Raw genomic sequence first — 121,896 nt, forward strand, 5'->3', positions numbered from 1 at the left:
AAGTGCACTTTGCCACACCCGTATCAGGGGTTGTTATGGCAACAGTCAAGTGGGGTTGAGTGTGTGTGGTCGGGGACCATCATCACAGAACAAAATGATGGTTATGTTTTAGGATCTGACCAAACGGAGGCCGAAACGAGTCCCATCTTGCCAGGTGACACACCTTTTGACACCACAGCACTCTAGCTCTGAAGGCATGGTATCACAAATGGCCCCTCGATGTGGCAGACACCTGACAGTCTCTTGCTCTACAGAAACAATGGGCAGAGCCCAATTATGACACTATCTGCCACCCAAATGGCACTCTACCCTAGCTCTATGACACAGATCGGATCCAGTAAAAACTAGTGCACTACATGGGCAGCGTGTCATTTGGGAGGCACTCCTGGTGACCTGGCACAATATAGGGCTCCTGTCAAAAGACACCCGATTCCCTATAAAGTGCACAACAAAAACAGGGTGTCGTTTGATAAATCAGCCATGTTATAACACTATAGCACTGTAACAGATTGGAATAATAACACTATAAGATCAGAAACTGCAAACAACTCGGCTAAGAAGCGACATACACTCACTGACTGTACTGGAATGCTGTGGTCTACAACGCGAAGGCAATGAAAGGTTGTCGTGTAATCTTAACACACACACGCCCTTAAAGGTAAAAGCATGCACAAAAACAAATCCAACCGTCAACACTCTGTCACACACACACACACACACACACACACACACACACGTACACACACACCAGAGGCGCAACAAGACAGTTTTCCCTTGACACGGTTGCCGCCTCTTGGATGAAACCATATGACAGTGTCTCTCTCCCCTTAGGCACATGGTATGGTCAATGTTTGGCAGTAGAGAGCTGTTGGCAATGATCATGTAAAAGAAAAATACAACACTTGGCAACTGGAATAGAATAGTGTTCACACTACAGTCTGGAACAACCTTCTGGAATACAGGATGTACAATCCATTCTGGAATGATTGGGGAGTAGTTCTAGAACCGGTTTAGAACATTGGGAATGAAGGAATTTATTTCCCTGTCTCTCTATATGGGCCCAATGATAACATCTGCATATGTAAATTTGTGCATTGGAATTTAGTGTAGACTAGGAATTTTAAAATCAACTGGAAAAACTGAAAAGTTGATTTTGGGACACTGATCTCAAGTTAGAATTCAAGCCATTGTCAGTTTGTTTTTGCTGCTGGGAATATCTAGACCTGAGGTCACATAGCTTTCACATATGACACAACAGAACAGGTTGTTTACGGGATTGAGAAATTAAAATGAACACTTAGATAAAATATCAAAGAAAATATATGAAAAATAAAGTATAAAATAATGCTTGAAAATAAAGTGTAACTATTTTGTATATAGTAATGAATACTTATTTATATATATATATATATATATATATATATATTTGTGTGTATATATATATATATATACACATATATATATATATATATATATACATACACATACATATCTATTGTTTATATATATCCATATATTTAAATATAGACTGTATAATGCAACTCAACAACCATCCACTTCTTCCTCTTCTTGCTGTATCCCTCTTTACATTACTTATCTTCACCTTTGTTTCTTTTTCTTTCGCTTTAGGTTTTTTAGTTTTTTTACAGTTAGCACCGTATGTCAATACCAAAAATAGATAGCAGAAAAATGTGCAAATGTACAACAGAAAAACTAAGCCTATAAAGACACATATATATATATATTCTTTTTAAAGTATAACAAAAGATAGCATGTTCAAACCAGAGAATGTAATGCATGACTTAAAAAAGGCTAACGACAAACAAAAAAAAACTTACAGCATGCACTTGATCCTTTAGTGTGTGGGACGACCGAGGAGCAGTTTGGGTTGTCAGCCCTGTTAGGACCACAATGGGAGTAAATTCTGGACAGTTGGTCAAGGCAGGGAGGATATTTGAAATGGTTTTGGGGCGGTTAGTTCGGTAGTGCTGGTGGGAGGTATAGAGTGTGGCGGGGTATTTCTCGGGGGTTGGGATGACGGTCATTTCTAGCCCTGCATCTTGCGGATGATGTCGGCGGAGACGGGCGGGTGGAAGTTGATGGTGTGGTGCCTCAGGCCCTGAGACGTCTTGTAGCTCTTCCCACAGCGGCACTTGAAAGGCTTCCGCACACGGATCTGGGTCCGGTGGCCGTTCTTGGCGTGGTACTTAATACCGTTCACATTCTGATTGAGGGGAAGGGACGGATTAGCAGGCGAACGGCAGAAAAAGCCTTGCAAGGTATAAGGTATTAACCCAAATCCAGGACTAAATTGCATTCATTGACCATGCTAGCAGCTTCCTCTCCAGAGGCAGAAAGCTGAAAACCTCCAGCACTCAGGTCACAGGAGTTATATGAAGGCTCTCTAGAACTGAGATGCAGGGTACAAACGGAATAATAATAATATATTGCATTTTAAGCGCCTTTCAAAAAACCCAAGGACACTGTACATCAATCACAGTAATATGTAAATGTAAAATAACAAGACATAGGAATACACCTCTACCAAGATCGGGGGTTATGTACGTGTGTGTGTGTGTGTGTGTGTGTGTGCGTGCGTGCACCTTGTATCTCTTCTTACAGCCAGGCACAGGGCAGGCGAAGGGCTTCTCCTCTCCTCCATTCATACACATGGAGCTGAGGATGGACTCAGAGCTGATGGCACTCTCTGTGGTCCACGACTCATCACTGTCCGAGTCCTCGTAATCCACCTCCTCCTCATCATACTCACTCCCTGGAGGGAGGAAACAGACAGGCAGACGCACATAAGTTGCTGTGTCTTGGAGAGAAGCATGGAGGGGGGAAATGTGTGAGGAAACTAGGACAGACGAGCGTGTAGTGTGTGTGAGCGTGTGCGTGTCAGGGGCACCAGAGGGAGGGGGGTTGGCTCTCTGAAAGGGATCATTAAGTGGGAGTAATCCTTATTGCTCTGCCTGGAAAAAGTGCCTTAGTAAGTGCTAAACTTTTTCCGCTCACACACATTGACTCTCACCACCCCCCTCCCCTAATGTGCATGCATGCACCCCCCACCCCCCCCCCCCCCCCCCCTCCCCCAGGAAATGCTGCACCTCAGCAGAAGGAAGTAGATGGCACCCTGGCACGTGTTAAAAGGATTTCCACACGGGTGTGTGTGTGCATGAGTGTGTTTGGAAGCCCAGAACCACTGCTAAGATTGGAAACATTTGGGCAGGCATTTGGACATCTGCTTTTGGGTTCTGAAACACACAAACACCCACCCAAATGAACACACAGTGAGACAGCTGGTGTGTAATTAGCAGGGTGTCGACACGAGATCATTGAACACTGCAGCGACTGGCTCCCTCTATAGGTTTGTTCCATTTACTTTTAGCAAAGCCATGAGACAAACCATCTCAGATTGTTACAAACAGGTGGGATACAAAATTCCTGTAACATTATTTCGTATATATGTAATTTGATCTCTGAGAAATTCAGCTAACTGAGTGCACCCAAATTGTCAGTTTCAATATAATTTATAGAAACCAGATCAAATGTCCAAATATTCGTATAGCACATAACGTCCGATTTGGATGAAACAGTACAATTAAAATTGATTTAAGCCAGTCACAGACCCCCACACACCAAGCCAACCCTGATACTGTATAGAAAATCAGTATTATGTATTATGTATTAAGTATTATGAAGCTGCGGCTTGGAGGATTGGATCTTCCACCTATGTGACTTAGTGACTTTGGATCTCACCACTATCTGCTACTCTCAGGTGAAAAATGTCTGATGAAGTTCAGCGGTCTGTCACCACCTCATAGTACAGTTACAATGCAGCCAGTTGTTTGAATCCTTGGAAAAGGGGAACTAAATTTAAAAGGTTCCAACCTTTCAACTAAATGCTGAAAGCAATATGGAAACAAATAACCTTACATCAAAGGTTGCTAGATTAAATCCTCAAGATGGTAAGGTGTCTTTTTTTTGGAGCAAGACCGTTAATCCAAATTGTTCCCTGGTAGACCAACAGGGCAGCCACCGAACCTATCCTAATGGGTCTCTGTTGGACCGCGGCGCCACTGACTAACTAAAGTAATTTAAAGTAATCCTAATTTAATCTCTAATCAATATCAAGTGAGTCATAAAGGACCAAAATAAGCGAAACCTCCAAGGCGTCCACTTCTCACCTGTGGGCGTGCTGCTACGGAATGAAGAGGAGGGTGTGATGGGCGGAGTCACGGGAGGGGTCAGGTTGCCACTGCTGTGGCGTGGAGGCGTGGCCACACTGTTCCGAGATACCCCGCCGGTGATTGACAGGGAAAGTTTGGGCGCAGCCTTTTTCTTCAGGGTCTCCTGCTCCCGACGAGCTGCGTCTGTCATGAACCTGGACGTACACACAATACACACAGAAAACTGTCACACATTTAAAAAAAAAAAACATTACGGTAACTTGAAGTCCCTGAGCAGTAAAATGCGATTCATTCTGTGTTTTGTTTCATATCACCTGATGAAAACGAACATGTTTACAATACGGGGCTCAGTAGAAAAAAGTATGTTGGGTTCTCCATATCTGAATGTGGAGTAGAACTGGAGGCAGGAATATTGGTCAAGTAAAATGTAAAGAGACTAGAAATGTCGGTTACCATATGCTTTTCAAACCCAGCGGAGTAGCAAGGTACGTGGTACCTGTTGATGTAGCTCAGGGCTAGGTACGTGGGCTGTTACCTGTTGATGTAGCTCGGGGCTAGGTACGTGGGCTGTTACCTGTTGATGTAGCTCAGGGCTAGGTACCTGGGCTGTTACCTGTTGATGTAGCTCAGGGCTAGGTACGTGGGCTGTTACCTGTTGATGTAGCTCGGGGCTAGGTACCTGGGCTGTTACCTGTTGATGTAGCTCAGGGCTAGGTACGTGGGCTGTTACCTGTTGATGTAGCTCAGGGCTAGGTACCTGGGCTGTTACCTGTTGATGTAGCTCAGGGCTAGGTACGTGGGCTGTTACCTGTTGATGTAGCTCAGGGCTAGGTACGTGGGCTGTTACCTGTTGATGTAGCTCAGGGCTAGGTATGTGGGCTGTTACCTGTTGATGTAGCTCAGGGCTAGGTACGTGGGCTGTTACCTGTTGATGTAGCTCAGGGCTAGGTACGTGGGCTGTTACCTGTTGATGTAGCTCAGGGCTAGGTATGTGGGCTGTTACCTGTTGATGTAGCTCAGGGCTAGGTACGTCGGCTGTTGCTGCTCCTGTTTCTCCAAAACCCGAGGGTCTGTGTCTGTGACAGCGAGAAAGAGAGTAGTTAGTTCCTTAAGAAATAAGCCAACAGGGGATGTGGTATATGGACAACGTACCAAGGCAGAGAGCCGTGCATTGACAACACATCACAGACTTAGCCATGGTATACAACAAACACCTGATATGCCATATTGCTATTATAAAAGGGATATCAACACATCTGGAACAGTAAAACATTGTTATATCATACCTGCGGTTTTCTTAAGCATTAAGCTGCAAGGCTGTGAGGTATATGATCAATATACCATGGCTGAAAGTTATTTTTAGGCATGATACATTGCGCCTGGACAAAGCACTTGGCTGTGGTATATTGGCAATATAGCACAAACCCCTGAGTTGCCTTATTGCTTTTCTACAGAGGTTACAAAACAGAGCAGTAAAAAGTGATAGTCATATCAAACTTGTGGTATACAGTCTCATACACCACAGCTGTAAGCCAATCAGCATTCAGGATTCTAAGCACCCAGTTTATAGTATATATAAGTTTCATAGACCACGGCTTTCAGCATTCAGGATTTTAATGTCAAATACATCATAACGTTTACATTTTACAGCTCAGAAGATGGATATGGGCTAAGTAAGTACCTTTAGTATGTATGAGAAAACTATATGAGAAGTGCCAAGGGCTCTGGTAGCTAGTATTTAGTATACTTGTGGATGCTGAAAGTGCTTGAATATGGGAGTTTGCAATAAGAATGAATTGTGAAGGAAGTTAATACGCAGTAAGTGTTTCTTAATGTTTCTCATTGAAACATTGTTATTCTCAGATCAGGCTTTCTGTTCCAATGGCATGGGTGTGTGTGTGAGAGCAGCTAATAAGTACTCTGTATTAGTTCAGAAAGACAATATTCTGATTACGTGGAAAGGGGTATCTTGTTTTAAAGCTGTGGTTTTATTACATATTCTTGGTTATATAGTCCTCTCAGTATCATGCCGCTGTGCTATGTCAAGAGCCGTAAGGCTGTGGAAGTTCTGAAATGGATATACTGTAACACACACACACACACACACACACACACACACACACACACACACACACACACACACACACACACACACCCTTTTTCCAGCCTATTTGCTAACTCTATAACACTTGCAGCAGGGAGCTTCCAGTGCTTGAGGCAACCAGTCTAAACTTCAAAAGCTCCCATGCTATCTGAGCATTATTGCGTGAGTGTGTCTGCGTGTGTGTGTGTATGTGTGCCACAACTGCATCCTAGCACTGCCACCACGTGGTTCAACGGGGTGACATTTTGAGTACGCGACATAGATGTTGCAATACAACCCAGCAGCTGGTGAATCTAGACTAATTCCTCAGGCCTACGTGTGCAATGCAAGAGTGCAGCAAGATAAGAAACATATTCACTATCCATAGCTGTGCACCAGTGTATACACTAAACAGTTTGCACGCATCTGATGTGCACTGATCAGGAGGCAACCACTGGGCTCGCGGGCAGACCAACTCCTTGTGACATATGTTTACCTTTTACTAAGTATTGTATTTTCCAAGTACCCGCTCAAAAGTCTGCATATGTGTGTGAGGTTATACGCGGGCCCAAGAGTGAGAGGAGTGAATGCGTGTGACTCTGGTTGTGTGCGATTCTGGTTGTGTGTATACACATGTATAATGGTTCACAGCTGCATTACATTCAAAGCTATTAAAGACCTGAGCTGAATTCTCTGTGCCATATTACCAGTGTCCCTCTCCATGTCTAAGTGAGTGTGTGTGTGTGTGTGTGTGTAAGAATGTCTGTCTGATTTTGGCCTTGGTCTTAGAAGCACTTTGGCTTCAGACTTTCACACCTCATAATTAAGAAAGAATGCAGACTTCCCATGGAGCTGCAGAACACCAAGGAGATCAGCAAATAACCGTACAACCTGAAGAACAGAAGCCTGCGCACACACAGTTAGACGTGTACACACGCCAACATCGACACGTGAAGCTCCCCCTCGAACACTTAACTCTCACACTCACGTCAACGGTGGTCCACTGAGGTGGTCTTAAGAACGTTTTTATTGCTGTGCTTTAATCATTCTGCCTGCTGCTGAGATGCAGGAACCAGAACAATTAGCCTACACACTCTCTTAGGACAGAGAGATAGAGAAACTTGCTTTGGCAATGCGAACGCATTTTCCTACGCCAAGAAAGCCCATAACATTGAATCGAGTTGAAAGAGAGATATCATTTATATTTTTGTCATTTAGCAGATGCTCTCATCAAGGGCAACGTACGGTTAATGCATTCATTTTAAGAAGCCAGGTGGAGCCAATCAGCACAACTCTAACCTCTACTTAATTAATTATTCATGGTCAAAGGTCCATGCAGCTGGAGGGCAGAAGAGTTACACAGAAAGACTAATAGAGCAAAGAGAGAGAGAGAGATACTGAGGATATATAGGCCTACTTGGATTGTTCAACTGGTTTTTTTTCTCCCTTTCACTCGCTCAAGTTGACACTTCTTTTTACTCCTGATCATACATGCATGGGAAGACAGATGGGGATAGACAGTAAGGGTTGAAGAGACAGCGTAAGAAAAACTAAACCTTACCAACACTATGGGTTGCTTGCATGGTTGGCATTTGCTGTAGCTGTAGTATAAAAACGAGATAGTGCCCCAATGTTAACCACATGCTAACCGCATATACTGAAGCATTTTATGCACGGTTGGTGAGCTTGTAGCTAGCAAACCATGCTAGACCTATAGCTTTCTTTCAACTGATACCCACTGCGGCCATGGTGTTGAGTATGTGTGTGTGTGTATGTGTGGGGGGGGGATTAAATAAACCAGGTGCAGTGTAAGGTAAAGCAATAAATGTTCCCCAACTTTATGGCTTCCGTTCACCTAGCAGGACAGGAAGCAAGTACACTCCAGATACCACCACTGTAACAAGCCAGGACCCACACCCACCCACACATACCCACACCCACACACACGTCTGTTGAATTTTATAACTTTTTTGGCAGCATCTCTTTGGATTTAAACACAATTTTCCATAAACACAGGGGTTTTGGAGAGTATTCAGACAACTTTACTTTCAATATAGAGTGAATTTATAATTGATTACATACATTATTTTTTGCTATCTATCTACAAAGAACATGTTTTTAGAAATGTGTGCCAACCTATTGAAACAATACCCTCAGAAACATCTCATCTACACATCTTATTCAGTACTTTGCGGAAACTCCTTTGGCAGGGATCAAGCTCGGAGTCTTCTTGGGTATGCATCAACCACCTTTACACACCTAAATTTGGGCAGTTTCTCTCATTCTTCTTTGTAGAGCCACTCAAACTCTGTCAAATTAGATGTGCAGTGTCAATGAAATGCAATCTTCAGGTCTCCCCACAGATATTCTTTGGGGTCCAGGCTTTGGCTGCGCCACTCAAGGACATTCACAGACTTGTTCTAAAGCCACTCCAGCGTTGTCCAGGCCGTGTGCTTTGGTTTGTTGTCATACTTAACAATGAATCTTCGCCCCAGTTTCTGTCCAGGCTCTGTTCAGCTTTCCCTCTAGCTATCCTTACCAGTCTCACAGTTTCTGCAGCTGAGAAGCATCCCCATAGCATTATGCTTCCACCACCATGCTTCACTATATGGTTTGGAATTAGCATGTCATAATGTCTTTTATTCAGGCGTGGATTCTGTGCAGCCAGTCTACCTTAAAGACCTGATTGATAAAGTGCGACAGAGATGGTTGTCTTTCTGGCAGCTTTTCCCATGTCTGCAGAGAAATGCTGAAGCACTGATAGTGGCCATTGAGTTCTTGGTGCCTCTCTGACCAGTAACTTAGTTTGGTCAGATGGCTAGCTCTATGAATAGTCTACAAAACTTTCCTTGGACTTCCATGACTTTGTTCTGACATTAAGTTTTACATTTAACTCCTTATATATTCAAGATCACTGACAATAAAAGGTAAAACGACAACACGCTAGACTTAAATGATAAACAGTTAAGTATTTTATAGAATTTTAATGTTTTTCTTGGATGTGTAATGGTATGGTTCAGTATGGTAAAACTTCCTGTTACCTCGCTCCATGGGCAAACAGGTTATTTGAATCAAATTTAAATTGATTTACCTTTTTCCCCTAAAACTGGAGCATGTTTGTTTGTCTAAGCGGGTGTGTGTCTTTGTGTACCTGTGAATACGAGTGTACTATGGGAGAACAGGGGAGTCGTAAATATTGCCCAAATTATAGGTCCTGTCATTAAATCACAAACCTATCAAACAGCACTCTACTCATTTCAACACAATGTTGCTACCCTCAACAACAGTCTACTACTGCCTCCTACTGGTCAAAGATAAGGCCACACCAGTATAGGTGTGTGCGTGTGTGTGTGTGTGTGTGTGAGTGAGAGATAGAGAGAGGGGGTGGGAGAGAGAGAGAGAGAGAGAGAGAGAGAGAGGGGGTGGGAGAGAGAGAGAGAGAGAGAGAGAGAGAGAGCGCGAGAGAGAGGGGAGGTGTGTCACAGAAAGCAAAGAATGCAGGTCTTGTTTTCCAGACTGCTAATTAAGCCACAGTGAGTGTTTTAATGTGTTTCTAAAGCAGCAGGCCACCGGATGGAGAGAGGAAAAGGAGAAGAGTGGGAAAAGGGGGGTACACCCCTCTGTAATTAGACTGCCCAGTGCAGTGCATGGTGTGTGTCTGTGTGTGTGTGTGTGTGTGTAAGGTAAGTGTATTCACCATTCTGGGACAAACTAATTACCCATTACAACACACAACTTTCAAACACACACGTTCCATGTCACACCTCAGGACTGAGCTTAAAGGGAAGAGTGAAAATGACAAATAACACGCCAGCTTCCACTGACCAACATAAAACATTCTATCAACCAACACGCAAGATTCTATCTAACCACACACCAGACATCAAACCCCTTTGAATATTAGACTACATAACTGGGTGTGCAAGCTGTTGGGTCTTGCTTGAACATCCTACACACAATTACTATTTAATGTATAGTAATTTATTTTACCTTAAGCAACATCCATAGTGAGTTCACCCATTTCTGTATCGGCCCACAGCTTCACTCGAATACACAACCCTGCCATTGCTAGCACCATGCTCTGAACACCAGAGTTGAGCTACACGAAGGTTAACCACTCCTGACCACTATGGCCTACTCCACTATGACCTACTACACTATGACATCTCTTCAAACTAAAGAAAGACTCCTCTCCAAAGTTGCAACAGGACCAGCAATGGTATCGTAACAAGCAAGCAATTGAACAGTGTTAGACTGACACCTTCTGGTCAGAGATGGATTAGGATATAGCGCCTATACACTATATATTATTAGGCTCAAACACAGAACAGGCGTGTGACATCTGACAACAAACAAACTTTGACGAATTTGGGAAGCCCTCCCCCTCCCTCTCCCTCTTCCATCCCCCAGCAGAGATAAAGAGGTGGTTTCAGGTAAGAGGCAGGTATTTACTTGTTCAGGACAAAAGACTGGAGGTAACACACACAGCAAGACAGATGATTTCACTACATTTCTCTCCTCTGAGTTAACTCACATATACACAGACAGACAGACAGGGAAAACTGGATGAAAGTGACTTGCCTTGGACAATAAAATATCAATTTGACCTTTTTTTATTTAATCATTATAGTTTTACATTTTAGTCATTTAGTACAGTGGTTCCCAGTCTTTTTCAGACCGCCTGCTGCTCGACCCATATCCCCTCTTGTTAATTTTACAGGCAAGCCTGTGATCTCATCGGTTTTTGCAAGTACACCCTGTGAATAGGCCAAGTACCCCTGGTTGGGAACCACTGATTTAGCAGACGCGGTTTTCCAAAGCAACTTAAATTTTTGACTGCATACATCTGAATCCACAACTCCGGCATTTGCAAAGGCCCAGATCTACTGAGATCTATGGTGGGATGTCAGTTGGATTTCAGCCGTTCCAAAGAGGAGATCTGGTTAACACAGTACAGAAATTCCCTTTCTGCAGCCAAACCATAACCAGTAAATAGGTGGTACTGGCGTTTAAGTGGATGACGAACGGTATGCTAATAAAAGCTCAGACACTAGAGGGCAGCAGAGTATCTTTAAATATGGAGTTCCTGCAGCTGAACATTCATTCTGTTCACCTGTACAAAGAATACAGACCTTCTGTAATGTAATTATTGATTGTGCAACAACTGAAGAGTATATATTATGTGTATATATTCTTGTATGGGAACCTGAGTCAAGGAACCAAAGACAAAGAAAAAATGTATGCACACATCTTTTGAAGGGAGGACACATTAAATGACTACACAGTATTAATCTGATTGTGTTATTAAAGGTATCAGTGACCATTCAGATTGACCCTACTGATCACACTGTTGACCCCTGTTCAGCCCAGCAGACTCTGAGGGCAAACGTCAGAAACCAGACAGCCAGATAGTGTGTGTACGTGTGTGTGTGTGTGTGTGTGCCGATGTGTTTATGAATGCTTCAGATGATGTGTGCTCATGTCATTGATATATAGGCATGTTGTTTATGGTGATGACAGGTCCTCCTCACCACCTCACCATTAAATAACAATTCCAGCCTTCAGATTCTCTGCACCCCTGTCCTGTCGTGTCGTTATTGACATCATCAGTGACATCACAGTCACAGCTGGCTGGGGCAGAGCTTCCTTTGTGCGAGAGGCAGCAGGTGTGCTGTCCCTTGGCCAATAGCATGCCCCCATCCCCCTCTGTGACAGCCCGTCTCCATGGAGACCAGCTCAGTGGAGCATCCCTCGCGCCGCCCACTTCAAGTGTCCATACTCATATACTCACGGACATATGGGATGGCCTTAATCTAGAGAAAAACATATCCCAAATGTGATAATCTTATCTAGCACTTCTGCACGTTGGCTAAAGCCACTCACTGTATCTAATTTTGGCCATTAGATTAAAACCACTGAGACACTAAGCTCCTGAGACAAACAGACCAAAGGACACATTTGTCGGCTTCCTCCTAAAAAACAACGTTTATGAATAAATCCCCAGTGTTAACGCCGTTGCCTACCTGGCAGGCCAAATGCACGATCTTTTTCCCATAGCAATGCATCTGTTCATCCGATAAGGCATGTCCTTGTGAGTTGAGATAGATATGTAATACTTTCAGTATTATCTCAGCTGTTGAATGAACCCATTAGGCCTCGAAGTTGTGATAATTGCGTGCAATAGACTATCGTAAAATACGGTCAGGTAAGATGTAAATATAAATATTATCCACACATATTTTACTGAGTACGTGTTTTAAATGTGTTTGATGATGCTGTTCAGCCCTGCGCTAGGTTTAGAACACCTAGAGCGATCATCTGCAACAAGTAGAAACATTGTATATTTACAATGTTGAAAAACAGGCGCCTGACTAGGCTTGCAACAATACATGTACCAACAATTATGATGCCACAAAATCCACCGCCCCAAAAATATTATTTGGACATCAACCAAATGATATAATTGTGTGCCTTGCATACATTTCTCTATCTGGGATAATTATACGCTGCTAAACCACCGATATTTTTTTTCACCAAGGAGTGACTGTAAGTGAATTTAATTACACATAGTAACATTATCAAAGCATTTTCAGTGTTAGAACTACTAAGCATCCGGGGTGACAATGGCTTGAGACAATTCCCAATCTACAAGCTGCGAAATTGGTGCTTCACGCTGCATTACAACACGGGCCTAAACGTAAACACAGCAACTCACAAGCTCTGTCTGGCTATAGTAGCCTAGCCACCTATTAAAACGTTAGCTTGATAAATAGTCTAACGCCCTCGCTTGCACGATAATGCAACACTAACCCCATCCGCTATATCCGTGATAAAGCTAGCGTTCCCCTTTTAATTCACAACACAAAGACAGCTAATGCGTCTGAAGCGAACGGCTCGAATCAAGTCTGAAAACGTAAGTAGCTAGGCAGGCATAGCGGAATGCAAAGGAAACCGTGTTCTTTTAGCCTAGCATTAGCCAAGCTTCGACTAGCTATCTATGCTGCCTCTACCTATACCTATGCCCCTCTCCCAGACTTACCGATGTGATTGTCCTCGATGTGGACGATCAGCTCGGCCAGGGACTCAAACTGGAGACCGCAACCCCCGAACCTGCAGGAGTTGGAGAAGAAAGACGCGGCGGCTATGCCTGTCATGGTTGCTGACTAGTGCATTCACTGGGCGTTCGGTGGCCGGGGCGGTGCGAGACAGGCTTCGGGTCCGGGGAAGTAGCGGGACAGAGCGGGGAGCAGCGTAGCAGACACCGGGTGACCAGGCAGGACAGTCTCTGCAGCGGCGGACGCATCTGGGAGAGCAGGCGGGACTGTGGGGGTGGGGGTAGAGGAAGAGGGGGGGACGGGGGACGTCATGTTTACCTGCTACTTGGTAAATACAGACTACCCCTGGACAGACTGTTAAAATTATTCTACGAAAATGCATTTACAAGGTTTACCCAATATAGAACTGTATGCAGTAACGTATGACTGCACACTAGCGTATTTTCGATCCGCTGTAGTCTACAACGTTATTATTGTTGTTGGCCTTCGAGTGTATGCCGCTATTCTCAAATAAATGGATGTTAGGCTAGTTACACAACTAAACCTACATAAAAATCTGAATGACCTTCAATACACAGAGTTTATTTGATGTATTATGCTGCTTGTGATAGACAATATTTGACAGAATACAAGAAATCGACACATTTGACATTAAATGATGTACAATGGGTAGTGAACTTATAAGCTAATGGGATATGATCAGGGAGTAAATGCTATACATGGATTTACAGTTTATTTGTAGTATATCTGGATGTAGTGAGATATGAGCAGGGTTTTGAGTGCAGTTATATGCAGCTGTTTAGGCAATAGTTCACATGTGGCTTAATGTGCTGAGCATAGTCTTATTAGTCTCCACGGGACAGATGGCCAGTAAACAGCACAGCACTGGGAAAGAAATACTTCTGGTGGAAGGATTATTTGGTCATGATTGAAACCTTGGTTATGTTGGGCTTTGATTGCAGGCAGGGGGCAGTCGATTATTGTTTGGGGCATATGTTTTTGGGGGCAAATACGCTTGATAGAATTGGGGTTACGTAAGTAGGCTGTAAGATGTGCAATCGGAGAATACAAAACCCTGGAAACTTTCCTGCTTCCTGTCTACAAGCAAAAACTAAAATAGGAAGTACTGTGATGCACACTATAAGGAAAAGGTCTATGTCAAACTCTGGATAATGAAAAGGGCCTATAAGTAACAAACGTTAATAAACATACTTTTTTGAAGTATAGGAGAAATTCAATTTGATTCAATATAAAGAATGAATGTGTTGGTATTGAAAGAGTGGTATTTTTATTGCTTCCAACATATGTCTCTAACTCTTTGTTTAAGCAACAAAATATTATAAACACATTCCTGAAAGACTGTCAGGAACACATTGTGTTTCTTCAGAACCCCTTAGAGTAGAGTGGACGGGACCAGGCAGTAAATCAAACTGCATGAAAAACAACACAATTCATTTAAATATTGTTTTTCTACACCCTTCCATTATACATTTTAAAGATGACTTTCTTGAGACAATAATCAAAAACATCAGTGTACAAGTTGTAGCATTCATTTGGGAAGTAAACATAAGTCATTGAATACATAACGTTTTTAGATGGTGGAGTTCCAAAATAAATAGGATTTCGGTTCAAATAACTTTGGGAACGCCTGGCTTATAACAACTAAGTTCCCTTTGTAGGTCCAAGTCATGGGGTTCCCAAACAATTTTAGGCTGTGATCCCATATTTATTTTCCTCTGAGTCTTAATATGAAGAATTGGGTCTTAATTTTAACCCTTCTGTTCCTCACTCAAAACCTTCCTTTTCAACTTCTTCGGAACGGAAAGAAAAAGGTGCAGTGGTCTTGTAACATCTCCGGAAAAAATTAAGAGACCACTGCACATTTTGCTTTCCTTTCAGAAAAAGCTGAAAAGTAAATTTTTGAGTGAGGAACAGAAGGAGCTGTATATTATGTATAGAAAGTCAGAGACATGTTCTATTTGTTAGAAGAAAACAAAAACCCACTTTATTTAATACAATCACATTTAGTGGCTAACAGAATTTCTCTTGCAACCCCATATTCAAGCCAGGTGACCCCCACATTGTGTCATGACACTTAGTTTAGGAAACTCGCTACACAGTCTGTACTTGCCAAAGAAACCATGAAATTTAGGCTTACTCTTTGCCACACACAGCAATAATATTGACCCAGACCAGGGCTAGAAATAAAGTGATTTACCTCTAGATTCTTCTTGGATCTTGGTCTTGGAGTGGCACTTCCCACTGATGAAGCATAACTTGACCCCTAAGATCTGGTCACCAGGGTCACCTTAACAGATTACTAAGTCACTTATTGCTTTTAGATTAGAAAAGACTAGTCCAATAAGGCAAATTTAGATTATGTTTTAACCTTGGATTAAAGATTAATTGTGGAGCCTAAAGGCCTTCATAAATACAACCTTTAGGTAAACATAATAAATTAGGAGTTAGGTTGAGAGGTTAGGGGAAAATACAGTTTTACAATGAATGAAACAAAAAGGTCCCTACAAGGATAGTAACACAAGTGTGTGTGTGTGTGTGTGTGTAGTGGTTGCTGAGTTAAGTGACTCTTATCACCATTGTTTGCAAAAGGATTCCTTTGTTGATGTCTCAGGAATTCTGTGGCTCTCTCCAACCCTCATTCTGTCAAACCATGTGAAGTGGCAGTGCTGCCGTCTGAAATCTGGATTAGATACTGTATTGTATTGGTCAACAACGCAGATTTAAAATCCATTCTCTTTGGTTCTAATCTGAGGCACCAACACTGTTTCCCCTGTGACAGCCGGGGCCGTCCAGAATAATTATTCATCATTGAAGTCAGATATATTTTAAGAGACGTTGTTCATCAATTTGTATAGTCTTAAAACAAAGCCTTTTCAGACAGCCAGCAGAGATTCACACACTTCTCTGAGTGCAATATATTTGGTAGTGACGTACTGAGACACAGGCTACATTTTTTCTGTGATTGGTCAACAACTACAGCGCCACTTCAGAAACAGAACAGATTCCAGCCATAAAGTGTACTGATTCATGTTCCTCCATTATAAGCCATAATGCAAGGAAGAGGAGAGCTCTGTGTGTGTGTGTGTGTTGGCTAGAGTGAGGGGAGAATGTCTCTTAAATCATAGAGCTTGACCAACCAAGGCCAGTGATCAACTGTTAATCAACCGTTAAACTGGGAGTCATAAACCAATGAGCAGTGACTTCAGTCAACATCCTCAGGACCAGAGAACACAGACACACATGGTGCATACTGCTCTCTGACAACACAAACACATGCACACTGCGATGCGCACAAACATAACACACCCATGTACTCACAGACCATGACGTCAACGTAACAAACACACGCACCTAGAGTCACACGGAGTGACTTAGTCCTACATACACACACATTCGAACAGTCAAAGAGCAGCTACACAAACAACCCGTTCCTACATTAACACAGCGATGTGGGACAGATAAAATCAGATAAATTATCCCAACACAGGGTGCACGTCAGTGTTGTGACAGTGAAGCACCCCGTCCTAACATTATAGCCTAATGTGACATGCTAGCATTTGTTGTTTGAGAGAGAACATGACAGAGACAAATACAGAGAGAAAATTAAAGATAGAGACAGAGTGAGATTAAGAGAGAGAGGAGGTATTGACAGACCGTGGGAGAATACAGAAAAAGAGAACAGAACAGAGAGGAGACACAGGGAATTTTCACTTCATGACCAACTGCATCAACGTCTGATCTACTCGAGCCACTTGCTTTGGACAGGGGCCTAGATTACAGTGAGGTTAGACAGAGGCCCAAATGACAGTGAGGTTGGACAGGGGCCTAGATTACAGTGAGGTTAGACAGAGGCCCAGATTACAGTCAGGTTGGACAGAGGCCCAGATTACAGTCTGGTTGGACAGATTATTAGCGGCCAGGTTGGATTATCAAGAGTATCTGTGATATATGTCAAGGCCTGTTTAATAAAGCTATGACCAGCCTGGACTCACATGAGGCATTAGGGCTTAAACACACGCAGGCACAGGTTTGAAAGTCGCAGGGCTGGAGGGCTGCACTATGCTCTGGGAAGGCCAATTACATTGAGATCAACTTCCAGCCCCCTCCACACACACACACACACACACTACAGTTAATTAGTTATCTATGCGAGTGCGGAGCTTTGACCCAACTGAATAGGGATCAGTAACCTGTCTGAGATCGATCCCATCTCTTTCCCAGATCTACAAGTAGGGTGAAGCAGGTTCCACAGCAGGCGTCTAAAGGCAATAAAAAACAATCATTTTGCCTGTTAAAAGCCATGGATGGGTGAAGATGGCTGATAGTAATGGCTGATATATAGAAAAGCCTGAAGTATGGCTGAGTCCCAAATGACACCCTATTCCAAATACAGTGAACTACAGCTGATGATCCATATGGATCCTAGTTAAAAGTGCTGCTCCACAAAGGGAATAAGGTGTAATTTAGGACGCAACTGGTGTCTGCTCTCGGGCATCTGTAGGAGTCTCACTGTCTGCCTGAGTACAGTCATTACAGCATGATAACTAGCTTTACTTTGTCTTGGTCTCTCATCGTGTCTATTCTTTCTGACTTTCCTACTCCCTTTCTTTTTCTTTCTCTGTCTCTCATTCTGTGCATATCACTTTGAGTAATGTACACACACAACCACACAAAAAAAAAAAGGTTTCTGGACCTGCCCACTGAGAAGACCTCCCATGACACTGCGACATGTCTTTTGTGTAACACTGTCACACAGTAATACACAACATCTTCCGAAGAATCCAGTTTCCGTGATTCAGTTCCATATGAGGAAGAGCAGAACACGGGCCTGTGGCATCATCGGAACATCCTGTTTTCACCGTTGCCTCAGTCACTACTGCGCCTATTACGATGTCCGATCTTGGATGGAGTTGAGTCACATGCCCAGTCATAGTGTTAGCTGTGGTTTTATATTTCAGTAACATCTGCAACAGAACCTGGATGAAAGTAAGAGATGCAGGATCATAAGTAGCCGCACTGGCCTACGATCAGTTTTAGCATTTAACTTTTTTCACATGAGTGATGAAGTTCAGAAAGTGCAGTTAGCCTGATTCATAGTTAGTCCAGACATCCATTTGTAGATGCTTTATAGATACCTACGCTATTAACAAACTATGTTCATAACCACCAACTGCTTTCTAAGGATAAGGTTAGGTTTACAATAAGGGTTGAGATTAGGAAAACGGTTAGCGAATATTTGAAAGGTGACAGATATTTTGAACTCTTCCCCCTCTAGGGTGAAGATGGCCAGTTTGCGTCGCCCATGGGGCTTTCCAGGCAGTTGTTAGCTGGCAGCAAGTTTCCAGGTTCACACCTAGTCTGTGGACGTGATGCTACGAAAGTGTGGCTAAACCTGGTAGGACCAGGTTCCACCTGGTATACCTCTTTGGTATAGCCTACAGAAAAAGTTTGTTGTCCTCCGCAATAAAGTTGATCTCCATGTAAGTATGTGAGAACGTATGTGCTTCACATGCAATATGTCAGACACCATTGGCGCAATTTTGACAAAAATCTGTCTGTTATGGATCTTGTAATAGACATCCAGTACTTCGAAAATTACACTGATTGGACCAATGGTGGCTCACAAGCAATGGAAAATGCACACTGTAATCCCGTCACCTTGTTTGAATTAAGTCATGAGATTCAGTACAAAAGTCCATCTCCTCACAAGGAACAAATTTGCAACAAATGTGGCGTATATCATTCTTGAAGGACATGTTTACTGTGGCCTTGGTTTGTTTCAGAAACCCAGGCTCCTCTATTTTTATCCAAGGCAGTTCAGGGTCTTGAATCAATGTGAACTGCACTTGTGTTTATTGACATAAAAGGACATTGGAATCTCAAAAGTAACTTGAATTACTAACTCCTGTACTGATTCGATAGCCTATGGCAAATTAAGACATTCTGCTCAGGGTTTACCCTAATGGGACGTCCTGTAAGGCTCTGCGCAGTCTAGTTACAGACAGACCTCCCTCTTCCACCCGCTCCCCTTGCTCCTTTCGTCTTTACCAAGGTCTGTCTGACATTTGGTCCTGTGCGTCAAGTCCAAGGCAGTGCAAAAAGCTGTTGAAGGTGGCGGCTGGGCGATCGAGATGCAAGCCAACTGTAGCCTGTACCCATTAACTCGCTCCGCACGCTCGCTACACTTGGTTGAGTTCCACTGTCCCGAGTCCCGGTTGTTAACCCCGCCCCATCCGAAGCCGGACCGCAATGATTTAGAAGTTCAGGAATCCCACGTGACGTCACCCCTTGGGTGATGTAATGCTTCTGTAAATAGAATGTATTGTAATCCTGCCTCAGTCCAACGTGGTTCCTCTCAGCTCAGTGCCTGCTTGTCCGCTTCACTTGTTAGGTAAGTTTATCCTAACTTCTGTAGTCTACTACTGGATTCATTGTCACTTTAAGAATTTCGATTTCAGCGATTGATTGCCTACATTATGAGATAGATTTTAATTTTGATAACGCAAAGTTTGCTGTGTGCGGTGCTGGTGCGGCTTTGGTTAATGAACTAGCTGAATGTCTATTTGGGGGGTGTGACTGCACTCTCCGTGTCGGCTTGTTTATGAGGTGCTCATGTTCAGTGGTCGATCAACATAGCGCGGGTCATGTTCTTTGCAGTAAACTGAAGACTATCGGATTATTTTTACGTGAAGAAGCAGCTTATTCGAGTTGATTTTTGTTGATTGAGGACTTGTACAGCCTATATAAGTAGGGGAAGTTGGAAGCTGATTCGGAACGACTGCTGAAGTTTTTACACAAAAACCGAAGTTGGAAAATTTAACTGACAGGTGAATTGTATGTGTGTGCGTATGTATGTATGTATGTGTGTGTGTTGATTTCCATGTGCCCTTACTTCGTGGTAATTAAACACTGTTAATGTTTTTAGCCAAGTGATATTGTGTACTTGTGCTACAGTTATTTTGCCCTAAACTGTCGTTAAACAAAAACATGAATTCGTATCTACATTTGAGTTTGTGTCATCATACCATCACACCGTGGGATTTGTGCTCTTCATTGTTGGGCATGACGTCATGTTGCTTGAAGTCTTTCGCGGAGTTGTGCTGACTGTGCGTTATGCTGAAAAGCTCATAGGCTCAAAGGTTACTGATTTAAATAATCAGTGTTCAGAATTTAATGTGTAACACAATTTTAGTTAGCCAAGTTAAATAAATATTCAGATAATATTTAGATAACTTTCATATTTGATAATATTTCATGTTTGTGTTGATGAGGATGATGTGTATATAAATGATGGGGATGGTGATGATGATGAGGTGGTTGATTTCTTTTTGTCAGAAACCCATTCACACACACACACAAATTATGTGCACACACTTAGTTTAAATACACACAAACCTTTTTTACGAACACACACACACGCACCTATGAAGTCACCTCTACTCACATGGAGCAGGGCCGGAATATGGTGACTGATTCAGAGCAGGTTTGAGCCTGCCCAGATCTGCTGCTGGCACACTCTTTCTTTCCACCTTTTTCGCTCTCTCTTTCTCTGTCTCACTCTCTCTACCTTTTCGCTCACTCTCTCTCTCTCCCACTTTCTCTCTCTATTGCGTTGTGATCTAATGCTGTACCTCTGTTTCTCCTCTGTGTGTTTTCCACTCCCCGCTCACCTTTTACATCTCCCCCCCCCCCCCCCCCCTCTTCTCCCTCCTCTCCCTTATAACTTTAACATCAGTATTCATTTACAGCATAACTGTATCCATATTCCCCACCCCCTATGCCAAAACACATCCCGCTCTCTCTCAGGCCAAACCGGCCTAAGGGGACTGTGAGCTTATAAGAAATAATCTTCTAACCACAGCCAACCCCTCATCATCAACATCATCCACAAAGGTTAGAGTTGTGTGTGAAAGTGACAGGCCGTTCATGAAAGACAACAGCAGCCTTGGTGGCTGATTGACAAAGATGGTGACTGGCCTACATGGCCAGGAAAAAACATTAAATTCAGTGTCCAGGTCCGGGGTCTCTGACGGCTGATTAAGATGGAAAAAAGTCAAGCTGATATGAATATTGCCTTGAAATAGATGCCTGACGAAGCTCTTTGTGAATTGGAATGTTCTGAGTAAAGGTGTCAGAGAGTGTCATGTGTGCTTGCCTTTCTGTTCTCTGTAGTCACCCAGAGCTGTGTTCTCGCATCCCAAATGTCACCCCCCGTGGTGCACTACTTTCGCTCAATTAGCCCTGGTCTGAAACAGCTTAGTTTACAGAGAGGGTGTCGGTTGGGTTGTGCACCTCTTTCTGACACGGCTGTAAGGAATTCCTGGGATGACAGAGTTCACTTGGTCTCAGTGGAAAATGAAGGGCTAACACTTTTAATAAGTCATAATTACTCCCATCGTCAACTCTACCTCAAGTATATCTGTTGTGTCAATGCCTGTGTTGTCTTCTATCTCGAAAAGTGGATCATACCTAAGGCCTTCACAAGCAGGCAAGTTTATTTTTATAGCATACTTCAGGCATTGAAGCAATTCAATGTGCTTTACAAAGAAAAATATATAAAAACAATAACATAAAAACAAATACTCAAATGAAAACATCAAAGCAAATGAATACATAATAATAATAATAACAAAATACAATAAGAGAACATATAAAGAATAAAAGTGTGAAGCTATAAGGCTAACGATTAAAAGTGGGAAGCTATAAGGCTAAACAGTGTGGTTAAGTTTAAGTGCTCAGTCATAGTGAGAAGAGAAGTGTTTTTAACCTGGATTTAAAAATTGATATGTTTGGGGCACGTCTAAGATCTTCTGGAAGTTTATTCCAGTTTTGTACTGCTAAACGCAGCTTCTCCATGTTTAGTTTGGACTCTGGGCTCTACTAGCTGACCTGTGTTCATGGATCTAAGAGCCCTACTCGGTTTATATTCTGCAAACATATCAGAAATGTATTCAGGTCCTAAACCATTCAGAGATTTATAAACTAAAAGCACCACTTTGAAATCTATTCTGTAACTGACTGGAAGCCAATGCAAAGATTTAAGAACCAGGGTGATGTTCTCTGTTCTCTTGGTCCTGGTTAACATTCTAGCTGCAGCATCGCTGTGGAAAAATCACAGTTTCAGTTCAGAGTTAATTAATTTATCCTGTTCATTTGCAAATCAAATAAATAGAAGAGTGACCTCCCATATATTTTATTTCAACTTATTTTAGGAGAAACGGTGAATCGTGCAAGTGTACAAATGAATTTCAACTATGCACTTAAGGTTAAACCAAATCATAGTATGTCACAATTCTGGAAAAGAGTTTGATTTGGGCAATTTGAGCGGCTGTAAAATAATTCCTTATTAGGTCCTTATTAGCCGACTTAACAAGGTTCCAGGATTTGTGTCTTAGCCCTGAGGTTTTTCTTTCCCAACATGTGACCTGTTCAGGGAAAATGTTGGGCCACAAGTGACAGGTGGTTCCCGAACTTGAGCCATGGTGTGTCACGCTCACATAGACCCTGACTGCATCATTTTCCCTGAGATTGTGTTCCAACCCTGCAGTTATCCATGATGTGGGTTGGGTGAAGTAGCGGGGCATTGGCCGCTACATCTAGAATTGTATAACCATTGAATTATGTCAGGACAACCCATGTTATTGGGATTTGATTGCATCCGATGACCAACGTGGAAATGTGAAATGCTGACTGCGTGTGCACACTTGGCTCTGAATGTGGCTCTGAACATTTGTTTAAAAAGCTCATTTTATATCAGCGGTTTCCTGTACAGATGTCCACCCTGAAACCCAAAAGACTGAAGAACAACAAGAGTTGATGCACAGTGGCTAGGAAAAAAACCCTAGTAGAGTCGCTACCTAGACGGAAACCAAAAGAGGAGCCAGAACCTGAGTTGTGGCTTGTCTTCTTGAGGGGGAGCAGTGTGAAGATTAAGAGTACAGGACCGTTTAGGGCCACATCAGTGTTTTTCAATGTTCAGATGAACAGTGGGTCAATTTATGCAAGGAGATCAGCGTTCAGAGTTAGAATCCAGATCAGTTGCACAACCAAGTGGACAAGGATGAGGAAAAATAGATGGGCTGTGGGTAGTGACAGCAGGAATCATCAGGCAGCAACTTGATCTGCAACACTACCGGAACAAATTTATACAGCGACAGCTAGGAATCGTCAGGCCAGGCAGTCCTAAAATGTGGTCCAAGGGGCTCAGGTCCTACTAAGATTCAACGGGACACCAGAAAAAGTTGAGAGAACCTTCCTTTGACTCAAATGACACATCCGCATATAATTCAGACTGACCAATGCAACATTACACAATTGGAGACACAAAACTATTGCAGTGTGAAACTAGGGACTGAGAAGTGGGTTCCAGAGACACAGTGGCCCATCTGACTATGTGTATGTCTCTTGCCTCTGACTATGTGTCTTTTGGCTCAGACTGTTTGTGTTTTTTCATTCTCACTGTATGTATGTGTCTTTTGGCTCCACCTAAATGTGTGTCTTTTGGTTCTGACTGTGTGTATTTGTCTTTTGGCTCTGACTGAATGTGTATGTCTCTTGGTACTGACAGTTTGTATGTGTCTTTTGGCTCTGACTTAATGTGGGTCTTTCGGCTCTGATTGTAGGTTTGGAGATGAATGAGGAACAAGACCGGCCCTATGGATGCAGTGCTCCTGGATGCTCTCAGGTCAGTGGGGCGTGTGTATGTCTGTGTGCTTGTAGCTATATCCACTATTGGCTGCTACCATAGTTCAATGAAGATCTGATAATTGTACAAATTATTCTCTTTTTATTTTTCCTCTTTCTCTCGCTCTCTGTCTGTTGGTTCTGCAGCGGTTCCAAACAGAAGACCACCTGATGATCCACAGGCTCAAGCACGAGATGACTCTCAAATTCTCCTCTATCAAGGCTGATCCACTCGCAGGTAAGAATAAAAGGCCAAGAAGTAGATGGCACAGAGAGAGCATTAGGTTAGTATTAATGATGATGTTCATTCTATTTATCCTGGTTCTATGGGAATTACTGTTGTTGCCATATAGTCCTATTCTCTTTTTATTTCCGTTTTGGTCTCTCTTCCTTACCCCTTCTCTCTCCCTTTCTCTCTCTCCCTGTCTTTCTATTTGACCCTTATTAACTTATTTCTCTGAGGTATTTATTTGTATTTCTCTAATGGTCAGGTTTTCTTAGTTTAGAGTTTGTGTGTCTGACTAGTCACTCTGATCCTATGACAATATTTCTCTTCCCTTCCGACCGGTGGAATACGAGTCTGCTTATCAGCTTTGTCCCTCCCCCGTTCACATCTCTGGTTAACTGTCTGTCACTCAGGCTGAACGCTGTCTGGTTCAGGTGTGTGTGTGTGTGTGTGTGTGTGAGAGAGAAAGAAAGCATGTGTGTGCACATTTGTGTGCATGTTGTGTGTGTGTGTGCGCATGCATTCTACTTTTTCAATGGTTGATGAAAAGGCGATGAGCGGAGGCGATGAGCAGTTGTACTGGACAGTATAACAACAGTGATAGCAGACAGAGGGAAGAAGTAAAAGGATGGTTGACTAACAGCCGTGGAATATAAGCTCTATTGGCCATATACCACACCCATGGTGCCTTATTCCTTAAGTATAGCATTACCATACTATGCAACAATAGAACTTGCTGCCTGTACAGAGACAACAAAAATATGCTGTATCGTACCGGACAGGGGCAGACACTATCTGTGTTCGTCTGTCGGGATATAAACATCTTTTTTGACCTATGACCCCACCAGTCAGTTTCTGTATTGTCGGTGCCTGCAGTCCCTCAGAAATCTCCTGTCAAAACAAAGGAGTGTTGAACCGGTGACTTCTGACCTGTCAACCTTTAAACTCTGATAGTTTAGACTACAGGGGAGAGACGTCCGTCTGATCTTATCTCAGTTACAATTGTGATCATTCTGGGGAGAAGTTTTCCCTATGTACAGCTCTTGGATCCGCTTCCCGTTTTCCAGTCCAAGCCTTAAATGAGTGGGGAAGATGTAAAACTGCCCTGAGATAAGTAGCCAAAGGCCTAAGGTCAGGAACATTGGCCCGCATTTTCTTTGTTTTGGGTTCCACTATATTTCTGGTACAGGATCTTCCTATTTTTTTTTTACTGTACAATTACCACGAATTTTGCCAAACATTTGTTTGATTTTGGAAATCTGTCCTAATTTTCACAAATTAAATAAGAAACATTATGTAATTGAGTCTCAATGTGGTGAAGGTATGAAATTATATCTATTTTCTTTAAAAGACAATCTGCTCTGTGTTGGTTGTGAAAGGTGCCCAGGGAAGGTTTAACACAATGTCCCTAAACATAATGACCCTAAAGTTGAAACTGATTTAACATTAAGCTCCCCAAGGTGCTGGTCTGTGTCTGCAGTCAACAAAACCTGTCTGTGTGCTTTGTTATAGGCAATTGCAATATCATGGATGTAATCATTTCTGTTTGAGGCTTAATGTCTGTTTGCTCTCTGTGTGCATGATCAGACCAGACGCCGACGCCAACCCGTTTCCTGCGTAACTGCGAGGAGGTTGGCCTCTTCAATGAGATCGAACAGGAGTTCCACCAGGCACAAGAGGAGCTGATCAACAAACAGGTCAGACACAACACTTCCCACCATGCACAGATGAACACTGCTTTGTTAGAGTACAGCTATCTGTTCAAACCAAATCCTAATGATATGTAATGCATTTACATAAATAACCATAATGCATTTACATAAATAACCACAACCCTAGGGCTCCACCCAACACCAAAAACTGTTAACTAATGGGTACAAGCCAAGAATCCTATATGGTTCTTCTCAGCACCTTTGGCGTTATTCATTTATAGAACAACACCAGAGTGTAGATTGTAATGGGTGTTGTGTTCCTCTGTCCTCCAGACTCAGAATCTCCCTCAGAAGGGATCGACATGTGCGAACCAGCCCCAAGCGCGTTCCCATCACCAGCCCCACGGCAGCATGGGGGCTCTTAGCTGCAGCATGGCCGGCCAACAGACAATGTCCTCTGCCCAGTCCAACTCAGTGATCACCCAGGTCCCCTCTGTGCTCACACACTCAGGGTGAGTAGACACACAGACAAAGATTCAGACACCCAGACACACTCCGACTGACACACAAACACACAGACACACACACACACGCTTGTGTTTTGCTATGCTTTTTTGGGGTTCACAATTGATTTCCATGAGCAATACTATCCTTTCCAACCCCTAACCTTAACCCTAATCCCAACCTTAACCCCAACCTTAACCCCTAAAATCCTATTATAACTTTAACCTTAACCGAAACCCCAATTACCTAAAAAAGCAATTTACGTGAGGTCTAGCAAAATGTCCCCTCTAGTCAAGATTTGTCATGGTTACTATACTAGTCAGGACATCTGGACCTCACATGTGTAGTAGTACACACACACACACACACACACACACTTCATACACTGACATACACACTCATGCTAAAAAACACATTGAACTCACACATATCGACATACGGCTTGCTTCCCCTACCCTTCTCTCTCTCTTATTGTCCCTCCGTTTCTCTCTCAATTCAATCGTAATTTAATTTAAAAGGCTTCATCGGAATGGGGGCATTTGTTTACATTCACTAAGTAAGTGTAAAATAACAAAAGATAAAATGAAAATAATAAAAAACTAAATTGGAAATATATCTGACATTCTAAGTAAACATTAGACAAGTTTCACACAAGTTTCAAAAGGATATAGCATCCCTCTCTTTCTCACCCGCTCTCTACCTCCCCCATATCTCTCTGCTGCCATAACCATAACTCATTCTGTCTGGAGCAGGCTGTCATTCCCCAGACAGACTGATTTATTAGGCCTTAATGAATTTGAGATAGAGAGAGATTCAGAGATAGTGAGATGGAGCTGCAGGCTACTAAGAGAGACCGCTGGTCCCACTTCAAACCCTCCAGTTCCTTCTCACCATCTCTCCCCATACCTTCTCTTTCCCTCACTCGTCATCTCTCCCTTGGTCCTTGACACAAACCAGTCATCGTGTCCCAGTCCCAGTTCCAGTCCCAGCCACAGCCCTAGTCTAGCCCTCAACCAGGCCTTAGCCCCATCTTGTCCCGGTCTCAGTCCCAGACCCAGTCCTAACCCCAGCCCCAGTCCCAGTCTCAGTCCCAGACTCAGTCCCCGTCCCAGCACAGCCCTAACCCCAGTTCCAGTCCCAGCCATTGTTCCAGTCCCAGCTCTAGTCCCAGTCCCAGTCCCAGCCACAATCCTAACCCCAGTCCCAGTCCAAGCCCCAGCCCCAGCCACTGTCCCAGCCATAGTTCCAGTCCCAGTCCCAGCCCTAGACCCAGTCCCAGCCATTGTTCCAGTCCCAGTCCCAGCCCTAGACCCAGTCCCAGCCATAGTTCCAGTCCCAGTCCCAGCCCTAGACCCAGTCCCAGCCATAGTTCCAGTTCCAGTCCCAGCCATAGTCCCAGTCCCAGCCACAGTCCCAGCCACAGTCCCAGACCTAGTCCCAGCCCTAGACCCAGTCCCACCTGCATTCCCTGCCCTAGTCTAGGCCCTAGTCCAGGCCTTAAGCATTGTTGTGGTGGTGTGGGTTACATGGTCATGGTATCAACAGTAAGAGAAGGGAGATTAGGCATGGCTCTGTCTTTCCTCCCAACTCCAGACATCTGGCCCTGCTTTCTGAAACCTGTCACCGGCTCAGTTCTTTACTGGAGCTAAATCTACATGAGTATGTTGGGGTTAAGGAAGAGAGTTGAGCTGTCTGGTTGATGCATGTGCTGGAGGGATGATGTGTAATCGATACTTTCTACAGTACCTTTATGAACCCTGACATACACTCTCTGGCTGATTAGTTGCATTCATTGATTAATTCTCAATCCTGAAAGACACCCTCGTCAAAACTAGTAACAACACAGGAATTAGGAATTAGTCATTTGGAACACAGTACTAGACTTTTAGTATATGTAGTTCTTCAGAAGAGTTTGAGTGGGCTTAGCAACAGCACAACAAAACACAGCAGAACACAAAATAGTACACTTGAATATTAAAGTGGAGAAAAGTCCAAAAGTGTTTATTTTCCTTATTGAGAACATACTCTGTACAGTATTCTGACCTGCATGATTTGAAACCTGAACACTGATTGGTTGAAATCCATGGTATAATGGTCTCATATACCATGGATCTCATATACCATATACCATGCATAGTTAACCAATCACTGTCCAAATTCCACATAAAAACCATCCAATCATTGCTTTATTTTTCTCAATAAAATCCACCCTCTGCTAAAGTACAAAAAGGAAGCACTGTACTTTTTTTTTTTTCAGTGGGTGGTTTTTCTTTCCAATTTGGTGATATCCAATCCTCCAATCCTTGACTAAGGCCCTGCTTTATCCCAACAAACTTGGGAGAGTTGATTTCAGGTTATTCGTCGTCTGAAGCACATCCTGTGCCCTTCTGGTTCTTGTCACTCTGCTAGGGCAACAAGGAGACACCAGAATCCTTACTCGCCGGACAGAACACACATTCCGGCCTTCAACCTTGTTTGAACTCACAGGCCTCCAAGCCGCCACAAGCAGTCACTAAAGTATGATGAGGCAAGGCAACCATATTATTAACTGCCCAAACCCAAGGTGCTAGCCAATTGCTCTGCTGACCCCTGAGAACTATTTCAACCAATTACTGCACATGAGCAAAATGATCTCTATGAAATCCTCAGGACGGAACTTAACAGTACTGATCAGTAGAGAACTCTGAGTATGTGGGGGACAATATCCAATGGACAGTTAAAGTCAGACAACGAGTTCCTCTGCAGCCCAGGCTACGTCCACTGTAGCGATGATGTGGTCTGTGTTGGATTCCGGGGATCTGACTGTTTCTAGTTATGTTTACTAATGGTTTCCACAACGACCCTGTCTCAGAGTGTCTGGCTGTGGGCCCGGACAGACTGTTATGGTTACGTTAGGAGGTTGTTGTTAGTCTTTTTTTTTTTTCACGTTTAATTCTCTGCTTGCAAGAGTCAGTGGTGACATCACCATTGATGACCTCAGCGCAGTGAGGGAGGCCCACGCAGTCTGATTGGCTGAGGTCCAAAATCATTACATCATCGCAACCCGGCCCATTCTGGGGCACACGTCTCTTCCTCCACTCAATCTAGGGCTTTTCCCCTCACTTTCCTTTTCCCTTTTCCTTTTGTAATCTTCCTTGTCTCAATCGCTGCTTCACTCTTTCCCTCTTTCACTCCACCTCCTCCTCTGATTCTATCGCTCACAGTACTTTCCATCAGTCTTTCCCAGCCCCCTTGAACTCTCATATCTCATCCTGCTCCAACTCGCTGCCTATCATTCTCGCCTGGTTTCTCGCTCTGATCTGAGATAGTTGTGGAGAGTGAGCTTCTCTGACATCTGACTGCGCCTTCTCCTCCTGATCTCAGACCAGTCCCTGGCCTCTGCTCCTCCCTGTTGCGCCTCAGGAACAACAGACAGAGACAGCCCCTAGCTGCCTCCATACCCGGCACACTGCCAGACCCAGCCATGCAGGGAGCATCTGCCCAACACATGTCTGTGAGTACACACAACGTTAATTACGCCATCCTTCCTTGCCATGATAGACTTGTAGTTAAGAAATACCCTCCAACTTTTTGTATTGTTTAACCAAGTCCTAGTATAATATTATTGTTGTCTAGAAATCCGCTGTGTGGATTTGAAAAAGATTGTTTTCTAGGTTGTAGGGTGCAAAAAGAATGACTTGTTTGTTTTGTTTCTCAGATGGAAAGACAGATGCCTATGGGATCCAGTATGATGAGCATCCAGGGTCCCGCCCACAACACTTCCTGCTCTTCACCACAGGTACCAGCTGATCAGAATGATTTCTTTCATTTCATTGCATTTGAATGTTTTTGCATGGGTCTCAGTGGTGACAGATTAAAGGGACCTGTTGCTTAGACTTGCTATAGAGGTCTCTGATTTATTCTATGAGAATGTGTCACTACCCACCTCTAAGCCAAGTCCTGTTTTATATGCCCTAACTTTTTCCTGTCACATCATTTTACATATACAAATGCACAGAAACGTACATGTATATACAGTATGCAGTGTACACTCTGTCTTTCTCTGTTATTCTGTCTCTATCTGGGAGGCCCCATTCAGCCTCTGGCTAATGTCATTCTTCCCAGACTGGAACAGAAAGGAAACAGAATGTAACTCTACACCTTGACACACACTAGCCGGACCAGAGGAAGTCACATGTTACATTCTCTCCCTCTACCACTGTAATTCACTTAAACCTTATCTTTCTCACTCTCTTTTCTCCGTTGCTTACTTTTCTTTGTCACTTTTCACCTTTTATATTTTTACAAGTTGCCTTGGATACATGATGTCCAGTAGAGTGCTTCAAACGCATACACAAAACACTATAACAATCTGAAACTTTAAACAAGCACCAGACTTCCCAACCACACACACACACACACCACAGTACACACACCCCACCACATACATGCTGATACACAGGGCTGTGACCTGACGTGATGACCCTGTGCTGGGGGTCTATAGGGGATCGTGTTTCAGAGCTACACAGTGCTGTGGAAAGACACATTTTACCCCTAGCCTGGGGATGGCAGGTCTTTGTGTGGTAGCTGTTCAGAAATGACCCTCTCCCGCTCTCAGCTAGCGGCCCACACTATGGACACAGCTACGCCTCATTTGACGTGAGGAATTTGACATGACCACTGTACAACTGTGGCTTGTGTTGGAATCATGAAATCTTGGAATAAAAACTTGAATTACTGCTTTTGTACAATATATAGACAGTTTTGTACATTTTATGTTTGAACTTTCTGTTGTTTTGTTTCTCTAATGGCTCATTGGAATAAGCAATGCGACTTGTGGGTTAGTCATTGTGAAGCATCTGGGTTAGCTTTTCAGAGAGGAGGTCAAGTTAGCTCCATTCCAGGCTTCATCTATGCTGGTTTGATATCAGGGAGACGAGTGACGGTTGTCACACATGTGACTAAATAGTGTGTTTCTCAGAACAAATATATTTTCCAAGACCATCAAACACACTCAATTCACAGGTGGTACCCAGCCCCGCCCCAGGTCAGCTGTCACACACTAGGGGTTTTGTTATCCCAGTTGAGTCGCGTGACAGAGATAGGGCTGGAAACCAGGGGCGCAAGCCTTTTTTCTGTCAAATTTCTGCACTTGGAACATTGTTCCCTCTTCTTCTTGGGAAAATAGATCATAGGGGTCTAATTAGTTAGTGAAACTGGGTGCCAAATTGGATACGTTTTAGCCGGACGAAATGTGGACCAATAAAACACATCTGTTTCACTAGTTTTGGGCAGCACAGTATTGTACAATACAGTAGGATTTGGTCAAGTAACTTTAATTCAGTACAGCGCATCTCTATTAAATTGCACTGTATGGTGTATTCTACTGTACTATACTTTATTCTATTGTCCTGTACTGTACTCTACTATACTGTCCTGTAGTGAATTGTACTATGCTGTCCTGTATTGAACTCTACTATAATATCCTGTATTTTACCCTACTATGCTGTCCTGTATTGAACTCTACTATAATATCCTGTATTTTACCCTACTATGCTGTCCTGTATTGAACTCTACTATAATATCCTGTATTTTACTCTGCTATACTGTCCTGTATTGTACTCTGCTATACTGTCCTGTATTGAACTTTACTATACTGTCCTATATTGTACTCTACTATGCTGTCCTGTATTGAACACTACTATACTGTCCTATATTGTACTCTACTTCACTGTCATGTATTGAATTCTACTATACTGTCCCATATTGTACTCTTCTATACTGTCATATATTGTACTCTACTATACTGACCTATATTGTTCTCTACTATACTGTCCTGTATTGAACTCTACTATACTGTCCTATATTGTACTCTACTATACTCTCCTACAGTGGGGAGAACAAGTATTTGATACACTGCCGATTATGCAGGTTTTCCTACTTACAAAGCATGTAGATGTCTGTCATTTTTATCATAGTTACAGTTCAACTGTGAGAGACGGAATCTAAACAATCCAGAAAATCACATTGTATGATTTTTAAATAATTAATTTGCATTTTATTGCATAACATAAGTATTTGATCACCTACCAACCAGTAAGAATTGTAGACCTGCATAAGGCTGGGATGGGCTACAGGACAATAGGCAAGCAGCTTGGTGAGAAGGCAACAACTGTTGGTGCAATTATTAGAAAATGGAAGAAGTTCAAGATGACGGTCAGTCTCCCTCGGTCTGGGGCTCCATGCAAGATCTCACCTCGTGGGGCATCAATGATCATGAGGAAGGTGAGGGATCAGACCAGAATTACACGGCAGGACCTGGTCAATGACCTGAAGAGAGCTGGGACCACAGTCTCAAAGAAAACCATTAGTAACACACTACGCCGTCATGGATTAAAATCCTGCAGCACACGCAAGGTCTACCTGCTCAAGCCAGCGCTTATCCAGGCCCGTCTGAAGTTTGCCAATGACCATCTGGATGATCCAGAGGAGGAATGGGAGAAGGTCATGTGGTCTGAAGAGACAAAAATAGATCATTTTGGTCTAAACTCCACTCGCCGTGTTTGGAGGAAGAAGAAGGATGAGTACAACCCCAAGAAAACCATCCCAATTGTGAAGCATGGAGGTGGAAACGTCATTCTTTGGGGATGCTTTTCTGCAAAGGGGACAGGACGACTGCACCGTATTGAAGGGAGGATGGATGGGGCCATGTATTGCGAAATATTGGCCAACAACCTCCTTCCCTCAGTAAGAGCATTGAAGATGGGTTGCGGCTGGGTCTTCCAGCACGTCAACGACCCGAAAAACACCACCAGGGCAACTAAGGAGTGGCTCCGTAAGAAGCATCTCAAGGTCCTGGAGTGGCCTAGCCAGTCTCCAGACCTGAACCCAATAGAAAATCTTTGGAGGGAGCTGAAAGTCCGTGTTGCCCAGCGACAGCCCCGAAACCTGAAGGATCTGGAGAAGGTCTGTATGGAGGAGTGGGCCAAAATCCCTGCTGCAGTGTGTGCAAACCTGGTCAAGAACTACAGGAAACGTATGATCTCTGTAATTGCAAACAAAGGTTTTATGTACCAAATATTACGTTTTGCTTTTCTGATGTATCAAATACTTATGTTATGCAATACAATGCAAATTAATTACTTAAAAATCACACAATGTGATTTTCTGGATTTTTGTTTTAAATTCCGTCACTCACAGTTGAAGAGTACATATGATAAAAATTACAGACTTCTACATGCTTTGTAAGTGGGAAAACCTGCAGAATCGGCAGTGTATCAAATACTTGTTCTCCCCACTCTATATTGTAATCTACTTCACTGTCCTGTATTGTACTCTACTATACTGTCCTATATTGTACTCTACTTCACTGTCCTGTATTGTACTATACTATACTGTCCTGTATTAGACTCTACTATACTGTACTGTAAACTACTCCTATAAACTACTTGTGCTTAGTATATACAAGTGTGCTAGTACTTTTGTCCTTGGCTGTATGTTTTCAAAGTAATGGACAAAGGTATTGGCAACCTTGCACTTCATTCAAACAACTCAAAATTGTCACTGAAAATACATTGAAATTGAATTTAGTATTTGGTCACGACAAATCTTTATTTCAATGTAAATATTCCACTTTAGTTTTTTTCAGCACATAATATATCCACGAAGTGAAAAGAAATGGCATTGACAAAATGATTGACACCCTGGACCTTCACCCTAGTATTTGGTAGCACAGTCGTTCACCAAAAAACTACGGTCACATGCTTGGATGAGCTTCCTGCACGTCTGTACTGGTAGTTTGTCCCTGTCTTCTTGTGCAAATGATCTCTGAGATTGAAAGGGTGCATCCCAATTGCTGTTTTCAGATCTCTCTACCGATTTTCAATAGGATTTTCATCTGGACTCATTGTTGACCACTTGAGAACAGAGAAGTGTGTTTGGGTTGATTGTCCTGCTGGAAAACCCATGACCTTTGATGGAGACCCATCTTTCTGGCGCTGGGTTCGACATTGAGCTCCAACATGCCTTTGTATTCTCCTGACTCCATGATACCATGCATACATTCGAGGCACCAAGAGACATTGGCAGCAAAGCGACCCTGAACCTCCACCATGTCTGACTATGGGGAAAGTTATTTCCTTTGAAGGCTTTGTTTTGTTTTCTGTAAACAAAGAGATGGTGTGCTTTACCAAAAAGCTCTAATTTGGTCTCATTTGGCAACATGAGATTTTCCCAGAAGGATTGTGGCATGTTCAGTTGTGTTTTGTCAAATTGCAGTCCGGCTTTCATATGTTTCTCTGTAAGCAGTGGGATTGTCCTGAGTATCCCACTGTCAACCCCCTTTAATAGAGTTGGCCACAGAGGGTGCGAGTTGAAACTGCCATACCTTGTGTCTGAAGGTCAGCTTTAATCTATGTGGCAGTTGATTGAAGTGCTTTCTTTACCGTTCAAGATTGCCAATGCCTGGCTATGTGTCTGTCATCCTCAGAGAATTCTCTGGTTTTCTTTCTTTTCTCCATGCTCTTTGTGGTACACATAGTGATACAAAACAGGAGAATTAGGCCTTTTCTCTATTAAAACTGGCTAAATGATTGATTGTCACATCGACAGGTTGAGTTCCATTTCAAAGTAAAGGAGAATCACCTACTTGAATTTCAATTATTTCTAAATTAATTATTTCTAACTTCTAGAAGATGCCAATAGTATTCTAGGATTTAACTGTGGAAGGTACAATTTAGTCACTTATTCAGATTTTGTGGTAACTGTAAACCAAAGAAATACACATGTGGATACCAAAATCTGTTTTTAACGTACCAAAACTGTTTTGTAGAAGAAATTATCTGAATACAGTTCAAGGGTGCCAGTACTTTTGGCCACGGCTGTGAATGCTATACAGTGATATACTGTGCACTATGGGCCGTGGATAAAAGTAGTAGAAAGGGAATAGGAAGCATCTCATGCGTGGAGCACTGATGAATATCATGTTTTACTGTGTCACATGAGGTGGAATACAGTACCGCATGCTTTCACCGTGATCAGCCAGACAGAAATGTCAACCTGCTGTAGTAATGTACCAGTACAGCGTTGTGATGTCATCGTAATCCACCATGTTACAGGGTTTCTATGTAGTAAACAGAACTCCACCACACTCAATGTGTGTGTGTGTGTGTGTGTGCGTGTGTAGTGCGACAGAGACTGTGCGTCTGAAAGAGAGAGAAGGAGAGAGACAGAGAGAGGGAGAGAGAGTGTCTGTATGGCTGGCTGGCACAGCTGGCACAAACTGCTGCATGACCTCATTGTTGGCACTCTCTAAATGTACTCCCTTTTTTTCATTGGTGAATGGAGCGGAAAAAATAAACTTCTTCTCTTAAAGAAATATTGCGTAACCAAGAGCGATAGTAATGTAGGGAGTGCAGTGATGTCATTCTTTGGAAAAACTCTCGAGTGCATCCCCAAAGGCCCCTTATTCCCTATGTACAGTAGACAACTACTTTTGACCATAGCCTCTCTGTGTCAAAAGTAGTGTCCTATTTAGGGAATAGGGTGCCATTATGTACCCTGGCCTCTCTTGCCAAGTGTGAGAGGAAGGAGAGAACTCTGCTAGAGTTGTAAGGACTTGGATGTGAGAAGAGGTGGTATTCATCTTAATGTGTATTTGATCAGAAGTAATCTAGAATTCATATACTGCATACATGGTACTTTAAGCTGAACATTTTCTAAATGTAGATGATTCGCACTTGTTGATCCGGCTAACTGTCTTCCCAGCTGTTAAAGAGAGAAGGAATGAGAAGTGCAATGATATTTCTTTGAACTGTGATCATTTCATGTAACTGCTTGAAGGCCTTTTAACAAGTTGTTTTTTTCCGGCTTGATTTAAAAAAAAAAAATTGTGTTAGTGTTGTTGAGAAACGGCATATAGACAACGTTTTAATAGAATGTCAACTTTAGTTGTAATGTGGTGGTGTTTTTTTCTCAGAGGAATAAAACGCTGGGTCACCCCAACCAGCAGCACCAACACCAGCACCCCGGAGCTGTCGCCAACGGCAACATGGGTCCCACTATGGGTCACATGATGGAAATGATGTCACTGCGGCAACGCAACACCCAACTTCAGCAACAACATCACCATCAGCATGTGCAGCAGGCTCCGCCCATCTCCTACCAGCAGCACTGCCACGCCCCCCCACACCATCTGGGAAACGCCCACAGCCAGGGCCACCAGACGGGAAATGTGACGCACCATCAGGTCCGCCAGTCACCTCCATCACACCTGCAGGCCAGCCACACCCACCAGACTTCTCCGCACATGCCCCTGCACTCCGTAGCTGCTCAGGTACAGCACACCGACCCCGGCCGCCCCTCTGCCTGACATTTAGCTAGCTCTGCATGAGGGTAGCGGTCTCTGAACTTGGATGACGTCCGATTATCATTCCTGTTATAGAAGTGGGTCCAGTGACGGGTCACATGGTCTTAACTGACACTGTGTTCGTTTCCTCCAGTTGTCTCCAGCAGCGCAGCACATGCAGTCCTCTCAGCAGTCCCACTCCCTGCATCCAGGCCAGAGCTCAGGGGGACGCCGCAGGAGGATTGTGGACCAGGACCCAGACGAGCGCCGGCAGAAGTTCCTCGAACGCAACCGAGCTGCGGCCACGCGATGCAGACAGAAGAGGAAGGTCTGGGTGTCTTCGCTGGAGAAGAAGGCAGAGGAGCTCACGCACACCAACATGCAACTGCAGGTAGTGTTACACACACACACACACACACACACACTGGAGCTTATCCAAACACGCACTCACAAACATTATCACTAATGACTCTGTCCTTTGTTTTACTGAAGAACGAAGTGACCACTCTGAGGTCAGAGGTTGGCCAGCTGAAGCAGATCCTGCTGACTCATAAAGATTGTCCGGTCACCGCCCGCCAGAGAGAATCACAGGGGTACCTCAGTGAGTAACATCCCGACCCCATCCATCAGAAATCAGTCTGACTCACACCCCTACCCTCCACAAAACACAAGACTCCCACGACCGTTCAAAACACAGCCCTCTGCCCCGACCATGGGAGTGAGATGGGCCTTTTGCAGAGCGCGGGATCCCCCTGTTCTTTTTCGTGCAACTTGGGTGTGATCAGCTCTGTGAGAGGATCCTAGTGCTCTGTGTAGAAGTACGCTCGTGTTCTGTCTTCATGGGTTCATGACGCGCCTCATGTCCAACAGCGGCTGAGACCTTTGCACTTAGCTCACGTCTGCCAAGGTTCACATGTTCAGTGTAGCAGGAACAGTCTGATTACTCTTCCCAGTGTAGCTCCTCCGTGAGGGGTCTCCCCAATTTAAGAAACATCCTGAGTCAAATATGCAGGTGTCTTCGGAATTTTACAGTGGTCCGAAACGGTTCGCAGTTGATATTAAAAATCCTTTTGCACCTTAATTTCAGAATTTAAACATCCATGATGTGTATTCTTATAAGAATGGTAACCTGTGTAACCAGTTGATAGATTTTCTGAAGACAGAATGCAGACATTGGTATATTTCTATTTTTGCTCATTTTGCTGTATATCCTACTGTAATGCAAATGTCAAAATAAAATATCTATTTTCCTTATATGAAATGTACATGAGTGTTCTTTCATGTCGTATTATGTATAACAACTTTAACTTTTAGTGTAATTTCATCACTGTCGTTTTATGTTGTAGACGCACAGAAACCGAAAGAGAGAGAGAGAGAGAAAGAGAGAGAGCTATCAAAGACAAGCCCGGTTAATTTGATTGACAGCTGTCTCTGTGCCCCAGGTCCAGGGAGTTCGACAGGAAGTCCCTCCCCCCTGTTTCCCGGGTCGCAGCAGCAAGCCATCCAATCCCACAGCATCTCCACCTCCTCAGATGGAGGGGGCGATGGAACGCACAGGAATTAGAAATGACAGCACGGGTGGGTGCAACTCAGTGATTGGGAAATGCAGCTGGATAGAATGCTACCCATGTTGTCCCAAAAGCAGCCATTGCAACGATAGGACATTAGTTCTCTAGTACATCTTTGTGGTTCAGACCCAACAAACCCTTCCCACTGTAGCCCAATGGTAACCTTAAAGGTTCTGGTTAGGATAAAGTAGGGTGAGCTGATCCTAGATCTGTGGTCAGAGGCTACATCTACCTGGAACTAAACCCTTAGTGGGTGCATCTCAGTAGTCTGAAATGGCTTCCTCTCCTCGCCTCTATGGACTAGTTTCTATAGGCCTTAAAGCCCTGGCTCTTTAACACTGTGACACCACTCACCTGTGAACTGGATATTGTTGTGTCTGGGGGAATCTCTATTCTATTAATGGGTCTCTGTTATTGAGAATTTAGACATCCAAGTACTGTGCTATCTATTCCAGGACTTCCCCAATTGGGGCTTTGTGTGTGTGTGTGTGTGTGTGTGCGCGTGTGTGTGTGTGTGTGTGTGTGTGTGTGTGTGTGTGTAAACACACATCATATCAACTTCTGAGTGGCAGTTGTTTTCTCAGAATATGTCAGAGTTAGGTCTTGTAACTTGCAACCATGATTATGACCAGGAGTGATCCATCCTGACCGCCTGGGTATTACCAGGAGAAAGTTCCAAACTTTTATCCTGGTCAGGTAAAACTCCTGGCTCTAACCAAACTAAAGTTACTACATTATGCATTTTTGTATCTATGTTTGCTAAAGGATGTGTGGCTGGTGTAACCTAGGTCACTCTGAAATTCAGAACATTAATAAAAATCAATACAAATGTACATTTTATTCACATTTATATTGAGACCTGTAAATTGAATGAGATTGTTTTGTAACCTTGTAATTTAGAGCCTCCTTTTCCTCTGAAAGGAGTATAATTTTTGGTACCTGATTGTCGTTGTACATACAATAGGCCCAGAGGTTGTTTTTATTTTTTTGACCATGTTTTCTGAGGAGGGAAACCTCTTGGGCCTTTTGTCTAACCTCTGTAAAGCACTTAATACTTTAATACAGGGTGTATTTATCATGTAAACTTGGCCTATAACTTGTAGCTGTGTTCCCTGACTGTTTGTGACTGCGTTTTGTTTAATGTTTTTTGTACGGATGTTGACAATCGCTGCAAACCTAATATGAAAATAAAAGCACTTATTCTCTGGTATCTTATTGTTGTTTAACTCAAGGTTGGTTCACTAACTGTTATTTAACTTAAGGTTGGTTCCTGTCGATCAGTGGATCTGTGGGACATTTTGAACCAATGGGCCTGTCAAACACAGTATAGCCTGCCCCCTAGTGATCCTTTCTGGAACTGAAGCCAGTTTGAGTCACCCTGATTGAATGATGAGATGTACGATCGCAGATTTGGGGTTGAGCAGGTTCAGCACAAATCAATAGAAGTTAGAGATCGTGCACATTTGTTGTAGCACCAACAGCTAGCAAAAAGCAATACTTTACCATTAATGTAAAGGGCATCCCCAATCCACAGTATTTTAACACAAACCTAAGAAGCAACAGGAGAAAGATCATAATTTGTTTTGCTTTATATGTGAGAGTTTCTGGGTCTGTCTGTCACTGATCTCATGGTAACACACTATTGAAAGGCTTGGAGTGTGGAGCCTGTCGAGCCTGGATCTGAGTCTTGCTAGCACTCCACCATGTCCACCCGAAGGCCTAATTATTGCCAGACAGTTTATGTCTTCGAGTGGACTCTTTTCATGCCAACAGTACATCCCTGGTTGCCAGGTGATATGGGGTATGGGATCATTCCCAGTAATGGAAGGGGTTGAAAGGTTTCTGGTGAAAATGTCTGGGAACCACTGGTGTCTGTGCCGAAACACAACTACACAAAGGCCTGCACATAGACACGCCACACACGTTCTCAACGAAGGAATTCATAGTCAACAGAATGTAGGTCTCCCTGCCTTGCTGCACATAGGCCAACACTTTAATATCTGTTTCTTTATTTGTATGGGAACCATAAGAACAAAGGACTACATCCATTATTTTCAAAGGTATCTGGTTTTCTATTCACATAGACAAATGGACCACAGGTCCAACAGTCACATTGTCAGGAAACATGGTTAATCACTAGCTCATAGCGCAATACATAGTTGAGTATTAAAGTATAAAAACTACACAGAAGTATGGACATGTTTTTCTCTGCCAACCAGCAGCTACGTAGGATTTTTTTAGGCACATTAGTAATTACATTTTATACACAATTTTAATGTCTATTAGTTTAGTGTTAGCGCCCAATGAAATAAGAAAAAGTCAGTTCTCACACACACACAAAAACAAATGAGCACAGGTGCAAGGAAGAGGAAATGCGTGAGGCTCAGTGGAAGTTGAGGAAGTTGGTGAGGTTGAGCTCCTGTAGTGTGTGAATCAGTCCGATGAGCCCAGCTGTTTGGTTGCCGTTTAAAGGAAACCTTGGTCACAACAGAAAACGAACTGTGGTTCTACATCACAACTGTGATAATGTTGTCATAATGTATGAATTAAATCCTACTGTTGTGGTCTTACACAAGCCTGTGGTTCTGCGAGGGTGGGCAAACTATGGGCCGTGGGCCGAATCGGGCCCGAAAGGCAATTCCATCCGGCCCGCGGTATGTAATGAAATAGTTTTGAGGGGAAGCAAACATAACTCACCGGCCCACTCTTATACATCTGAATTTAAATGATTTTGACATTATAATGGACCTGCTGTGTACAGTGCGTGTTTTAATTATTACCCTTTTCTGGCCTGCAAATCATTTATGATTAACCAATTACAAAACAAATGTGGTCCTTTATTCAATTTCGAAATCCTGATGTGGCCAAAAAGTTAGCCCTCCCCTGTTCTATGGTCATTACACAACCCTCCCTGGCTGTGTTCCTGCTGTGCTCATGAAGTGCCCTATAGTGCATTATTAAATACATGTCTGTAGCACCTTTTAGTTTTAGACATTCTCCTGAGGATGTTCCTTCCTTGTGATTGCATGTTTATGTTGTGATATTCTAGATATGTGATTCTAGAATGTCAGAACACTGCTTCTATTGTTTGATTATCAAATGGCTCCCAGAAACTATATTTCATAGTATAAGTGGGTCAAAGTGGATTTTTTCTCCCTTTTTCCCAAGCTCTAAGTCTCTGGCGTTTTATGGTTCTACTAATCAGTGAACCTCTGCATGTTGTTGTTGTCTCTACGGGTGGAACTGTTGTCAAGGAAACGGTCACAGGGGAACTCGATAAGGTTCCCACCTTCTTCCAAGGTTCCGAGTTGAGGTGGCCGGCTGCTCTGGAAACTGGTGAAGTCTGTTGACACCGCCGCTGTGGTTGTCATGGAGCCACGGAACGGCCTCCTCGTGGAGTACATGTGACGCACGTGCACAGCTGACTTCCTCCTTTTCAGTTTCCGCCTCAAGCTCCTCCCTAGCCAGGCCCCACCAATCACCAGCAGGAGTACAGCGTTGCCGGCCAGGGTTGCCACTGTGACCAGCTGAAGGTCAGAGGTCAATGTCCCTTGGCGACGAGAATCCTCTGGGAAAGTGACCAATCCAGCGCAATGGTCGCGGGGTGCCACCTGACACACAGACCCTCCCACGACCCCCTCCACACACACCATGTAGGTGACGTCTGGGCTGAGTTCTCGTAGCGTCACTGACCACGCCCCGCCGCGGGCGTACACGTAGCGGGGGAAGCGGTCGGACGACCCGAACCTGTCAAACATCACGCGGTAATGGACCTCGTCCAGTCCCGATCTGGCTCCGGTTGTGTAGCGACGGTGAGCGTGCGCGTTCCAGCTGACAGTGGCGGTGCTGGAGGCGACCTGGGTGACGCTCACATTGGCGATGAAGTGCCGGTTGAACACACAGGGGTCAGTCACTTCGGGTAAGATGTCCTCCTGCCCGGCTGCGAGCAGGTCGAACCGCTCCTCTGTCTCCGGGGCAGGAGGAGAGGAGGTGGCCAGCTTAGTCAGTGGCCTACTGAGATGGTCAAGTGTCTGAGGGCGGGTTGTGGTTGGCGGCGTGGGGATGTTGAGGGGAGGGGTTTGAGTGATGCCACGACCCGGATTGAAACCACGCCTCCCTTTGTCAGGCTCAGCCTCAAAGGAAGGTTGTGACCTGGGGCTGGCAAAGATTTTCTTTCTCTTCTTCTTGTTCGATGACAGGGATTGTTGACGCTCCTCTGGCCCTCCCTGGTCCCCCTGGATACCCACCTCTTCCCCTCCCCCCCTCTTCTCTCCCTGTCCTCTCACTTTACTCTCCTCCTCTATTGCCTTCATTTCTACTCCCTCTGTAATTCCAAGTCCCCTCTGCTCTTCTCTGTCCTTCCTCACCTCTCCCTGTCCTCTCTCAGTCTCCCTCTCTTCTTCCTCTCCATTTTTCCTAATGTCCTCAGATTCCATCTCCAGGACACTCCCTCCTCTGCTCTCCTCAGGCCCAATTTGGGTCTCACACAAGTAGCTCCAGTTCCCCGGAAGCTGCAGCTGTGAGCTGTTTACAAAATCCAAATACTTCCCCCTCAGTGTCGCTGGGTGATGACACTGCACGAAAACAGTCATCAGCTTCCCTTGAGAATGCGCCGATGTTATCCACCGCTTCAGTTCACCCAGGCGGCAGTCACACGTCCAGTTGTTGCCATGAAGATCCACATCGAAAAGCCCATTGTTGAGGGCGAATATGTTGCCTGAAAGACTCGTGAGATGGTTGTCTTTCAATTTTAAAACTCTCAGGTATTTTAGATGTTTAAAAGCCAAAGGGTCCACAGCGGAAATTCTGTTGCGACTGAAGTCCAGCTCCTCGATTCGTTCCATCGGGTCGAGAAGTCCCGCGGGAATATCCTCCAGCTCATTCCCATCCATCAGAAACTCTCTCACGCTCGACAGTCCATTCAAAGCCTCACTTTCCAACGAGGAGATTTTGTTATTGCTGAGGGATAGTTTAGATAGCTTTCGCAGATTCTGAAAGACATGATTTCCGACATGCTGTATTTCATTTTCAGAGAGCAGCAAGGTTTTCAATGACCTGAGCTGGGAGAACGTAAACACATTACGCACGGCCCGCTGTTTGTTTTCTGCGAGGTTAAGAAAGCGAAGTTTAGTGAGTTTTGAAAATGCATTTCTATGAATGTGGCGCAGCTGGTTCGATTCTAAATGGAGATAATGCAGATTAGTCAAGCTCTTGAAAACCGAGTCCTGTAACAGTTCTATGGCGTTGCCATCCAACCTTAGCTTAACTATGCTCTGCAAGTTACCAAACAGCTCTGGGGTGATGTTCCCAATGTCATTGTTATTGCCATATAAGGTTTTCAGTTTTTTCAGTGACTGTAACGTTCCTTGGGGTATTGTTGATATCAGATTGTTTCCCAAATACAGCTCTTCCAGTTTGGAGAGCTTTTCAAACGCTTTCGGGTGAATGGTCTGTATTTCATTGTACTGTAAGTTCAACCGTATGAGATTTCCATACCGTGTGAAGTCGACCGCGGAGATGTTACCAATAAAGTTTCCCCCAAGGCTGAAGACAAGCACATCCTCTGGGACCAGTAAGGATGGCACCTTGGGTACTGCGCGCAGCCCCCGGTTTGTGCAGAGGAGGTGCTGCGCTTGTTGGCAATCGCAGCTCTCAGGGCAGAAGCCGCTGGTGGATGAAAGCGATAGGAGCCCGTCACAGGAGAAAAAGAGAAAGCAGATGACCGCCACGAAATTACCGTTATCCATTCCCAAACGGCAGTTGACACGAGCTTTTGATGGGGCATTCCCCTTTGTGTTCAAGTACAGGTACCCCGAATTTCCACTCTCATGTCAGTGTCCCATATATCCATTATCCACTTGTTGCTCTGTCAGTGTAGAGGAAAGTCGCCATGCACTTATTTTAATGTGCAAAAGCGTCTTGATCCATGGCTACACAATGCTGCCCGTTGAATAGCCTGTGTTAATTTGTGCGCTGGGCTGTAATGCTGTGTGAGGAAATGCTCACCTCCCCAGAATGCTCCATCCCCCAAGTGGTCATCTGGTGCAAATTACAGACCTCCGTAAAACGGAGTTCGGGCGCAGAGCGCACACACACACACACAGCCCCTCCCCCGCTATTCCTGTCCCCGCAACGACCAGATGTGGACAGCGCCTGGCTCACAGTATCCAGGTCTAAGCGCAAATACGGACAAGCGTGCGCGTGAACACAAACGCACGTACATAAACGTTCTCTGAAACGTATCAAATATGTATGAGATGAAGTATGTTGAGTGTTGTATTCGAGGCACAAAGTGAGAGAAAGATAGAGACGTGTCCGAACCCTTTGACCGAGTTTTCCGCGCGCCCCCGCACCCCCCTTGGGTCGCGAGGCAGAATTCGAAATTCGTTGTGGAGAAAGCAGACGGAAGCCTTCCTTCCCACGAGGGTCGCCCAGGGACCCCGGGTTGACTGTCTTGTTCTTGGACTCCCTCTTTGACTACGTTTCTAAGAGCTTAATGGATATGTCCGTGCATCATATCACAGAAAAAAGTACCTCAACTCGTTCACCATTACAGCAGTCCTTTAAAACTGTGTTACTGTTTGTGTTGTAATCGTTTGCAGACATTCCCATGCACTTCTCCAAGATGGAGAACATGAAAGCATAAGAGAAGGGAGGAACCTATCTTACTGGTCATTTACCCATAAACCCATCAGTGACCAGAAGCTAATTCAAAATGGCCAGTTGGTGGTTCGTTAGCGGGGGTTGGGGCTCAGACACATATGGTTCACATTTACACAAGTGGAATTCAGGTCATGGTGCCTGTGTTAAGACTACAGAGGAAGGGTGCCAAATCTTTGTTTAGGATCTCTACTTTAAAGTCTGGGTACAAAGCACAGTCTAAAGTGTCAGTGCAGTGACCCATAAAAGGCTGGTGTGGCAGATAGCATGGCGTGCAAGAGCTTTGGGCCAGTCATTTAATGTTTGCTGGTTCTAATCCCAGAGATGACGAGTAAAAAAATTAATAATCTGTTGTTGTGCCCTTGAGCAAGGCAATTAACCTGCATGTCTCCTTGTCTGAAAATGTAGGCTGTACATTCATCTGCAGCCTGTGTGCTGCTTTCTTCTACTGTGAGTGGGAGGCTATTACCAACCTAGCTGATGTTTACCAGAGCTCATGTGCCAAGACGTCTGGATGTTTTAAGAGGTTGCCCAGGTTAGGAAGTCACCGCAGTCATCCCTGTATGAGACCATAGAAGAAGTAGGAGACAATGTTGCAGATGTGTCATTTGTCACTCGCTCACAAAGACACAAAACACAGGCGCACATGCTTGAATATACACAATTATTAAACCATCTCTTGAAAGTGATGCAATTTGTCCAGTGTAATTTATTTTCTATGACTGTTGAGATGACTGTTTTCTGACTATAGTACTGCAGAGAATGATTGATGACTCGATAGTTACAGAAGAACATTCTCATGCATGTCTTTGTTTGAGATCACAAGCGAGTCATGGCTCTCCACAAATCATGGCCGCCCTGTTATCAGTGAGTAATGGGATGTGCATGTGTACAGATTTTATTTACTTCTTGGGACGTTTCGCTTGTTCCCATTTGGAACAAATATCTTTGGGTTATGGGGTAGTTCAAGTTTGAAAGAGTGTATTCATAAAATATACAAGGCAAATTATTTAATTAAATCTGTTAGTCCCCACAAAGATAGTAACATGTAAAATATGTTTGTGTGTGTATGTGTGAAATACAGTCCAATGGGTAACCCCCCTGTCCCAGCAAGGTCATTTCCTGTCTAGCCCTTCACATGAATTTCTCCGCCTGACAGACAGATGGAAGAAAACGTGCTCTCTCCTCTCTATCTCTCACTTCCTTTGTGTGCGGTGTGTTTTGCTTGTTTGTTTGTATATATAGGTGTGTGTGTTCATTTGGACAAAAAAGGAATTAGTAGGAAGTAGGAAGGCGTAGGAAGCATTTATAAGACCAAAGCTTTGACTGGAAGCCCAGATACAGCCCTGGATCTGTGGCAACACAAACACAGTTTATGCTTTACTGTCCTTGTGTGGACCCAGATTGTGCTCTCCCTAAACCTAAACGCTTAACCTAAAAACCTTTACATTAGTTCTAAACCAAATTGCAATCTTTACCCTAAACCTAACTGGTACACCTCAAACATTGTGGCAAAATATCTCCTTAAGGTCAGAAATGTTATTAAAACCTGTACACAAATGCTTGTTTGAATATACTTTTTTAGACTTTTGGGGACATTCAAAATCTTATTTGCCTAACCAAAATATGCCTAAACATTTTCCTTGCAAGGGCTGCAAAAAAAATGTAAGACTATGGATTGGTATGATAAACTTTCCAGAAGTTTCCTTGTTTTACTATTTTTGTGAGGATACACATACCCACGCACCACACCATGTTTTACCTTTCAATAGAATAGTATGTATCACACATTTATGATCACAGCTTTGCACAGTTCAGAGAAAACAGCAGCACAACTTCAAAATGAAATTTAAAAATGACTGGCCTAAAGTGGTCCAACATGTACTGTTGTAGCATGCTTTGAATCTGTTCTCAGTTGATACTAATTGTTGCCCAAGTGGTTATAAATGTGTGTTCTCAGTTAACAGATATTGTACACTTTGCGAGAAACAGCGATTACACCGTTTAGTAAAGCTCAGGGGTGTGAAAGAATTGGAAGGAAGAAAAGAGGTAGGTGATGGTGTCTGTGCCCCTGAGTGGCCAATGCAACCCACCTGATTGACTAGGACTAGGATTCTGTTTATGGACTCTGGTCAAAGCCCACTTGCATTTATTGACCTGTTAGTCTTCTGATCATGCAAAGACATTGACATGGCCCAAAAGGTTATGTACTCCTATAATCTTCACCCAGCACAACCAGAAGATGCCTGGCCACTCCTCAGAGTCTGGTTCCTCTCTAGGTTTCTTCCTAATTTTGGACCCTACTAGGGAGTTTTTTTCTAGTCACTAAATATTGATTGATTCTTAAAGTTTTAGAATTTCAATAGTTTTATAGAAATAAGTGTGTGTTATTTGAATGAAGTTCAAGGGTGACAATACATTTGGCCACCACTGTGCTATAACTGTGGCTTTACCACCTGGCTGTCTAAAGATGAATGTATTCACTGTAAACTGCTCTGGATAAAATGTCTGCTAAATGACTGAAATGTAAATGTAGCGAGAGAGAGTCAAGAGACATGTATACTTGTCGATAGAGAGCCTCTTGTCAGTAAGTTATAGTCTTCTGGTGCTGATCCAATTCCAAGCATTCACAAAGAGGTCTTTTCAGGACCCCAGACAGAGCTGTCTGTCAGTTTTCCTGAGCCCAAAGACGGGTGCCGTCCTGTTTCCTCAGCCCTTTTTTCCCATCACCCCTTTCTTCCACAGCCTTGGACTGTCCAATCCACATGAGCACAGATTACATTACAATCCTTTAACACAAAAAGAGAGAGGCCTCATTCTGTCAAAGAGAGGGGAAAGGAGAGTGCATGCTGGTGTTTAGGTCATTAGTTAAAAGTTATACGCTTTCTGGTTAAGTTTACGATTTAAGAGTAGGGAAAGTGCTAAAGTTAGGGTTAAGGATGGATTTAGGGTAAGGGTTAAATGGAGAAAATATTTTTTTTTTGGAATGAAAACATAGTTCTGAAAAGTTAGGAAATATGGTGTGTGTGTATAAGACATTATGCTGGTCGTCTATAGGGGGTTTAGGGTTTTCCCACTGTACAGATCAGGTTTTGAAGAAACCTCTGCCAGCACTTTCTGTTGCAGTATGTGTGTGTTTCTGTGGGTAAGTAGAAGATCTCAGTTTAAAAAAAACCACTTAAATTGGGATTTTGGAAGTAGACCTGCTTTTGGAAGACCTACAGTGGGGACAAGTATTTGATACACTGCCGATTTTGCAAGTTTTCCTACTTACAAAGCATGTAGAGGTCTGTAATTTTTATCATAGGTACAATTCAACGGAATCTATACAATTCAACTGTGAGAGACGGAATCTAAAACAAAAATCCAGAAAATCACATTGTATGATATTTTAAAATGTATTTGCATTTTATTGCATGACATAAGTATTTGATCACCTACCAACCAGTATGAATTCCGGCTCTCACAGACCTGTTAGTTTTTCTTTAAGAAGCCCTCCTGTCCCCCCATTCATTACCAGTATTAACTGCACCTGTTTGAACTAGTTACCTGTACAAAAGACACCTGTCCACATACTCAATCAAACAGACTCCAACCTCTCCACAATGGCCAAGACCAGAGAGGTGTGTAAGGACATCAGGGATACAATTGTAGACCTGCACAAGGCTGGGATGGGCTACAGGACAATAGGCAAGCAGCTTGGTGAGAAGGCAACAACTGTTGGCGCAATTATTAGAAAATGGAAGAAGTTCAAGATGACGGTAAATCTTCCTCTGCCTGGGGCTCCATGCAAGATCTCACCTCGTGGGGCATCAATGATCATAAGGAAGGTGAGAGATCAGCCCAGAACTAATCAATGACCTGAAGAGAGCTGGGACCACAGTCTCAAAGAAAACCATTAGTAACACACAACGCCGTCATGGATTAAAATCCTGCAAGCGCACGCAAGGTCCCCCTGCTCAAGCCAGTGCATGTCCAGGCCTGTCTGAAGTTTGCCAATGATCATCTGGATGATCCAGAGGAGGAATGGGAGAAGGTCATGTGATCTGCAGAAACAAAAATAGAGCTTTTTGGTCTAAACTTTTTGGAGGAAGAAGAAGGATGAGTACAACCCCAAGAACACCGTCCCAACCGTGAAGCATGGAGGTGGAAACATCATTCTTTGGGGATGCTTTTCTGCAAAGGGGACAGGATGACTGCACCGTATTGAGGGGAGGTCTTCCAGCATGGCAACGACCCTAAACACACAGCCAGGGCAACTAAGGAGTGGCACCGTAAGAAGCATCTCAAGGTCCTGGAGTGGCCTAGCCAGTCTCCAGACCTGAACCCAATAGAAAATCTTTGGAGGGAGCTGAAAGTTCATATTGCCCAGCAACAGCCCCGAAACCTGAAAGATCTGGAGAAGGTCTGCATGGAGGAGTGGGACAAAATCCCTGCTGCAGTGTGTGCAATCCTGGTCAAGAACTACAGGAAACGTATGTTCTCTGTAATTGCAAACAAAGGTTTCTGTACCAAATATTAAGTTTTGCTTTTTTGATGTATCAAATGCTTTTCTGATGTCATGCAATAAAATGCAAATTCATTACTTAAAAATCATACAATGTGATTTTCATAGGTACTCTTCCCAGTTGAAGAGTACCTATGATAAAAATTACAGACTTCTACATGCTTTACAAGTGGGAAAACCAAATACTTGTTCTCCCCACGGTACTTTCATGTGGTGGGGGGACCTCTAACCTATTACACTGAGATCAGGGTTATAGGTTAAAGGGGCCGGTGGAAATAGTGGCAGTTGTATCTAAAATGTAGAACTGTTGGCCTGTGGAAGTAGAGAAGCTCAGCTCCCGTTAGGTCTCATTGTAGACCTACAGTATGTGTGGGAGCTTTGCCCTATTTAACCCACGTGAATGTCACATCAATCATTACCTAACAGGACAGCGACAATAGGAATAGTGTGGTAAAATCGAATTAGGTGTTCAGGTCTGTAACCGCTCCACTGACCTACGGGTTCTCTGGGATGACACACACACTCGTACACACACGAGTAGGAAACCACAGCGGGAGATCTGACATTGAAGTGAAGAAGATTTACCGGCCAGCTTTGCACTCTCTAAACACAAAAACACATATATACGCGTGCACGCACAGTCACGCACAGTCACGCAGAGACACACAGGCGCACACCGAGCGGCTGAGAGGGCGCTCTGAAATAATGATCTGCCTCATGCAAAGAGGCGGAAGTCCCCTGATTGGAGACACATGGCGGTTTATTGTCTGAAAACAGTTCTTTAATCATAACAGCTCGGTCTTCTCGGAGGACCTCGTGTCTCAACAGGGATTAACAGTATTCAAAACAGACCCCCATGTAGAGCAACGTAAACGCACACATGAAAAGAGATGCGTCTCCTTGCCCTTATGACAACGCTCAGCGAGACATGACACATCAGGAAGTGGATAATCTCCCTGTGCTTTTGGTTGGTCTTCAACAAGCAGGAAAAAAACCCACCACGAGAACTACACAAAGGAAAATTGTCAGGGAGAAGGAGTTAGGAGAGAGGGGGAGCAGACAAGAGGAAAAGGAGAAAGACAGGGACGGGGTGAGAGATAGAAAAAGAAGAGAGGGAGAGATGGTTCGTTAACATGAACAGCAGCTGTTTGGATGGTTAAGTGCTTTAACTTAACCCAGAGATCATAGATCTATCTACATGACACTCTCACTGTTTCCACTGGCTCACTGAACAATTCTGTCTGTTTTGGTGGGTGTGTTCTTGAGTTTGTCTGTATTTGTTTGTGTGTATAACTATAGTTGTGAGAACCAGTAACCCATGACAAATCAGGAAAATTCAGGACATTTCTTCAATGGTAAAAAAAATTAAATAGTCTATTTTAGGCTTGGGATTAAGGTTAGGGTAAGAGTTTTATTCAGGGTTAGTTTGTGGGATAGGATTTAGGGAAAATATGATTATTATTGGGAATATATTTTAGTGCCAGAAAAGTCCTTACATAGTAAAACATGTACACACAGTTTGTATTTGTGTATGCGTGTGTGTGTTACAGTATGCCAGTCTAAATCAGTGATTCTCTACACATTCGTGACAGTGTTTTTAAGCGTGTGGCTGTTTGTCTGCTTTTGTCCTTTATTAACGGGTGCAGGGAGCACCTGGGCCCCATGTCTGCTTGTCACCATCCCCCCCTGCACGCCTTCCTGTGCTCCGCCCAGCTGGTTCCCATCCAAAGAGAGAAGAGGGAGAAGGGGGAAGGAGGGTCGGCCAGGATGGGGGAGGAAATGAGGAATGGTGTATCTTTCATATCTGTCGACTTGTCTGGACTATCACCTCACCAGCAGCAGTCCTGCCGCATTACAGTGCAGGACTCTCAAAAACCCCACAGAAAACAGTCCATTGCCATGCGGCATATAGGATTTGCAATTCTGTACTCCCAGACCCGTTTAAGACGAACTCCAGTCACCCTTGACCATTTGGGTGACCACTGAGTATATAGGATTGGGGTTGGCTGAGGAATGAGTTGGGGTCGACATCTGGAACACATCTGGAACACACTATTTCTCAGTTGAAAGAGATACAGTACAGAAAACAATGAGCGGAGTGATAGAGAAATAAAGGAGAGAAAGGGGGAGAGTAGTGTGTGTGTGTGTGTAAACAGAGAGATGTGGGAAAAGGTAAAGCAAACCTTTCATCGTGTTTGATACAAAATGTCTGCACACATAATGGGCTTTAATCACATCATTATACTAACAGGACACATATGTCTATTATCTCCAGACTTCAGTCAGCAAAGACACACACACACACACACACACACACACACAAAGACACAAAGACACACACAAAGACACCCACACCCACACACACAAAAAAACACATAGACACGCAAGTACTCATACAGTACATTTTGTAGGGAAACACATCCTAATTAATGTAATACAGGACACTACCATTCATGCATTTACCCCCAGCCTACTCAAGTTGCAGCCTGCGACAGACGAGATGAGGTTGATTACATAGAGGAGTGTTTAGACTTGATGTCTTTGTGCTTCAGCATCAACACTGAAGCACGCTGCAATGTGGCTTGTTTATGGACCTTAAAATCTGAAGTGCAGCTGGGAATGATCTCTGGTTCATTCACTGTTACAAGCCTGACAAGCAAGACAAATTAGCCCTTTGAGGCGGGCCTTGTGCAATAGCACCCTCTGCTGTCAGAGTGAGAAACTATACCGGGCAGTGGTGTATAATTAATGGAAATGTCTCAACGTTACACATGAAATGTAAGATGGTAAGGTAAGGGCTAAGGTTAGGGTTAGAAAAGGGTTATGGTAGGGTTTAGTGTAGAGACTTCCCAGGGATCCCAGACAGCGGTAACTATAGGTGTAGCTTGACAGCAGTGACTCAAACAAACCTGAAGATGGAACTATTTCATGTGAACATATAGAGGATCTGCGTGATCTTGGGCTGCTCACTGTGGAGGCATGCGTCTGATCAGAAACGTAATGTTAGCCACTGAGATGTACAACCAACCATGCCTTTGTCTCAAATTCCCTCCATCCGAACTGAATATATTTATGACAAACGTTTGGGGGTGGCAGACTGGATATTTGGGTCTGTCTGGTAAACCACCACAGAATACTGAAACTGAGACAAACAGTAAGGTTCTACTCAAACGTTTGTAGCAGTAGTAACCTACAACCTACTGTGTGTGGCATGGATAACAGAGCCCAGTCACGCTAAGGCTAGAGTTCAGCAGGAGCTTGTCGAGGGTGTGTCTACTCTGGGTTAGGCGTTGCTCAGGGTGCGTCGTTGCCAAGGGGACTTACCAGTCTGGTCAGGTATGTGGAGATTGGCCAGGGTGAGTCTGTGGGTTGACCTCTTATTTGTGCACACCCAGCTACACATGCACGCATACAATAAAATGTATGCACACAGGCAGGTCAAACGTCCATTAGACCAAACTAAAAATAGACCCGAACAGCAGTCCCGCCCAACACTAGTCTTTTGAAAAATCGTTTTTCTGCTCGCTGTGTTCTCTGTCTGTGTGTCTGTGTTGTCATAGCAATAGGCCGGTGCAGGAAGCGTCACTCAGGCCACGCAAAGGACTTCACAAAGGACTAGGAATGAAGCTGACTGAAGCGGACTACAGCAATAAGGAGAACCCTCATTTAAACAGCGTGTTCCTTCTCAAAGAAAAAGGTCCCAAAGAACTACTTGTCCAGGCAAGTCAGGAGCATGAACAGGCACAGCTCCACATTTAGCACAGTGTTAGCGGTGCCGTTTCTCTTTGTTGAAATAATGCTAAGGGTATCCTTTCTAGAAAAGCAAACTTATTGTGGATATTGAATACAATTATATTAAAATGTATTCTACAGTTTGTCTGTGGGGTCAGTTCTTTCACTTGAGCGAACACACACGCACACACACACACGTGGATTGAAAGACAAGACGCTTCTAGTAATAAATGATTGATGGGAAGATTTTCAATTTGGCATTTGTCCTCCACCCCTCCGTCCTCTTATATGACCCGGAAACCGAAAAGTGGTCACCATATAGGGTCGGTGGCTTGTGAAAACTATGTAACAACATGTTTACAATTTACTTTCTGGTTAACTTAAAAGTTTCTCATGCAGTAACTTGCTACAATGCACTCTACATTATTATTTTTTTTTTCAAAATAGCTTTTGAAAAATATATTTTCCCAACACTGTCAATATGTAATGAGAATTTTTTTTAAAGAAGAGACAGTGCTCAGGCTAAGGGACTGCTCATGGCCCTCTCTACAACGCCTAACACATTCATGCATTTTTATTGGAAAACACACTATGCAATGCTAAAGGGTGTGGCTCCTACTTTTACCTGATGGAACAACCAAGATTTGAGTCAATTTAAAGAAGCTTTTCTTTAAAAGCACTTCTTCCTTGACTTAAATGTTGATTACCTACCATTTTGTTAGATTATAGGAATAACAACCGTTAATCCAATCTCATTCCTGTACCTGATACAAACAAACAACATCCCTTTTCCCTCTCTAACTACGATAATACCTTTGAGCTACAGAGACTATGTTAGAAAAAATATTCCTATATTCAAAAACAATAGATCTCTGTTTTACAAGTGCCATCTGGTATGGAATCTTATGCATCATCAAGTCCTAACCTGACAAGCACCAAATACCAGTTAAACAGTTTGTACTTAAACTGGATCCAAGGTAGGGAGTATTCCTTTCTCACTTAGTTTTTAAATGTTAGTCACCAATAACATTGTTAGTTCCCTTTGGTTTTGTGTATTTTGAATTCATTAGTTTGAAATGTAACACTGGTTGATAACATACTGCTCCTCTATACCAGTGATGTAAAGTATCATGACATTGTAATCTCGGATCATAGTCCATTTAGCTTTTAGCGAACCCTAAGCCCTGAGATTGGTGACGTTGCAAAAGGGTGTGTTGTGGTTAAGCAGCGTTTAATAATTCAGATGGCGAACCAATCAACCTGTTACCAGTTCTTAGCAAACTTGGAGTAAATCGTGTTTACCAGAGATGGTGTTTTTTTCACAGATAACAAGTTGACTAGCAACTGACTTTCAGGATGCCTGTGAGGAAGGGCAGTCAACATTCTCAGTGATGGCACAAATGTCTGAAAGAAATGTATAATAAGACAATTGTGGCAGTGACATTCTCAGACTTGAGAGAAACCTTTGATTTAATTGAACATAACCTTTTGAAGTATGGTATTCATTTAGGTGCTATAGAGTTGCATCTGCTGCCATTAAATTAATAAAGAGAAACTTATATATTAGAACACATAGGATCTTCTTTAATGGAAGCTTCTCTAATGCATCAGCCTGCTGCTGAGGTCAACTGAAAGGTATTTTACGTTTAGCGGAGAAGGTAATTGGATAGCATCTGCCCTTCATTGAAGTCCTACATGGCTAGGAAACATGTAAGTCAGACTTTTGCTGACCCCCCCAACTTAGTCACTCAATGTACAACAATATTAGTTCTGCAGTAGGCCAATGGCAGGCAGGCAGGACAGGGCAAAAATGACTGGAAGACCCTGTCATCCAAATTTTTTTTCCTTTTTCTTCAAGGACCAAAAGGATAATGCCATAGCAAGCTATCACCAAATTGTTGAAGGTTAGCTACACTGCACCCAAAACCTACATGTATGCTCATTTCTTTGCATCTAGATGAATGCATATACTGGAACTATAAATCAGCTGTAAATGAATGTATAACACACATTCACCATTCATAACCCATTATGTTATATGCTCAGCACCCATTGCACATAATTGCATGTCACTGGGTGTATTTGCATACATTAATAAATTAACATACAAGAGTGGGAACAGTGCTCTGATAGGCTTACCAGCATACACCTATGCTGTCTAGACAGCCTCATTAATTACAGTTGTTGTCGCCTTCTCAAGTAATTCAGTAAGTGTGTCAACTTGACACATGTCCAATCAAAACGCTTGGCTCCAGTCTACGTTACATCTAGCAACACTTCACATTGTTTTCCAAAATAATAAATAATATAACTAGACCTATATTTAGAGTATCTTGGAAGAAAAAATTAAGTTACTTTTTATTTTATTTTTACTTTTTCAGCTGCACACAAATGTTTTTTTATCTTTCTTGTTTTTAAAGTGTCTGATCTACAGGGATCAATGTTATCCCAGTATATTCCATTGAGTCAATTTTACACATAACCTGTGTTTGACTGGTCATTAGAAAGATTTCTTGACCTGAGAAAAATTCCTCAGGTCAAGGCCAGACAAGAGTTGACGGAGTAACTAGTGGAATTTGTAGCTCTCAAACACAGGAAATTGCGAGTCCTATAGTTCTTTCATATAGTACTTTAAACTGTTGGAAGCCCTCGATGGCGAGGTCAATGCTAAAACTTGTAACATCTTCTATCCAGTTATTTGGGATAAACCAATTAATTAAAATTGAGAGAAACTGCAGGTGGCAGCAAATCGTCAAACTTGACTTTATTCTAGTTCAAACAACAATTTATGTTTGTTTGCCACATTATAATAGTAGTAGTAGAAGAAAGTAGGCTACCACTTTAACATCGAGAAGGCATCTCAGCCCATGCTCTCACAGACGCAACAATGGAACGTATACATGGGGTGGCTATTGAATTGTGTCACTCCAAGGAGTCTATTTCAGGTTGATTCATCCGAGTTGCCTGATTATTGAGATCAACCAGGTCAACGGCATGATTCAGACAATCGATAAAGCCCAATCCAAAAGTTTACTTTAAACGGGGATGCCTTTTATGTCCCTCCTAGAATTTTATCCCAGCTATGTCGTGGAACCATCTCTATGAAATAAACTGTTTTTATTTTCTGCAGTAAATGAGAACATATGGGCCGGTTTTGCAGACACACATTACGCCTAGTACAGGACAAAAAAACAAGCTCAATGGAGGTTTCTATAGAACTAGATTTTTTAAGTCCTAGACTAGGCTTAATCCGTATCTGCGAAACCGGCCAATATAGTATATCTAGACAACCAATTTTTAACATCTAAACACGTTTTAAATACCGGAAATTCAAGTTTTTAATTAGCTTACATGTGTTAAGTTACACCACTTGCTACCTGGCTACCGCACCTGGAAATTCCCAAAAATTTTTTTTAGACCGTGGTTTGTTCAAATATGCCTTCCCTTTTAGCTTTGTTGAGTGACGTTGACTCTTTTTTCTCTCAAATCATTGGACTAAAAATGCTTTCAATCATCCATCGTCTTCTCTGTTACCGCCCTTACACAGCGCTTGCATTCAATTTCCCTCTGACAGCCGGCCACGGAGTACTATTTTTCTACAACTTGTTCTGGATTTAATTCACTGGAGTTTTCATCGTGAAAGTGTAAGCGGTTTTTTAAATTCAATTTGCTTATTTGGAAAATGTTAAGACACGTCACATGCGCTGTAGCAAATGCTGCCACGTTTGTCTTTCGTTCTGAAATCGTTGACTTGTGTCCCTCATCATTGATGTTACACTACTCTATAATTAGACCTAGTAGGCAACATTTCATTAAATAGAACTACTTAAATCATAAAGTTCAGCACATAGACATTAGGCTAAGATGATTATGTAGCCTAGCTGTTATAAATTAATGCCGTCCAACTAAAGTGAACTCGACGAGAAGTCGGAATATGATGATGACGATACCGTATAGCCTGGCCCACTTGTAAAATTAAAACGCCCATTCCAACAGGTAATAAGCAACCTAGTGCAAACAATATATTCTGGAATATTCTGCAATTAACTAATATGTCTGTATTGCTGTTCAGAGTACATACAATGTCAAGAAGTGGTGGTAAAGCAAGGGCCTTTGACCCTTAGAATTTTACGCAGGTACGGTAGTGGGGTTTGCTGTCAATGTCAGTGGGTTATTTTACTGGGCAAATAAGGCCAGTCTTTAAGCTACCTGCTACACGCCTTCTCAGTCGTTTCAGGGAATTGTCGTTAAGACAGCCTGTCTAGTACGGAAATATCCCACATTGCGTAATGACTCATATACCGGCTATCGCGCACACACTGCCAAACTTGCTAATTCGTAATTTTTCTAAATTATTGTTTTATGGTTTTCTTAGCCTAAGTGGAAGGTAGATATATAGAATAGCCATTAACACCATGTGCGTGCATAATTATCTCGGCAACTTTTTATTTGCTTTACATTTACCAGAAATCCCGTTTCAGTCGGTAAAGACCCCCGTTCTATAAATAGACCCATGTTTTACTCCCTCAGATTTTTATTGAAGCCCGAACAGATTCAATAGCCTACATTGCCGCTCGTGCCGTCGGTTGTTTCTATGGCAACTCGTTCGGAGTGAGGTTTGGCTCCATCAGTATGTTTGTTGCCTCAACTAGCCGAGAAAGAGGGGGGTGTTATCATATTCTTTGACAAATGCTTCATTCATGGCAATTGTAGAGCGGTGTAACGCTAACACACTGCTCTTCCAGAAAAATAATCATAAAAAAGGACGCTCCCAGAGTCAATGTGCAGAAAACTAGTTAAGTTAACCTTTGCTGGACAATGATCCAATGCACAAGGCCAAAGCAACATTGGAGTGGCTCAGGAACACAAAGGTGAATCTCCTGACCTACAGTAACATGTAGGTGGAAATTGTTTTGCTTTACTTTTGTATAACTCATGAATATAGCATAAAAACATATTTCAAAGCTTAAAGTGAGCTGACCATTGGAAAGTTGCTGCTGGTATCAGATCCTTAATGCTGTTTCTCTTAAAGATTCACATCTGCTCAACTAACTGCCCACCACATAAACCTTTCCAATGTGTATGTCAATCATGCGTGTCCTTTGGAGGGTTCTTATACAGTTTTATATAAAGTCCCATTTATAATTATTGGGACAGCAAGCATTTTCTTCTTTTGGCTGTATCCCCATCAATCCAAAAAGTGGAAAGTTTTGTACTCGCCATGTAAATTTTCAGATTTCAATATAATTAAACATCCCTATAATTTGCTGAAGATGAGGTTCAAGACAAATAATGCCTAAGAACTAGTCAAGCTCTTAGGTCTAATGGCCTCTTTGGAAGAGCATCATATAGATACGGGCCAGTCAAAGTGCCAGACGGGAAGACTTGGCTGTCATGTGACAGTTTGTCAACAGTGGAGCTGAGGTACTCATTACCACTTCCCTATCTGAGATCTGAGGAACGATGTTAACCTGTAGGTCATTTTGTCATCAACATTGCAAATCACAGGGTGTGCCACCTAAGAAGTCAGCGGCCCGTAATTACTACAACCAACTGAGAGGTGATGAGGTGATGGAAGTTGTTGCCTTGCCTCTGTCACTTTTGGAGCTTGAGCATTGGGATGCTGTAGAACTGAAGCCACATGGAGATGGCAGCAGCTCTCTGTGTGAAAAATGTTCTCTGGGTGCCGAGGCAGCAATAGTCGGCTGCTGGTGGGAAGAGTCTGTCACTGCATGTGGACACTGATCTAGGGTCAGCTTTGCATTTGGCGATGTGAGTTTTCATGTCACAAAATATGTTTTCTAAGTATTATTTGAAAAAAAAACGATAATAATAATTAGTGTTTTTATGTGGCCTTTTATGTGGCCTTATGTGGGTTATTTATACTTAATTATTATTTTGTATGACCCGAGTCATTTCTCAGAAAATAGATGGACATGCCATTGCAGTACCTGATGTTCTTTAAGGTACCAAGACAGTGTGTTAAACCAGTGGCTCCCAACCTTTTTCAGTTACTGTACCCCCAAAATGTTTTTGCACTGCTTTCAGTACCCCTGAAGTACCCCCTCATGTTAATTTCACTAGTAAGTCTATGGTGTCATGAGTGTTTTCAAGTACCCCCTGTGGAGAGGCCAAGTACCCCCAGGGGTCCTAGTACCCCTGGTTGGGAACCACTGTGTTAAACAATAATAACATTAAAGACAATTATATAAAGGCCAAGTGTTACAGGTCCAACACTAACCACTGGGCTATCAGCTGCTATTGTTGAAAATAACTTACACACAATAGCTAGTCAAACCATGACATTTTCTCTAGTGGATTCTGAGATCTTCATTGCTGCTGATATGTGATTGAGAGAGACATCTCACACGTTTATCCTTTGAATACAAACTGTGCTTCAGTCAGCATCTGTACTGGGCCTTTGAAGGTAGTACCTCTCAAAGCATAGGCTAATGGGATAAAATATGTTTTCAGATTTCTCTGGCCTTTCTCGTCAATGGATGGACTGCACTTATTCTCTATTGACAAACTGTGTGTGAGTTTCCCCTTTCTTTGTTGAGGGTGGGGAGTTTACTGCCTGGACGCCACACTTTGGTAAATAAGTCACTGCCAAGGAAGTCTTATGTTAGCATTTTCAGAAATGTTTGTACATACTCAGCGTGGTGTCAGATCATACTTTTGCAGCAGTGTGACTATTTTGCAATTACCTTTTCAATAGTTTCTTCAACATCCTATATAATTTGTTTCTTATTTTTCATTGATATGGGCATTTTGAGATACTAAGGAGTTTCAGGAACTGCTTTAATGTCTACAAATTGCATATTTGTGAGAAGTGGCAATGGGAACTCTAACATTGAAGTGTTTTAAAAGTATAACTATAGCACATTTTAAATGGGGGGGAAAAGAACATGTAACTGTTATTATATGGCTTATTACAACCAATATTAAACTCTGGTTAATAGTCTTTTGAATCATTATTAATTAGTTTAAACATTTATAAACAGGTGATTTACTAGTTTACTAACATTTACGAAAGTTGGATTGCATATGTATGCTAACTATAAAGACTTAAGTGTGTGTATATACAGTGCTACCCTACCTCCTACAACACTTGACTGGTCTCAGCTCTATTCATTGTATTTCCCTTTAAAGCCATAATGCTAACTGATCAAGCCCTTCCCCGTCTTAATCAGAGGCGGTAGTGTAAATCTAAATGTCCTTGTATGGTCCTGGGCTACCTGGGTTACTGGCTTTGCATAGCTAGAATACCTTTGCTTTGCACTGTGGCTGAGTTGGGCTAACTTTGATCAATGAGGTAGGATAACTTTGATTAATGACTGAACCTAACTTTGATTTATGAATTAACCTAACTTTGATTATTGCTTAACCTAACATTGATTAATGACAATGTTGCTGCTATCCCTGCATTTCAGTTGCACATGCCACCTTGCACCTTCAATTTGCCTGCACTGCACATTTAGAATTGCCATTGTACTTGCATTTTTCAGTTGTTACATGGACATGTCTAATTCGGGAGCCTTAATGCTGCTATCCTTGTATTTCAATTGCACATACTACATTTCAGCTCCAACTTGCTCAGTTGTACAGTCAGAATTGCCAGAATTTGCCATGATTCATTTCCCACTTGTACATACAAATACTTAATACTTGTACGTTTTCTGCCCTCCCATATTTGCCTTCATTGCTCATTTAGAATTGCCATTTGCTCTGTATTTTCCTTCATTGCACATTTATAAGTTCCACTTGTAATAAACATTCTACTTAATACTTGTAAATTTCCTGCCCTCTTCTATTTGCACTTCTGATTAGATGCTAACTGCATTTCGTTGTACTGTGCTCATACTGTTCAATGACAAGATTAATCTAATCTAACTTTGATTAATGACAACATAACTTTGATGAATTACTTTGCCAAACTGATTAATGACCTAGCCTAACTCAGTGTTCAAACTTAGGCTCACCTTACTGTGACAATAAATAGATGCTTTCAAGGTGCTTTAGTCATTGATTTGGTTTTATAAGACAAGGCCAATCTTGAACTTCCAGCGCCAAACCAGATCCACTTCAAGGGGGTTCTGTAATAAGCAGACAGTTAAGGTAAGACAGTCCAAAAAAAGAGTAGTATATCTTCAGTTTTCCAGCAATTACTGCATACATAATAGCACAGTTGACTGCAAGTTACTGCAGTTTCAAAAGTGCAGTATATATTAGGAACAGAAGTGTTTTGTATATATTTTCCTCTTCTGGTTGCTGTCAAGGTTATACAGAGCACAAAACAGACTGTTCTGGAATAGAGCCTACTTGTTGCCATAGCAATGCTTTTGTGTTCATCCTAACATGACTGTATTTACTTCTATTTCTATTCTGTTTTACTTCACTAATAAGGGTGAAACTAATTTGAAAGAGCCAAATGTTGAGGCAAGTGCTTGACTGCCTTTTAAATTATCAGTTGTAGTGCTTCTGATTGTTATTTTTAGATAATTTCTTTTGGCACGCTTTAGAAAAGGTTATAGATGGTGCATCCCCTGAGATTTGTTTGCTGCATTGCAGTATGTCAAATACATTTTGAATCGCAACTTCCAATGAATCCTTAAGGAGAACCTAAAAGTGTTGTGTGGGTTTTGTTTATACTAATATTTAAGCGTTTTGGTGTTTCCCCGCCGCACCCTCCACTTAGCCTGAGTCACTCTTTATTCAGTTAATCTCTATGGACTCATTTGCTTGGTAAAACTAATGTTACTGCTACTACTGTGTACAGTGCAGCTGGTTTGAAGGAGAGTGTAGAGGGTCGTGAATCGTTCATGTTCAGTGCTATGTCAGTCAGTGTGTGCTTTAATGCAGTGCACTGGTATCCTTGCAGTGCAGAACAGTGAAGAATCTGCCATTGATGCTGTCGCAGATTGTTGTAGTGTGGTATAATATCAGTGGTTACCGCCCAAATTACCCCTTAACTCAGTGTACTACTTTTGACCGTGTCTGGTCGAAAGTAGTGGAGGAAATAGGATATAGTGTGCCGTTTGGGACACCAAGTCACTGAGGCGTTCTAGTTTAGGGGAACATTCCTTCCTGCTGGTGAGTCATGTCCTGGGTATGATTCTGATTCTTGAGAGAGGCCTATGGAAACCACAACACACCACGCTACACCACACTTAAATGTACATGCAAACTTTGTTTTGCTTTCTTTATCGGGACCCCAAACACTTTTTTTCAAGATCCTGTTGTCCTTTAGTCTAACCGTAACCCTGAAAACCAAGCCTCAACCCAAAAGAGTATGTCCAACCATTCCCTTTTATACTAACCTACTGTCATTTGAAAGTATTGATTTTCCTCAATCAGAACGTTGTTTTTATTTTATCAATTTATGGCATACTAAAATGGGATGGAAACGCTGTCATGGTTCTGACTTCACTAAACCCAGATCAAAGGTATTCGGGAAAAGACAATGGACCTATGGACATTTCTTCAAATATTTTCTATTCTCTGCAAAATATTATTTCAACATGAAGCTTGATTATTCATCCTGGGCATGCAGAGAAGCATCCTGTAGAGTGAAGACTGTAGAGTGAAACGCACCAGGTTAGGGCATGCTACAGCCATGGTGGAAGAGAAGTGAGGAATGTCTGTGTTACATCACAGTTATAATGTGGAATAATTGTCAACTTCTGGTTAACCATTGACATGCTGTGTACATCCTGATTACCAATACGTTTTTAATACCTCTCTTAGACCTAATGCGAGAAATCCATATCTCATATTCATTAGCGCACACTGTAGAAAAAAGTATTAAGGGAAAATGCCCAAAATTCGTGTTTCTTGATCAAATTCAGAAATTCCTTCCTGATTTGGCTCAGTAGTGTTGTTTTCAGGCTTGCAGCTAGTCCAGTCCTCTGTTCATGAATTAAAGGACTGGCCAGGCACTAATTGTGTAACCACTAATTTGTTGTGGACTCTGGTAGTCAGCAACACAGCTGCCTGTCACTTTGACTGTGTTATTTCACTGCCACCACAGGTTGCAGATGGCTGAATGCACTAATATAGCGTAGTTAAATAAAGACTCCAAGTGAAATAGCCCACACCCAGAGTGCATTCTCCTGAAAGGTTTATGTTTTCAAAGCTCATACCAACACTCATAAAAAGCCTTCCATTGTACAACGATGTAGAATAGTTTCTGTTCTTTCAGAAGTCGCACCCTTTATTTATGTCCTATTTTTGTCCTACAGCATTGCCACAGTAGAATGCCAATTCTGTTCCTCTCGGGTGACCTGTCTTCAAACATGTTGAGAAGAATGTAATGTTCTCACCTCGCTTGACTTTTATGTTTCTCCCTTCACCCTCGCTCTCTGTCTGTGTCTGTGGTTTTCATGGTGACACCCTACTGAGGTCTTAGTGCTATGTGAAGAGACTGGTGTATCCTTTGGTGTTGACTTTAGACAAAAGAATGGAATGTGTTTGTAATACTTCTGCCTTCGCTTCTCACTCTCTGTCTCTCTCAGTGATTCTCACGGTGCCACTCTCCTGAGGTCAGCGGGCTAGGTGATGTTCCTCGTGACTTCGTCGTGACCTCTGGTGTTGTGGCTTTCCGCAGAGTCAAGTCAGTATGACATCTACGTCCCCCACCCACAGTGACAGCAGTGGCGGCTCGTCCAGACATGATAGCCATCAGGTGCGTTTGCCTGTGTTCCTGATCGTGTGGCCGTCTGTCCTTGTGACCTCAGCTATCAGTCACATGGTGTTCCGCTAACATTAGCATTCTGATGCTGAGCTAATTTCCTCTGAACTGAGATAAACTGCAAATGGGCTGACTCCTGGCAGAGCTCTGGTCTAGAGGACACGTGAAGGAGAGTTGGAGTTTACATAAGGCAATCTCCTCTGTGTGTGTATGTGTTTGTGTGTGTGTGTGTTGGCATAAACCCATGCGTCTCTGTCTACAGGACAGCTGGGAGATTGTCGAGGGTCTGAAGGCTAGCTCAGGCAACATCCAGGAGCCGGAGAAACAGGAAGGCTTCCTGCTCAAAAGGAGGAAATGGCCCATGAAGGGATGGCACAAGGTGGATATTGTGTCCCGACCCCATCACTCCTATCAGCTCAACTAGGGCACTTTGATCCCGTCCTCACCCTTAACCATTACCTCCATGCCTGTCACAGCATCTCTCACCCCGCCCGTGGGCCTCACTCAAAGGCTGGTACCTGGCATACCACCACGGCGTGTGAGATGTGCTAACCGTTACCTGGCTTTTTCCCTGGTTTTTACCTGAACTTCCACTGTAGTTACTAAAGGGAAGTGTGAAGGTATTTGACTAACCAGACACCAATGATGTCAGTTTAAATGTGACATCCAGCTGAAACATTTTCTCTCTTGTTATCCAGAGATATTTCTTGCTGGAGAAAGGCATTTTGAAGTATGCAAAACGGGGAGCTGATGTAAGTATCTGTATTGAGGTGACACACACATGCACTTGTTTTACTCCAATTCTAATGACTTTTCTGGGACCAATAGCCTAAAATAACTGTTTTAAGACAGGCAAAAAATATTTTTATTGATTTCAGGCCTGCAAATGTAACTTTTTGGGGATATTCGCCAGTTTGATTACAAAATAGACCATCCATGTGATTCTTGTAGGTTTACTGTAATGGTGTAGAAATGCAGGACGTGATCATAATCCCCCCACCAGGCTGTTCCCCTCAGGGGGTGATGCCAGATTGATGTCCCACTGAGGGCATTGGCATCGGCTGGGATATTACATGTAATCAGCCATCATCCACCTAAACTCACAGGCTAGCGGTATTAAAGTCACCGTCACACAGCCCTTAACCTAATCCAGGTCGCATGTTTAGTTGGACGTGTATGTATCTGAAGACTACTTGTCTTCAGCCAGAAGCCATTCACCTAATACCTAAGCCTAATATCAGAGATGCTTCAGATTTGTTTTGCATTTCAGACATAGCAAGATGCGTTGTTTTTTAACTAAGTATCTTGGTGAATTGCAGTATTAATAAAGCATAATGTGTATTTTTAGTAGCTTTAAAGCAGCATGAGGCATGTTGCTTTAAAGCATCTGGGTCATTTCTACTATAGGGAGCCATTTGTGTTCTTATTTAGTGTAGAATAGTTTTTTTTTTATGTGAGGTATGAGTGCAAGGTGCTCTTTGTGGAGGTGCAAATAAGTCAAAATGAAATATATATGATATAAAATAATAAATATATTTTATATTTCCTAATATTGCATTGTATTTCCCAATGGCAATCACAAGATGTATTTCATAATATAGTAGCCTATTTCATAATATAGTAGCCTATTTTGTAATTTCATAATGTGATACGTTTTCATGATCACTAGGGATATGTCAATCAATGCAAGTGGGTGGTCTTTAACCGCTGATTGGCCATACTTTTTACCTTTGTTGGTCAACGTGTATAGCTCAAAGCTAGATAAATTGGAATAAAGATGCGACCCTGTATAATATATAATAGGTATTTTGTCGGAACTTTGCTTGATAAAATATGCTTGATAGAGAAGATGGTCAAGTGTTCATCATTCTTCCTCAGTCTTGCTTACACACTGAATTATGGCTAAATTAGCCCAGACATTTCCACCCAGTTATGTTCCAGCCTCTTGGGAATATGTGACATAGTGGAAAATGCCCCTAACAAGATGGAAATGTTGTTAAAAATATATCAAATGAATTACTAATGTCATTGACAGAAGGGTTGGCTACTAATTATATGCCTTCTTTAGAGGCGGCATTGTGTTTTCAAGCCTTAGTAATGCACTTTAGACCAAACCTTCATCCACTCCCATTGAGGATGCATTGAGTAGAAGGCTCAGTAGCACGTGAGCCCCTAAACAAACCACCCACAGCCCACATCAGCTGTAAGGCTGTGGGGGAGTGTGGGCAGTCAGGCTCTGCTCCAACTCTGGTCGTACACATAGCAGGCAAATGTCTTTCTTCCCCGTAACGAACTACTACAAGCCTTCTGTTTGGCTGCTCTTGGCCTGGTTAAGATAGACATACTAATACAGGAAATGAGTAAGCATTGAGTTTAATAGAACAACTACAGTCTGTGGAGGAATTAATGTTGTCGTCTTTCTAAACTATTGCATTTTCCACACCACGTCCCTTTGCCCCGATAATTCCAGGTTATTCTGACAAGTCTCTCTTGAGTCTGCGAAAATGCTTATCTAGTTTATTCAGTTGAAAAGACCCTTTTCATTGCTATAATAGTGTTGGGACTGAGCGCTTCGTTTGCCAGAAGTCTATGTAAATTTAGTTTCCCAGAAAAATCTAAAAATGGAATGCAGATTTTTTGAATGACTAAATTCCCCTTACCATCACTCTATACGGTATGACTGGGCAAATATCGTTTTGTTAATGTGGACCTTGTGACTCACACTTGAGCGTTTGGACCCGGACTCAAGAACCAGAACCCTTTGGGCATAGAGATGGCCTGGGCTCAGATTCAGCCCGGACTTAACCATAGGGAGCATGTTGAGAGGTCTGGATTTGGGTCAGTGTTTTGGTTTAACAGATCTAATTAGTACCAGAAGTCTTCTCTAGGATAGTAAAACTTAACACATCTGCCCTTCTTAGGACCTTTTGCTGGTCTCCACTAGGACAAAGTCAGTTTCTGCGCTAGGGGTTTTTAGCATTGTGTGGGTGCGGGACAAGCGATGTGTGCTATTAGAGGGACTGGTGTGTCAGAGGGTGTGTGAGGCAGGGAGTCATTTGAAAGTTAAGGATGTTTTGTGGTGTGTTCCGTTTACTGATAGTGACATGCAGTTCGTTTTGATTGTATTTCTGCCAGATTACAAGCACGCCTTTGGACATGAAGGCGTGAACCTGAATGTGTTCACATTAGCCTATTCTGTTATACAACAAACAACAATGTGAAGGGAAATTAGTATCTGGGACAGGTTTTTGTGAACCAAATAGGCATAACTTATTTAAAGGTAGAACGGGTATCCAAGGAGGCATGGTGTACAACTCTAATGGCTATAGGTGGAACTTGGTGTGGTATTGTTAATCAAATGTTGGTATTGTGACAATAATGGCATGAGAATTAGCCCATTTTTTGTCACGTTACACCTGTTATTCATGTGTCGCCACGTGCCCAGAAGTCTCAAATTTTTCGGCCCTGAACTATTTGCATCCCTGTGATTTGTCATGTTCTGCAATTCCTGTAAAGGCTTCTCACCAATGTAAATCTAAACACCAAATCTAAACACCAACACACACACACTGACTGTTGCTTTTGTTTGCAGCTGAAAAAGGGAAAGCTTCATGGCTGTATTGATGTGGGCCTGTCAGTCATGTCAATCAAGACAAAAACCAAGGCCATTGATCTGGACACCAACAATAACATTTATCACCTCAAGGTATATCTCCTCCCTCCCTCCCTCCCTCTGTGACTCTCGCTCTTTTATTGATGTGACATCTCTCTGTCTAGGTGAAACCTGAGAAGTCCCAGGAATTGAAATCACAAGAACTGTTTGATGATTGGGTGTCCAAGCTGCGACATCACCGTGTCTTCCGTCAGAATGAGATCGCCATGGACCCCCAGGAGAGGCATTTGTTCCACCCCTCCTCACACCTCTCCCCTAGCCTCAACGACTCCATGAGACAGGTACTGCTCGCCCAGCCACCACCGCTGGAGTGTCTGCTGTTACGCTTGGCAGGCCGGAAACATGCACAGATGACTGCTTAAAAACGTTATAACCGCCCAGTGCATCGTCATAGTGTGTTATTTAAAGCTTAAATAAACTAAATGGATCAATAAGTATTTTGGCTACAGAAGTGTAATTTCTTAACAGATTCTACAGGTTACTGTACGAATACTGGATTGAGTAGCTTTGAGTAGACTCATTATTGTACGTTGATGATAGGATCCAATTTAAGGGTATTGTTTAGTTGGAGCATGAATTTAAAGAGTTGGAACAATATGATCCATTTGCATGACAGCTAAGGAAGCGCCCCATTAACATTGCTTGTTGAAAATTCAAATAATGCTACGACAATGAATGTTTAGAATTACAACAACATTCAACATTCTATTGTTGACAGAAGTACCTGGCTACCTTGGACCGGTACAGTACTTGGCTCTGGGATTTTAGTGAGAGTTAGCTGATCCTAGATCTGTGCCTAAGACATTTCACTATAGTGTACTTGAGAACAATCAGTTTATGCACAATCTCTCCCCTACCTTCTTTCTTTCTTGCAATCCCTCTCTCTTTTTCTCTCTTTCTTTCTCACTTCTAACTATCCCTCTATCAGCGCCGCTCCAGCCTGGCTAAGCAGGCGTCTGTTGTCCAGCAGGCTAAGGTCAGTGCCTGGCTTCACTCCTCTGAAGACATGGACAGGTGCAGCAGAGGTATGGACATTTGTAATGCAGTGGCTAGCTGTTTGGCTCGCTAGCTGTTTGGCTCGCTAGCTGTCTGTCTGGCTAGCTGTTCTCTGTCTGTCTGGCTACCTGTTCTCTGTCTGTCTGGCTAGCTATTCGGTCTGTTTGTCTGGCTAGCTGTCTGTTTGGCTAGCTGTTCTGTCTATCTGGGTAGTTGTTTGGTCTGTTTGTCTGGCTAGCTGTCTGTTTGTCTGCCCAGCTGTCTGTTTGTCTGGCTAGATGTTCTGTCTGTCTCTCTGGCTAGCTGTTTGGTCTGTTTGTCTGGCTCGTAGTCTTTTTGTCTGGCTAGATGTTCTCTGTCTGGCTAGCTGTTCTGTCTGGCTAACTGTTCTGTCTGTCTGGCTAGTTGTTCTTGTCATATGTACCATACATGTAAGGATCTGATGGATCCTATGGGCATTTAGCAGACACTCTTATGCCAAACAACTTACGGGAGTCCTTTTTTTAAGGGCACGACGACAGATAGTGTTTTTATTTAATTACATTTTAACTCACCTGCACCTGACCTTTTGTTAACTGGCCCATCGCACTTGTCCACAAGGCTGCCATTAGCCAAATGAACCCCTACTCCCAGCCCAGTGGACTCACATATACTGTAGAGCCCTACACCTAGCCCTCAGCCCCTCCCATACATACATCCTTCTCTGTCAGATCTGGAGGAGTGTGAGTCGTACCTGTTGGAGCTTAACCTGCTGCTGAAGAGTATGGAAGTTCTCCACCGTACTTATTCTGCACCCACCATCAGCCTCATGGTAACGTAACCTTTGACCTTATCACCTACAACCTTAACCTATACTAAAAGGTAGTTTGACCCTGCTGTCAGTTAGCTGCAGATACGCACAACTCACCTAACCCCTGACCTTTTACCCTAACCTCTAGGTTCTCACTAATCAAAGCTTTTCTTCTCTCTTGATCACCAGGCCTCCACTTACGACATTCCCAAGAAGGAGAAAAAGGGTCCCAGGAAGTGGCGTGCCAAAAGTACCAGCAAAGATTCAAAAAAAGAGTCACCAACCACACTACAGGTACACAGTGGTTACATCCCAAATGGTACCCTTCTCCCTTTTTAAGGCTCTACGTTGACCACAGCCCCGTGTGGGGACGGGCTCTACGTTGACCACAGCCCCGTGTGGGGACGGGCTCTACGTTGACCACAGCCCCGTGTGGTGACGGGCTCTATGTTGACCACAGCCCCGTGTGGGGACGGGCTCTACGTTGACCACAGCCCCGTGTGGTGACGGGCTCTACGTTGACCACAGCCCCGTGTGGGGACGGGCTCTACGTTGACCACAGCCCTGTGTGGTGACGGGCTCTACGTTGACCACAGCCCCGTGTGGTGACGGGCTCTACGTTGACCACAGCCCTGTGTGGTGACGGGCTCTACGTTGACCACAGCCCTGTGTGGTGACGGGCTCTACGTTGACCACAGCCCTGTGTGGTGACGGGCTCTACGTTGACCACAGCCCCGTGTGGTGACGGGCTCTACATTGACCACAGCCCCGTGTGGTGACGGGCTCTACATTGACCACAGCCCCGTGTGGTGACGGGCTCTATGTTGACCACAGCCCCGTGTGGGGACGGGCTCTATGTTGACCACAGCCCCGTGTGGTGACGGGCTCTACGTTGACCACAGCCCCGTGTGGTGACGGGCTCTATGTTGACCACAGCCCCGTGTGGTGACGGGCTCTATGTTGACCACAGCCCCGTGTGGGGACGGGCTCTATGTTGACCACAGCCCCGTGTGGTGACGGCGTCATTCACAATGCAACCAACCCTTTACTCACTCTCAATGCAGAACCTGCTACCTGTTGTCAAGTTTTGGAATATGCTAAAGCCACTTAACATTGTGTCGCATTAATGCTTCTCCTCGTTTGTCCAACCAGGTTCCAGGGTGTGTCTCCCCTCCACCCACCCCTCGTCCTTATGCCTCCCACCCAAACCTCTCTACTACTGAAGCCAAAACCCAGGAGGTCAACTCCTTTCTCGAAACCCCAGACTCGCCTACTGATGCCAACCGCCTCCAGGAGGACTTCTGCAGACTGGCTAATAACAGTGAGTTCAAAGCTTCAGGTTAGGACCCTTTGGCCTTGGTCTAAAGGAATGTTACAGTTACCAATGGTAGGCAGATTTTCAGGGGAAAAACTCATGTGTCTTGTATTTTTTTGTCTGTCTATCTCTCTGTCCGCCTGTCAAGTTCACTCTACTCTGCGGTCAGCCTACAGCTCTCTATCAGCAGAGAGAGACCGACTGAAACACACCATTGACCTGCAGGCCCCTCCCCCAGCACAGGTCATGGGCCTGAAGACCGGCTATGGTTCGGTAAGTTAGAAAACTGTATGCTAGTGTGTTTATACTGTGTTCCAAGTTATAGCACACATTAATGTATATTGTCTAGTTATTTTCATGAAATTGTACATATAACAAATGTTCATATCTTCTGCCAATCAGGATCAACCTGATGGGTCCCGCCTTCTTGTCCACCAAGCATCCAATGATAGCCGATTGTCCATCCCCGAGTCAGAGTTTTTTGACGCTCCGGAGTACCAGCTGACCTCCAGCTCCTCTGAGAACGAGGTGAGCCCTAACCACATAAATCTGAGAGGAAATGATCCAGTGCCAGCCAGAACCATTAGGGCAATGGACGCTGAGTGACTAAATACTGTCCTCTGTTGGGATCCAGGCCTCTGATGACGACTCGTATATCAGCGACGTCAGCGACTGCATTTCCATGGACACAGGCTACAGCAACGAAGGAGGAAGTGAAAGACATGACTCAGGTATCCTCCTCTGTGTGTCTGTGTGTGTGTGTGTCTCTGTGTCTGTGTGTCTGTGTGTGTGTGTGTGTGTGTGTGTGTGTGTGTGTGTGTCTGTGTGTCTGTGTGTGTGTGTGTGTCTGTGTGTGTCTGTGTGTGTGTGTGTGTGCATGCGCCCCCTTGGTTGAGCATATTTGTAACAATGGCAGGCATAGGGTTTGTATGAGTGTCTGTCCAGTTTCTGTGGTGTGAAATGGTCCATCTGTCCGGCAGCTGGCTCAGCAGGGAGTGGTGGGCTTCAGGTGACCCGCCGGCGAACCACCCTCCCCTCCCCTCAGCCCTCCAGCAGCAGCATCAGTCTCTGGAACATCCTGAAGAACAACATAGGCAAGGACCTGTCCAAGGTAGCCATGCCTGTTCAGCTCAACGAGCCTCTCAACACTCTGCAGAGGCTGTGTGAGGAAGTAGAATATTCTGAGCTGCTGGATACAGCCAATAACACACAGGACCCGTACCAGAGAATGGTGAGGAGATCAAGGACACACCCCTCCCAGCAATGCCTGGTGATAGAACTGAAATATATTATAGCAGTGCGTGGTCATAGAACTGAAACACAGTATAGAAATGCATGTTCGTAGAACTGAAACACAGTATAGAAATGCATGTTTGTAGAACTGAAACACAGTATAGAAATGCATGTTCGTAGAACTGAAACACAGTATAGAAATGCATGTTCGTTGAACTGAAACACAGTATAGAAATGCATGGTGGTAGGACTGAAACACATTATAGCAATGCATGGTCATGGAACTGAAACACATTATAGAAATGCATGGTCATGGAACTGAAACACATTATAGAAATGCATGGTCATGGAACTGAAACACATTATAGAAATGCATGGTCATGGAACTGAAACACATTATAGAAATGCATGGTCATGGAACTGAAACACATTATAGAAATGCATGGTCATGGAACTGAAACACATTATAGAAATGCATGGCCATGGAACTGAAACACATTATAGCAATGCGTGGTGGTAGAACTGAAACATTCACCCTGAATCTTATGATCCATTTTTAGAACCCACATACTCTTGCAACTTCTTCCTACACATATTGAGAGACTCTTTCTCTCCCTCTTTCCGGTGCTGCAGGTGTATGTGGCAACGTTTGCAATATCTGCATATGCCTCAAGTTACCAGCGGGCAGGAAGCAAACCCTTTAACCCTCTCTTGGGAGAGACCTACGAGTGTGACAGACCTGATAAGGGCTTCCGGTTTTTAGCAGAACAGGTAAACAGGAAGTCCCCTTACAGGAACTAGTCAATGTCAGTGAAACAGTGAACGAATAGTCAGCATTCTGAATGACTGCTTTTCAAATGATGCACTTTGACCAGAGCTTGTAGGGCACAGTGTGCTCTCTGGGGATATAGAAGGACTGCATTCTCATGACTTTTGTCAGTCATATACTTCACCAAACCACTTTCATCCTTCTCAGGTGAGCCATCATCCACCCGTGTCCGCTTGTCACTGTGACTCGAAGAACTTCACTTTATGGCAAGGTGAGCGTCCATGTTTTCAGGGAACATCTCCCATCCTTTTCTCTCTCTTGGGGACCACCCCCTGTCATCTACTTACACTTCCTGTGTCCGTCTCCTGTCTGTCTTTCCACTGTCTCTCTCAGATGTCCGATGGAAGAACAAGTTCTGGGGGAAATCCATGGAGATTGTTCCTATGGGCACCACTCATGTGACCTTGCCAGCGTGAGTTGTGTGTGTGTGTGTCCGTGCATCAAACAACTACTGTCATGTGGGAGAGGAATGTGTGACAGGTGTGTTCTGTCCTCAGGTTTGGGGACCACTATGAGTGGAACAAGGTAACGTCCTGTATCCATAACATCCTGAGTGGGCAGCGCTGGATAGAACACTACGGAGAGATGTTAATCAAAAACCACAACAGCAGCGAGTGTCAGTGTAAAGTGACCTTCATCAAGGTGAGGGGAGCAACTGGACCTCTCTTGTGTACCGTCAGGCAGCCCCAAGGTTGTGGCCCAAATGGAACCCTAATTCTAAGGGACGCACCGATACATTGGCCGTCAGTATTGGCTGATTTAATATGTCCAATTTGGTACAGCATCTGAAAACCCAACACACTAAGGAGCATAAAGAGCTTCTCAATACAACAGCGCCATCTTCTGGGAAGTAGTGGAGAGTCATGCTGGACAGCATTGTTGTGAAAATGTTGTCCTTAATTCTGATTGGCCAAAAGAGTCTCGTGCACTCACTCAGTTGATTTAGAGATGCTCATTGCTCATGTTCATTCAAGTAAAGTTAACTTCTATCTAAGCTGTTTGCTCAGCTTATCATTATCACAGAAGTCCACTTGAATTCACAAAACTTCTCATGTTACTGTGGGTCACTGGAATTAAACCCTTGAAAATTGATGAGTGGATAAAATTTATTTCATATATAATTATATGGGTTTCCTGGGTTTCCGTTTTCAGCAATACATTTGTTTTACTTTATTGCCATTAGATTGTTCATTAATTTGTTTATTATTTATACATCTTCAAAATGTCTTCTGTAGGCAAGATCGTGGAGCTCAGCTGTGAATGAGATAGAGGGAGTGGTAACGGACACACGGGGGCGTGTCATCCATACATTCTTTGGCAAATGGCACGAGGGCATCTACCAAGGAGACCCGCCTTCTGCCATTTGCATCTGGAGAGCAAGTGAGTGACTAGCTCCTTTGACCTAACACACCTTACGCCCACATTCACATATTATGAGTTTCTTTACCGTGACATTAGTAAAAAGTGTGTGTGTGTGTGTGTGTGCGTGTGTGTAGACCCGATGCCTGTGGATCAGGACCAGTACTATGGCTTTACTCAGTTTGCTATGGAGCTGAATGAGCTGGATGCTTCCCTGAAAGCCCTCCTACCCCCCACAGACACACGTTTCCGTCTGGACCAGAGGTATGGCCGACCCACCTGACCGCCACTCGCTGGTCATGGTCTCTCCAACTTCCTTCACTATTAAATATACGGCGTAACATTCACCCAAGGAGCCATGTTGCAATAGAATATTTAGCCTCTAGCTTCATGTCCTAATAGGATTGATAGATGTTTTGGACATTTGGTTGTAGGTTCACATTCACATGTTCAGTCATAGTTGTTTTTTAATTGTACAGTGGTCACACAGTCAGGTATTCCTGTGTCTGCACCTCTTCAGTTTTGTTTGTCACAGCCATTCTTGGTTTTCTGAGGTACTGGAAAAGACGGGTCTGGCAACGACAAACATCCCGGTGACAAAGTTGCTTCTATCACCTCTTTTGAATCTACGGCAGATATAACTGACTGAACAAACTGTTTTCATAGACGTGGGATGTACCTAATAAAGTGACTACTATTATTTACGACTTTCTGGATGTTCTGGTCCTGAAGATTTGTTGTGTTAGTAGAACTTGTTTTCTGAAGTAATCTCCAGTACCATTTGGATGCCGGGACTCTGACCTAAACTAAAGCTATTTTAAGAAAAGGAGTCACTGTATCTTAGACGTTTCCACAGCTTAATATAAGTAATAATAATTGTATTATTATTATTGGATGTGGTTCTTATTCTGCCCCACTAACACAGCGTGTAGGCTTTCAGTTGGTTGCTTTTCCCATTGAGTGAAATCTTGTTTTTGAAGTGAACACTTCCTCCTCAAGGCCATATAGTGTATTTGAGTAAACATTACACAAAAGTTTCGAAAGTCCTTTTGAATATAATAGGCTATGTACATCTGTGATATAACTACTTGCACATTTTACTAGTATGAATGACATGGGAAAATAAAGAGATGAATATTGGTTATGGTTACAGTGTTTGTGCGCCACTGGTTGACCTTATCTCATGACAACAGGTCATAAATCCTGCTGCTATATTGCACATTGCAGCACTTCCCCCAACAGATCAGAGTTTAGTTTGCTTTCTCTCGTCCACTTGTCATTTTCTCTCTAAGGTGTTTGGAAGAAGGGAACATTGAGGGGGCTGAGGAACAGAAACAGAGGATTGAGCAACTGCAGAGAGAGAGGAGGAAAGTCCTCGAAGAGAACAACGTGATTCACACACCACGCTTTTTTAAGTATGCCTGTGTGCCTGTCTGCCTGCGTTTCTGTGCCTGCCTGCCTGCATTTCTGTCTGTTTCTGTGCCTGCCTGCCTGCATTTCTGTCTGTTTCTGTGCCTGCCTGCCTGCATTTCTGTCTGTTTCTGTCACTGTCTGACTGCATGTCTGTCTCTGCGTGTCGGTCTCTGTGCCTGTCTGCCCGGCGTGTCTGTCGGTCTCTGTGCCTGTCTGCCCGGCGTGTCTGTCGGTCTCTGTGCCTGTCTGCCCGGCGTGTCTGTCGGTCTCTGTGCCTGTCTGCTGGCGTGTCTGTTGGTCTCTGTGCCTGTCTGCCGGCGTGTCTGTCAGTCTCTGTGGGAAGTTATGAATATTTTGAAATATTCTCAAAATGTGTAACCTAGTCACATGGCTGCCATGTGCATAACAGTCAGTTGGCTCAGCATCTGACTGCTCTAAACACCATTTACACATACTGTTTTGTGATAATTTTTCTGTTTACTTGACAGGAAATCAAAAGATGAGACATGGGTAAGCACTAATACTTATTGGGAGCAGCGTAAGGACCCCGGGTTCCGCAATGAGGACTTCCCTGTGTTGTGGTGACCTCTGACCTTCCTATAACCCTGTGACCCCAACAGGAGCACAGATCTAGGGTCAGATTATCGTTTCCCACTACAACTCTTAATACAGAAAAAAAACATTTGACATTGACCCAGTGAATGTGGACTCCTGAATGTCAGGGTGACCCAGGCCAAATATGGGCTTCCTCTGTCTTTAGGCGGGGCCAAACGGAGCAACAGAACTTTCACTTGACTCTATTTTTAAAAGAAAATGAAGAACCAGTTTTTGTTTTGTCATTGTTACTTTGGTTTATCAGGAACAGGGTTCTCTCATTTCAATAATCAATTATAATTTTCTCTATGTATATTTCTCAAATGTATATTTTATTTTGTCATTGTTATTCTGATGCAGTCCAGTCACCAAAATGCCTTAATATGGAATGCTGTAAAACTGCTACTCTGAATAATCTGCTTTTGATGATTATGCAAATCCTCTCACATTTTGTGAGTAAGCAGTGCCTCTGTCATGGTTGTGATGCCACTTCATCTAGGGAATACCACACTGATGGGGTCTTCAAACGGTTGCAACAATAACTATGGCTGATGGAACTTCTAGAGATCAAATGCTCTGCTGTACGATTATTTACGATCACAGTCCAGACTCCTTAATACGTCTTAACCAGTCCATACAGAATCTACTGAATGGAACAAGACCTAATGGAACTTCTTAATAGTCTGAGTGTTGAAGCATGTATGCTGCCTTGTTATCATCAGTACTGTAAACATATACTGTATATCAGTGTAGAAGAGAGCAATACAGTCACAAGATGAACAATAAACAGTGGAATGATTGGTCATTGTCTGTGACTTTTGGGGTATTGCTTTGAGGGGTGAGGTGGGGGCAGTAAAGTGTGTGTTCATAAGTGACTTGGGAATGCTTGATTCAGGGATGGGAGGGGTGTGGTCACTAAGATCCAGAGATACTGCTGACCCACTTGCTCTTTGCAAACCATTAATTTACGCACACACAGGCACCCAGACACCCATACATACATACATGCACACATACATACATACATACATACATACACACATACATACATACACACATACATACATACACATGCACTGAAACTGAATGACACTCACTGTCTTCTATGTACATATATACTTAGAATATCGATCGCTAACAGTATCAAAAAAATATTTTTGTAACATGTTATTTCCTAATCCCTAAAGTGTTTCTGTATATTTACAGTGGGGAGAACAAGTATTTGATACACTTACGATTTTGCAGGTTTTCCCACTTACAAAGCATGTAGAAGTCTGTCATTTTTATCATAGGTACACTTCAACTGTGAGAGACGGAATCTAAAACAAAAATCCAGAAAATCACATTTTATGATTTTTTTAAATAATTAATTAGCATTTTATTGCATGACATAAGTATTTGATCACTTACCAACCAGTAAGAATTCCAGCTCTCACAGACCTGTTAGTTTTTCTTTAAGAAGCCCTCCTGTTCTCCACTCATTACCTGTATTAACTGCACCTGTTTGAACTCGTTACCTGTATAAAAGACACACACTCAATAAAATTCCACACACTCAACCTCTCCACAATGGCCAAGACCAGAGAGCTGTGTAAGGACATCAGGGATAAAACTGTAGACCTGCACAAGACTGGGCTACAGGACAATAGGCAAGCAGCTTTGTGAGAAGGCAACAACTGTTGGCGCAATTATTAGAAAATGGTTGAAGTTCAAGATGACGGTCAGTCTCCCTTAGTCTGGGGCTCCATGCAAGATCTCACCTCGTGGGGCATTAATGATCATGAGGAAGGTGAGGGATCAGCCCAGAACTACACGGCAGGACCTGATCAATGACCTGAAGAGAGCTGGGACCACAGTCTCAAAAAAAACTATTAGTAACGCACTATGCCGTCATGGATTAAAATCCTGCAGCGCACGCAAAGTCCCCCTGCTCAAGCTAGCGCATGTCCAGGCCTGTCTATAGTTTGCCAATGACCACCTGGATGATCCAGAGGAGGAATGGGAGAAGGTCATGTGGTCTGAAGAGACAAAAATAGAGCTTTTTGGTCTAAACTCCACTCGCCGTGTTTGGAGGAAAAGAAAGATGAGTACAACCCCAAGAACACCATCCCAACCGTGAAGCATGGAGGTGGAAACGTCATTCTTTGGGGATGCTTTTCTGCAAAGGGGACAGGATGACTGCACCGTATTGTGGGGAGGATGGATGTGGCCATGTATTGCGAGATCTTGGCCAACAACCTCCTTCCCTCAGTAAGAGCATTGAAGATGGGTCGTGGTTGGGTCTTCCTGCATGACAACGATCCGAAACACACAGCCAGGGCAACTAAGGAGTGGCTCCGAAAGAAGCTTCTCAAGGTCCTGGAGTGGCCTAGCCAGTCTCCAGACCTGAACCCAATAGAAAATATTTGGAGGGAGCTGAAAGACCGTATTGCCCAGCGACAGCACCAAAACCTGAAGGACCTGGAGAAGGTCTGCTGTGTGCAAACCTGGTCAAGAACTACAGGAAACGTATGATCTCTAATTGCAAACAAAGGTTTCTTTACCAAATATTAAGTTCTGCTTTTCTGATGTATCAAATATTTATGTCATGCAATAAAATGCAAATTAATTACTTAAAAATCATACAATGTGATTTTCTGGATTTTTGTTGAAGTTGAAGAGTACCTATGATAAAAATGACAGACTTCTACATGCTTTGTAAGTGGGAAAACCTGCAAAATCGGCAGTGTATCAAATACTTGTTCTCCCCACTGTTAACTATCTGCTAGATGTTCAGTTACACATCAGCAGATTTTAGATTCTGTTACTATCTATAGAACATCTACCTACCACTGGCAATTGGGATGTTCAAAATAAAGTGGAACCAATATGTTTTATGCTCACACGTTTAATGTTACTGCTTTTATATTGCAGGAGGTGTAAAAGCTGCATTTAACTGTTTATGACCCTGATGTAAAGTGTCCTTCCCAACCCTTATCTATTCGGACCAAGGGTCTTGCTTTATGTGATGCTCTGAGGCGTAGTTGTTCTTCTCCTTCTGCAGTAAGGCAAACACACAATCAGGACCCCAACAAGTTTACGTTCTTTATGTTAATCATTGACAGCTAGAAATGAGAAGTTGGCATAATAAGTATCTAGAAAACTGTCTGCAGTTATATTAGGTTCCCATAATGTAACAGCCAAATCCCCATGTGAAGTTCTCTGACTTTGTAAGGACAGAATATCTGTTGAAGGCTTCACATTGACATACTCACTTCCTAAAAAGTGATCACATTGTACACACTCCTCAAATCAATAAAAAAAAAGACTCCTGTCGTAAAGACAATGCTGATGGGTTGCCCTGACATGGACCCAAATGGTCCCTGTGTCTGTCATTCCAATGGCATACTGTCATAACCTTTGTTATATGAGCCTTTTTACGTATAACAAAACTGATAACTTAGTAAGTTCCAATGTTAATTGTTCCAATGTTTTGCCTTTCATGACAGATAATGAGCTGAATAAGATTGAAAATGATACATTTGATGTGGGGTTGTATGCGTTAGTTCAGACTCTTTTTGGTAGATATCTATGTAGACAATCAAGCCGGATACTGCATTTTACTGTTGGGCCAAAATGGGTGCCTGAAAGTTGTGTTCTATGTCAGGTATGTGCATATGCCCATTTCATCAAAATCCATTGCTTTCCAACTTGACATTTCATTGTTAACTGAGGTATGATAGTGAGTCTGCAAACAGATTATGCACATATGAATATTACATTACACATCTAGCCCAAAATGGGAGATTAACACAAATAGATGCCTACAAGTTTATGATGAAACAAGCTGATAATGTTTTACTTTGTGAATGCTACAACCCCTTGGTTTCTACTGTTTAGTGGCTAATAATAATGTCCATGTTCCATAATCTTAAAGTTTAACATTGGAATCATCGTTGCGTTCCCCATCATAATAATGCACTTAACTGCACCCAGTCCACATTATTTACACCGTTAGTTATGTCACACATACATGAACACAGCCCTATCTGATCCTTAGCACAACAAGCGCTATATGTACAGATGAAATGCAGTTTGCCTTGTATCTAACAGTCTAAAAGAACATCTGGTCCATACCTTTTTGCAGAAAGTGTGTTTAGGTTTTATTGGGACACCTTAGTAGATGAATATGTGACACTGTTTTCACATGATACATTATTGTCCAGAATAATATGTAATCCAAAAAACTTAAATATTTCCTCATTCTGGTAATATAATATAATCTTTAAAGACACAAAAACATTTTGGGTCTAGGTACTACTTCAGCAGACTTGCAACACAAAGTGAATTTGTGTTTAAGCAACAGGCCACACACTAGTGGAAATAGTGATATCCAGTCAAATCAGTTCAGAAAAAAATCTAAACTTTCCAGGAGAGGAAGCTATGAGTGAAAATATTTAAGGAAAAACTATTTAGGCTATTTTATATTGGATATCAAGATCACATAATATCCTGAACCCTTTCTCATGTCAGTAAATGTTAGTTTTGTTTGGCCAAAAATATTTAGAACCTTCTACTTAAATTAAGAAAATGGGGATTGGGTGAATAGATATTTGGATAGATTTGAATAGAACAAAATTGCGTTTGGGCAAGTTTTTTGTTGCGTTTCAGGAATATCCGCTCTGATTTGGCAACTCTGTCGGCTAGATGTGGTGCTTGTTGGAAGCATTTTTTGCTCCTCGATCATTCTGGACCTGTGGTGGACCAGGCAAGGTCGTAATCGGGAGTCAGAATTGGCGGGGGAAGTAAATGGTAATAAAAAATAGTTACAGGAACACTTAAAAGTAGGCTATTACATAATATGCAGTATTTTGTAAGTCTGTAAACCATTTGATTGATCTGTAGTTAGTGGACAGAGGGAGGAGAGGGTTTCCTTTCAAGTGGTTGTAACAACTTCTATCCACTAGACTACAGTCCTATTTTAAAGTTGATCGATGTCTTTAAATCGAAACGTTTCTTCTGAAATATATATATTTGAAGGATATTACTTAGTCATGTCCTAGGCTTTTTGTAATGTTTTAGCGACATTCCAAAGCTCTATAGGTAAATATGAACAAGAAACCAGGCAAGCCTAGTTCAGAAAGATTTGCATCTCTCGAGATTCGAACCTGAGTCACCCACGTGAAAAGCTGTTGTTTTAACCACCACAGAGCTGTACATTTGCTGTCTGTCAGTATAGCCTTTTGTCTATACTGACACCCGGCATTTGTATATCCTGAACAAATAATTTTTTTACCCTGTCCATTTTTATATACTGAAAAAAAGTGCCCCCATTTATCATCAGCTGAACTCAAAGATTTAAGACTTTCTCTATGTACACAATAGGCCTATTTCTCTCAAATATTTTTCACAAATCTGTATAAATCTGTGTTAGTGAGCACTTCTCCTTTACTGAGATAATCCACCCACCTCACAGGTGTGGCATATCAAGATGCTGATTAGACAGCATGATTATTGCACAGGTGTGCCTTAGGCTGGCCACAATAAAAGGCAACTCTAAAATGTGCAGTTTCATCACACATCACAATGCCACAGATGTTGCATGTTTTGAGGGTGCCTGCAATTGGCATGCTGACTGCAGGAATGTCCACCAGAGCTGTTTCTCTACCATAAGCTGTCTCCAAAGGTGTTTTAGAGAATTTGGCAGTACATCCAACTCATGATAAATGGGGGCCAAAACAAATGTGTTGTGTTTATAATTTTGTTCAGTGTAGTTAATTGGCCATTTGTTAATGACATTGATACATTAAACTGATTAATGTTTCTTACCACAAATAGAGTCTATGTATGCCGTTTGCCACTGGCCGTTTTAACAGAGTATTAGCCAGGAATTGGCTTTACCAGTATCTACTAACTTACTGGAATAGTCATAATAATTGAGCAATTTCTAGAGAGTCTGCCAACGCAATTTCATTTCATGGCATAAGAACTTATTTTTTCTTTCATGGCAAAACAAAGTACTTTTTTCTTTCATTCGTGAATTACATTAATAGAGTAACTATCAATAAAGGTGACGATAACTAACTTTTTCATCAAGTGAAAAGACGAGAGAATCGTGGAATCTCCCAGAAATAATGAAAAAAAAATGCGTAGCTCTCAATAGATTCGAACTTAGGCACTGTCTTTAACCACTACGCCACTGCATTACACGTTCCAGCAGTCGCTGGACTCCATTAAGGGTTGTGTTAAACTGACTAACGTTTCTTATGTTTACCTCCACCATAGCGAAATTTAGGAGTATCTAATAACTTCCTTGGAACTTTTCAATGCCTGTCGCAATATAACCATATACAGTTTCAGTTAAAGCTTAGTATAATGTAGACACTAACGGTTTTATCCAGCGAAGTTTTCGTCTATACGGAATAATTCATGACGCGCATCGCTCCGTCTGCGAGGAGATACGAACTATAGTTCACACATATAGGGACCTATAGTTCACACATTTTCTAACCACTACCCTATTGAACAAGAGATAGTCAGCCAGTCAGTCACTCACTCACACACTCAGTCAGTAAGAGACATTCGCTCTTCTTCGCTTACGCAGTCCGGCAAAAAGAGGAATATGCTAAACTTTTCTTACATGCCCATTAAGAAGTTGAACTAGATACAATAGCCTATCAATTAAAGTAAGCTAAAGTGACTAATAAGGCGTGTGTAGCTGATAGTCCTGTGACATTGACGAAGCTCATGAATGCTCATCTAGTAGCAATTACCGAAGAACAACGCTCTGATGGTCATGGCTGCAGAGGCCCAAAGTCCTCTCTCAAGCCGCTACCGTATACCGCAAGAGATGGTCAAGTGGGTGGGGATGTTTATTAAAATGTGCTAAATAGTGCCAACCCTACTCACGCAGTGTAAAACAAACTTACTGAAGACGTCTCTGGAAGAGTGACATCTCTCTGCTCCAATCCATACAATAAAAACTTTTGGACAGCCAATAATATCGGGGTGGGTGTGTAGTTCTGATCATTTTTACAGAATCTAGAAGGGAATCCAAGAAGTAGCGGTTCACTTTTTCAGTCTATTCTTTAAAAAACGGAGCTACAGAAGTTAACAACTTGTAATTTGAATAATTAGTATATTTGAAAACTTTCTGGTAATTTTGTTTGGATTTCCGCGAGCGACTTCAAAAACCGATACATTCAAGTGACAGGCCACCGGTTGTTTTAAGGAGCCGAACGCTCAGTATATCCAGGTAGGCTATTTAAACAGTGTTTTCCCGGAGCAGACGTTTGTTGAATATATGTTTCAGGCTATGTGTTGAACTTATAGTCAATCTGAATTATTATGAAGGAGGTTATGTTCTTTATGTTAATAACAACTGCTAACTTGGTACTCCCAAATCCGAGTCATGCGTTCTTATTTAGCTCCGTGATCCAGCTCATGAGATCTTGTGCAAAAAACCTCTTCTGATGGCTCATGACTCAGCACGCATACGCATCCATCTCAAATTAAATTATTTTGGGGTGATTTTTAGTTTTTATTGCACGCAGGACAGGGTAGTGCTGGTTTACCTTCGTCACGTTTTAGGGTTTACTATGTTAATTCTTCTACGTTTGATTTAACGCAATTTACATCCAACATTTCCAACTGTCTACCATGTAAGCACCGCGTGTATGTGAACTCCACCAAAGTCAGGTCGATCTCCTCTCAGCTCATTTCATTCTTAAGATTTGACCGGAACGCCCACGTTATTCCACCCACCCCTACCCCTGGTAATCTGAGCCTATTTACCGTAATAGTTGTACACTTCAGGAGAGGCAGGGAGGGGGGAGTACCCATACATTTAATAAGAATTTTCCAGCAAAAAGATGAGCTAATGCACTGAAAGTAACGGAATTCGTCACAAACGTGAGAACTATCTGTTCTCTTTTTCTCCTTCTATCCAAGTCCCTATCCCCATCCATCCAAAAAGTAGGTAGTTTTAAAAATAATACTATGAAATCTGAGCCACTAGAATGTGGAGGGCCATAGTTGTAGTTAGGGGTGTGTTGTCAATAAAATTGTGTTATGTTAACATTAAGACAGTACAGGGGATGTCTCTCTCGTCCAATGATACCATGATCCATATTGGGATGTTTGCACCAGGGTGTTTAATCACTGCTGTCTTGCCTCTGAAGCTAAGGCTTGTTGGTCCCTGTATGGGAGACGAGATGCTACTTGAATTGGTGTTGGTGGGCCAGCATTCTTCCCTCTAGTCTAAATACCGTCCCAGTTCCCCAGGGCAGGGATTCGGGACATTGCCCTGAGTGGGTTGCCATCTTTTGAACAGGACATTAAACAGCGGTCCTGAGCTTGTTATCACCAAAGATCCCATGGCACTAATATTAAATAACTCCTTTGTGAGGATAAACCTATCTTTCGTCATTGGTTTGATACCTTCTCCAACATAATGCCCACAATGGAATGACCCACTCGCACATCAGCCTGTCATATTTAAGATGTTGAGTAACCAAAACAGATCAGGTTTGTGTCCAAAAAAATAAATAAAAATAAGAATCACTCCATGAAATGGTTACTGTATGTAACATACTAGATCTTAAATATGGATGGATTTGAAGTCAACATACACTCTTAAGGGAAAGCTAACTGCTCTATCTTTATCTACTATCCATTTATAATAAAGTGTAAAATACCTGAAATTGTATATTAAATATATATTCCATATTTAAGAATAGGAAAATACCAATTAATTGGTATTGACCCAGTGAAATTATTTTTATTTTATTTATTTCCATTGTAGGGATGGACTACCATTTCCTGTCTTTCCTCTATCTTGCTATGAATGATGACTCCTCACTAACTCTTACTGCATCTCAGAATTGAATGGCATTGTCTGGACTGGACTGTGGCAAAATGCTATTGAGGAGATATTAATCCTCAGATAAACTGTGAATAACTTATTGGCTACAACATTTTCTTGTCTTTCTCCAGGCGTTGGCCCCATCCCAACACAAGTGATGTTTGCCAAGGCAACTTCAAACTTTGTCCATCAGATCGACCCAGATGGAACCTTGATCCCAGTCTCCCGCCTCAATGACTCGTACAAGCTGATTCCCTTGGCGCTGGTTGTCAAGCGCAACCGGTTCTGGTTCTGGCAACAACCAAAGTACCTACCATCTGACTTCACACTCAGTCAACTGTTGCTAGGGGATGAAGAGTTAATTCCAGGTGATGTAGGTCCATGGTTTCCGACCTAAATCACTTATGCCATGTGTGAGTGTCTGTCTGTCCATTCTCCTGTCCACATTTTATCTGTATGTGGCTGTAATCTCCATACATCTGTGTGTTTACAGAGTTGTCTGAGATAGACTTCCTGTCCTATGAAGGGAAGTTCGGAGACAACCTGAGCGGGCACCTGGACGCCAAGGCTGGGACCGTCAGTGTCAATGTGGAGGGGCGTGGCTCCTCCAAGCTCCAATCATCATTCGGAAAGCTGAAGAAGCAGGAAGTTGACATACAGAAGCTACTTCTGGCATCTAGTGACAGGTATAGTCAACACATGCACATATGGATATGAATGTGTGGGTGAACGGGCATATCTTTCTCCATCTCTGTTTCTGTTTCCTAGTCAGTCTAGTCATGTTCACATGTGTCCATCTGTCTGTAGGATGGTGGACATGGATCATGTGCTGTTGCAGCAGTGCCAGAAGAGAGCAGAGGTGTTTGCTGTGTTGAAGGAGAGGGTCCTGACCACCACCCCCTGCTCCATCTCAGAACAGGTGCAGGAGCAGACCACCTGCCAGGGGGTTCTGGGACTGCTGGGCAAACTGGGGACCCGGTCTGTACAGGTGGGTTCCAGGAGAGAGACGGACAGGGTGGAAGAGAGAGACAGTGGGAAAGAAAAGGAGAGAGGGGTGGGCAGAAAGTTGGGGGAGGGGTGGGCAATAGAGAGAGAGGGCAGGAACGACAGCCTTGGGAGAGAGTCTGGTGGGAGAGTGACGATGGGAGTGAGAGACAGGTGGAAGAGAGAGACAAGTGGGCATGAAAGAGACAGATGGGAGAGAGAGACCGGTGGGAGAGAGAGACAGGTGGGAGAGAGAGACAGGTGGGAGAGACAGACATCTGGGAGAGAGAGACAAGAGGGAGAGATAGACAGTTGTGAGAGAGAGACAGGTGGGCGAGAGAGAAAAAGGTGGAAGAGAGAGACGGTTGGGAAACAGTGATACATAAAGATAGGGGGTCGAAATGGACAGGAGAGACGTTGGGAGAGAGAGACGTGGAGGGGGGGGGTGCACGGGAAGGGGAAGAAAGCGTCTTAGGGAAAGAGAGCACTGTGGGGAGAGAGAGACTGACAGTTGTACCAAGTGTGACTTGTTTAATATAATGTGTTTCCTAGGTGTTATTGAGTTTACGTGTTTGATGTGTTTTTGTGTCTTGTGTGTTAATGTATGTGCGTATGTTATTACATGTGTATAAATCAGGTGTGCGTAGAGGAGAACAGCAGTAAAGACATGGACAGTGACGTGTGCTTGGAGATACCTCCTTACACAGTCATCGCCTACAGCCTCATAGAGCTGGACATCAAGAAGGACGGACACTATGGTCAGTGCTTTTGAGTGTTGAGCTGTAGTTCTGTCATGATAGACCTTCCTTTTATGTGTCCCAAACCATGGCTACAGGAAAATTGCTGCGTGATTATTTATTTATTCCCTCTATCGCTCTTCTCTCAGTTTCTCTTTCTTTCCCATTTTTTATAAATTCCCTCTCTCTTTGTATGTTTTAAGCGCTGTGTCTACAGCAGGGTACTCCTGGAGGATTTGAGGCAGACTCTGGAAAGACTGTGGCATCCCAGGATTTATTCAATTCCCTGTGTGTTGTGGACGGTTTAATGTGGACGCAGAATGAGATTTCTGGAGGATCACCTCTCAGCACATTGCAGAACAGTAAGTGTTCATTCAGTATTACCTTCATTCATATGTGCCTGGCTCAGGTATGTCCGTTATTAATTGGGTTCCCTTTTTCAATGGCCTGAAGATGAACGGAAGCTGATGACCAATATAACCATTGTTTCTTAGCTGCGTGTCAACATGCTCAATGAATATAATTACAAAACAGGAATTAACATTTATCGTCAGTTTGTCTTGGTCTTTTTCAAAGGAATACTAGCCGTAGAGGAAGTTTAGTTCGCAGGCCTAAGAGTCAAGCTCTAAATTGTTATTTTACCCTCTAGATTTGCAGGAGTTAGAGGTCCACCTTGATCACTTAGCGCTTCTGCCAGTGTTGACCCGGAATGCAATGTTCAACATCATCCGTGAAGTGCTAATGGACAGAACCACCCTCATGGTTCTGGAAAGCACGGTAGGTGTGACCTTGTATGTTAGCATGTTAGCGCACACTGATTGCAGTTACCTCATAGCCAGAATGTTTCACCTGTGTTTTTTAGTGATTCATCTTGTTACTTTGGAAGTCAAACTTTAAAAAATATTAGATCGAAAACCTATCAGTCATCACCATTGCAATATTATTACTAAATACAACTTATTCAATTTTAACAGTTTTTGACATTATCTAGATGCCTGCCTCATTTTTTTAATTTTACATGGGCTTGCACCTCCACCACTGGGTGAATTTGTACAACAGAAGAACAGCAGTGGTAGGGCAGCTACCAGGGGAGACTGTGTTGTACAGTATAGCCGAAGTAAGTTTAGCCAAACAGTCTTCTCCGTACGGGCCTCAAATTATTGGAACTGTCTCCCTACTGAACTCAGAGAGAGCACCAGCTACCTATCGTTTAAATTTAAACTCAAGAAATGGATTAAAAACACTCAAAACTGCACTCATCAATAGTAGGTACTGCCCATCTTTGTATTCTACTTCTTATTAGCTTGCTAGTTTCTTAATTTGTCTGGTGTTTTTCATGTGTTCTATTTGTGTACCATGATGTTGTGTTGACCTGCCAAGAGACTAAAGATGAAAAATAGCTTTTTAGCTAACTCTGGCGCATTTACATTTTGAGTGTAAACAAAAAAATTTAATAAATGTGCATTGTCCCTTTTAAATAAATACAAAAATAAAAATAAAACATTCACTAAGTCAACCACATTCACTAAGTCAACCACATTCACTAAGTCAACCACATTCACTAAGTCAACAACTACCCGTTTCTGGCCAGACCAATGACCTGGAACACGTCTGAACCCACTGACATTGATGTTTACATAGGAACTAACATGGCAATCTCTGTCGAGCAGCGATGTTGTTATGGTCATGGCAGAATAGTTTTTGCGCCAGTGTGAGGTGTTTTTAGTTGCTTCCCAACAACGGAGTAATTTTTTTCGGATTCTGTTTAGGGAGCTGGAAGGACTTAGAGGTCCAGAATGCCTATGTCACCTCTCATTCTTCTCTCCAGCACACATTACGCATTGAGAGAGACGTCCTCTTCAAACCCCAGTAGCCGTGGGGAGTATCTGTCAGAAAAGTGTACCACGTTATCTGTGATGCAAATCTGGCAATAGGTCATCTAAATAAAACTATCGTAGTGTAGAAACAATCCAAGCCAACGGATATATACCACCTGCTGGCCAAGTGTACCAGCAGGGAACAGATGGTGGGAGAGATACAGCTCAGATGAGATTTACAGCTCACATATTTTATCAAGGCAAAACAACTTTGAGTTTCATGTTTTCCCGTATTCCCCTTTTCATTCAAAATTAATTTTGCAATGTTGATGTGGCTTGTACTTTTAGTAAAAAAACATCTCCAAAGGCAAATCTAGTGGACAGGCCTGGTGGGTATCACTGAGAAAACCCTTATAATTTTTATGGACAACTTTCAGCAGACATCCGCATGTTCTGGGGTTGTTTTTAGAAAATCTTAATAAAAAGCAAATCTTTGCCACGGCATCATTTGGATATGATCTCTTCAGCGCTCTTTCTCCTTCTCTCAGTTGGAGGGGTTGTGTCGAGGTGAGGATCCTGTCCTAGCAGCTGTCACTCAGCGCACATCTGTGTGTGCACTTTTGGAGCTTCTCCAGAAAACCCAAACCAATCCGCTCCAGGTGGACACAGTCTCCCCTTACCTGACCGCCACTCACATGCTGGTCAGCGCGTTGGAGGGTAGGCGATTGTGCGTGCGTGTGCTGTGTCCTGTTGGTCCTGGCGACCACCTTTTGTTACAGCAACCATTGTCTTGTGTGTTTCTGTAGCGTTGCCTGATGTCTCTCTGACTCTGCTGGGAGAATGCAGCCCTGACATCCTGGAAGCCCTCAATACTCTGGTCAGTCTGATTCAATTCACCAGACGATTCACCCTGTCAGTTTACTCAACGCACGATTCAATGCAGAAGCCTTTAACACCGGACAGTTTAATTCGAATCACTGTATGATTCATTTGTCACGTCATGCAAATCATTATTAATTTCTCTTGATCAGCATGACCTAAAACACTCTCACAAATAGCAAAGTACGCTAGTTCGTTATACCCAAAATGAAAATCACTTTGTTTGGCAGTGGTCATGGTGTATTCCTCTGTAGCCTGTATCTTACCTGTGTTATCTGTCCCACAGATAACCAAGCTAAAGGTGAACGGTCAGTTCCTTCCTCTTGAATCGCTGCCCCTCCCCCTGCAGGATGAGAGTGCATTCCATTGGGCAGAACAGATCCTGCTGTCCTCCAATGTGATATTGCAGAGGGAGACAGATAGGCTATGGGCAGAGACTGGAAGAAACCCAAGAGTTCTTCCCTTGGTCATGTGCATTGCAGTGCAAGGACTTACATATCTTCACAATCAGAATGGGTAGTGTGTGCGCGCGCGTGTGTGTGTGCGCACGCGTGTGCGCGCGTGTGTGTGCGCGCGTGTGTGCGCGCGTGTGTGTGTATGTGTGTGTGTGAATGGATGTGTTTAAATTGTATGACATTTTGTTTGAAAATTCTGTGTCAGTTGTGTTTTGGCCTTTTACGCTTAATGAATTCTGTACTTTTGTTGTAATGTAAAAACATTTTTAAAAAAAGGTGCCAGATTATACCAGATTTGCACAGGCAACCCTCTGGTTGTTTTGTTAATGTCAGAAGTCAAATCCACAGGCGACCAAATCACAAACTGTCAAATCCCCGAGCGGCTTTCTGTTTTAGTTTATTACAGACTCAATTTTATAATTTTAAACCAATCCCGTGTAATTTTAAACCAATCCTGTGTAGCCTCATGGGAAAACGTTCCATTGTCTGCACTTGATTGGGTTAATGGGCTACTAATCCCCTCACACAAATTAACATGAAAACATGCATTGGTTTACACTTTCTGTGGCAGTTTGGAACTTTGAAACTGTAAGGAAGGGTGTGGTTCGTGATAAGCAGACACTGTAGATTAGACCGCGTCGGTGTCCGTTTATTCCCAGTCAGCTGATTATCACCACCGACCCAGGTGAACACTTCTGCTCACTCAGTCAAGACCATGATGTGACCATATAATATTAGTTGTTTTTTGTTAAAGCCATAGAGGAATTCACTGCAGAATATGAAAGCAGGAGACAAGCCCTGGTGTTGCCTTTTCCCCTTCGTTTTTGAAATGCGCTTTAAGCGGTTTTGTTTCTGCATGTGCAGACATACAGACGAAACGGCTATACAGAAGATTTTTATATTCCAAAAAAAGAATTAAGTTTAATATGCAGTATATTGTTGCTTGCTTATCATTGTTAGCTATATGTAAACTATGGTATAAAAACATAATTAAGCAAATCCTACACATCTATAAATTAGTAGTGTGTTTTCTTACTTATTTTTTAAGTTAAACTATATATTATAGATATATTCCAGATTATACTATTGAGTAATGTCAGTTGCTGGTATTGGTAGATCTATTGATATGTCTTTGTCAGAATGTTTATGTCTATACCAATATGTTGCTTTCTGTAATTTGTACGTGTGTTTACAATGCTGCCACAAAATGATGCATTCTGATTTCATCCAAATATACAGTATATTTATAACCATCCATTGTATCTGAATGGCTTAATATAAATAAGAACTAAACATAGCCCAAAGCAGCCCATAATCAACCAAAAACAAAAGGACAAAAAAAATCCAGATGAATTTATACAAATTTATTGTAACTTAATTTATTGTAATGTATTGCTATCAGACGTGTTTTAAAACACTGTTGTTAGACAAGTTAGGAGGTCCTTCAGAATCACCACAGGAAGCAGACAGTGTAGTATTCAGTTAAGAGTGAAAGAGGGCTTTGGCGCTGTGTGACACTGGAGAAAAGTACTTTGGGACAACACTGTTTCGTGCAACATATAAACAGATTAAAACCACTAGTACCTTAGAGATGGAGGGTATATGGTGAATGGTATTCAGATGGCCATGCCATACAGACAAAACTAATCAAAACAGGATGTGGTTTGTTCAATATGAGAAAACATCAACACAAAGCAAAATATCATGGGGGTAAAAATGTCACTCAACTACATATATCGTCATAGCAACAAGACAGTGGATTCTCCAGTAAGAAAAAAACAGACAAAGAATGACTGTAAAGTAACAGGGACACTGTTGTGAACCTGATACTCAGTAGTAAAACGAAAAGTGTAAAGATAACTTTTTTATTCTCTTTAGGATGTGTGAGTGGTAGATATTCATAAATCTATGGGTAAAATCCATAAAAAGATCAATGGGTACACAGGGTATTTTTTGTTTGAGGAGAGGGAGTGAGGTGAGGGGTCTACGACAATCAAAAAACGAGGCTTCACAGGATTCGGACTAAGACACGCTAGTTGTCATCGCAACGATGCTCAGTGTAAACAGATTTTCTTGGTGACCCTGTCCAGTGTCCATCTTCATTCTTGACCTGTGTTGATATGACAGTAATAAATTCTCTTTCAAAAGTAGTCCCCAAAGAGAAAAGAAAAAAGCCATCATAATTTGTTCTCTGGGGAATTACTACACAAAATAAACGAGACAAAAAATAAATTAAAAAATACAGCCCAAATGTTTAGCCTTGAATTCCACATTGGTCTGAATAGAAAGGTCTTTTTTTTTTTTTTTGATACAAATACTAAAATAAATAAGCACTCTTTCCCTTTGAGTTTTGAGTAGAAAAAAGTGTCACTGTATTTCAGGCTAGGGAGAGGAGGAGGCCTGTCAGATTACAAAACACCTGTCTTCTCCCCTGCCTTGGTGGTCAAACGGACTGCTCAGACAGTGTCCAGTGGGTTTCAGTAGACCCAGTTGACCGGGACCCACTGAGGTTCCGAGCAGAGTTTGTCGACCGCCGCCTGAAGCGTCTCAAAGGCGCGGTCCAGGTTGTCGTTGGTGATGGTGAGGTCAAAGTAGTGGTTGTAGGCCCTCTGGATACGAGCGCTCTCGTCGACCGTCTTCCTCAGATCCACATCCTGTCAGAGACAGGGACACAGGGAAGGAGCGGTGAGTTACACGGGATATTGGTGCTTTGGAGAAGTGCCATCAAAAACAGCAGAGCAGACTCAAATCCCAGAATAAAGAAAGGAGGAAGACAGAGAGTGACATGTGAAAGTACTGGAGGACAGAAGGGCTCAGGTACTGACTGTCAGTTGTTTGGTGGTGATTCCTGCATCCACCACAGCTTTATGCATGGCCTTCAGCGTCTCAAACTCTGGGGCCGCGATGAACACCACATACGGCATGAATTCGGACGTCTTCAGGACCTTCAGAGCCTATACATATAGACACACAAGGTCAGTTAACCGGCACAGACATATGCACATACACAGCCAGACACATACAGACAGACAGATACAGACCGATATATAGACAAACTGACAAAGACAGACAGATATATAGAAAGACAGACAGGTAAAGGCAGATATATAGACAGACAGATTGACACAGACAGACAGATATATAGACAGACTGACACAGACCAGCAGATATATAGACAGGCAGATATATAGACAGACAGGCAGACAGTGGGAAACAGATGACGAATCTCATACTAGAATTGTACGGTGTGTCTGTATTCAGACATTGTTTATTTTTTTTACTGTTACGTGAAAAAATGACAAATCACAGTTCCTGCCCATTTCTGGAACAGGCTGAGGAATGGGCGTAGAGCGATGGTGAAGCAATACACAATGTGGGTTTTACTTATAAAATCATAATTTATTTTACTATTCTGCCTTTTGCTTGGATAGTACCACTGAGAACTCAATGCAGCATTTAGAAGCAATATTCTAATATTCATAATATTTCTAGCTGCAGAAATGTCCCTTTTCCATTGGCTGGGTTTGATATGGACCTGTGGGTTGACGTCCAGAATGCAGGTGCGTCCCGTGTTCACCACCTCATGGATGGAGTCCATCTTGGTTCCGTAGAGGTTCCCGTCATACTCCCCGTGCTCCAGGTAACGGCCTGCCTTCACGTCTGCCTCCATCTCTGTCCTCGTCACAAACCGGTACGAGTTGCCGTCCAGCTCATCGTCACGGGGACGACGAGAGGTGACTGACGGGTGGAGGAGACGGGACGAGCAAAGAGCATTAGACATGGAGAGAAAGAATGGACTGGAACCACGTGAGGATTTGAGCCAGGGGTTGGATCACAAAACAGTCCACCAAAATATATTAGGGTTCTAGACGGGTGTTCTATCATAGATATATACAGTGCCGGCGCTAGCCTTTTGGGGGCCCTAAGTTACATTTTATATGGGGCCCCCCTCTCCCCTAGTAATCCGGGGCTCACTGGTAGCCTGGGTCCCCCTTGGCAGTCAGGGGCCCTAAGCGGCCGCTTATGTCACTTATGCCTAGGGCCGGCCCTGGATATATGATTAGAACAGTATGGTTCTAGACTCACAGGGGATGGTGGTTCCGAAGCGTGTTGGGTTGAGGACCACCAGGCGGTTCTTGAGGCTGCGACGGCCCACCCCCTGGGCTCCGATCAGAACCAGGGTCTTCCTCTGGAATGGGGGCATCTTAGCCACCTCCTCGTAGATCTGCAGCTCGTGCCTGTCAAACTCTGCCCCAACCAATCACAGACAGCTAATCTGAGAGGAGGATGTGCTAGTCAGCCTATGGCAACATAAAGCCAGTCACGGAAAACTACACAGTCACAGAGAAAACAGCACAAACCACCAGAATGAGCCACGACAGACGTATCTGGTGAGAGACCTGTATCCATGCTCACCTGCGTTCTTGGCTGTCAGGTACATCATCTTCTTCTTCTTCTTTCCAGGCAGTGTACCGCACAGGATCCCTTTTGAACACATGAACACCATATACCCATGAACACGGCTGCTTGCATCGCAGGGCCACCAGGTGGCAGTCTTAATCCACCATCTGACCACATCCTGCCTCAGCCAGACAGGCAAGGAAGGCTTCCTCACAGAGAAGGACAAGCCAAACAGTGCAATTGACTGATTCAAATCCGAGTAATGTAAAAGGCCCTGCCAGAGCAGCTCATTTCATTTGGCTGAGAGTGGAACATGGAGGCACAGTGAAGCCGAGGGGTGTTGGCTCAGTTCTCCTTTTCCACTGTAAAACACTCCCAACATTTTCTTGTCGCCTGCTCTGTTCAAACTTAGGAGGACATGAGGTCATGCCCACAACTCCCGAGTACCAGGCTCTAAAGACTTGTTGGTGCCCCTGTCCAAAGTCCTCCTGGCTCTGATAACCACCTCCGCAGGGTCCTTGTCCATCTTGTCATGCTTCTGACCAGGATTAGGTTTTATAGACTCTGGACACAACCTAAATGCATTTACTATTTACTACAACTTGTACTCTTAAAATGTTTACCCGGCACACCCAGAAGGGGACTGGTTACCCTACTGAGCCTGGTTCCTCTCTGGGTTTCTTACTACATTTTTGGTTTTCCTAACCTCTGTGCTTCAACATTGTTGTTGCTTTCTCCTTGGGGTTTAGCCTGGGTGTTTTCATCAGCGGTTGTGAAAAAGGGGTTTATAAATAAATTTGATTGATTGATCGAAGCCGTACCTGAGCCGTCAAAATCTCGAGGAACGAATGCTTTCCTCTTTTCCTCCAGGAACTGACTGGGGATCAGTCCGGTGGCACCACCAACCACATGACACGCCTAGAACAGGAGACAGCATGCCAGACAGGCGTCAGAACAGCTGCGTCAGTCAATCCGTGGAAAACCAGTAGAAATGTATGGCATGTTTAAGGACTCATATTCTTATGGACATATGTGTCACTGCAATGAGCCGTGGAAGAGAAAAATCATGACCTGCCACCAGTTGGGGTCCTCTCTGTTAACAATCTGCAGGAGGTCCCGCCTCTTGAAGCTAATCCCTGCCTCTCGGCATGGGATCAGATGGTCATTGGCTGGATCGTAATCAAAGTGGGGTTGTACATACACCTAAGAGGAGGGTTGTTTGACATTACTCAAAGCTGCTTCTACAACCTAATCAACAATCCATCTACAGTATCTGTGCACCAGTCACAGTGAGGCGGTTGGAAGTGAAAAATAAAGGTTAAGTGAATTAAGACATTGTACACAGGCATAATGCGAAGCCAAACACAGGAGGCCCATACCATTCCCACTCACACACACACATTACCAAACACACACGCACTTCTATCTAGTTCGGGCAACCACAGAGGTTCACGCCAGGCCGACAAGCACTCCGTTCCAAGGTGGTCAGGGCAGTGTGTCAGCTTACACTGGCAGTCATGCAGACCTACAACCAGACCTCGCCTGGATGTGAAATGTGAGATGCAGAGCGTGTGTCAGAGGAAGTGTAGTTGTCTGTGTGTTTACAGGCCTCACTTGTAGGTTAGCGTGCAGTAATTACTTCTGTGTGGGTGTATTTGCATACGGTTGTGTACAGCTTTTGCTATCTTGTTCATAAAAATCCCCGCCAGGAAACTAACACAAAGAATATTTTACTTTCAAAAGGCAGTTTTTTGGCTTATGGGTTAGGTTTAGAGTAAAATATATAATTGGGTTTGGTGTTAGAATTAGGTTTAGTATTCTACTATCCCTGCTACAATAAGAGACAGATTTATTTGGTATATGAGTCAACAAACACCAGTGCAGATACAGAACCTGGTCAGAACTTCTCCCGTTAAGACTTCTACATTTCTTACATTAGTGGTCTAGGGTGGTGTAGCGTGGTCCAGGGTGGACTAGGATGGTGTAAGGTGGTCTAGGGTGGTGTAGGGCTGTCTAGGGTGGTGTAGGGCTGTCTAGGGTGGTGTAGGGTGGTTAAGCATGGTGTAGGGCGGTTAAGGGTGGTGTAAGAGTCGAAACCGGTGCATGTACAGTGGATATAAAAAGTCTACACACCCCTGTTAAAATGCCAGGTTTTTGATAAATCATATCAGAACCTTTTCCACTTTTAATGTGACCTATAATGTGAACAATTTAATTGAAAAACAAACAGAAATCTCAGAGGGGGAAAATGAAAAATAAAAACCTTACAATAAACTGGTTGCATAAGTGTGCACACCCTCTTATAACTGGGGATGTTACTGTGTTCAGAATTAATTAACCAATCACATTCAAACTCATGTTAAATAGAAGTAATTACACACCTGCAATCTTTTAAAGTGACTCTGATTAATCACAAATAAAGTTCAGTTGTTCTAGTAGGATTTTCCTGACATTTTCTTAGTTGCATCTCTGAGCAAAAGCCATGGTCCGCAGAGAGCTTCCAAAGCATCAGCGGGATCTCATTGTTGAAAGATATCAGTCAGGAGAAGGGTACAAAAGTATTTCCAAAGCATTAGATATACCATGGAACACAGCGAAGACAGTCATCATCAAGTGAAGAAAATATGGCAAAACAGAGACATTACCAAGAACTGGACGTCCCTCCAAAATTGATGAAAAGACGAGAAGAAAACTGGTCAGGGAGGATTCCAAGAGGCCTACAGCAACATTAAAGTGACTGCAGGAATTTCTGAATGGGCTATGGGGTAGGGTGGCAAGACGGAAGCCTTATCTTACAAAGAAAAAGATCCAAGCCTGGCTGAAGTTTGCAAAAATAAACATCTCCCAAAAGCACGTGGGAAAATGTGTTATGGTCTGATGAAACCAAGGTTTTTGGCCATAATTCCAAAAGGTATGTTTGCCGCAAAAACAATACTACACATCATCCAAAGAACACCATACCCACAGTGAAGCATGGTGGTGGCAGCATCATGCTTTGGGGCTGTTTTTCTTCAGTTGGAACCAGGGGCCTTAGTCAGGGTGGAGGGAATTATGAACAGTTCCAAATACAAGGCAATTTTGGCACAAAACCTTCAGGCATCCATTAGAAAGCAGAAGATGAAGAGGAAGTTTCAGCACAACAACGACCAAAAGCACACATCCAAATCCACAAAAGCATGGCTTCACCTGAAGAAGATTTACATTTTGAAATGGCCCAGACAGAGCCCAGACCTGAATCCAATTGAACATCTGTGGAGTGATCTGAAGAGGGCTGTGCACAGGAGATGTCCTCGCAATCTGAAAGATTTGGAGCACTTTTGCAAAGAAGAGTGGGCAAATATTGCCACGTCAAGATGTGCCATGCTAATAGACTCCTACCCAAAAAGACTGAGTGCTGTAATAATATCAAAAGGTGCTTCAAAAAAGTATTAGTTTAAGGGTGTGCACACTTATGCAACCATGTTATTGTGCATTTTTTATTTTTCCCCCTCAAAGATTTCAGCCTGTTTTTCAATTGAATTGTTCACGTAATAGGTCACATTAAAGGTGGAAAAAGTTCTGATATGATTGATCTTTGTCTAATTTTTTTAATCACAAGAACCTGGCATTTTAACAGGGGTGTGTAGACTTTTTATATCCACTGTATATATACATACACTGTATACATTTATATTTATATAAATGTGATCAAATGATTTTGTATGTTTGCCCACTGACAAAGAAATGATCAGTCTATAATTTTAATGGTAGGTTTATTTGAACAGTGAGAGACAAATCCAGAAAAACACATTTTATAAATCGATTTGCATTTTAATGACTGAAATAAGTATTTGATCCCCTCTCAATCAGAAAGATTTCTAGCTCCCAGGTGTCTTTTATACAGGTAACGAGCTGAGATTAGGAGCACACTTAAAGGGAGTGCTCCTTATCTCATCTTGTTACATGTATAAAAGACACCTGTGGGGATTGTGTTGTATGTATGTAAGTAATATAGTGTATGTATACACATCTCCGGAAAAAAATATATGTCCACTGCATCTTTCCAAAAAAAGTGAAAAGGAAGGTTTTGAGTGAGGAACAGAAGCATTCAATTTGCAGTGGTCTCTTAATTTTAACCCTTCTGTTCCTCACTGAAAACCTTCCTTTTCGACCTTTTTGGTCTTTTAGCAAAAAGGTTTGTCCCCAACCCTAACCCTACACTGTTCCCCAGTCTCCTGTCAAATAAATTAAAATAATCAGTAAATGAGAATAATTTCCCTCTCCTTTCCTTTTGACTTGTTTTTTTCTCTGTAGATTTTTGCATCCTTTTGCATTTGTTTTTGTAAAAAGAATATATATATATAGAGACATTATTTTTAAAACCATTAAACCTACCTAATCTGTGTACGATTCCATGTCTGTTTTTAGTTATGTGTTGGACCAAAAATTATTTATGGTTTAGGGGTTAAGCTCAGTGTTAGTGGTTTGAATTAGAGAAATAGAAAAAAAAATAGAAATGTGTGTGTGGGGCATTGTCCGGCCATTTTGTGTGTGTGCGCGCATGTACAGGCATGCCAGACAGTGAGTGTGTGCGTCTGTGTGTGTGCGTGCCAGACTTTGAGGGTGCGCGTTTGTGTGTGCGCGTACCAGACCGTGAGTGTGTGCGTCTGTGTGTCGTGCTGACCCAGATGTCATGTGGAGTGTTATTAATACGGCTCCCAGCCAGGGTTTGGATTCCAGAGCAGGGCTTTCTGGGATGGCCCCAGGACGAACATTACCACCAGCCCCTTACCACCACCCAACATCTGTCAAGTAGAAGCAGTGTGTGTGTGTGTGTGTGTGTGTGTGTGTGCACAGTAGGTCTGCGTAATGCACTTTAGTGTTTTTTAGTATGTGTGTGCCTAAGAGAGAGAGCAGAAATGTTTGATATGTTCCTGTGTGTGTGTAGGTGTGTGTGTGTGCGTTCATGCGTGTACCTGTGGTGGGGCTGGTGCGTCTCTATAACTGGGCAGTATCTTCAGAGTGATTCCGCCGCTGCAGTCCTTCAGCATCTCCTGCAGCTCCGTGGGGTTGTTCCCCACGTCCCGCCCATTTACTTCCTTTATGATGTCACCAACATGCAGCAGACCCTGCCTGTCAATCATCCCTCCGTGAAGGATTCTGGCGATGACCAGGTCGTCCTTTTCCACCCTGAAGGTTACTCCCTGAGGGACGGAGGACGGACGGTCAGTGAAAGGACCGGAGAGATGCGGACTGATAGACAAGCAAGCGCACGCACGCACGCACGCACTCTCCCGCTCTCTCCTCTCTCACCAGCGGTTCTCCGGCCTTCTTGCGGATGCCAATCATGCGAACGGCGTCGGCCTGCATCAGAGCACTGTTCACTTTGGCCTCGTTAGATAGCTCGGCTGGGGGCACGGCTTCATAGCACTTGGAGGCTACCATGTCGTGGGCCTCCAGGAGAGACTGAGGGGGATGGAGAGTTAGAGAGAGAGGGAGGAAGGAGAATGCGAGGGAAGGAAAGCGGTCAGCGGGACAAGTGGAGGATGGGGGACAGTTAAAATGGGAACAGAGAGATCAACAAAAGTTATTAGAATATAGTTATGGTTTTAGGTCACTGTAAAGTAATCGCACTCCCCATCCTCTCTCTCCCTGTCCATTTCCCTCTTTCCCTCTCAATAGGTCATCAAGATTGTATCACTGATCTGACATGATTCATGCTTCTGATTAAACTCCCACCTCTACAGTCTGATTGGTCTATGAGTAGAGGGCAGTATTCTAGGGGGAGGGATTTTAACCTAAACCAATCATTTGGATTTTTAAGCCAAACATTTCAGGTCGACAAGACGAACCAGGGCAGGATTTGTATGAGGCCGGTTCAGATATGAAATAACTTCACTTACGACCTTTCATTTTAGGGACTGGGTTCCGCACCTGGAAGTGGGGCTCCTGGAGGATTTTGGAGAGTTCTGCAGCGCTCTCGTCACAGACGCTTAGGGCGGTAATGTCATCCAGGATGTCCGTGACCAACTCCACATTGTTGTCCTGCACTGCCTCCAGCCTCACATCCTCCAATCGCTCGTGAGCCTGCAGGGGTCAGAGATGAAAGGTTATAGTTGTCACATACTGTACAGAGATGAATGGAAGCAGCATCATGGCAGATAATGGTGTTCTAACCAACTGTGGTTGGTTGGGTTACCTGCCATGGTGTAAGGCTCCCTCCCCCCCCTTTCTGTCTTTCTCTCTATTCCACCCCCTCTCTCCCACTGTGTTAGTAAAGTGACAAAGCCACTCTCTCACTTGCCCAAAATGAATGTCGTTCACCAGGGGTTAGAATTGACCCCAATCCACACAGGAAGTCAAATTTGAATTTCTGTAAAGAACTTATTAGAATGCAATTAAGATAGTTTGACTCAGTCATACCACTAGAGTGTTTAACTGAATCTGACTGACTGCACTTCCAGATAACAAATAATTACTTTTCACTAAACAATGTTTATATACTATTTTAAACTATGAGGGATTAATGCAATTTTACTCAAAATATTAACATATAGGTTTTATTTTCCTTAATTAATCAATTCAACAATATTTTGTATAAGGTTATATTTCTTCGAGATGTGGGTTGTTCCACCAATCAGTGACCTAACTCATGACCCAAAATATATTTTTTATTTAAGAGGCATTCGCAATTATAACTGAGCACAAAGCTGCATGTCTCTCCCCATTCCTGCCCTGAACAGGGACAGCAGGCCCTTAGAGCCAGAGACTGGGACAGACACCAGCCGACCCTGTGGGGCCAGAGACTAGGACAGACACCAGCCGACCCTGTGGGGCCAGAGACTGGGACAGACACCAGCCGACCCTGTGGGGCCAGAGACTGGGACAGACACCAGCCGACCCTGTGGGGCCAGAGACTGGGACAGACACCAGCCGACCCTGTGGGGCCAGAGACTGGGACAGACACCAGCCGACCCTGTGGGGCCAGAGACTGGGACAGACACCAGCCGACCCTGTGGGGCCAGAGACTGGGACAGACACCAGCCGACCCTGTGGGGCCAGAGACTGGGACAGACACCAGCCGACCCTGTGGGGCCAGAGCCTGGGACAGACACCAGCCAACCCTGTGGGGCCAGAGACTGGGACAGTTATGGCCTCCTGACATCCTCCTGTCTGCCAGTGACTAACCCCCCCCCACCATGGACAGAGCATCAATACATCAGGACAGTGCACTGGATCCAGGTTACAATGGGCCAGCGTGAGTGTGTGTCACTGTGACAGCCGGGGGCAAGCATGAAGAGTGTGTTGTGTGTTAGCTGGGCGTTAGAGGAGTACCTTAGCGAGGAGCGGGTGGTCAGTGTGTGAGTCAGTCTCTGTGTGTTCCCCTCCGTGTGTGTGTGCTACCTTGGCGAGTGACCGTACAATGGGACTCTCCATGATGCCTCTGAGGAAGATCAGGTCGATGTCTTTGGCTCCAGTGGAAGGGGGCAGCTCCCCCAGGTTGTCCAACACCTGCTGCATCACTGTGAAGTGGGGGGTACGAGCGGTTAGTTACTCACACACAGTGAACCTCCTCTGTTGTTACACGTCGGCGACTTACAGACAGTTCCAAGGAGTGTCATGATTTCACCGGTACATGCCTTTGTGTTTTTATGAAGTGGTAGAAATCTGGGTTGAATATGAATTTGGTTGAGGATTTTGATTTGCATACATCAATTTGTAAACTGGAACACAATACCTGCTGACCCTTATCAGAAGCATAACACTAATGCCAGTTATACTGTGGTAACATTTACTCTACACCAGAAATATAATTTTTTTAATCATTGGGACCTGGCAAAATCTCCCCAGAAGATTATATTTTCCTGTTTATTACAATCCTTGTGAGGTTTTTTGGACCATGCAAGTACAGTAGAACAATCACACACACTCAGACAAATACTCTTTATTAAATCATAAATGGATTATGTACTGAGAGGAACTATGACACCAGGAGGGTCTGCCAGTACCACTGCCTCAGAAACCACTGCCTCAGAAACCACTGCCTCAGAAACCACTGACTCAGAAAATGAGAGGGTGACGAGAGTAGTGAACTACAGTATTTAGAAATCAAACCCACAAACACACACACACACACACACACACACACACACACAGGCGTGTATTTCTATCCTTGTCGTGACCAGAAAACAAAACATCCATGTTTCCTAACCTTAAACTAACCAAAACATAACACTTATGCCTAAATTTAACCTAGCGTCTCCAAATGATATCCACACATTTTGAGCATGCAAAGCGTAACCACGAAACAGTTGGGTAGAAAAACACCTTCACCCAACAAACACACACTGTTCCAAAACAGTCCAGGACTGAGGCCACACGTCATTTAAAAGCGAGGTGAGGCGATGTGAGTCTGTACCAGAAGTGGAAAAGCCCCATTACACTACAATACAAACAGCACCCACATACACAAACCATCCCCTTAAATACAGTTCTACACATACACACTTTTAAATGTCCTATAGACCAACAACACCCCAATTATACAGTCCATGACTCAACCCCCCCCCCCCCCCACACACACACACACACACACACACACACACAAACGGACCGAACATCTGACAAAGAGGTGTACAGTAGGAGAGAGTACAGCCAGCTGTCTGCCAGACCTTGGGGCCTTGAAAAAGCTAGTCCACATTCCTCACATAAAAGTGTGACTTCAGAACCCTTTGTGTGTTGCCGGCGTCTGACTGGAGTGGGTGTGTTTGACGTCAGGGCAGCGTGACTCAACAAGATGACACCCCCCTGTCACGTTACAAGACCATTTAGCCTGAAAGGTTGCTGGGCTTCTGAGCTACTCAGTAAGTAATAGTAACCAGGACAGATATATCGCACTTTAACGTTGTAAATATTAGTTATTGAATGATTAAGATGCGTCATATGCTTTATATCATCTACAGACTCACATACACTGAATGAATATTTTCTATTGAATCTTCGAACCAAATGTGGTTATGTGTCCTACAGCAATGGTTTCAACACTCCGGTACTCCAGCATACACAAGAACATACACTTGATTCAGAGTAGGCTAACCTGGGGCGCGTGTTGAGGTTATTAAAGACAAAAGCAATACTATTTGTCTTTTTCAAATGGCAGGCACGCTATTTATTGATTCTGTGCATATTCACCATCCTGTGATCAGAACATGAAAACGGCAGGCTTTCCAGCGTTTGCCAGAGTAGTCAGTGTTGTGATCACAGAACAGAATTATTGTGTGATCCATATGTGGTATGGATGCAAATGCATGTGGTTGGTCAAATGTGGTAAAAATGTGAAATGAACAACCACACACATTTTAGAAATCCACAACTTGTATCATACCACTATATTATTTCTGTATCTGATAGCGCAAAGGAAAAAAATAATGTAATGCTTACATCAACCACCGCCAGGCCGACCATTGTCCACTGAGTCATGTCAATGTCTTTTGTACAGCAGAGGATTGCTTTCTTTAAAGTTCACTGAACCGAACCTAACTTTTTGTGTGTATGTTCTTTTGAATGCACATGTATACATTATGTGAATCGGATCAATGGGGGGATGGAATAAACCTACATAAAGCCTTCATAATCCCCAAACATGAATTCATAAGCATACAATCATTACCGTACTCCAACTGTTACATCAACACATCTGCACTGCAATTACACCATATCAGAAAAAGTGAAATCATTTGTCCCTAGTGCAGAGGGGAGATGAATTTTCTTTCTCCGTTTCATTCCTTTCGGATGTCATTTATATCCTGCGGCAGGAGCAGACTGGTTTGCCCCCGCTGCGAGGAAACGCTTACTCTTTCCAGGAATGAAAAACAACTCACTGTACATGATGAAACACCTGACTCTCTGACATGTGGGTGGTGAACAGCAACTTCCCTCGCTCTAAAACTGTCAGGACAATTCAGAAAAAGCCTCTGTACTCACAAGTCTCTCTTTGCTAATGACAGCTGGGAAAAACTGATGAAGTATCAGAACAAACGCTGCACTTCCCCTGGAAAGTAATAAAAAACTGCCGACCAAATCCCGCACATCTCCCCCTTACAGCCACAGCTTATCAAGCTGGAAACCTTCTCTCTCTGTTCTGCTCAGATTGTTCCATAGTATGACCGCACAACCCAAAGTCTCACCTCCGGATGTTTTGGCAGCATCTGTGAGTTCGGCCGACGGCCCCTCCCCGGCCAAACGCTCTCTTGTCCCGCCTGCATCCAGGGGGGGCTCCACCTCTACCTTCACCCCGTTGGGACAGGCGTCCTCCATAACCAGGACCATGACTGCTCCTGAACCGCTCCTCAACCCCAGCTACGCTAAACTAACCGCAAGTGAACCACGGACAATACTGAGTGAATGTTGGTTTCTGTGTGCTGAAACACTGACTAATACAGCCCAGTGAGTAACCGTCTCGAGACTCAAAGAGAGGGACAATGGAGAACAGACTGCAGACGAAGCCAGCCAGACCAACTACAGACGGGAGATTAAACTAAAAGCTTTTTAGCAAAGAGAGGAGAAAAGGAGATGAACTATGGGAGCATAAGTAAAAGAAGAAAACGTTCAAAAGAAAAAGAAAACCGGAGTGATGAACACAAAGGACCGAGAGCAAGAGAGACAATAAGTACAGAGAGAGATTGAGATGAGCTGACAGAAATCTAGCAGGTTCACACAGATGTGGACACAGTCCCTCACAATCCCCTCCTTTACGCTGACTTTAATACCTTGCCCTCGCCACACACACACACGCACGCACACACACTCGTAGCTCCTCCTCACACATAATCCCACAATCCTCTCCCGCTGCTGAGGGTTCGTTAGTCCCCATTCATAGTAGCACACACACACACACACACTTCTTATGTAAGTGTACTTGCATAAGAAAAGGGCCTGACTGTAGGTTCCTCCTCATGCCCCGCCCTCGCCAGTCCTCCACACCATTTCCCCTCTGGGACCCTGGCCTCCTCCTATTCATATAGACAGGGCCAGGGGTCAATGCTCGGCAGTCATCGTGACCTTTCAGTACAGTGGCAGATAAGCCAGTCAACAGACTATTTTGGTAGGCTCGTGGCTACCCGTTTCTCTTCAAATGTATCACCATCACATATTTTCAAACCAGGAAGCTGTGCTGTACATTTTCAGTAGACCTTCAACTTCCAAGTCTCTCGCTTTCTCCGGTTGACTGAAAGAAATATAGAGGTCAGTGTCTCGGCAACATCTTTATTCCATCTATAACAGCCTATAAAAAGGTCCTTTGGGCAATAGTGAAAATGTACTGTCAGACTGTCAATATTCTCTCACTGGCTGGTACTTCTGTAGGTATTAGTAACCTGGCCACAGTAAAAAAAAAAAAAGAAATGCATGAATAGAGGGATATTTAAATTCCTAAAAAGGTCAGATTTTTTACAAATCATTTAAAAGTAAGAGTTTGATTCTCTAAGAGAACTGTGCTTGTTCTTACTTGAACCACATGTGGACTGGACTGGACCCCCTCATTGTCTGTAACTGGCCCTTATGTTTGACAACCCTGTAAGAGGTGTAAGAGGTCTTCCTGTTAGCTCCTCCCCTTCGCTATCAATTCCCCTCCCCCCCGACACAGCTGTGGTGTAAGAGGATGTGATCTGTAGTCCCTAATCCACCCGGCCCACACCCCTCCCTCCTCCTTTTTCCCAGTAAACCCCACCCCCATCCATAGTCAATCTGAGCAGGATTTTAATCTGAACTCAAAAACACAGGAATCTGCTTTGGATTCTCTCTCCTCTCTTTCTCTGTCTCTCTGCCTTGCTCCAGTAATCAGGAAAGACCCCTCCCTCCCCAGTAACCCACTGCTCTAAAAAAATTAACTCTCCTCCAGTAGGCGGAGGGCAGACAGACGGGTCAATTATGACCAAAGAAAATATTCCGCCACCTTAACGGTATCTCTCCCCCACGCCGTGGCCCTCTGAAACCAACCATCTGCCCCACATAGACAAACAGGACTGCTCTCTCCACACCAAGCCACTAACTGTGAACTATATAGCTATAGCTGCACTATATCCATTTGTGAATAATTATATGCCAACCTTTAATGGATTTCATGGTTTCTGTCTGTAAAATGTCTAACACTAGTAGCGCCATTAACCAAGTAACGTTCGGAGTATGTTTCAATGGTGTTAGTGATAAACGTCTCCCAAAGTTCTCAGTGGTTGCTACTCTACACTGTAGACAGTGTAGTCAATGTAGTCAGTGCACTAATTCCAGGAATGTACTCTTGGGACTTTAAACGTGCTCATGTTGTGTGTGTTGTAGATAGACCTTCTCCACATTTCAAAAAAAGAATACATTTACAAATCAAAACAGTAAACATACAGTCCTACAAATGAGTGAACAACACCCCAGGTGAGCGGTCTTGCAAAGCATCACGGGATAAAAGATAGTTGTGAAAAGCAGTGGTGAGTAAAAGTGAAAGCTCCAGGTTTAGATGTTTGGGGAGCGTTAGCACAGGTTACCCATACGGAATATTATTACCATTTCACGTTAGCCACACGCGTATCGTTTGCATTTCACAGGTTACCCATACAGAGTAACATTAGCTGATCACAGGTTACCCATACAGAGTAACATTAGCCGATCACAGGTTACCCATGCAGAGTAACATTAGCGGTTCACAGGTTAGCCATACAGAGTGACATTAGCCGGTCACAGGTTAGCCATGCAGAGTAACATTAGCCGGTCATAGGTTACCCATACAGAGTAACTTTAGCCGGTCACAGATTAGCCATACCGAGTAACATTAGCCGGTCACAGGTTAGCCATACCGAGTAACATTAGCCGGTCACAGATTAGCCATACTGAGTAACATTAGCCGGTCACAGGTTAGCCATGCAGAGTAACATTAGCCGGTCACAGATTAGCCATACAGAGTAACATTAGCCGGTCACAGGTTAGCCATCCTGAGTAACATTAGCCGGTCACAGGTTAGCCATGCAGAGTAACATTCGCCGGTCAAAAAAGGGGTAGCCGGGTAGCTGAGTGCTTAGCATCCGACTAGTAACCTCAAGGAGCCAGCAAAGAGAAAAATATCCTGTTCTGTCTCAGAGCAAACCAAACTTGCTCCCAGGTCAATGCTGACAATGAGAATGTGTTCTCAGTCAACATGCCTGGTAAAATTGGGGTATAAAAATTGTGTCAGTATTATTCAGGAATGTACAAGTGTTGGTTAATGGCGGAAGAGGTTGTAGATTCAGGGGGTCTTTTGCTGTACCTGTAACCATGGTTGTGAGAGGTTGTCGGAGTGGAACTGAAGAGACAAGGCAACAGTCAGATGGTAACCAAGAGCAGCACATCTTTGCACTGATATCACTAGTCTAGACATCTCCAAGTCCAGCCTTGACACTGGCTAAACACGCCTGGGACATTCAGTACATAACACCCACACAAACTCTTGTTTATATACAAACACACATGCTCTCCATTTCACACACACACACACAAGTTTGTACAGCTATCCTCATGGGGACCAAAAAATAGAAATTGCATGCTCCGTTGCCCTAATCTTAAACCTTACTCTAACCTTAACCTAAGCCTAATCTAACCCTAAACTTAACCCTAACCTTAACCTCAATAAAGTAACATTTATGCCAAAACTTTACCTAGATGTAATGCCTAACCTTAACCCTAAACTTAACCAACAACGCCTGGACCTTAAAGAAACCCCAATTCTAACTCTAAAATAAATTGTAAGTTTGACCCTAAACCCTGAGCCAGAAATTGACTTTTGCCTTACGGGGACCAGCAAAAGGTCCCCATGAGTCAAATGTTTTCTAGTTTTCCTATACTAATTGGGACATTTGGTCCCCATGAGTTTAGTTAGACCTAAAACACACACACACTCTTTCCCTCTCGCTCGCTCTCTATTTTAAAACACAAACGGTGCATTTGCTGTAAACAAACAGGCATTTAAAAAACACCCACACGAGTGGCACAGCCTAAACACAGACACACGCAAATGCACGGCTCGCCGCGCAAACATATAATACGGCGATGGAGAAAGGAGCAGGAGATGGAGCCCAGTGCCGATCTTACCTGTGTCTGGCGGTTAACGGCCACCCTCCCAGCCCTGCTACAGTCCACTCATCAGTCAACCCTGGAGACCTGTACAGGAAAGCCACAGAGGCAGCGAGAGAGACAACACCAATCAGTCTGTGCTCATTAACACAGGCTGCCCATCATCTCCCTCTCCGAGGGTCGTCTCCCTCTTGTCCCCGAGGGGGGACAGACTAGGACAGGCCGTCGCGGGCACTGATAGGGACCATTGTTCCCAAGGCGCCACACAAGCGGTCATTGTGTCCCCACGCAAACAGACTGGGCTTACGTCGGCATCATACACCATGTCATATACACAGGACAGGCTGTCGTTCAATCAAATAAATATCCGTGCGAAGGTGACAGAGAAGTTTATGCATTCAGCCCAAACTAGAAAACGTTATCTGTCTATTCTCTCTTTGTTCCTGCCTTCTTCACCAACCCTTCATCCCGACCTACTGACAGAGGAAAACAGTGGATTTACATAAACACAACACTTAGCAGTAGGGATGAACCATTATATCAGCCAGGATCCTCTGATTACAGGCAAACACTTTAAGGACTGGTATCAGCCGACTGCTTTAAAATGGCCCACCGCTTAAGAACAATTTTGTCCAGGGGTGGGGGGTTCACAGTATAGAATAGCATGGGGGGGGGGGCACAGGGCACTACTATAGAATGAAGATCCAGTTGAGGTGAAGGGAATTTTTCTAGTGTTTCTCAGTGTATGTAGGATTATCAATGAGTTATAAATCACAACATATATCACCAAAAATCTCATCCTAATAGATTAGGATGAGATTTGCAAAACATGAAGAACTGCACTTTTATCAGGTCATGGTGACATCATATTGTCAGATCCTAGGCCATTCCCAGCCTTAGTCCAATCTGCTCCAGTAATGATTATTATGTGTATTCAGTTTTTGCATGAGCCACGTGTCCTACTGTTTTTTAATTATTCTCTGTTGCAGTTCTAATACCTTTCTTATTACATTTATGTCCAGGTGTTGTATAATGTACAATTACAGAGAGAGAAAGTGTAGCCTGCTCATTTTATTATTGTATAATGTATACATTTTCCATTCACTGTGCTTGTGTTATAAAAATATACAGATACATAACTTTCCTATGATTAAAATTGCATCATCAGAAGCTAAATCTTTATTAAATGACAGGTTTTACAGGTACAGAAATGACAACATATTGGAATGGATATATGAATATCATTTATCAGACAAGAATATTCTTGTTCTCTCTTCATGTGGGTTTATTCCTGATCAACAGTATTGAGCCCTACCCCTAAATCAAGCCGATTGCTCAACATAAACTAGACTGGATGAAATGGGTTAGCAAAGGGAGCCATCAGAATATTACACTGGCTGACCACAGCTAGGCTGAATAACCAGCCACCGCTTTGGTTCAAGCTATGACAGCGGGTACGCTTTCACAGACAAGGGTATAAGAAAAGGTAACTTTCCAAACGTTTCAACGTCTAACATTCTTGTAATGCTTTTAATGATATTGGGAACTGTTCAACTGGACTGGAAACCTCTGGAACTTTGGGAAAGACACTGACATTTTCCAACTGATGACCATGGAGGTCAAACCCCAGTGATTACCTTTGACCCTGAGCTCCAATCTATCTACGGACAAAACGTAAAATAAACATTATTTTGTCATTTTCTTTTTGACTGAGAGTTATCCTAAAACACTTCCCAAGTAGTGATAGATTTTTCCTAAAACACATCCCAAGTAGTGATTGGCAGAGGTCTTAGCAGACTACAATGCAAGCAGATGACAGGAACACAAAGACCAGTTCATTTCAATCTCACTTCCAGACCACAGGTTTTCCATTTCTCCCTCTTCCTTCATAACAGCCTTCCTCTGTTGGACTGGCTCAATCATGGCCTGTCCATCAAGTTTGGACTGACTGACCCATTACTGTCGAGAGGCTTACTGGTTTTATTACGCAATGCAGATTACAATCAGGGCCTGGCACGCTGATTGGGAGTGAAAGATATCCCCTGGAAGAATGTTAATGGCAGTAAAGCCAATTCTTCCACCTCACCCCCCCAACCTATTTGGGACCCTCTAGGGGTCAGTCTTTCTACGGGTGAGTAAAGGGGGGTAGCAGTGAGAGGAAGAAGTGGAGAAAAGAGAGGAATTAAATAATACTACTAAAGAGGTGAAGGGGTAGCTGGGGGGGTCGCAATATACAGCAACATCATGGTTCTCACACTGTCCCTTCTGTCTTTCACACTGTCCCTTCTGTCTTTCACACTGTCCCTTCTGTCTTTTACACTGTCCTCTCTGTCTTTTACACTGTCCTCTCTGTCTTTTACACTGTCCTCTCTGTCTTTCACACTGTCCCTTCTGTCTTTCACACTATCCTCTCTGTCTTTTACACTGTCCTCTCTGTCTTTCACACTGTCCTCTCTGTCTTTCAGACTGTCCCTTCGGTCTTTCATACTGTCCTCTCTGTCTTTTACACTGTCCTCTCTGTCTTTCACACTGTCTCCTCTGTCTTTCACACTGTCCTCTCTGTCTTTTACACTCTCCCTCTGTCTTTCACACTGTCCCCTCTGTCTTTCACATTGTCCCCTCTGTCTTTCACACTGTCCCCTCTGTCTTTCACACTGTCCCCTCTGTCTGTGATGAGAACCATACAGAGACGTCCCCTTGACGCTGGTTGCCAAGCAGCCAGATGACGGACAGCTTGTGATGAAGGGATTATTAAAGACTAGAGTGTTTTTGTGCAAAATACCACAGCCGATCATATACGTGTTACGCTGCAAGCTTGACACACGGCATTAAAGCACAGAGAATGATCCAAAGACAGTACACTGTGGCCCCTAATTGACTCCTGGGAGAGGACACAAAATAGCCTATGTGATGTAAATCCTTTAAATTAGACAAACCATGATTAAAGTGTATTGATTCTAATCCACTGTCCGGGCTGGGAGGTAGGCTGCCAAGATGTCCATATTGTTCCTGTACCATATCAGGGCATATGGTATTAAACGCAATGCTAATTCAAACAATTACTGGCGAATTCCCTTAGCAGACACTAGCTAAATGGTTACAAGCACTAGCAAACATACAATAAATGAGAGCACAGACAACCCCGCTTATAAAATTTTACAACCATATCAAAAGGTTAATGATACTTGATCTGGGAGGGGAAAGATTTTCTGTGCTGTAATAAAATAAATGTTTGGTAAGGGGAAAGGTATTACTCTACACTACATAACTCTATGAGACAGCCTGAAAAATCTTTAATGAAACAGTCAAATGCACACGCACCCAGACACATACTCTGCATCGCCGGTCATTATACCATCATATACACACAAGATTACAAAAGGTTACCTTCTTGTGATCAATCCCTGTGGCACCAAGAACCAGAGAGACCCTGACTATACATTACTACCCTGCCTTATCCTCTCAGAGACCCTGACTACACATCACTACCCTGCCTTGTCCTCTCAGAGACCCTGACTACAAATTACTACCCTGCCTTGTCCTCTCAGAGACTGACTACAAATCACTATGCTGTCTTGTCCTCTCAGAGACCCTGACTACACATCAATACCCTGCCTTGTCCTCTCAGAGACCCTGACTACACATTACTACCCTGCCTTGTCCTCTCAGAGACCCTGACTACACATCACTATCGTGTCTTGTCCTCTCAGAGACCCTGACCACACATCACTACCCTGCCTTGTCCTCTCAGAGACCCTGGCTACAGTGCTGGCTGGGGATAGTGGGGGGTGCCCTGTGTGTGGTGGACAATAAGGCTGGAGGTCTGAAATGCCTCTACAACCAAACCAACCAACCCACACACCCACACCCACACACACACACACACACACACACACTGCCCAAATATATATAGGTCAGATAGTGTGCCTTTAGTTAAGAGGATTACATTGCCATAAACAAGATGGTCATTTTAACACAATAATAATGAATAATATAATATGTATTACAAGGAATAAAAACAGAAACCAAAAACATATTTATCAACACTTTAGCATTTAGCGTACATTGATACTCCTGTCATTTAGCTGAGGCTCATATCCAGAACAGCAGGTGCTCTTATCCAATCATACGTTCGTACTGTCCATGATATAATTTCAACAAAATCAACTCACTGTCATTCCATGCTCACTGTTTGTTTAGGACATGGGATAATGAGCAGCTCATCAGAACCCACAGCTCCTAACGAGCATCATCTCATAACAAAACTCATATGTCACAAGGCCCCACTTTTCCCAGTCTGTCTGAGCTAAGGCCTCCTACCTGCTACTGCAGAATCTACAGCTATCAGAGCAGAGGGAAAATGGCAGAGGGGGAATTTAAAAACAAGTCACCGAAAAGCAGTCAGAAATGTGGAACGGAAGAGAAGGGTGAACGTCAGAGAGGAAGTTGAGAGAGGGGTCAAAGAGGGAGGTAGATTTGTCCTGTTTTCTTATCTTATTAGGAGAAAAAACCAGAGAGGGCAAATGGAAGTTTCACAAGTAACGATACAAGTGTGTGTGTGTCTCTTTCTCACTCTCTCTCTCCTCAAAATGAACAAAGCCAGATGGGCAAATATGTCTGAAATATAACGGCAATTGGGGATGTCATAACATCCACTTATCCAGGCGATTTAATTACCAAGTTCAGCTCCTGGTGGTGCCAGAGTGGGTTGTAAGACAGGCAGCAGGGTAAAGCCAAGGCTCTCCCCTGTCTGCATCCCAAATGTCACTCTACTCCTCCATAGACACCTGATCAAAAGTGTCGCAGTATACTAGAAATAGTGTGTAACATGAGATGGACAGTGTGCATCTGTGGGTGTGAGATTGCTACTCTGGTGATTAATTTTGAGGCAGAAACCTGCTGCTATCTGTTATCTATTCATATAAGAGCAGTAAGCAACAACAACAACAAAAATACAAAACAAAATGCCACAAATTAAAAGCCTCATATTCTGCATTAAATGAACAGTGTTAGAATTGTCATGTTAAACTGGAGTGATTACAAAACTCATTCATTGCCAGGTCACTTCACCTAAACCATTAGCCTGTAGTATTACTTATACGGAGTTCTGATGGTCAGGATTATAAGGCTATTTAAATTGTGACATTGGACAGGATTCAGAAAATCTGAGGACAAAAAAAAATCAATAGGCTGAGTCTGCACCCCTCTGCTTCGGGTCAGACTATCGCAAAGCTCTAAACCAATACACGTCTATTCGCCAGCTTAGCACATTAAAAGCCCGTTTGCAGTGGTCATCCAACAAATAATAATAACGTATTTAATCGGTGCGGAGCAGTGGCCCATATAGTAACGAAGGTCCTTAACACTGCCGGTACTGTGCAAGTTGTATCATGGGATAGTGGGGATGCCTGCCACTTCCGCGCGCGCGCACCTATCAGCGGCACGAGAGAAGCCATAGATCCCGTTACCGCCCACAGACATACACCGATATCGGGGAATTACCGAATGGGCCAAGGAGGAGTCCGCATACTGCACCCGGATGCGAAATTGTAATTTCATTTTTGCTGTCAATTGTTCGCAAATTACAGTGATATCATCACACACGTGCGGCCATTTTTGTTACCCATTCATGGCATAGTAGCCAGCATATTCTGAGAATATAATCTTATATTAGGCCTTATAGCTTTTCTTCAGAGTATAGACAACAGTCTGAAAAACCATTCAAATCGAGAAAACGCAGTCAGCATTGGACACGCGATAAGTAAGCCATTCCAAATAAAGCTCCCGCAGCAACACACACCGCGGGCAGCACACTGGGCTTGCCTTCCTTACGGGCTAAATCTATCCGAAACTAACAGCAAGCCATCTTTTCTTTTAACAGATAGTTTATTTTGAAAGTTTATTTTATTTGCCCATTCTAAATTAGGTCTCCGGGTAGTGACTTACCGGTAAACGTGTGTGTAATTTAGCAGTGATCCTCTGTGGCCGTCCCGGTTAGAAATTCAAACCCCCTCAGCTGTCGTGGTCCCACGGCTAACTATCCGTGCATATACGGTGTCAATCAAACCAGTAGACTGTGCCCCTACCGATGACGTATGTCAGAAATGAACAAATCATAGCCTAGGTCTATTCAGGTCCAACCGTGGATACAGTGATAGCATCGAACGTTACATTTAGGGAGTTATTTCATCTGATCCGGGTAAACGTTGATTTGGGTGCTAAAAACAAACGTAACGTTGCCTTATTAGCGCGCAGAGTAATAATGAGTTTTATGTGTTTTTCATGTCAAAGAGATTTTAGAATCCTATCTACCTTTCCATTTAGTTATAGAATTCAAACACACTGTATTTACTGTTCTGCTTTAGAATGGCACTCCTCTTCCCGCTGTCGTCCGATGTCGTGACAATACATATAGTGGTTTCCTCTGGGCTAGATTAATAGAACACCCTGTTGGGATTTTTTTTAATTCCCCAACTTTTTATCATTACAAAGAAATGCCTTGATCACAAAATATAATAGCTTTTTTATTTTATATAAGGCCTTTAGCAGACACAATATCTAAATACACCAGCTAATGCATACCTTTTTTTATGCTATTCCCCAGTTTTTAATCAAAGCCACAAACCATTTTCTATCAATTGAGTCATACACAACCTTTTAAATTATTTTTTTTCTACATGTGTACTAAATACTATGTGCTTATGCGTTTGCTACGCAGTGCCATTTCAGGAGACAATGAATTAAATTGGTTGGGAATTATAATTTCGGATTAACTGGGAATTAGAGGACAGGATTAGGAATTTGTTTTCATGCACCATTTGAGACTAGTTACAGTAGTAACCAGCAGTTTTGAATGAGCAGTGTGTTGCCAATCTTGACAGGCTATACTGTAGAATAAAATGTCATAAAAAATGTGATAATAGGTCAGCTTTTTCAGGACAGAATTTACAGAAACAGAAAGTACATTGATTTCTAGAAATATTAAGTTATCTGAATTTTCTTCTCTGTACTCTCTCCCTCTCACCTACAGTATTTTGTCTGTCAGTTTGTCTTTTTGTTGTTGTTGTCTTTAACATAAACCACGCATTGGTATGACAATGCTTCAACTTTGACCTGATGTTGAGTAATATGGCTAAGTGTGCCCAAGGGTGTTCCATACCAACTGACTGTTCTTTACAAATATCCCAGATTATAATATAATGCTTTTACTTGGTACACTTTTTTTGCATTATTACCTGTAATGTTCAATGCATTAACATATATCATCCAGCAGGGGGCGCCCTTAACCATCGAATTACCATTGCCCTGAAAAGAGTTGAGTACAACCCCGCTACAATTCCTCTCTGTGGTTTGCCAAGATGTGTGCTTTGAGTGCCTGCATGAAAATAATTGAAAGACACACACTCTCTTCAATATAATGTAGAAAGCCAGAATGATCCCTAATTTCAAATATGGTTACAATAAAAGCAAAGAAGTAGATCCTTTATACACTGAATCTTTAATAGCAGTTTTGACCATACAATCAATAATTATCTCCCCTGACTTACACTAACAATGCACAGTTATTGAATTCAATAAGACTATGTACAGATTTATGGCACAGGAGTAGCCCCTGGATGAAGTACGAGGAAGAGAGGAGGATGCATACATCAAGCAACCCATGGTGCACCAGTCACATGTTAGGATTGGGCTTTGGCCATGGTGAAGCGGCCATGTTGTTGAGGTCAATAGCTTGTCGGCACTGCAATGAGGTGGGGTGCTGGGTGGGGACATAGACATTGTTACCACAACGAAGGTTCGTCATACCTGTGGGAGAGAGAGAAAACAAATAAAAATGTCAAATGAGAATGATGAACAAATGGCCATCATTCGCTCTTCTATTGAGGTCCGTGGACCACAGCCTGTGTTCAGAACACATCTCAGGAACTGATAGAATTTCTGATTTAGGATTGCCTTTGACATAATGAATGAGATAAGATGGGGGACCTGCACTTCTGCTTTGAGACATTTTATTTATCCTCCAGGTCCAGTCAAACACACACACGCACATACCACACACACAGAGCAATAGTACCTGGACTGTGGGATTGTGTCTGCACTCTCCTTTAGCAGCAGTTCTGAGATCAGTGTATCCAGTGTATCAGAGCTGGATCTCTTCCCATACCTCAGATAGAGGGAGAGACAAAGAGATTGAGGAACAGAGATACAGAGAGAGATTTCATACTTTTCATAAATTACATTTCAGGGAATGAATCATAAATGCTCTGTCCCTAAGTTATTTTACCCTACTATAACTGTTCTATTGCAAATATGAATATTCTTCCAGTAAAAAAAACGATGTATTGTTTGGTTGGTTGAGCTCTGCTCCTCTGAAGATAAGACAATTCACAATTCTTTAAACAATCACTCAAACAAAAGACACCCATTCACAATACAAGCAGAACATTTTAATTATTGTAGGCAAGGACATAGCAAAAAAATATACGAATTTCCCACTGAGGTTAGTTAATGACTAAAAATGAGGTGACGGTTCTAATCCTTAAAGCGTGTTTGATGTCACTAATTAGTGCAATGGACAGACAATTCACAGTATAATGAATAACAAGTTTAACCCCTATTGTGTCTCCTCTTTATTATTAAATTAACCTGAATTATGACATTTGTTGTTACGCTATTTGGACTAGATCACCGATATTAGGCTACAAACCAATGTGGAATCTTAGTGTAGTTGGGTTCATATAGTGTCGAAGATAATTGGTTTGTTTGGATAATGAACTAAGCTTGTTATTTATAAATTAATGTTATTAAATCATTCCCATACGACTCACTTATTACATCTTACTCAAAATATTCCAGTAAAGTGAAAAAACTTGAAGACTTATTTTCTTAAGGAATACCTCCAAATCTGAACTACAATACTCACACAGAAAACACAGAACTAACCTCTGCCTTGTGATGAGGTTGATGTAATGTCTGAGAGCAGAGTAATACTTGGCGAGTTCCTCCGCTGGTGCATCTTCACCAGGGTTTTCGGGTTTGACCGGGTAGCCCTCCGCGAGTGTCCCAATACAAATGAAGGTCCAGACAATAAATGTCACTACGCCCAGCCAGGTACCCGGGTTAGGATGCATCTTTGACATAAAATAATCAAGGCAGGAAACGATCAGACATTAGATGAGACTATTAACAATGTCATCAAACGTATCTTATCTGGTGATAACTTTTATAACTTTTTATATGTTTAAGACAAATGAGTATTTCCCAATAAGTTCGTAGCTCTGTATGTATGCAAGTAGCCTAAATCTATTCTTGTTGACTAGTATTGACAATTATGTTTAATTCCTTTCATTAATAAAAAAATAAGTAAAAAGTCAGTTTCCATGAAGGCAAAGAAATTGGTTGATAATAGGTGTATAGAAAAGTTTTAGGCTACCTACTATGAGAGATATGACAAACTTTAAATATTTAAATTAACAATATCCATTAAATAGAGGTACTACTTACATTTAATTGAAGGTTTAAAGAATGGTTTGAATATAAGTTCTTCTCCGGCGTTTTCTGCTCCTGTGCGTTCTGAAAGGTGCCCACTCTGGAATGCGATTTTTATAATGCTGCGCACTATACTGGGTGGATAGGACGCGTCACAAGATGCGTACCATTGAACGCAAGAATCTTCAAATCACCATTCTGGAAAGGAGCGCTGACAGACACGTCACTGTGAGCTGTCATAGCCCATTTAAAACAATGTTCATGATTGCGTGAAAAAATTAAACATTGAATAGGAGGAAATTAATTACTTTTTTCCCTCTGAAATGAATAAACAAAATCCATCTGGAGTGGAATAAACTGTTCAGAAACCCCATCGCACAGATCAAGAGCAATTTATGAAGTGAATAGGTCGAGGGGAACCGCGTACAGTAATTTGAGCAAATTAATGGGTTTGTGAACTGGTAGAAAATAAACAGGTCGTCGGGACAGACGAGCAGTGCTCATGGGTGGCTCATGGTCCCCGCCGCCTGATGGCAACTTCTCTAGTCGTGGACTTGCTGTAGTCGAAGATTACATTCTTTATGATGATGACTACCTCAGATGTGTGGTACACTCAACAAGGGAGAGGAATCCTTGAAATAGAAAATACATTATAATTTACTTTCATCTGATATAATAAAACGTTTTTCGTTAGGGTTGACGTATTTGTCTCACTTGAGGACGTCTTTCAATGGAATATGATTTATTGTTCCTGAATATACACTCCCGGCTTGTAGTTTTACTGACAATGAAATGATGTGTTCTTTCTGATCGAAAAACTCGGGGACACAATGTACTGGATCTCATTAGCTTCTCTTTTCTTGTAGAGATGTAATTGTGTAGTACTTCTTATTTTATATATATATATATATATAGAAACAGTCAAAAGTTTGGACACACCTATTCATTCATGGGTATTTCTATATTTTTACTATTTTCCACATTGTAGAATAATAGTGAAGACAAAAAAAATATAAGATATTGAATAATATAGTAACCAAACATTTTTTATTTTAAATTCTTGAAAATAGCCCCTTTGGCCTTGATGATTGCTTTGCATACTCTTAGCATTCTCTCAACTGGCTTCATGAAGGTAGTGACCTGGAATGTTTTCCCAAACGTCTTGAAGGAGTTGGAAGCACACCCACACCATCACACCTCCTCCATGCTTTACAGTGGGAACCACACATGCGGAGATCATGCAGAGAACATGAACTTTTAACAATCACACATTTTAAGTGAAATACATTCCAGGTGACTTCTTCCTGAAGCTGTTGAGAGAATGCAAATAGTGTGCAAAGCAGTCATCAAGGCAAAGGGTGGCTACTTTTAGGAATCTGCAGTATGAAATGTATTTAGATCTCTTTTACACTTTTTTGGTTATTACATGATTCCATATGTGTTGTTTTATAATGTTGATGTCTTCACTATTATTCTACAATGTGGTAAATAGTCAAACTAAAGAAATACCCTTGAATGACTAGTTGTGTCCAAACTTTTTACTGGTACTGTATACATATATGTTTTCATGCTACTATAATGCCATCCTTCTGCCCCTTAACTGAACTGAAGGGAAATGATCAGAAATCCCAAATTAACAGGAAGAAAAAATATTATTCAAAATCAGTTGAATCCGCTTCTTGTTCCGCTTTCCCCCTGACACACTATTATTCCTACCATACCCCTCCCAATGTATCCCACGCGTCATGACAGCACAAAACACATCCTCCTGATTCTAACTTCAGGATTGGCTGCACTTCAGAGCACCAAACCCCAGACTGTTCAATAGAAACGACTCCATTGAGTCTGATACAGACTCGAAGGAATTACGAGTGGATATTGAATGAAGCCCTGAAATCACAAATGAACTTCTATTGAACGCTGTTTGAAATGTTATTAAAGTAAGAGGTTTCTGCCGACAGTGTGTCAGCTGGGCTGGGGCTTGGGTGACGTATACAGCTATCACATCACACTTGAGTTCAGGTCTTTTGTGCTCTATTTTCAATCTTAAGGGAAATTAAGGATGTAAAAAAAGTTGATATTGCGTGTGTCTATTTGTGTGTGTGTACGTGTATGTGTGTGCGTTTGGGTAACTTGCCTGAACTGTAGTGACAGTGCTTTGTCAAAGCTATAGACCAAATGGCTCTGACATAGTACACCGTGGTGTGAAATGGCTCTGACATAGTACACCGTGGTGTGAAATGGCTCTGACATAGTACACCGTGGTGTGAAATGGCTCTGACATAGTACACCGTGGTGTGAAATGGCTCTGACATAGTACACCGTGGTGTGAAATGGCTCTGACATAGTACACCGTGGTGTGAAATGGCTCTGACATAGTACACCATGGTTTATAGGCTGGGCTATACCATGGTATAGTTAACTCCCTTAAGAATTCCACAACTGCAGACATGTGATGCTTGTGTATGCTTGGTTTGATTTCTGTTGAAGAAGGGAATTGTGCCCCTCATAGTGCTGGAACAAGACATTTGTCACCAAGGAATAAATGCAGCAAATAATTAATCAACTAATGTTTTGCTTTACCAACTCTTCATTCAAAGGTGGAAGCAAAAGCAGAACAATGCATTTCACCCATGTTTTGTCTTATGCCCAGAGGGTCTTTGGCTTAAGTTGTAAACAACATTTTCTAAGAGAACTCAGCCAGTTTCTGTGTGTGTGTGTGAGTGACCTGCGTCATAGATGTAGTAGAGGGTCAGCATCAGAACCCTGTCTGCTTACAGACTGCAGCCATGTCAATGGGCATTAGACACTTCATCACTTCTTCAGTATTATTAGAGAAGACAGAGAAAGAGGTAGAGAGAATGATGGAGTGTGAGGAGAGTGTGTGAAGAGTGGAGAGAATGTGGAGAGTGAGCAAAGAGTGAGGAGAGAGTGTCGAGAGTGAGGAGAGTGAGGAATGTGGAGAGGGAGGAGAGAGTGTGGAGAGAGTGAGGAGAGAGTGTGGAGAGTGTTTAGAGTGAGGAGAGAGTGTGGAGAGTGTGGAGAGAGTGAGGAATTTGGAGAGTGAGGATACAATGTGGAGAGTGAGGAGAGTGTGATGGAGAGTGAGGAGAGAGTGTGTAGAGTATGGACAGAGTGAGGAGAGAGTGTGGGGAGCGAGGAGAGAGTGAGGAGAGAGTGTGGGGAGCGAGGAGAGAGTGAGGAGAGAGTGTGGGGAGTGAGGAGAGAGTGTGAGGAGCAAGGAGAGAGTGTGGAGAGAGTGAGGAGAGAGTGTGGGGAGCGAGGAGAGAGTGAGGAGAGAGTGTGGAGAGAGTGAGGAGACAGACAGACCAGTTTAACCCAAAACACGCTAGAAAATTGAAAGACTGTACCCTTGGTGAAAGACAGATTGAAGGTTCCACTTTCACAGAATATATACCATAATATTGTTTGTAGTGCAAACAATTAGCCATTTCTTATTTTTACTCTCTTCTTGACAGCAGCATAACTCCCTTCACCCAATTGCTGGCTTGTCCCTGGAGGGGGAATCCTGGTATGCCTCAAGATGGGAGACTACATGCTGCTGGAAGTGGTTTTGGAGGGCCATTAGGAGGCGATCTTTTCTCTGGTCTTAAGGTCAAATTCCAATGCCCCAGGACAGTGATGGGGACATTGCCCTGTGTTTAGCACTGCCTTTTGAATGGGATATTAAATAGGGGTCCTGACTCTCTGTGTGTCCCCAAAGTTTTTATTCCCAAAATGGCCCCATTTCCATCATGGTCACCTAATCATCACCTTCTTTCCTAATGGGCATATCTCATACCAGACCATTCTATCTAATAGCTGATGTGTAATGACTGTTCTGTCACAAATGAGTTGACGTGCATCACCCAAGCGGGTGTTTCACATTATTGGTAAATGAGGTGAGTTTCGCTCTTATGTAAAGCACTTTATGATAAATCACTCCATTCAATTCGGAATTTTTCCTCTTCTTTTCAAAAGGTTTTCTCAGTCACTTGCAGCTGTATTGTAGATACAGTTTGGTGGATTGCATTGTTCTCCTGAGTGAAGGTGTTTTGACACACGTCTCTCTTTGTGCATGAGGCCGTAGCGGAAGACAATGTCTGCTTATTCACTATACGTGTC

At 43.0% G+C, this 121,896-nt stretch overlaps 7 protein-coding genes and 1 long non-coding RNA gene across 16 annotated transcripts; 4 read left to right on the forward strand and 4 right to left on the reverse strand.

The window, feature by feature from the left end:
* Window positions 1-1,488: 1,488 nt before the first annotated feature.
* On the reverse strand, window positions 1,489-13,630 carry jazf1a (JAZF zinc finger 1a). Its single transcript, XM_029122961.2, has 5 exons — window positions 13,313-13,630; window positions 5,194-5,266; window positions 4,188-4,384; window positions 2,604-2,773; window positions 1,489-2,224 (listed from the first exon to the last, which is right to left on the reverse strand). Exons 1-5 carry the CDS (start codon window positions 13,425-13,427, stop codon window positions 2,048-2,050), a joined length of 732 nt encoding a protein of 243 aa, XP_028978794.1. The 5' UTR covers window positions 13,428-13,630; the 3' UTR covers window positions 1,489-2,047.
* On the forward strand, window positions 12,353-14,549 carry LOC117595009. Its single transcript, XR_004576292.1, has 2 exons — window positions 12,353-13,186; window positions 13,307-14,549. It is a non-coding gene; the product is annotated as an uncharacterized LOC117595009 (long non-coding RNA).
* A 5,126-nt stretch (window positions 14,550-19,675) lies between these two features.
* On the forward strand, window positions 19,676-39,516 carry LOC105023646 (cyclic AMP-responsive element-binding protein 5). 2 transcript variants are annotated; one of them, XM_010893012.4, is made up of 11 exons: window positions 19,676-19,740; window positions 23,972-24,033; window positions 24,180-24,270; window positions 25,846-25,955; window positions 26,244-26,422; window positions 29,778-29,907; window positions 30,112-30,192; window positions 36,370-36,726; window positions 36,893-37,129; window positions 37,231-37,339; window positions 38,181-39,516. In XM_010893012.4, exons 2-11 carry the CDS (start codon window positions 23,980-23,982, stop codon window positions 38,300-38,302), a joined length of 1,470 nt encoding a protein of 489 aa, XP_010891314.1. In that variant the 5' UTR covers window positions 19,676-19,740; window positions 23,972-23,979; the 3' UTR covers window positions 38,303-39,516. The 2 variants fall into 2 exon arrangements, with proteins under 2 accessions (XP_010891314.1, XP_010891315.1); XM_010893013.4 differs by lacking the exon at window positions 19,676-19,740 and adding an exon at window positions 19,827-20,176.
* Window positions 39,517-40,272: 756 nt separating this feature from the next.
* On the reverse strand, window positions 40,273-44,053 carry tril (TLR4 interactor with leucine-rich repeats). Its single transcript, XM_010893010.3, has one exon. The coding sequence runs from the start codon at window positions 44,051-44,053 to the stop codon at window positions 41,504-41,506; it is 2,550 nt and encodes an 849-aa protein (XP_010891312.2). The 3' UTR covers window positions 40,273-41,503.
* Window positions 44,054-56,738: 12,685 nt separating this feature from the next.
* On the forward strand, window positions 56,739-76,902 carry osbpl3a (oxysterol binding protein-like 3a). Its single transcript, XM_010893008.5, has 22 exons — window positions 56,739-56,849; window positions 63,720-63,889; window positions 64,158-64,274; window positions 64,594-64,647; window positions 67,488-67,601; window positions 67,673-67,849; window positions 68,497-68,593; window positions 69,275-69,375; window positions 69,544-69,648; window positions 70,507-70,675; window positions 70,818-70,942; window positions 71,072-71,197; window positions 71,304-71,400; window positions 71,650-71,900; window positions 72,536-72,673; window positions 72,879-72,942; window positions 73,065-73,143; window positions 73,229-73,373; window positions 73,967-74,111; window positions 74,228-74,354; window positions 75,383-75,505; window positions 75,992-76,902. Exons 2-22 carry the CDS (start codon window positions 63,824-63,826, stop codon window positions 76,086-76,088), a joined length of 2,517 nt encoding a protein of 838 aa, XP_010891310.2. The 5' UTR covers window positions 56,739-56,849; window positions 63,720-63,823; the 3' UTR covers window positions 76,089-76,902.
* A 6,214-nt stretch (window positions 76,903-83,116) lies between these two features.
* On the forward strand, window positions 83,117-91,060 carry gsdmea (gasdermin Ea). The gene is made up of 10 exons (XM_010893058.3): window positions 83,117-83,331; window positions 85,071-85,307; window positions 85,433-85,625; window positions 85,747-85,927; window positions 86,561-86,681; window positions 86,864-87,022; window positions 87,310-87,437; window positions 89,026-89,194; window positions 89,284-89,354; window positions 89,643-91,060. The coding sequence occupies exons 2-10, from the start codon at window positions 85,097-85,099 to the stop codon at window positions 89,874-89,876; spliced, it is 1,467 nt and encodes a 488-aa protein (XP_010891360.1). The 5' UTR covers window positions 83,117-83,331; window positions 85,071-85,096; the 3' UTR covers window positions 89,877-91,060.
* A 114-nt stretch (window positions 91,061-91,174) lies between these two features.
* mpp6b (membrane protein, palmitoylated 6b (MAGUK p55 subfamily member 6)) lies at window positions 91,175-114,340 on the reverse strand. 8 transcript variants are annotated; one of them, XM_020050486.3, is made up of 14 exons: window positions 114,229-114,340; window positions 108,301-108,369; window positions 107,480-107,515; window positions 101,527-101,714; window positions 100,126-100,278; window positions 99,505-99,657; window positions 99,168-99,395; window positions 95,284-95,415; window positions 95,034-95,130; window positions 94,228-94,296; window positions 93,898-94,059; window positions 93,347-93,549; window positions 92,637-92,765; window positions 91,175-92,465 (listed from the first exon to the last, which is right to left on the reverse strand). In XM_020050486.3, exons 3-14 carry the CDS (start codon window positions 107,487-107,489, stop codon window positions 92,289-92,291), a joined length of 1,701 nt encoding a protein of 566 aa, XP_019906045.1. In that variant the 5' UTR covers window positions 107,490-107,515; window positions 108,301-108,369; window positions 114,229-114,340; the 3' UTR covers window positions 91,175-92,288. The 8 variants fall into 8 exon arrangements, with proteins under 8 accessions (XP_019906045.1, XP_019906046.1, XP_019906048.1 ...); XM_020050487.3 differs by lacking the exon at window positions 107,480-107,515; XM_020050489.3 differs by lacking the exons at window positions 107,480-107,515; window positions 108,301-108,369 and having other exon boundaries at window positions 114,229-114,320.
* Window positions 114,341-115,761: 1,421 nt separating this feature from the next.
* npy (neuropeptide Y) lies at window positions 115,762-117,881 on the reverse strand. Its single transcript, XM_010893003.4, has 4 exons — window positions 117,787-117,881; window positions 117,226-117,413; window positions 116,357-116,446; window positions 115,762-116,088 (listed from the first exon to the last, which is right to left on the reverse strand). The coding sequence occupies exons 2-4, from the start codon at window positions 117,411-117,413 to the stop codon at window positions 116,064-116,066; spliced, it is 303 nt and encodes a 100-aa protein (XP_010891305.1). The 5' UTR covers window positions 117,787-117,881; the 3' UTR covers window positions 115,762-116,063.
* Between the last annotated feature and the right edge of the window lie 4,015 nt (window positions 117,882-121,896).

Source organism: Esox lucius, chromosome 10, assembly GCF_011004845.1.
Source record: "Esox lucius isolate fEsoLuc1 chromosome 10, fEsoLuc1.pri, whole genome shotgun sequence".
Classification (NCBI taxonomy): domain Eukaryota; kingdom Metazoa; phylum Chordata; class Actinopteri; order Esociformes; family Esocidae; genus Esox; species Esox lucius.

Coding starts and splice junctions, on each gene's coding strand:
- jazf1a (XM_029122961.2), bottom strand. CDS start 13,427: ATGACAGGCATAGCCGCCGCGTCTTTCTTCTCCAACTCCTGCAGGTTC. Junction 5,267..13,312: donor CATCGAGGACAATCACATCG/GTAAGTCTGGGA, acceptor TCGCTGTCACAG/ACACAGACCCTCGGGTTTTG. Junction 4,385..5,193: donor GCCCTGAGCTACATCAACAG/GTAACAGCCCAC, acceptor GTGTACGTCCAG/GTTCATGACAGACGCAGCTC.
- LOC105023646 (XM_010893012.4), top strand. CDS start 23,980: ATGAATGAGGAACAAGACCGGCCCTATGGATGCAGTGCTCCTGGATGC. Junction 24,034..24,179: donor GTGCTCCTGGATGCTCTCAG/GTCAGTGGGGCG, acceptor TTGGTTCTGCAG/CGGTTCCAAACAGAAGACCA. Junction 29,908..30,111: donor CATCTGCCCAACACATGTCT/GTGAGTACACAC, acceptor TTTGTTTCTCAG/ATGGAAAGACAGATGCCTAT.
- tril (XM_010893010.3), bottom strand. CDS start 44,053: ATGGATAACGGTAATTTCGTGGCGGTCATCTGCTTTCTCTTTTTCTCC.
- osbpl3a (XM_010893008.5), top strand. CDS start 63,824: ATGACATCTACGTCCCCCACCCACAGTGACAGCAGTGGCGGCTCGTCC. Junction 67,850..68,496: donor TCAACGACTCCATGAGACAG/GTACTGCTCGCC, acceptor TCCCTCTATCAG/CGCCGCTCCAGCCTGGCTAA. Junction 73,374..73,966: donor GTAAAGTGACCTTCATCAAG/GTGAGGGGAGCA, acceptor TGTCTTCTGTAG/GCAAGATCGTGGAGCTCAGC.
- gsdmea (XM_010893058.3), top strand. CDS start 85,097: ATGTTTGCCAAGGCAACTTCAAACTTTGTCCATCAGATCGACCCAGAT. Junction 85,308..85,432: donor GGATGAAGAGTTAATTCCAG/GTGATGTAGGTC, acceptor GTGTGTTTACAG/AGTTGTCTGAGATAGACTTC. Junction 85,928..86,560: donor TGGGGACCCGGTCTGTACAG/GTGGGTTCCAGG, acceptor TGTATAAATCAG/GTGTGCGTAGAGGAGAACAG.
- mpp6b (XM_020050485.3), bottom strand. CDS start 104,520: ATGGTCCTGGTTATGGAGGACGCCTGTCCCAACGGGGTGAAGGTAGAG. Junction 95,416..99,167: donor ACGCACCAGCCCCACCACAG/GTACACGCATGA, acceptor CCCTCCTCTTAG/GTGTATGTACAACCCCACTT. Junction 95,131..95,283: donor AGGACCCCAACTGGTGGCAG/GTCATGATTTTT, acceptor CTCCTGTTCTAG/GCGTGTCATGTGGTTGGTGG.
- npy (XM_010893003.4), bottom strand. CDS start 117,413: ATGCATCCTAACCCGGGTACCTGGCTGGGCGTAGTGACATTTATTGTC. Junction 116,447..117,225: donor AACCTCATCACAAGGCAGAG/GTTAGTTCTGTG, acceptor CCTCTATCTGAG/GTATGGGAAGAGATCCAGCT. Junction 116,089..116,356: donor GACACAATCCCACAGTCCAG/GTACTATTGCTC, acceptor TCTCTCCCACAG/GTATGACGAACCTTCGTTGT.